The following is a 121896-nucleotide window of genomic DNA, read 5'->3' as shown; positions in this document are numbered from 1 at the left end:
GATAAATTTCCTGGGAATGGCCTTTAAGGTTTGCTGAAAGTTGTATTGGATACAGTAAATGTCTAAAAGCATCACATATTAAAGCATCTGAGAGATTATGGTCACAAAACTCAATATTTCAAATTTTAAACTGCATTCTATCACTGTTAGACTCAGAACTGCATTGTTTTCCTGCAATTGTGGTTTATTGCGATCTTAATCCATTTTCTCAAGACCATTCAAAACATTTATACTATTCCAGTAATTACCATGCTACCCAGAAAAACAAATGAACACTTTATTAAGAATTAAATGAAGGTATGGAATGTGATACAGTACAAGTAAGACACCCAAGATGGATATAATAGTACTACCCACACAAAAAGTTAATTCTCACTCCCCCCCCCAAAAAAATCACAAGACAAAAGAAAAAGCAATTCCATCATTATAAAGTATGATATTTCATGCAAAAACTCCAAAAAAAAATCCCCCCAACCACCCCCCAAAATCCCTCAAACTGTCAACAAACCAAAAGCTATTTGAAAATATTGCCATGCTAACATATTAACCACAATATAATCATTCATAGAAAAATAACACACTAATTAAGCAATGGATTAGATGAAACAATACAGGCTGCAATATCATAAACTCAAAGATCTCGATGATTTTCCATGAAAAGTAATTCCAGATTCACCTACAGGGTGAGTAACGGGCTCAATGCTGAGAGATAAGGTAGGTAAATATAAATTCCATTAACTCATCTCATTAGCTTCTAATTATAAAATCTGGAAGCTTCCAGAATCTGAAAAATTATATAAAATTTGGCATACTCCATTTGTGTTCCAAGAAATTACTTTAGGATCATAACTGCAATTATTAGAGAACTGTATAAAAGCACTTCCAGGTCAGGAACTGACCTCTTAAATAATGATCACAATTTACATCATAGAAACAACTCCAGATATGCATTTACTCTGATTAACTCTCACTTAGGACAAGAAACATGATTTTCTAGCACTTTATGTACAAGTTACTGCAAAGGGCCAGATAATTTAGAGACGGAATAAAATGTAAAACAAAAGTGAACTGGCACAGAGACTGAAGGGGAACATTCCCACTTACAGAGACATAAGTCGGTAAAAATCTTGCCTTGCTTTCTGAGGGAGCTAGAGTCAACAACTAGACTGACAAGCTATAATTCATGTCTCTGTACCAAGATGCTTTCGCCTATTTCATGGAAAAGACAGTTTTACATTAGAAAACAGGAATGGCATTTTATGGGATAGCATTCCCCTCCACAGCTGCCAAACAAGCCTGGTCACCATGTGGTGCACACACAAAGTGTATTTCCAACTGACTGTTAGTGTCATGATGAGGCAACCGAGGACCAGGAAGCAATGGCTCACAGCACCTGCCCATTCAGGCGACCTGGAGAGAACTGGGACACCTATATTTCATGGTTCTGGGTTCAGTTTACCTACGGTGTAAAGATCGGCTCTAACAGTAAGGCCAAGGAGAAAAAACAAGAGAAAGTTACTTAGGATAAAAAACGACCCACTCTCATTCGCTTCCCCTTCCATCCCCCCACTTTAGATTTAGGGTAATTAGAATACATTGGAAAATTATTCAGAATTACCGTTCCTACCTCTGAAATGTAACTTCCTATTTACACTCCATGAAAAGAACACCATAATTGTTCACTGGCAGGATTTAGCCTCTAAAACACAGAAGCACTTGCTCTAATTTTTACAAAATGAAATGACAGAATTTTCCAATGTGAAACCCGAGAGTTTGAAGCCAGTAAAGAAGTATCTTTAATTATCAGGGCGTTCATAATTAGAGCTCTTTGGAATGTGTCTTATACATACAAAGGTACCAGAAATTAAATCCCCAGAGTATTTATGAAGTAAGTTCTGAAATGGGAAAGATTTCTAATGAGAGATAAATGCTTCCATCAGCAAATTAAATCTGATATATCAATCTTTCCTAACTGACCAAGTCTTTGCTAATAATAGCTCAACATAGCCTCTGGAATCAAACGTAAAGATCACTCAATCATGATGATGCACGATGAAGTACAGATGGGCAGTACATATGAAAAACAATTTGTAAACCGCTGCAGTTCTAAAACGGATTTATATTACAAAGCAATGTAAATAAATATTGGGCTAGTACAAAAGCTCTTATTTACAGTTTTACAAATGAAATTGTATTCAGTGTAAATGCTGTGTTTTAAAGAACACAGTACTGTATTAGTAAAATGAGTCTGTTGAGGGGATTACACTTTCTGTTAGAATCAATGCATAACATATAAAAGATTCAAGTTAACTTTGTTTATAATTTAGTACAGACAAACCCAGTTTAACCTGGAATGGCATCTGTTAAAGTGCTGAAAAACAGGAAATACTTAGAAAACACTGTACATTATTAAAGCTTTATCAAGTCAGAATGTTAAACTTCTTTCACATTTTTTTATCCTTTGGCCACAGGCTTGTGGACAAGATGACACTTCTCAGCAAAGGAGTAAAACTTAATAGGCCACCAGCTGCTTAGATGACTTTAGGTTCAGTGGATTTAGTTTCCTAAAACAACTATTTATCCATCAACCATACCTTCGGGCCTCACAATCTGGTAAGTAATTAAATATTCAGGGTAAGCCTGGAAGAGAAAGATCAATTTAAACACTGGTAAACAAACTTTTTTAAACATTTTACTATAAGGATTTCCAAACTTTAGAAAAGAGGTTCTAAATTAGTGCTGTGGATCAGAATCATCTAAGGACATTTTCTCAAAACATCCTTACCTTGATTCTAATCACTTGGGTTCTGAATCAGAAGGTCTAGGATGAATACTAAGTATGTGTTTGTTTTTAATAACTGAGGTGATTCTGCTACATTTCCTCAGTTAAGAACACTGCTCTAGAGACTGGATCTGTGTCACTAAGAGCAAGAGGGAATTGTTTGCTTCTTTGCTACAGATAGGTTAACTACTAAATACAGGATTCTGACTAACTATATTTTACAGAAGGTAAGAAACAGAAAAAAGATCCACTGTAGTTGGCAAAATCTGAATAAAGTCTGTAAGTCAGATAGAATATTGTAACAATGGTATTTTCCCGATTTTGATAATTTTAAGACAATGTCCTTGTTTTGGGGAAATACACACTAAAGTACGTAAGGGTAAAGCAACAAGCCTACAACTTTCCCTCAAGCAGTTCAGGAAAAACTATTCACACACACGCGGGAGAGAACAAAATGTTGACAATGGGAAAATAAGGGACTTCTTGATTATTTTTGCAACTTTTCTGTAAATGAGAAATTATTTCCAAATAAAAGTTAAAAAAAACACAACAACCCAGTTCTCAGGGCAATATGCCGTGTCAGTTTAAGAGATTAGTAAGAAAAGGTTAAAGTATGGCTCTAAATAATTTCTGAAGATGAGCAAATAAAACTGAATTACCTGTTCTCCTCTGTAAATAACATATTCAGCTAAAGCTAGTCCATTTACACTGGGTCGACCAGTGACTGAGTGATGTCCTGGAGGAGAATGTGCCATTTTCATTGCACTGAACTGCAGGAAAGACTTTCCCAGGGTTACCCGGCAAAAGAGCAGCTGCCTATAACATGGAAGGGAAAAGATCTCTCTGAAGACAAGGCAGTATAAGACATTGTCTGTGTAGACTGCATAAGCTTTTTAATGTATTTATACATAAACACAAGTTGTTTTGTCATTTCACCCTTAAAAGAACTTTGTGAGAATGTCTTCTACTCTCATTAATGAATCTGTCACTTTAATCCTTATTTTAACTATAACAACTGAGAATGGAATGACCTTATAGAGACGGAGACTCCACTTGTTTGTATCCCAGCAAAAGCACAAACCACAGCCCAAGTGAGAAGGAGAAGCAAATTTAAGGAACCCCCATGAAGTAGCTTGCAAAGTTGGACATTTATCCAACTAAGTCTAGTTGATTCCACCTTCAAATTATATCTGAAACTCATTCTCTTAATTCTTAATTATATCTGAAACTAATTCTCTTAATTGGCTACCATTAAATTCAAATCACCAAAATTTTCAGTTGGATTGGGACCAATGGCCTCTGAACTACTCTATTTCTACTCTAATTCCTAAACTATTTTCCATCCAAGCAACAAGTTATTTGGGAAAAAAAAAAAAAAAAATCCAACACATAAAACATTAATCAAATCACATCACTTTTCTGCTTAAAACCTTGTAGAGGTTACTCAGTATCCTTGGAAGAAAATCCAAATTCCTTACAATGGCTCCAAATTCTCTAATCTTACCTTGTGTTGTGTATCAGGAGCATTAATTTTCTTTCTTCACACAAACCAACTCTCTTACCTAGTGACCATCATACACAGTTTCCTTTACTATAGAGAATGGTATCTATTCTACCACTCTTCAAACGGGCTAACACTTGGTTTTTTTAGGTTTCGGCTGCAATGTTAGTTCCTCAAATAGGTCTTCCTTTACCAGAAGTTTAAGTGGATTACGCTCCCAATCCCCAGGCATATATATGATTGACTTGCCTTATTTCCAATAAGCCTTTTTTATTACTTCATGGCTTTTCTTCTTTTCCAAGGACAGAAAGAGATTTTGGTGAATGAGTTAATTCTATTCTCCAAAGAGAGGCTATCTATACTTTTTATTCTAAATAAGCCTGTTGGAAACCTTAGCATTGCTAATCAATATGTATTATAGTCCCAATCAGCCCTGTGATAATCCAAAGACAAAAGTCTTTTTAATGTTCATCTATTTTTGAGAGAGAGTGAGCATGAGCAGGAGAGGGGCAGAGAGAGGGAGACACAGAATCCAAAGCAGGCTCCAGCCTCTGAGTTGTCAGCACAGAGCCCGACACGGGGCTCGAACCCATGAACCATGAGACCATGACCTGAGCCAAAGTCAGACACCCAACCGAGCCACCCCGGTGCCCCCCAAATTTTTTCTTTAATGTTTATTTATTTTTGAGAGAGAGAGAGAGAGAGAGAGAGAAAGAGAGAGAGAGAGAAAGAGAGAGAGAGAGAGAGAGAGAGAGAGAGAGAGAGACAGGGAGGGAGGGAGACACACAGAATCTGAAGCAGGCTCCAGGCTCTGAGCTGTCAGCAGAGCCTGATGCGGGGCTCAAACCCACGAACTGTGAGATAATGACCTGAGCTGAAGTCGGATGCTTAACTGACTGAGCCACCCAGGTGCCCCTAAAAATTTTAATAAACTTATTTCCAGACAGCCAACCACTCTGTTCTAAAAAGTAATGAGAGGTGGTACTAGAACATTATTATAATCTGAACTATTTTACCTCCAGATAATATGACTGCAGAGTTGAATTTACAGAATCTCAAGAGATTACAAGCTTTCTAAACTGTCCAATTTATGATCTAAAACAGAAGTGGATGGGAGTTCATATCCAAAAGGGCTGACTTCAGGCACCTACACAAGTCTAAACTTAGGGGGAAAACAAGAGTAATACAAAAACAAATCTTGTTTCTCCCCAGGACCAGAGTTCTTTACCTCGGCAACCTTTCAAAATCAGCTGGGAAGCCTTTACAAATCCTAATGCCAGACCAATTATATGAGAACCTCTGAGGGTGGGACACATGCATCAGTAGTTTTTAAAGCTGCCCAGGTGATTCCAATGTGTCACCAAGGCTGAGAACTGCTCTAGGGTTTTCTTCAAGATCAGTGATCAGAAACATTAGCATCACCTGACAACTTGGTAGAAATTCATATTCTAGGGCCTCCTCTCAGGCCTACTAAGTCAGCAACTCAGTAGGTAGGGCTCAGGAATCTGTGTTTTAGTGAGCTCTTTAGGTGATTCTCCTGCTTGCTAGTATCTGATGAAGACTGCTTCAGATCTGTATAAGCAGTACCCTAACTGTTGAGTGAATTTCAGTAATTAACCTTACTCAATTTTTCAAATGACAAAAGATAATTTATATTTACCTATGAGGATTAATTAGGGGCAAGTTATTTGAATGATTTTAACAATTGAGTTAGGCCAGAGTAAAACTGGGGGGAAAAAGTGCAAAGTAGTTATTTGATAATAATGTGTTTTATTTATTTTTTTTATTAAAAAAAAAATTTTTTTTAACGTTTATTTATTTTTGAGACAGAGAGAGACAGAGCATGAATGGGGGAGGGGCAGAGAGAGAGGGAGACACAGAATCGGAAGCAGGCTCCAGGCTCTGAGCCATCAGCCCAGAGCCCGACGTGGGGCTCGAACTCCCGGATCGTGAGATTGTGACCTGAGCCGAAGTCGGACGCTCAACCGACTGAGCCACCCAGGCGCCCCAATAATGTGCTTTTTAAAAGGAATATGTTTCATGATAAGTTTTTCAAGTAGTAATATCACAAATTCAGGATTAGGATCATATCACAGTGGAAGAGAGACTCCTACAGGCATTCCTATGAAATACTAGACTTGGCAAAGGAATACTATTTTAGCATTTGAATACACATTTTTTAAAGAATCCACAGTCCTATAATATTTAAGGGCCACAATAAAATCTCTCATGCCCAACGATATTTCCTGCTTCATATTGTTTAAAGCACTAGGTGTTCTAATGATTAAATGAGTTAAATAGGTCAAGTGGTTTGAACTGTGCTTGGCTCACACAGATCATTTAATAAACACTGGCTCCTGTTACAACTGGTGAGAGAGCCAAAAGCAACCTGAAAAATACCTATCTTGGAGTCCTAAGGTTGTCCAAGATGATGCCTTGCTCCCCTAATTTCTCAAATATGAAACTAGTTCTTATTAAATTCTTATCAAACTAAATGAGAACAAGTGATCTCTTACCTGTGGCAAATGTAACAAGATCTGTCTTTGTGAACTGGACACCCAGTACCTCCTCCAATTCCATATACATACTGATTGCTTTTGGAAGAGTTTTCAGCAAAATAAATCCCAGCTCCAAACATGCCACCTATGTAGGCATGCCTTTCATCAAAGCCTTTATGGATAATCGCATTCACAAAGGGAGATCCTAAAACAGATGTAGATGGATAAGAATTTAAAATTATCTTAGAAGAATAAAATGAAATCTTCATTGAAGTTAAATTCCTAAACATACATACTGACCACCGATATAAAGAATATTAAAAAAACAAGGATAACAAGTTACCTGTCACCTAGTTTATTCCTTTAGAATAACTACATTATTTTATTTTTAAAAAATTTTTAACGTTTATTCATTTTTGAGAGAGAGAAAGACAGAGCGTGAGTCGGGGAGGAGCCGAGAGAGAGGGAGACACAGAATCTGAAGCAGGCTGCAGGCTCCGAGCTGTCAGCACAGAGCCCAACATGGGGCTTGAACTCACAAATTGTGAGATCATGTCCTGAGCCGAAGTCGGACGCTTAACCCACTGAGCCACCCAGGCGCCCCAATAATTAACTACTTTAAAAGAAATGCTAACGTTGACTGACGTTTCTAATAAGGGGGTGGGTGGATCAAATGCCAAAAAATAGGACACACAAAGATTCAACTAGAAAAAAAGATCACTTAAAATATCAATGCTAAAGTTACCAAATTCCAGACCCTAAATCCAGAACCAAGAGTCTCATAATTCATCTCCTATAGCAAGGCTGTATGCAATTAAGCCTTACAGTGACATCCCATGTCTGTGTGCTTTTTCTAGATATCAAGTGGCCAAAGTGGTCTTTTCATGTTTATTCTCTTCTTTATACTTCCTTCTCATCTCTCCACTTCGAGGCCTTTCATCCTGTCACACCAGATTCTATCTGCAAAGGTGTGTCCCTTCACTCTCTGCATACTGACTACTCTCACCCCTTTCTGTGCATGGGTGCCAAGGAGAGCTTAGCCAAAGGAAAGGAGGTAATCATGGGAACCAGGCCAGAGAGTAGGGTGAGGGGTGGGTGTTAGGAAAAGCCAATGTAACAGTTAACTGATTCATTAAGATTAGTGTCCCTGTTCATAAAGGAATAGGAAAATACACTGAATTCCACTACAGAACTACAGAAGACCAGAATCACTTATTTCAATTAATTTGGAAAAACCAAAATCATTTATTATAAAACAGAAAAATCATTCATTATAACCATCAAGTCAGTACCTAAATGAATATTACACTCTTTGACAAGAGAGCATCATGATGATTTTTAGGGTTTTAGAATGAGAAATACCATTTAGATATTATCCACCAATTCAGTGTGCTATAGCCATTCCTCCAGGGGACTGTAAAATTTAAATGTTGTGTTTCATAGAACTTTACAGGTCTCTAAAAATTTTCTGCAATCAAGGCCAAATGAAGAAACATACTGGAGTTACTATGTGCTTGAAGACTTGATAAACACTACGTTAACATTTACATTCATCTTTGCTATAAATCTCAAAGACCAATCAACACCTGTCAATTTGCAGCATAAAAGAAAACGGGAAATTTCAAGACAAATATTGCTTTCAATCCAACAGAAGTTCTTAGAAAATTCCCTAAGTTCAATGACAACAGCTCTTTATTTTAAAGATTTCATTTAAAAAAAATTTTTAGGTAATCTCCACCCTCAAATTGGGGCTTGAATTCATGACGCTGAGATCAAGAGTCACATGCTCTACCTACTGAGCCTGCCAGTGCTGCCCCCTGCCCTGAGGAATCTTACCATGAAATAGCATTCTTTCATTTGCATGGTTGTGGTTTTCTTCAGAAACTTCTTTTCTTCTGTGGGTGTATCTTTCCCACAGTTTCTTGTTACAAACTTTCTGAATCTATAAAAAAGAAACCAGAGGAATCAAAATCTTTACGTCATAATTACTTACCTACTTTACTTGTTCATCTTAACCTAAATAGGCCACATAGTCAGAAGAGAGGCAAAACTTCTCTGAAATATAAACTATGTTTTATTTTAGTCAGCTAAAAATACTTGGTCTCAAACATAAAGATAGAAATATAGCTACATTTTGGAAATGAAAAACTTCAAAGGGAAAAAAGCTATATATGGACTTATGGGAAGGTCAAGAATACCGTAAACTAAAATACTCCCATTCTCATTAATTTAGAATTATTACTAAAACAGCTCCAAATCAGGTATACTGAATTCTGTATGTAAGTATTAAAAAGAGAACGGTTATCTTTCACCTCATCCTATTTTATTTGGCTCAAAGTATCATCTGTATCTGCTTTTAATGAAAAATATTTGAAATAACCCCCAGCAAAAAACATTCTTAAAACACACACACACAGACACGCCTCTACTACTCTCTCTACCCTTCCCTATCCCTCCAATTCCTAAAATTTTTGTCTTGAGAAGAGTTAAAGATGGATGCTGGTCTCACTGGGAGTATTTCCAGGATCAAAATTCACAACCCTAGAGCTGTTTCTTGGCTGTGCTTAAAGGTGTTACAGCCCCCTGCTGGTCCTAGAGCACATCTGGGAGCTGGTGGATTTAGTCTTGGCTTAAAAAAACTCAAATATGGCTACAGATGTAATCAAGGAACACAACTGACACAGCGATCTCACTTATATTAAGAAAATAAAAGGCATGATTATTTGCCTTATTAAAAATATTACATATGTTCATGAATGGAAATATCAAGATGTCACTCTTGTCACACTATGATATAAACTAATAAATAGGAGCTCCCAGGATTTCTTTATCTTAAATCATCTAATAGGATGAACAAAGCAATCTCCTATAATTTTAGTATTCACTAACTCTAAAATACGACATCTAATATAACACTTGTAATAGTATATATATGACAATAATATAAAACAGCTGAAATATTTGATACTGTTCACTTCTGAGTTTAAAATTTAGGTATTAAAAAGATACTTGCCACATTTTATTTGTCTTATTCCATAATTATTAAGAATATACCAATGTAGTTAATAAAAAGATTTATTCATCTCAAGTAGAGCGTGCATTTTTGCTTGCTGCAGTTCAAGAAAAACACAGCAAGGTTGGAAAAGGCCCTGAGAAGAGTACCTGGTATCAAGAAAAGACAGGACTCTCCTCTGAATGACTTAAAACCTCAGACTATTTTTGGAAAGGATGAAGGTACAGAGGGAGTACTATTAAAATTATAAAAAAGTTGTATAGATGGGGGACTCATGGACACATGTAGTCATCACAGGACAAATAAGTATAAAGATGGAGTCCTTTCTTGAGCCACAAAGAAAATTCAGCTTTGCTACAAAAGAGTACTTGAATAATTGATACATTTAAGGTCCTAAACCTCATGGATTTATCATGATCTCAAGATAATTCAACAAATGCTGAATTATTTGTTACGAAAACAGCACAAAAAAAGGAAGGAAGAAAGAAAGAAAGAAAAAATGAAACACAGTACAGGGATTTTGAGAATCTTAACCTTTAAGGATCTACCCTTTCCCCAAATATCCCTTGATGCTATGTCAAAGACTTACTAGGCTAGACAGATTATATTCTTATGAAAGTTAATTACTGTTTCAGGCTTTGAAAACTACGGTCTCAGAAAACTTTATTTTCACTAACTTATTACCTTGAGAATATTGTATCTGTTGAAGATTCCACCTGCATGACCTCCATCTCTGTGCTCTCGGACTGTACTTTGCATCTGATGGAAAAATATGTCAAATATATGTGTATTAACTTTTGTTTTTCCTTCAAAAATTTGTTTTAATGTTTGTTTTTGAGAGAGCAAACAGGGGAGTGGCAGAGAAAGACACACAGAATCTGACGCAGGCTCCAGGCTCTGAGCTGTCCGCACAGAGCCCCATATGGGGCTCAAACTCAGGAACCCAGGAACTGTGAGATCATGACCTGAACCGAAGTCGGATGCTCAAGTGACTGAGCCACCCAGGCACCCCCTACTTTTGCTTTTTTTGATTTGGGGAAAATGGTTCTTGACACCTATGATTCTGTTTTTGAGAATACAAAATGAGATTTTAATATTTTTCTTGTATATATGAGAGTTCTTCTATAACTTCACAAGTACTACTTTCTAGAGATAGCTGTTAGCTAGTCAATCTGGAAACAATACTTTTAGGCGAAAATTATATAATGCAAACTAAAGGAAGAAAAAGGAGCAGATGCATGGGTGAGTTAAACATACAAAGCTAACCACCTCACATGCTAAAAAATAAAACAATCTGGGAGTGCAAGCTGGTGCAGCCATTCTGGAAATCAGTATGGAGGTTCCTCAAAAAACTAAAAATAGAACTATCCTACAACCCAGCAATTGCACTACTAGGTATTTATCCAAGGGATACAGGTGTGCTGTTTCAAAGGGACACATGAACCCCAATGTTTATAGCAGCACTATCAATAATAGCCAAAGTATGGAAGGAGCCCAAATGTCCACTGATTGGATGAAGGGATAAAGATGTGGTATATATACACAATGGAGTATTACTCGGCAATCAAAAAGAATGAATTCTTGCCATTTGCAACTACATGGATGGAACTAGAGGGTATTATGTTAAGTGAAATGAGTCAGTCAGATAAAGACAAATATCATATGACTTCACTCATATGAGGACTTTAAGAGACAAAACAGATGAACATAAGGGAAGGGAAACAAAAATAATATAAAAACAGGGAGGGGAACAAAACAGAGAAGACTCATAAATATGGAGAACAAACGGAAGGTTACTGGAGGGGTTGTAGGAGGGGGGATGGGCTAAATGGGTAAGGGGCACTAAGGAATCTACTCCTGAAATCATTGTTGCACTACATGCTAATTTGGATGTAAATTAAAAAAAAAAAAAATTAAAAGAAAAGAAAAAAAATGAAAAAATAAAACAAGCATTTATTTGCTCCCATTCATTTTGCCCTAGTAAAGCACAATATGTACTCCATTGAGAGCTGGAGTTTCTGGAGTATTAGAACTCAGTTTCACTCAAGTTTCTATCCCTGTGTTCCTCACACATACAGGATACGTGTTCTTCAAACTGTAAAGCACTATTCAAAGATTTCAGTGGATCCAAGAGTTCCGTGAAAAGAAAGCTGGAAGAAAAACTTCCTGGAAAAGTAGCATCCACATATTCTGGGTCTTGTATGAGATACTGGGGTTTGCAATTGCCTTCATGAAGGGAGGGAATATTTGCATCTCCCCCCCCCCCCCCAATGACAGTAAACTCTTCTCCAACAGAATCCTGTGTCAGTATTAATTGTAGTATTGAACCAAGTTACTGGATTCAAGGTTTATTGAGGGAGTGTACCTTAAACGCTGATTTTGAACATTCATCCAGGTGGTAAAGAGTTAGGGACAATTAAAATCCTATTACATTTTCAAGATCTGGAAACCTTTAGGAAGTTCAGCTATTGAACCAACATTTATTTAAGGTATATGAACATACCTCTTCCTCCACAGACTGAAACTCTTTATCATCAGGAGATAGATCTATGAGAATTGTTCCACTTCCAGAGGTGTTCAGAGTTAAGTATGGGTTAAGACCTAGTAAATAAAATTTGAAGGTAAAAAAAAATTATGCCAAGTCCCCGTCCTCTCCAATTAACATCAACCCAAAATGGCCACCTGATTTATCTGATGCTTACTACTTTTTTTTCTTGCTTACTACCTATTTTTAAAAACTTTTAATTTTGGACTAATTTACATTTTCAGAAAGACTGACATCACGTAGAGAGTCCCTGTGTACCTTTTACTCAACTTCCTAATGTCACCATTAGGAATATTAATGCTCCTCCAATGTTCCCATTCTATATAGCCACAGTACAACACTGGTCACACTTGTTAAGTAAATTACAGAATTTATTTGGATTTCATTAGATTTTCCCATTAATGTTCTTTTTCTGTTTTAGGATCCAAACCAGAACACCACACTGCATTTAGGTTGCTAATTTTGACACAACAAGTTGTAAGGGTTTTGTGGGAATAATTCAGAAAAACCTTTCTATTCTTTACAAACCCTTATCCTTAAGGAGGTTGTCACAAAATTTCTTCTTCAGATTATTTCCTTTACTAACTATTCAGCACTTTCAGCATTTAGTCTCTTTAATTTCTGTAAATATGAGGAAGAATTATGACAGAAATTTATACAGCTTCAGGTAATTTTAAATCATCCTAGAATGACACTCCATAGTTTACCGACTACTGAATGCTTATTCTTTTATTCATTTTTCATTTTTTCAATTTATTTATTTACTTAGAAGTTTGTGTGAGAGAGAATGTGTGCACGCTCAAGAGGGGGAGGGAGAGGGAGAGGGAGAGGGAGAGAGAGAGAATCCTGAAGCAGGCTCTGCACTGTCAGCACAGAACCCGACGCGAGGCCTGAACCCACAAACCAGGAGATCATGACCTGAGCCAAAACCAAGAGTTGGACGCTTAACCAACTAAACCACCCAGGCGTTCCCTGAATGCTTATTCTAACCCCTCACAGTCTCTAATTCCGCAATGAATGCTGTGTTTTCTGAATGTCAATGGTCAAGACAACTATGTATTTTGTACCTTTACTCTCACAAAAACTTTTCAAGTGGAATTTTAAACAGAATTTTCTAATTTCTTCCATGTATTTGTAACAAACCTTTCCTTCAGTCTCTACAAGATCTCTAAAGCTCTGGTGTTTTCCCAGGTAGGGCTCAAATCCATTACTGCTGGGTCAATGCATGGCAGTGTGAGTGTAGAGACTAAGAGCACTATTCTAGTTCTGAGTCTGGTCTGAATAACAAGACCACCACCAGATGCTAAACTCTGATAAAGACTTATCAGGTATGTAATGTGAATTACATTGTCTGAAGTACATTATCTACAGGAAGTATGGAGACTTTACAAAGAAGAATATTTCAGAGACTAAAGACTTAACAGAATAAAGACCATGGCACACGCTTGACGAAAGCATCTCTGGACCACCCCAAGGTGTCTTATAAACACTAAAAGATCAGGACAAGTAATGTATTGACTTGATGCACTGAATGAGAGCTAAGGCTAAGCCAGCAAAATGAGAGACTGTCAGAAGACTGCCACTGGTTCCACTTTGCAAATTAGGTAGAATGTCGGTATAGAATCCTGGCTTCAAATGAAGACAAGGAAGGTGATAACTTTATGTAGGCAAGAGACCCTGATGTGCTAGAGCAGACACAGTCATTGTGAGTCGTGACATTTCTCCTCCATGTGGGAGTGAATGATCCTTTGCGATTGCAGCTGTATGTATCAGAATGACCACAGACCAGAAGTGGCACAGAGTTACACACCTCTGCCACTTGGAGGCGGTGTGCCTGTTTCTGTCAATGTTTCCTGAGCCTTTCAATGCAGTCTTAATAACTGTGTCCCAGACACTATATGTTTAATGAACAAACACTGTCTGATTTCCTTTTTAACCTGCCTCTTTCATAAGTGACCCTTGTTATTCCAGTACTCCACCGTAATTTCTATCCTACCGGATTGGTATTATTCTAGTAGAGTCATGACGGCTGTCTACAACTGCAGGTTCTAGTTTCTCTTCATTTTTGATACTTTTTATATTGTATACTAACATTCTAGGGAGTCACGGGTTTTCTCTCTTCTTTATCTCATACAATTTTGTCATCTATACTAGACATATCCCAGACTACCTCATATTTTAAACATTTTGCCCTAGTCCCTACCAGGAAAGTAAAGTGCATCCACTTTCAATCGATTCTATTCCAGAATTCCAGTGTAAAGTATTGCTTAGCTTCAGTCACCTACTTTTTAGAGGTAGTTTTTCCTTTTCAAGAGATGGCCCCTACCCTGCCTACCATACATCCTTCCCTGAAAAGCTCTTTATTTTTGCTAGTCTGGGTTTTTCTTCAACTCCAGTTGTACAGCCAGGACTTCAATGACAGGATGTGTCTGACCGCAGACAGGGTAAATCACACCCTTAGTTTAACAATTAAGTTAAAAATGCGGCCTTGATATTTAGAACAATTCACCTTTTCATACCTGGGACTTGGTACATGGGAAATGTTAACATCTGTTGAACAAATGCAATTTGCATTTTCTTTAAGTAATGTTCAGAAGAAATAAAGATATTATTCAATGCTGTTCTGTCAAGTGTTCTCAGTTACAACACTGTTTCCCAGTACTTTCACAGCAAGTGCTAAAGAATTTAGCCATTTACATACAACAAAAAAAGAGAGATTTACAACATTTTATGGGCAGACCTCAATGCCTAGGCATTGCCTATTATATTATCATAAGACAGAAAGATATTCAAATTTATCTTTTAGACTCATAATTTTAGGGCTAGAATAACTTCAGAAGTAACTGAATAGACTTAAGAGAAATACTTCAGAGCTAAAGCAATTCCCAAACTTCTGAATAGCCCAGAAATTTTACTTAAGTTCACCTACTAACTGCAGAAGCTCAGTAAACTTAACACTAGCAGCATTAAGACCTGATACCAGGTTTCACAAATTCTAATTATTGCTCTTCCTATTAAATGGACTCTCTCTCATAGATTTTAAATTATCATTTAGTAAGTTGAGGGCTGCCTTTATACCAACCATTAAATTGTTAGCACTGATTTAAAATGAAATACCTTGTTGTCCAGAGAGAAGTCTTTCAACTCCTTTGATTAGTTTGTGTCTATGTCCATAAGCATTGATTCCAATCTCCTTCAGCTCCTTGTGCCCCATCTCAACTAACACATCCAAGGTGATCTTACAAAAGAGGATGAAACGGTTTAGAAGACTTCTATTTGGTAGACATTCACATACTGGTGTTCTCACAATGTATTAGATTCAAACATTTACTTTAGATTTTTTTGAACAGCTTAGAAATGAAAGCAAACCAGTTGTTAAACAGAAACCAAAAAGTTGCAGCTAACTGAAGTTCAGTCATGCACTACCAAAAAATAGCGTTATTTTCATTTAACATAAGAACCTGAACCGAATTAAGCTGCGAAACAAAAATGTACTTTCAAGTTAATCACATTCAGGTATTCTATTTTGTCTTTTCCACCATCACTCCACAACCCACCCATTTACACAAGGCCTTCACTGGTTCCTCCAGACTCCAGACTATGCTAACTGGTACTTGTGCCTCAGGGTTCAAACTATTTCTTTACCCTCAAATATTTTATTTCCACTTTGTGAAACCGAAGACATTCTAAAGATCCTGTTTTATTTATACGTCTTCCATGAAACTTTTCCTGAGTAGTCCAGCTTGTAATAACCTTTTTTTTCCCCTTTGAATTTCTAAAATCTATGCCCAAAACTTATTTCTTCATATGTTGTTAGAGCTCCATAAGTAGATCAAAAGTTCCTTAGGAGTACAAGTCTATGCTAACTATATTTTCTGAACCGAAAAAAGAAAAAAAACACCAGTATTCTGATGGCATAAATTGGGACTACTCTGGAAAAGCCCAGATATATACTTAGCATATCTATATACCTTCCCATAGTGGCTAGCGAAGTGTCAGACTCAGAGCAGGCAATGAGTGACACAACTGAACTAAACAAACCACGCTCAAGGATAACTTATTTTAAGGGCTAAATAAGCTAAGCTTTCTATTTGGGAAAGCTATTTTACTATTACTACACCACAGTCCATTTTTCCATATATTTTAAAATTTCTTCTTTGATTTCCTGGTTGACCCATTCATTGCTTAATACATGTTGTCTAATCTCCATGTATTTATGGTCTTTCCAAAAATTTTCTTATGGTTGACCTGGTTTCAAAGCGCTGTGGTCAGAAAATACGCATGGTATGATTTCAATCTTCTTGCATTTGTTGAGGCCTGATGTTGTGACTTAGTATGTGACCTATTCTGGCGCATGTCCCATGTGCACTTAAAAGAAGGTGTATTTTCATTTGTTTCAATGTACTTCTTATTTCATGAGAGTCCATTTCTATTTGCTAATAAACTAAGCAGAAATTCCAAGATCAAGCCCAATTAGAAGAGTTAACTGATTTCCAGTCCCTTAAAAAAACATTCTCCTCTCCCCACAAACAGTTGAATGGTTTAAGGCACTTCAAGGATGTCCTAATTTTTTGTTGAGGTCTCACAGAACACCAAACCAAGCAAATCAATTCATTTACTCACCTGTTCTCTCTCAAATATATCCATCAGGTGCTCAAGCCCAAGATTCCTTACAAATTGAGTTATGCTAAAATCTACTGCTGGAACTGGAAAATAAAAAATCCAGAACAAACAGAATAAGGTATATCAACATTTTAGCAACAAGGTTATGTGGTATTACTATACACATCAAGAATGCAAAGACGAAGCAAAATATTGCATCAAAAATTGCAAAAAGAGAAAGCTACAAAATCTCAACATCATAGAAGAAACAGCCAATGGGGCACTTTCAGGTTAAAAAAAAAAACATTTCATTTAAACAAATTTATTTTTAACTGTATCTTTAAAATAAGTGCCCATACTGAAACTAGTATGTCAATTATATTTCCACTCAAAAAGTTTCCTTATCTTTGAGGATATAAGCTTCTTCACAAAAAAGTTTATGAAAACAAGTTCCACAATGTTACATAAGGTGAGATGAATTTTGACAGGTAAAAAGTAAAGAGAACAGCTTTATAGAGACCGCAAGTATGCTGTCTTTTTCTTTCCTTTAAAAAAAAAAAAAAGATCTTCACAACTGGGTATTCTGATAAGGAGAAAAGATATTTCCTAACTCTGTAATAATATACTGGACTAGGTAAAGGCATAACTACTCAAGCACAAGCCATCTAAACCTTTCGAAAGCATAATGTAAAGAAAACAATGAAAGACGAAAATTTTAAGGCTATGCTAATTAATCTGATACTAACAGTTGTATTTAAAAAATGACTTGTTTGCATTCTAAATGACAACTAGGCGGCTACAATACAAGTTAGAGAGTTATTCTCACCCTCCTTTTTCTCCAAGCTAGAGGCACCCTCTGTTCCACTTGAACTAACTACTGAAGACAGTTCAGAAAAACTCCCAGATAAGTTGTCAAGACTGCTGGCTGCAGAAAGACTTGATGGGCTGGATGGACCTGAAGACAGAGCATCTCCGGTAGCTCCTGGGCTTCTCACACCATTGAGCACTTGAGGTTTATAACATGAAGGCAGAGCAGAAGGGGGCATGGCTGCTGTCAGGAGAGCGCTAACATCATCTGCCTAGTGTGTGTGTCAGAGAGAGATTAAATCTGTGATAAGCAAGTTTTAAAATTCTCCTGTACCCAACAGAATACATTAAAAAATATGACAAAAACTCAGATTTGCACTAGAACTGCATATAACATAAAAATGATTATTTTAAAAAGTAAAGCAAGTAAGTGACATCCAGCTAAGCTGTTATTAAATATAAAACATAACTCAGAACATCTCTTCCAAGACACAGAGAATAAGAACAAACCTGTTAAATGTGGCTAAGCATAAAAAACCCTAACTTTCATACTATGATTTTCTGCAAAGCACTGAAATGAATTATATAACAGCAATTTTAATTTTTTTTAATGTTTATTTATTTTTGAGACAGAGACAGAGTGTGAACAGGGGAGGGGCAGAGAGAGAGGGAGACACAGAATCTGAGCTGTCAGCAGAGCCCGACGTGGGGCTAGAACCCATGAACCATGAGATTGTGACCTGAGCTGAAGTCACACACTTAACCGACTGAACCACCCAGGCACCCCTATAGTAATAGCAATTTTAAAAGGTAAGAATTTTTTAACACTATCGCAATTACTCTGAAAGAAGCAGTAAAACCCTGGATTGTGAGTAACTTGTTCTGTGAGCATTCCTCAAGATGAGCAGTACATGACGCTGAACATCACATGATCAAAACGGAGCCAATGGTTCTTGAAATCCGCTTTAATATACAAGTGCTCTGGATTGTAAGCATGTTTCTGGAACAAATTATGCTCCCAAACCAAGGTTTTACTCTTATTCAATCTACATGGAACTTGAATCTACATGGTGTATTTACATTTCCTGGAAAATATTCAGTGATACATCCTTAAAATTGAGTTATTTTTGGGGGGGAGAAAACAAAGATAATAATTTTAATCAAATCTACTAGTATGGGAAAAAAATCCTCAAACTTACTAGCTTTAATTTGCTTAATTAGTGACATATAGTATTTTTTTTTCACAATGCTCAAGACACTAATAGCAAGAAGTAAATCAGTACTTGTTTTCATGGTTAGTCACATTTATATTGCCTATTTTAATCCTTATCTTTTTTCTTCCCAAGTCTGAGGACTTCCACGGCACCCACATTTTAAAATAATATTAGCATCATCTATGGGGTGCTTTTTATGTATCTGCTATCATGCCTGAGACTTTAAGTACATTACCTTAATTCTTGTATTAACCAGACACACACACACACACACACACACACACACACACACACTCTCTCTCTCTCTCTCTCTCTCTCTCTCTCTCTCTTTTTAAAAATTTTATTTTTAAGTAATCGCTACACCCAATGTGGGGCTCGAACTCACAACCTTCAGATTAAGAGCTGCATGCTCTTCTGACAGCTGGCCAGGCACCCCTTAACCAGACATTTCACCCCCATTATAGATGACATGACTGAGGCTTAGAGATTAGGCAAGGTGAAAGACCGTACATCTTTAAGTGGTAGCCAGAATTCTAAGGCAAGTCTGTTGGGCTCTAAAGCCCACACCTGTTCTCTAGAACACTTTGTTTCATGTCAATTATGTCTGGTGGACTAACAGATGGGTGGAATGAATTAGAAAAGTGCGTTCCCAAGGTAGTTTGGGATTGGAAGGACACTTCCCTGAAGAAATGTTGCAAATATGGTTGGGCTGTCAGCCTGCTAAGAAAAATCTACTTAACCCCCAATGAAGCTGAACTGAATCAGCTTCTCAGTGTAACCTGTGACAGTGAAATCTCTCTCAGTAGAAAGCAATCTAAGAGACTGCTTTTCCTTTATATCTCAACAAGAATTTCTTCTCTCTTTCCCTCCAGTGCCCTGGCCAATTTCCTCAGTGGTAGAGGTGAGAGAGGAGCCTGTGTCACACTGGCCAAAGAGGAAGTGGAGGCTACAACAGAGACTCCTACATGAGTTCCCTTGGCGGGGGGGGGGGGGGGGGGGGGGGGGGGGGGGGGGGGACCACAACCCAAAAAACTTAAGGAACAAGCTTGTTTTCTGAACACTTTTGGGGAGGTAAGCACAGAACCGGAACTCTGGGAACAGGCAGTGTGGGAGGAACTAGAATCCTGACAAGAAGCAGGCTTTGTGGCTGCAGCACCCTGAGGGCAATGAGGGGAAATTCATCAAGACCAGTGTCCTATGTGACCTTGCACAGTATGCCCCTTAACAGCCTTCACTGAGGGCCTGTATTTGGAAATTTTATTTCCAAATTAACGTAAGCAGCTATACCTCGTACTTCTTTTTCCTATTTCCAAAGGCACTCAGGATACAATAGCTTATTGATAGTCCTATTATTTACATATTACATTTTAATACCAAAGAAATCCTATATTTAAACTGAGCTAAAAAAAGATTTTGCCACATTCACCATAAAGATATTTTATATGTACCAAGCAAACATTAAAAAGTTAAGAAAAGCACTGAGATTTTTCAGAGTCCATCACTTACTGAAACTAAATCTAAAGGCGTTTGTCCTTCCTGATTTTTAAGAGTAGGGTCGGCTCCGTGGGCCAACAGCAAAGCACAAAGCTGTGTTCGTCCCTTTTGGGCTGCTTCATGCAAAGGTGTGAAAGCCCACTTGTCCGTAGCATTGACACACGCATTATACTTTATTAGTAAAGCTGCTACATCTACATGCTGTAAAAGAAAATACTCCTGTTACAGTCTGAAATGTTATCACATTTTAGTTCCTAAGAAGAAACTAGCTACATACTTATTTTTCCATATTTTCAAACCTACTCTGGAAATGAAAAAAAAAATCGTGTTTCTCTCCAACATCATAATTTATGGGTAGCTGATTAAAATTTACAATAGACATTTTAATAACTTGAGAAATCAGAAAACATTTAAGAATTCTACACAGGACAGGAACTAAATAAATGAATGCGACTTAAACAACTTCTCATTTATCCAAGTGTTATAACTGCTGGACATCAGTTTAGAAACCAGCAACCTTCCCCAATTATTCAAACTACACCTACTGAAAATGGTCAATACTAATTGTAATATTTAGGGCTGTTATAAACTCAGGAACAATGCACCTGAATCTCTATGGACTCTTAGGAGTCCCAGTGGTTTTCCTGGTACCAACAAATAAACAAAATCATTAGCATCTCACTGAAAATAAGAGGTGCTAAGGAAGATAATAAAATGAATGACAAATATGCTGCATGTCACACAGCAAGCTTACAACGGATTCAGAATTGAAACCTGGACATTATTTAATCTCTTTAGCCCTCATATTTATTCCTCTATAAAATGAAAAAGTCAAACTAAATGCCCTTTGAGAACTGCAATATTGATTTCCACTTTGAAAATTTTAGAGATTAAAAAAAAATTTTTTAACATTTATTTTTGAGAGACAGAGTGTGAGTGGGGGAGGGGCAGAGAGAGAGAGAGAGAGAGAGAGAGAGAGAGGGAAAGAGAGAGAGAATCCAAAGCAGGCTCCAGGCTCTGAGCTGTCAGCACAGAGCCCAACTTGGGCTTGAATCCATGAACTGTGAGATCATGATCTGAGCCGAAGTCAGTCGCCTGACTGAGCCATTCATGCGCCCTGAAAATTTTAGAGATTTTTTTAAAGGTAATATAAAAGAACTTACCCCATAAGATGCTGCATTATGTAAAGGAATAAGTCCTCCTTTGTCTTGGGCATTCACATCGGCTCCATGTTGCAACAAATACTCTGCAACTTCTAAATTATTATAACCGGCTAATTTAGAAAAGAATTAAAATTACTTCCACTTGTTATTATAAAAAATTAAATTTACGTGTCTGTATATATCTATATAAAAAGCATAGACATGCTTTGAAAAATAAAGCAAGTTTACAGAAATCTAAAATTCTCCACTAGAATATATTAAAAATTTATCTTATGAAAAAAACTGCCCACTGGTCTCAAGTTGGAAGCTTTCAGTGATATGCCTTCCACAGACTCTCAAAAGTTATACTGACTGATTTGCTAATATCTTTCCTTTTAAAACCTTCTACCTAAGTCCCTGCCTTTATGGTTGTTATATACAACTTCCTGTACTCAGGTACATGGTCTCAAGGGCTACAAGCATATAAGGCATTTAAGCATATAAAAGCCAAGTTAGAAACACAAGTGGCCAGCAGAATAGGAGACAGCACACCAGCATGGGTCTCAAGACTCCATTTTCCCGGAAGGCTGCAAAGACATGCTTTTTGTAGAGTGAGATCTTAGGGATATACATCTGTGCATGTCTGATAGTAGAACCTAATGTTGCTAAAGCCACATTTTATAAATATACCATAACTTCTTAGCTGTCATACTGGGAACTGTTAGTTACCTTAGTACATAGTCTTATGGTAAAGTATATTTTATTTGACACACAATCATAGATTGAAAGCAAATTGGGAACTTTGCCAACATAAAACCAGGTATCACTTGAAACTTTAAAATAGTTCAAAATATCTTATTCACATTTATTTTTTTGTAGCTTTTATTCTTTTGCTAAAGGATTTAAAGCCAAAACATTTAAGATCAAGAAGGGAGAAACAAAACCACAGAACTACCATAAACTAAGTATTACAATGAATCCAAAAGTTCTTTCAGGTCTCAAGTTATAAAACTGCACAAGTAGGCAGAAATGTTTTGCATATACAACTTATTTACCACTTACAAAGACAACACAGATTTAAATAGTTATTGTTAAATGTTCTAGATAAGCTACCATAAAGATACAGAAGAGCTAATATAAATAAATATACACAGCATAATTCAAATCGGATGTCACATCACATCCTGTCTTGTATGGATGAAAAACTGATTACCAGTGGAAGTATAAAAGCTTTTTGTCATCATGTTAGCGCTTGTGGTTATCACTTCCAAAATTCTCTAAAGACATAGAGTAATTCTTTTCCTTGGACAGTGGGGTCCCAACTTACAGGTGGTGAGAGTTTAAAGGTAAAAATCACATATCACCAAAATTGTCTTAAAAAAATTTTTTTTAACGTTTATTTTTCGAGAGACAGAGAAAGACAGAACATGAGCGGGGGAGGGGCACAGAGAGAGGGAATCACAGAATCTGAAGCAAGCTCCAGGTTGTCAGCACAGAGCCCAACGTGGGGCTCAAACTCACGAACCACGAGATCATGACCTGAGCCATAAGCTGGATGCTTAACCCAGTCGGAGCCACCCAGGCATCCCCCAAATTGTCTTTTAAATACTAAGAGCACACTCAGTTATTCACACTATGAGACTAACATAAACTGAGAGAGAGAGAGGAAAAAAAAATAAGAGTAGACATCCATCTCCCATATTACACAAAGTGGAAGAAACACCTGCATTACTTTTTTCTCTGATTTATTTTTCTTTCTAAACTATGTATATTTAGATAACCTTGTATGAGTCAAATTATGCCTTTAATGTGACACCAATGAAGCAATAGCTTAAGTTCAGGGATTTTAATGGCCCGTTCCCTAGCATCTTCCACGCCGCTAAAGAAACCAGGCTGTACACCTGCACTAAAAAACAACTGCACTGTGCCCATTTCATGAGTGAAAACTTGTAAAAATGTTATGTGCTCAACTGTCTCCCAAATTCCTATGTTGGAGCTCTAACCATCAGTACCTTAGAATGGGACTGTATTTGGAGATGAGGTCTTGAAAGAGGTAATTATGTTAAAATGAGGCTGGTAGGGAAGGTCCTAATCCAAGCTGGCTGGTGTCCTTATAAGAGGAGATTAGGACATACTGTGAGAGACACCAGGCATGTGCACACAACAGAGAAAAGGCCATGTGACGACACAGTAAGAAGGTGGCCATCTGCAGCCCAAGGAGAGACTAATCCTGCCGACACCTTGATCTCCAGACTGTGAGAAAAAAAGTTTGTTGTTGAAGCCTCCAGTACCTTCCTACGGCAGGACTAGCAAATACAACAAATTACTTTGGCAATAGGCTTATGTAACTTTTTAGTCTTGAGATTTTTTTCTGCTTGTGCTTAATAGCTACCCCAAGAGTGGAGAGCTTTAGCACGAGGAGGAAAGCTGGCTCAAGCAGGCTAATTTTTCAAGTTTATATGGCCAAAACTCAATCACCAAAGAGGATTTAAAAATCATAGTGACCAGCAGAGCCTCTTTCAATTGTTCTTACCGAATGAAACACACTAGCACTAAAGTGAACATGAAATACAGTTGCCCTGTACAAATATACTCCGGTATAACGGTGGTAAAAGAAGACATCTGAGTTGCATCTTTTAAATTTACTTGCAGGAAATATTTTACTCCGATAAAATGAATCTTAGATGTCACCAGCTTAAAGGTATGCAACTTCATTCACTTACCTGCTAAATGTAAAGGTGTTGAATGTCGGCCTTGGGTATCACGGCAATTTACGTTATCAGGAGAAGACAACTTCTTTACTCTGGCTAAACAACCCTTCTTGGCAGCATCTAACAAAGCTGCGTCTCCCCGAAGCAGATCTTGGATGTCTGTATCTCCATCTTTAACAAGATCCAAAGGAGTATTTCCATCCCTGTTTTTCTTTGTAGGGTCTGCACCATGCTGGGCATGTGAAAAATAGACAAAGGGGTACTAGCTTAAGTTTGCCCTTAGTCAAGAAGAGAATAGTCAATGTAACTATACCAAAAAACCTATCCTATTTTGTATGGAGAGACTCTACCTTAAAGATGAACATGGTTGTTATATTTGATTTAGTACACAGAAAATTATAATAAAAAGAATACAGAGGCAGTTAAATATTATTGGGCTTTAATAATGCAATTAAATTATTACTATTATTATTTTATTTTTTTAAAGTAGGCTCCACATCCAACTTGGGGCTTGAACTCACAACCCTGGGATCAAGAGTCGCAAGCTCTACCAACTGAGCCACCCAGGGACCCCTATAATGCAATTTAATAAAAATTGTACATTATGTTCAAAATAAGGTAGTATTTCATTAACAACTGACTTTCATGTATGCTATTTTTAATTTTCACGAACACTGACATAAAGTATAGATTTAATTGAGTCATATGCTCTACCGACTGAGCCAGCCAAGTGCTCTAACTTTTGTTTTTAGTGTAAAATATCTACACTGGTACCTGTATTAAACCAGGTACTATCACTTTTATTAGTGCCAAATAAATCTGGCTTATAAATTACATAATCCATCAAATGTCTTGAGGCTAAAGTACTATATAGGAAAAATTAAGACAATCATCAGAGAACTGTTACATGAAGATAGCTGACTTTATATAATAAATCTGTGTGTGGTAAACATCCTAGCAGATTAAGATATACAAGTGTTCATGACATTTATTCTGAAACTGAGGTAGAGAATTAGCTCTGTTTCATACTCCTTTACAAGTTTAAGTTTATATTAAAAGTTATTAGAAATATAAACATATTCTATGTAATAAACCCAGTCCACAGTAAGCAAATATACCTGGAGTAGGAGTTTGCAAATTTCATACTTTCCTTTTGCTGCAGCTTCATGTAAAGGTGTAAATTTCCATAAATCAGCTACATTAACTACTGCTCCATGCTTAACAAGAAGTTCTGCAACTTCATAATGTCCATAAGAACATGCATTGTGCAAAGGTACAAGGCCTCTGAAATGAAAAATTACATAAGGAATGCAACACAAAGATATATATATATATATTTAATTTTTATTAAAAAAATCTTTTAAAAAGTTTATTTATTTTAATATGAAGTTTATTGTCAAGTTGGTTTCCATACAACACCCAGTGCTCATCCCAACAGGTGCCCTCCTCAATGTCCATCGCCCACTTTCCCCTCCCTTCCACCCCCCATCAACCCTCAGTTTATTCTCAGTTTTGAAGAGTCTCTTATGGTTTGCCTTAAATGCTTATTTTTGAGAGAGTGAGCAAGAGGGAAAGCGAGCGCATGCACAAGCAGGGGAGGAGCAGAGAGAGAGAGGGAGGGAGACACAGAATCCAAAGCAGGCTCCAGGCTCTGAGCTGTCAGCACAGAGCCTGACACAGGGTTCGAACTTGTGAACCACGAGATCATGACCTGAGCTAAAAGCAGACGCTCAACTGACTGAGCCACTCAGGCACTCCTATTTATTTATCTTTCGATATTTATTTATTTCGAGAGAGAGCGCAAGCAGGGGAGGGACAGAGAATCTGAAGCAGGCTCCTTGCTGTTGGCACAAAGCCTATGCGGGGCTCAAGCCCACGAACGTTGAGATTGTGACCTGAGCCGAAGTCGGACACTCAACCAATGGCACCACCCAGGCGCCCCCACAAAGACAGATTTAACTTAAAATTACATATAACTGATATATTTCCTTTTATTTTATTATTTTAAAAGGTTTTTAAAGTTTATTTTTTTTTTTTTGACAGAGAGAGAGCGCGCGCGCGAGTGGGGGAGGGGCAGAGAGAGAGGAGACAGAATCCAAAGCAGGCCCAGGCTCTGAGCTGTCAGCACAGAGCCCAATGCGGGGCTCGAACTCACAGACCGTGAGATCATGACCTAAGCCGAAGTCAGACGCTCAACTGACTGAGTCACCCAGGCACCCCTGACACATTTTTTGAATTGCATAAGAGATTACACTGCTTATTATTATTTTATAGAACGTAAATTTTTTGAAAACAGAAATGGAATTATTTTTGGAGGGTCTGGGAGGAAATTTAAAAAATTTTTTAAATTGCACAGAATATAACAAACACCTGTAGACTATCTAGAATTGAGAACTGTATACTTCTAAAGAAAAATACACACGAAGAATTCAAATATCCTCAATGCATACTGAAAAATTCACTATATTAAAAATCAAACACACTCATGTCCTTAGTCATTATAAGATTACAAAGCATTATACAAATAAGGCTTTATATAAATGCTAACCATTATAAAATCTATTTACTTACTTATTATTTTTAGAGAGACAGAGAAGAGTGTGCGAGCAGGGGAGGGGCAGAGGGAGAGAGAATCTCGATATGGGGCTTGATCCCAGAACCCTAGGACCATGACCCGAGCCCAAATCAAGAGACAGACGCTCAACCGACTGAACCACCCAGGCGCCCCAGATCCCTCGTAAAATCTTAACTGAAATTAAGAAGCTACATTTAAGCCAGTGTTAGGTAACAGACTTCTCTGAAAATAAAAGCGCTACCGACCCAACTATCCGAAAAAGATTTTCTAAACAAATTTTTTTCACACTTTCCTAGAAAGGTCAGATAAAGGAAAAGAGGCCGCAGCAATTCTTGGTACTTGCCCTTTATCTTTAGCATGCACATCAGCTCCGTGCTGCAGCAGATACTCCACCACAGACACCCTATTGTAGCCAGCTGCAAAATGGAGTGGTGTAGACTGACGCCCTTCAATGTCTCTGCAGTTGACACTCTGAACGGTGCACAATTTCTGTAGGATGGAACACAGTACACACATGATGCTGGCTACCCTGACTTCTTGTTTTCATTTAGTAGAAACTTCAAATGTCTGATTTATTTTCTTGTCTCATTAAATCAGTATTCTCAGAAACTACTTATTTTCTTTTTTTAAATTTATTTATTTTGAGAGAGAGCTGGGGAGGGGCAGTTAGAAAGGCAGAGAGAGAATCCCAAGCTCTGCACTGTCAGCGCAGAGCCCCACACAGGGCTCAATCTCACGACCCTGGGATCATAGCCTGAGACATTAAGAGTTGGACACCCAACTGACTGAGCCACCCACACGCCCCATTATTTTACCTTGTCATTTAAAGGGAATTATATTCTTATTTTACCTTGTCATTTATAGGGAATCCATCCCTCTGGTCCTCTCATCTATGCCTAAAGATGAGGCTAAAGCTAGTGGGTAAATTTTATCATTATCACTACTACTATTTACACAAAGGTAATCTAAAGTACCAATTATCAGCAATCGTTCATGGCAAATATACATAGAGGTAGACCGGGTCACAGAAGTATTGGCATCACCTGGGTTTTGTTACAAATGCAGAATTTCAGACCCTCATCTATGGAGCCAGAGCCTGCATTTTAACAAAATCCCGAGATGATCTGTAAGCACACTAAAGTCTGAAGTGCTACAAGTTCTAGAAGTACTGCTCTAGACAGGGGTTCTCAAATTTTCGTGCGTACTGGATCCTATCTCCAGATTTTCTAATTCAGTGTGTCTGGGGTAAGGCCTGAGAACCTGCATTTCTAACAAGTTCCCAGGTGATGCTTGTAGTCAAGGAACTACACTTATAATCCTCGGGAAAATTAAGAAAAGAGTCAAATAATTTTTTTGTGTTCTTTGCTTTAGATGAGGAAGCCTAAATGAGAAAAGCTGTAAGAATAACATTTTTATTCATGCTTGTATGAAAAGTACAAATGTTTGGGGGAAAAAAGAAACATAATAAATTGTGGTGCTTAAAAAAAGTCCAAAGAATATCAATATTAGTAAAAACTCTTACTTTTTACTATCCTACCTTAAAAGCAGGGATAACTTAAGCCTAATAAACCAAAGTAGGTAGCTATCCATGGGTTTAACTTCAGGGGGTTTAATCAGAGGACTGATAAAGCTTTTTTACACTTTCAAACAAGAGGCTGACAGATCTACAGATTCAGTGTTGCATTTGAGACAGTATTTCACGGCTTTGAAAAATGAGTATTTTTAATACATGTGCCATGTGCTGCTAGTTTGGGTAGTTATCACCAGCCGCTTTACTCCCTACCTCTCGGTTTAGTTTTGTATACTCTGAGACAAGTTTTCTAACACCTAGGAAGAAATATCTAGCCTGATGTATTTAAACAAACACAACTGAACACATAATTGAGTGTTCACTGGGTAATATGCAGATGTCACTGTCCCAGTGATTCACACCAAGTCCCCTGTCTACGGACAGATAAGGACTAGGAAGGCTGTGGAAATAAATTACCATCAGGTGATTTTAAAAGCAGAGATTAAGTGAAGATGGCCTAATGCTTATTCCCAGAGAATGAGAAAGGAAGGGCTCTCCTCAATCCAATGGCATTATTTTGTTCTCTAAGTCCAATTCCTGCCCCCATCTCTTCTCTTTATCTCTTTCTTGCTCTGGACTCCTTTTATCTTTACAAAAACAAAGTCTAGTCTCCACTATTATATATACCAGATATAGCTTTATGCTCTTGAATATATGTAAGTGAATGAATGCTTAACAATTTTTTTAATGTTTATTTTTGAGAGAGAGAGAGAGAGAGAGAATGTGCGAGCGAGCACGAGTGGGCGAGGGGCAGAGAGAGGGATACACAGAATCCAAAGCAGGCTCCGGGCTCCAAGCTGTCAGGACAGAGCCCAACGTGGGGCTTGAACTCACAAACTGTGAGATCATGACCTGAGCTGAAGTTGGACACTTAACTGACTGAATCACCCAGGCGCCCCAAGGGTTTAAAATTAACCCAGCACCCTCACTCCCACTCAAATCAGCTGGTAGCCCTTTAACTAGTTGACTTTAATTTTTTTTAAAGTTTATTTATTTATTCTGAGAGAATGAGTGAGCAAGAGCATGTGCACAGGGGAGGGGCAGAGAGAGAGAGGGAGACAGAGAATCCCAAACAGGCTCCATGCTGTCAGAGCAGAGCCTGACTCAGGGCTTGATCCCACAAACCTGTGAGATCATGACCTGAGCCAAAATCAAGAGTCAATGCTTAACTGACTGAGCCACGCAGGAGCCCTGCCTTTAATTTTTTTTAAGTGTTTATTTATTTTGAGACAGAGAGAGCGCGCGAGAGTGCTAGTGCGAGCAGAAGGGCAGAGAGGGGGAGAGAGAGAGAATCCCAAGTAGGCTCTGTGCCACCAGTGCAGAGCCTGGTGTGGGGCAGGGCTTATACTCACGAACTGTGAAATCGTGACCTGAGCTGAAACCAAGAGCTGGATGCTTAACTGACTAATCACCCAGGCACCTTGCTTTTACTTTTTTAATCACTTTTCCAGAAAAAAAAGAACCAGCTCACTACTTTTAACTCAAGTGACTTGTTTTTCTATAAGTCAGCAGTATTCAGTAATAGAAACCAAGTCCTCCTTTCAGCATCTTATTTAACCTCCTACTTAAATGAATGAGAATGTAAATATAAAACATATCAAACAATAAGACTGCATTATAGTGGTGTTTTTTTCTTTGAAAAATGAAATTATTTAAAAAATAAAATCTAAAGTTACTTGGAGATGATTATACTACTATCTACCCACATAAAGCAGCAGGAAAAGATTACGTGCACATTTAAATCAACTTTCAGAGGTCTCTTTTATATTTAAAAGGACAGTGAATAAGTTTCCTTAGAGCTCAAGTTCAGATGCCACCAACATATTTCATTCTCAGGAAATCTTTGTGTGGTGAGTCTGTTCAGGATTGAGGACACAAAAGAAACACAGTGAAATTGTTTTATTTGGCTACTTCTGTCACACATCAACAAATTTCGTTTATAAAACTTATTACCTATCACTGTTCCCTCAAATAGGACCAGTACTGTTTTTGAAAAAGTCTGAGGGCAACAGTGAAAAAATAACACCCATTGCGTTACTGAAGAATTATTTAATTCATAAAACATGTTAATTTTAACCTATATTAGGTGAATTGAAAAATAGTCTTGCTCTTTCAGAATGTTAGGCTCCGAGTTATTTACTGGGATATGCAATTTCTGTAGGTAACAGAAATATCTGGTACAGGCATTCAACTACTACATATGACTCTATGGTAAAAAGTAAAGCAAAATGTGAAGAAGGGTAATTCAACAGAGGATAACCACAGGAGATGGGCCGCATACGAACTGAAGTTGGCTAGATGAACTGAAGATTATTAGGAGACAGTGGATCCGAAAAGTGACAACACAGTGGTAGAAAAGGGCAAAGAAATGAAACCAGAAGAAATACGTAGACACAGTGACACACTGTTTCGTTCTTTTCCCCATTCCTGTTTTATGTGTCATATGTAAACAATGGACAATAATTTGGTATCTTATTCTTTTAAAGGGACAAATGAATAGGTGCTTTAGACAAAATGTATTTCCATAAACATGCAGTTTACTTAATTAAGTTTGTGATTGTGAGGTATTTACTGAGATGCATGTGAAACTAAAGTTTCTTTCATTGCACAATGATCCTTACTTGGAGAGAAGAACTAGATTATCATTATTTACCTTTTTTTTTTTTTTTTAAGGGTTTTGTCTTTTTTAATTTGAGAGAGACTGTGAATGGGGGAGGAGCAGAGAGAGATGGAGAGTGGGAATCTCTGTGCTGTCAGCTCAATTTCATGAACTGTGAGATCATGACCTGAGCTGGAATCAAGAGCTGGACGCTTAACCGACTAAGCCACCCAGCTGTCCCTCATTATTTACCTTTTAAAACAAGGCACATATACATAACTAGGCTCTTCATTACAACAGTACAGATACATTAAACACCGTGAAAATAAAACCCAAAAGTTAACAAAAACACAAGATCGTATCTTACTTTTACAGTTTCTACATCGCCAGCCTTTGCAGCTTCCAGCAATTGTCTGTCTGCCTCTGAATTGCCTAATGGGATGCCCTCTAAAAACAGAGAAGGAAAGAGTGATTAGCTCTTATTTAGAAAGCAGGACCAAGCTTTAAGGGAGGCATCTTATCTCAAAGTAAAGTTCTTTTTGCAGTTTGGTAGATTACATAATAAATCTCCAAGGTAGTAGGGGAAAACCATTAAGACACTGTTAAGAACTTTTTCGAGACGAAAAAAGAATTTTGGGAAACATTAAACATATAAACAGGCAAAATGTATGTAAATGCAAATAACAACTATAAACTGTGATTTAAACAATATAACGGAATGTAAAATAGATGAAAGATGGCATATTCTACAACCAAGGCCACTGGATGGTGGAAAAGCTTTACATTAGGAGAGCAATGGCCAGAGATCTAACCATGGTTCTGCCCTTAACTAGCTATCTGAACTGGGGTGAAGGGCCTCAGATTTTTTCAGTTCTAAAAAGAGAAAAGATGGACTAGAAGATAACTAAAGTCATCTTCAGGTCTGAAATTTTGTTTTATAGCTCACTTAAAATCTCATAGAAAAGAAAGAAAACATGTACTTTGTATCTTAGAACAAAAATTCCAATGGATTGAAGACTGAAGGATAAAAAATTAAACCTTAAAAATACTCAAAGACAATCTAAGTGAATATTTTTATACCTGGAGTAAAAAAGCATCTTAGAGTAGTACACCAAGGCAGGACCCAAATCAGTTAGGAAAAATATGTCAGGCAATAACATAACATTAAAATTATGAAGGCAAATAAAAAAAAAAAAAGGAAAAAATACTGCAACCTGTATCTTAGAAATGCAAATTAAAATACTGCGATACTAGATTTTTCTTTTTTATCCATTAGTGGGCAAGGTGGAAATGGGGGAGGCTACCCTGACAATATTTCTATATTTTGCATTAAAAAAAAGCATCTATTACTTCTGAAATTCACACACATTCACCCAACGAAAAGATTAAGAATCATACTAGCGCTGACAAACAGGTCTTGTCATACACTGTCAGTAGGAGTATAAAATGGTACTTAAAAACCTTTCTAGAAGATGATTCAACAATTACATGTTATCCTTTGACCTGGAAATTCTACTTTGACAATTTAAGAAACTCGCTGGAAAGATAAGAAATTGCTTAGCATAAAACTAGCAAGACTGTAAATGTCCAACACTATGCAAGTGAATAGGACCAGTGTTATAACCCCAAACCTGACACCAGAACAAACATATCGTATACGGGGAACTAAAGAGAATCTTCAAAGAGTCTTGTAGTTAGTTCAGCTTTGGCAGTTTCCAGGAGGTTTTACCAACCTGCCTTCATCTATTCAGTGTTTTTCTCAAAAGCTGGTTTCTAAGACCACAGGCATAAGGATCATCAAAAGTAACTGTTAAAGATATAAGAGGCTTGATCTGTTAGATTTCTTCTCATTTGAGCCCTGAGATGTCAAAGTCACTTTCAAATTTACGGGACCAGATTTCTAGGCTGAAACGTATAACCTAGGCATAATGTAGATATTTGATCTAAATATTTAAAAATGTAATGAATATGCAGGGATTCAATAAATGTTTTATTAAGTCAAATAGTTGGTTACCTGGTACAAATTCTACATGCCTCATATATAAAGGAGATAATAAAACAGCGAAGAGGTAGGGCCAGTCTTTAGAGTATTATTTATCATTATGGATCAACTAAGAGACACCTACCTTTTTATGTTTTCCTTTCTTTAAAGAAATAGCAACTATTATAGCTCACTCTTAAACATTTTCTAGATAAAAACTTAAGAGAAACTGGGCAGAAAACACTACTGGAAAATCATAACTAAGACTTCATGACATCTGCAGCACTGAGTAGAAAAAGTTATGAAATAACAGCCAAATAGTCTACATTTTCTTTTTACTACCAACTCCCATGTAATATGTGAAAAAATTTAAAGGATAATTTTATTTTTATTTTTATTATTATTTTTTAACACGTATTTATTTTTGAGACAGAGAGAGAGCATGAACGGGGGACGGTCAGAGAGAAAGGGACACACAGAATCCAAAGCAGGCTCCATGCTCTGAGCTGTCAAGCACAGAGCTTGACACAGGGCTCGAACTCACGGACCGTGAGATCATGACCTGAGCCGAAGTCGGACGCTCAACCGACTGAGCCACCCAGGCGCCCCTAAAGGATAATTTTAAAAAGTTGATTTCATGAAAGCATTTAATACCTTGAAGAAGTTGCTGCACGTTTTCATTTCCCATCTGTAAGGCAGTAAAGCCCTGAAGGGATATGATGTTAGGATCACACCCATAGCTCAGGAGTAGGCGGCAGGTTTGCAGATGACCACAATGTGCGGCTCTGTGCAGAGAAGTCTGACCAAGATTATCCAGAGCATTAACCTTAACAATGCAGAAAAAGCCAAAATTAGCCTGCAACACAAAACTTAAAACCATCCAATTATGAATTTAACACTTGCTACTGATTTAAAAATCCCAATTATTCTCTTATGAAGCCTCTTATCTGGTGCCAAAACAAGTGTTTTTGCTCAAATCTAGAGCATAAATTCACTAACTCATGAAGGCCGATACCAGAAAAGACCTTTTTTTGGGTTAAAAGCAGGAAATGTTGAATAACAGTTGTGTTTGACATTCAAGTATTAGTAAATTTACTGCATTTTGAGGCAGACACTGCCTAAAAAAGTTTAATCCGTGTGTTTTTAAAGATCTCTGAAGTCCAGAAACGCGGAGACTAACCCTCAAGATACACGACAGTAACAAAGCCAGAGACTAAGTTAGCATTGAAAACATTTATTCCTATCGGCTTAATCTTCTACCTTTTTTAATCATCCAAATATAATCTGTATAGATACACAAACACATCACATACATTTACACAACAGAATACTTCTAAGCAATAAAAAGGAACAAGCTATTGGTACATGGATCAATCTCCAAAATATACTGAAGAGAAAGCCTTACACTGAGTATGTATTGTATGATTCCATAGACATGAAGGCCTAGAACAGGCAAATCTAATCTATATAGGAAATCATCAAAATGGTTGTTGCCTTATGGGTGGAGATTGCCTTGGATGGGGCCCTGCTTCTGCCATGAAATAACATTTTATATCTTGGTAAGTTTTGGTTACACAGGTGTATGCGTTAGTCAAAACTCAGCAAATGTACATTTAAGATTTGTGCATTTCAGTGCACATAAGTTTTAGATCCCACCAAAAACCTGTACACAAATACTGACCTCTAGATAATGCCTATATGGAAATATTTAGGGAGAAGTGTATAGCAATTTGCAAACTATTCTGAAATATGTAATATGTATATATACACGTATGGACAGAGGGAGAAACTGATGGGTATGTAATAAAACAACATAGTAAAATGTTAATTCCCCCATCTCATCTCTACCTGCACCCCTCCCTACCAGGGAAGTAATTCTTTAAACATAAGTGAGAAATTAAGTTCCTCAGTAATCAATCCTGTGGCCACTAGTGTGATTTGAGACACGTCCAATTCATATTCATAGAATTGGAGAATATTTGAACAGGAATATATTAAGACTTTCTCAATGAATCTCAAACTAGATTATAGAGAGCTAGTCTCCATGCTTTTGGAAACTGAAAACTGATTTAAAATGCTCAGGACAATTAATCTATTTATTCCCAAAACAAAACTCACTGAAATGTGAAATACATCCCACTTGACTTTATTTGGGTACCACTTTGTGTGAAGATCAGGGTGACAAACTTGTCCTGGTTTGCCTGGGATTTCTCTGGTTTTAGCACCGAAAGTCCTGTTTCTGGAAATCCCACAGTTCCTGAACAAACCTGGATAGTTTGTCACCCTCATCAAGATTGCTTCGTTGAGTTTCACAACTCAAATTTAGTATGTATCCAGATATTCTTCTAGTAATGCACCACATGTATGAAAAAAGCAACCTATGAAAAGTTATAGAACAGACGAGATATGCCAAGCAGTCAAGCAGAAATAAACTTTATTTTATTCAGTAATTTACAATAGGAAAGACTGAGATTATACATTATCAAGAATTCCCCCAAATCAAAGAGAAATTAGAACAGTGAAAGGAAACACAAACAAGAAATTGTAGAAAGAATTCTGAGTGATTCCTTGAGTGGGATCCCACAGAAGGACAGATCAGAAAACTATTCTGGCAAAGCACATTTAGGGAAGAGCCTTGGGGCCACCCAAGGGCTAAAGGGTCTCTACTCCTTTCTTTTCCTTTCATTCAGAGCAGCTCCATTCTTTGTTACATAATGAGTTTCTACTCAAGATTCTGTTTGGAAAAGGCAAGGTTCTGTGGCTAAAAACTGTGAGAGCTGTTGAATTAGATGACTGTCATCTCTTCCAATCTGGGATGCCATGTGTATCTTTTACTGAGTGGTATTTTTTAAAGTTCCTGGGTAACAAGTGATGATCTCTAGCCTGATGAAAACATAAGTATTCTAAGAATAAAATGCTTTGTATACAAATGTCAACTAAAGAATACTGACTTCCCAATATGGGGAGCTATGAATGGGGAGTCGAATTTTTTAAATAATTTACTTCCTTCTGTTCCAAGTCCTTTGGCTTAGTCACAGAAATAACAGACAGTAAGAAAGACTGTGGCTGGGGATAACAAGAGTATCATGGTAACCAAGGAACAGAAGACATGAGTGAGAGGAGACTGGAGATGATGGGTCAGAATCAGTGTGTCTCCAGCTGAGGATATTCTCAAGAGTATTGTTAAAAAAAGACCTCAAAGGTAAACTTGACCAGTGGGGTGTGGGTAACAGGAATGGAGAAGGAAGCATGTATTTAAGGCATGTACTTTTGAATAAATCCTTAGGTTTCCTAGCAAAAAATCAGATAAGGAAAAGTACCTGCTAGTCTATTTTTAAGTATAGATTAAGACGAAAGAAATAGCACTCGTGAGAGAGAATACAGTTTAGGAAGCCAGGTATTTCACCTGCTAAACAGGAAATAACTCACTGGATTACCAAAGATTACCAAAAAGGAAGTATACCTTTGCTTCATGTTTCACTACTACTTCGACAACATCATTATGAGCTTTCTCAGATGCCACGTGTAGAGGAGTCAAGAATCTTAAAAAGAAAAAGTCAGCCAGACAGTGAATATATTATCCAAAAAATAAAAGGTCAATAATTTTTAATTACTAAATGTATACTTACTCTTTAGTCTTTTCATTGATGTTTGCTCCTTTTCTTAGCAAGAGTTCACATATTTGCTTTCTTTTGGGGTACGGAGATGCGGCAGCACAATGCTAGATAATTTAAATTGCAGCATTAATCAAGGACTATACAAGACTGATTTTTATTTAAGAACATTTGTGTTTCCAATCAAGAACAACCAAGAAGTTATTTAATTTCTTTGTTTTATTTTTGACCTAACTTTGCTACTCAAAGACTTTCTATTGGATAAAATGTACAACAGTTACCAAATTCTGGCAGGGCCTGCAAATCCTATTTACCAGAGGGTATCTGTTACTAAATATTCTGGTTGAGTTTTACAGTTGTCCTACATCTTTGAAAAAGTCAATAGTGATGTGATGAAAATTCAAATTACTGTGACCAATGCTCCTTTTAAAACTATTCCCACATAACATGGTATTTATGTTATTTTTAAAGGTTAATTAATGAAACACCCCAAAGGTTGGAGTTTCTTTACATGAAGAAATAAAAGACACTTATCAGCTCTGGAGGCTGCTTGGTAACAGCACGGATCAAATAGCTGCCAAGATTAGTATTTACTTCTTTCTCAACTAGTTGCTTCAACAGAATAAGGAGCTTGGATTAGTCAAAATCAATGGGAGAAGATGAAATGCTCTACAATGAAGGCTGTAGCATCTATATCTATGATACGTCAAAGAGGAAAGGAGTCAGGAAGTGGGGATTTGCCAGTTATAAACCTAGTATGTATCTCATGGTCATGTCCCAAAATCTTTGCATCTCTAATATCCAGGATAATACTCCTATACAATAGGTGTTCAACAAATGTAAAGATACTAAGTTCAATTGAAGCCTGAGAATTCATGGAATAAAAGTTCTGGATAACTGTTAAGCTAAGTTGTTCTATATATCTAAATTCAAAGTACATACGAAATTTGTTCTCTTACTTTAACCTATTAATTATAAAGCTTATCTGATCTTCATGACTGCTTCAGATTCATTCTGTGTTGTTGCTGTCACCAAAATCATTCCTTTGCCCTCAATAAAAACCATTTCTAACTGGTAAACACAGCTCCTTTGGTATGTCGGGAGTTACCATCCCAGGACATCTATCTATCAGGGCAGCACACAAAATAGAAATAGTTTATTTCCAAGAATTCTTGATCACATTCATCTCAAAACTGCACTCCTACTCCTCAGCCCCATCCTGGGGCAGCACCTGTAATTTCTGGAAGCCTGGAAAATACTGCCCCTCCCTGCACAACTATCCACCAATACTTAACTCCTAGTAGGTTTTAACGTTAGTAACAGAAATAAGTTGTTTAATAGCAGACTACTTACAGGGAAAATAATATATAGTATTAGCTTTTCAGACCAGAAAATTTTCCTGTCAGTCTTTTTAGATTTCTCTGCACCATCTTGATAATTTGCACTAGCATTTCTTATTAGTCTGCAGCTTTACCATTTTTTTTGCTTAGATATTTTTTACAACTAGAGTGGCAAAAAGGCCTAAAATGTGTTATAGATAGGTTCCTACATGACCTTCACATAGTTTACATCATGGCATAAGGAAGGCAATTAACCAATAACCAAGAAAATGAATTATCTACAAGATACTAGGTAAGTAGGACTATGAGTTAAATTTGCCCCTAACCATATTTGTTTACTTAGGGTCCTCTTCCCTCACTCAAAGCACATTCTGCAATTCATACAGCAGCACTGACTTTGTTCCTTTTAAACCGTTAGTTCTAAGACAGTCTGATTACACCATTCCCTATCTGCCATCACTTTATCCCTACTAGATCCCATTCTTTTCTGCTTTTCCACAGACTGTCCAATTCTAATCTACTTTGTTACAGCTCCACAGAAGTGTTACTACCTCTATCTGAGAAGCAGCCTCTACTCACATAGACACATTATTCACACAGTATAGAGGGGATATATACAGACCTTAGACTGATTCTGAAAAAAATTATAATACTGGAAGGAAAAGCAAGTGGTTTTTATATGGATGGCAGAATTATTTTTTTTTTCATTACTCTGAGTGGGTTCAAAATTCTCGATCACAAGCATTTACAATTTATGTAACAAAAAAGGAAATGATATGTACTATTATGATAGTAAAAAGGCTACCTATAATATATGTCAGTATATGAATAGTTTTTTTTTTTCTGGAAGGATACTTAAATGAATAATACTATTGCCTTTTAGAGGGGTGAGGTTGTCTATTTTTCTGTACTGTTTGAAATTTTTTCTTTATACATGTTCAGGTACTAATTTAAAAAAAAACAAATCTTTAAAACAATTCTATTAGTAAAAGTAGGACATTATGTTATTCTGTGTCATCAAAAGAAGTATGACGTTATGATTAGTTTAGCATGTTTTTGGTTATTGCATCTTAAAAACTTTAATCTGAAACATTACCAATGCTGTTTCATGTGTTTGAGGATGCTTGAAATTCACCATTTCCAGAGAGAGATGTTTTTTGATTCGTGTAACATCAGCTTCCCGTGCAGCCTGCAGCAACGAGTGGCCTTTAAATTCATCTAGATGAAGAAAAAGCATGTAAATTATTGAGGTTCTGAAGATATTCTCCAAATATAACCCCCCAAAAGGGAGACAGTGCTATACCAGCTTTTCTCAGTTATGACCCAATTCATCCCCAAATGTATACACAGATTTAGCCCATGGCTGACTCAGGGTCTATTTTGGTCTGTAGGGACCCAGAGTACTGCAATGTATTCCCAGACCTGAGAGTTCTAAGAATTTTCCAAAGCAGAGAATTTTTCTCAGTAAACAAATAAAACAAAAAGTGATCATGGTCCCTACACTAGCATGGCAGCAGCAGGTAATTTTGCTCACACATCAGAGAACTGGTGACCAGAAAATCAAGTATTTTTAAGAGCCACCTACTGATGAACAAATGAAAGAGTATTTTCTCAACATTCCTTTCATGCATCAGATTTGTGACACCACCCATTAGCCTTTATTGTTCCAGAAGAATCCAAATGTTAACACCAGTTTCCTACTTCTATGTAGTAATACTGTATCTGAACCAGGTGGCTGTTTCTCACTACATCTGTATCAGTTATAGACCGAAAACCATAGAACTGCCTACATACCAAAGCATATTAGATGGTAAAATCTGGGGACTATGTTTACAAGACAGCAATCCTACAAATAACACTGTAACTTCATGGCAAATTAATCAGAAACTCACACCAAAGATAGGAACAAAACCTAAATTCTTTCTTTTCAAACCCATACCAACTATCTAGACTAATACATATAAAAAGCATTGAACTTGACTTGAAAAAACAAATACAAATATATTTTCTTTTCACGGCATCTTAAGACTAGAAGTTCTCGAGTAGAAACCTCCAACTAAATATGCTAGCACGAAAAACAATAGATACCCATGGCTAAGGGTATCATAGCTATTATTTAAAAATTTCTAAAAACAGTGAGAAAGAACAAATTTTTAGTTTATTGGTATCTTAATATTCGAGGTTGAACATTCATCATTTTATACTCACATGCTAATCTTTCTTTTAACTGTGGTGTGGGAGCCAAGTCTATAGCACTTTTATTATGACAATTCAGCAGTGTTGGATCTGCACCATAACTTAGGAGGAGAGAACACACTTCAACCCTGTTCTTTGAAGCTGCCTCATGAAGAGGAGTGAATTGCCACAAGTCCATTGCATTTACACAGGCACCATGCTGAGGGATGGGAAGGAGGGTAGAGCATATATTTAGTGTTCAATTTGTAAGAGAGTTTAGAATTATTAGTACTGTGTAATTTAACATCATGCATGCTTAAACAAGTTATGTTCTCAAAGTTCACTTTTCAAACTAATTATTTCAGAAATACATTTCTCCCCCCACGGAAAACCAGCAGCTTGTTGCTAGGCCTATGCACAAGGGCCTTATTTAACTCTTTTATTGTTAAAAACACAGTTAAGAACGAAGCTTTAACTTGCATCTTTTCCAATTTCTAATTTTTTTTCTTTTTTTGTGGTATAATTTACATATGGTAAAACACAGTACTTCAGTGAATAATCTGACAAGTTTTGACAAATATATACAGCCATGATAACATCACCCAATCAAGATATAGGATACTTTCATTACCCCAGAATGTTCCCTCACGCTCCTTTTATAGATAATTCCTGGCCCCATTCTGTTAGCACCATATGTTAGATTTACCTGTTCTTGAACTTCATAAAAATAGAATAACACAGTATGTACTTTTGTGTCTAGCTTCTTTCACATATAGTGTTTCTGAGATTCATTCATGTTGTATCAACACTTCATTTTTATTGCTGAATAGCATTCCATTGTACAGATACACCATAATTTACTTATCCATTACTCTGTTGATGGGCATTTGGACTATTTCTAGTTTTTGACTATTATGAATAAACTGTTATGAACATTCATGTACGAGTCCCTTTATGGACACATGCTATGTCCCTAGGAATGGAATTGCTGGATGATATGGTAAGTATAGGTTTACTTTTATTAGAAACTGCCAAATAGTCTTCTAAAGTGGCTGTATTACTTTTGCATTGCCATCAGCAATGTTTGAGTTCTAGTGCTCCCCCATCCTTGTCAGTCTTTTTAATTTCAGCCATTTCAAGTAATGGGGTTGGACAGAGCACAGAAGTCATTCCAGTTCAATCTCATCTCTCACAATCCCTTCCACAGTATTCCTGCACAAGACAAATGAATTCCTTACCCTTTTTGGTATTCTCAATAATGGGAAACTAATTCTCAACTAACATGATTTTTCATAATTACCAGGTAAATCTTATTACAAGTTATCTTCTATCTTGAGTTAAACATGTATTTTAAACTTTGATCTACTGATATTCGGAGCAAATGAGATCAATATTCTTTGCAGTATTTGAAAGCAACTCTTATGTTTTTCTTTTTGAGTCTAAACACCTTCAGCTCCTTCACTCATCTTTCTTATCAGATGGTTTCTAGACTTCCTTTCACCCTAGCTGCCCTCAGCTAAATATACTTCAGTTTAAGAACTTCATTAAAAGGAACTCCTGGGGGCACCTGGCTGGCTCAGTTGGAAGCCAATGTGACTCTTCATCTTGGGGTTGTGAGTTCGAGGCCCATGTGGAATGGAGCGATTACTTAAATAGCATACATACATAGATACGTACATACAAATACTTCATTAAAAAAAAAAATACTGAGAGCTGGGGTGCCTAGGTGGCTCAGTTGGTTAAGCCTCTGGCTCTTGACTTCAGCTTAGGTCATGATCTCACAGTTCGGGAGTTTGAGCCCTGTGTTGGGTTCTGTGCTGACAGCTGGGAGCCTGAAGCCAGCTTTGGATTTTGTGTCTGCCTCTCTCTCTGTCCCTCCCCTCCCTGCACCCCTCCCTTGCTTGTGCTCTGTCTCTCTCTCAAAAATAAACAAACATTAAAATTTTTTGGAAAAAATAAAATAAAACCATATGGTACCTCATCAACCTCAAAGCGGTCAAATGCTGACCTATAAATCATCTATGTAAGGATTATACATATTCCTTCTATACCCACCAAGCACTGAAAACACATAGTGAACAGATATACGATGTATTTCAAATTGGTTTTATAATTCTAAGAAAAACAGAAGAGAACTAACCTTGACCAGAAGTTCAGTTACTTCATAATGACCATAAGAACAGGCATTGTGTAAGGGCACCAGATCACTACAGTATGGGGTGAGGGTGAAAAGAAGTCTGTGTTATTACAGATCCCCTAGGCGTAATTGTAATTAACTTAAATATACACTTAGATTTAAATAGCAAATGGCTTTTGTGACCTTCACACAGAAATGTACAGAATTTAACATCCATTTAAGTACTAAGTTCTAACAATCCTAACTCCCAAGTCGCTTCCAAATCCATCTTTTCTTTCCTGCACGGCTAACACCACGGCCTTTATTATTTCTTCTTATACTACTGAAACAGCCTCCACTTCAATTTACCCTCCAAACTGTAGCCAGATTTTTCTAAAAGGTAAATCTGATGTAGTTACTCCTTGTTTTAATGCCCTTCACTGGTTCTTCCTTGCTTTTGAAAGCTGGTTCCAACTGCTTACCCTGGCATGCAATGGTCTGGCCTTCTGGAAGCTTACCCTTCAATGATGGTACACTCAAGCACTTGCAGTTCCCTTGATGCCTCTGCACATACTATCCCCTTGGTGTAGAACAGACTTCCCTCCCTCCTGGCTTCTACAATCTTTTCCAGACTCAGAGCTCAAAAACTGGCTCTTCTTTGAGACTTTTTTTTTCAGATTCTGTAGGGTAAATTACTTAATAAACTAAAACCCAATTCCTTCATGATGGCAATGGAAAAAGAACTTTCTGTATAGGAAGGTACGGTGGAACCTTAAAATCCTGACTTGTACCTTTAAGCTGCTCTTCCTTGGGGATCACTTATTCATTAATTACCACAGACACTATCGTGATGGCTTCTGGTGAGGAAGAGCCACTCACAGTTTAGCCTTTAATTTTACCTGTCCTCTCTTTAAAGGCTCGTGGCTTTCCTCACCATTTTTCATTGTAGGATTTCTTTCCCGAGCACCGATTTCATTCCCAACTATCTACTGGGTCTCTCTACTTGAGCCCTCATCATCATCTCATAAAACCGAGAGTTCTAAAGATGAACTCAGGGGTGCCTGGGTGGCTCAGTCGGTTAAGTGCCCAGACTCTTGATTTTGGCTCAGGTCATGATCTCACGGTTCTTGAGTTCGAGCCCCGCATTGGCCTCTGCCCTGACTACATGGACCCTGCTTGGGATTCTCTACCTGTCTCTCTGCACCCCCCTCCATCGCCCGTTCGTGCATGCTCACTGTCTCTCTCTCAAAAATAAACATAAAAAAAAAAAAAAAGGGAACTCAACGTTTTCTTCCAAGATTTCCCTCCTGGATTTTAGCATGTGTATCACTGGGTCTCAGTCATTCAGCTTCAGAATTTGAAATGTAGTTATCTTTGTATTCCTTTCTCATTCATCATATTCAGTCAACAAATCTTGGCCATACGTACCTTGTAATATATCTCCTGCACCTATGTCTTCATTTCCATTCCTCTGCAACATTATTATAGATTCTCATCGTGCTTGAACCCCTACAATGATTACTCTAACTGCTCTTTTCCTTCTGGCTCTTTGTCTCCAAACTACTCTACACATTCCTGCCAGAGTGTGTCCCCTAAAACCCCTCTTTTAGAAAAAATTTTCCCCTTAGTTAAGATCCTTCAATGGCTCGCAGCTCACAGCTTGAACTCTTTAGGCTAGAATACCAAGTCTTCTAAAACTTGCTTCTTACCTACTTCTCCAACCCTAAACTTCATTTCTCCCTCCTGCATAAATCATCTGCTTCAGCCATACTGGTTTAGTCTTTGTTTCTTAAAGATGTTGTAATATATGCTTCAGCACCTCCTCTCACACAGATTCTCTTGCACAAAGATGTTTCCTAAGCTCTCTGCTCTCTTGAACTGAGTCCAGGTCAAGTATCACCTCCTCCTGAAGGATTTTCCAGCCACTACAGCCATCACTGAGAGTTCCCTCCTGGGAACTCCTAAAGTACTATCTCTATTATACCTCACACTCGGTAGAGATCTTATATTGTTAGCTATCTTTCCATTCTCCCTAAATGCAGTGTAAGCCTTATGAGTGGGAGCTTTAAGATTTTATAATTCTCAGATTCCTGAGAGCAATCTGCATATTGTAAAAACTCAATAATGTTTATGCTGTTTAGCAAACAGTAAGATTTTTATAAGATTACAGAGATTATTGCAAGGACAGAAACATCTGAGAAATCCTCATCTGTTTCAAATGCTTACTTACCCTTTGTCTTTAGCATGGACATCGGCTCCGTGTTGCAGTAACAGCTGTACAATTTTTACTCTGTTGTATCCTGCTGCCAAATGCAATGGAGTTGACTGAAATATTAATCAAATTAATGAAATTAAAACAATAGCTAAAAAAATGTGTGAAAAGGTAAAAATCCAAATACCAAAAAACTTGATAAAGGTATTAATTTGGTTTTATAGAATCCAACATATGTACTGAAGGCATAAAAGTTTGTAAGCTCGTTATTAAATAAGAAGCAAACAACTATATATTTATTTTCAATAAAGTATTACTAAATTTAAGAATCCAAACTATTACTTAAAAGAAATATTAGCATTTGCATCAAACGTTTTCTTTTTTTTTAAGTTTATTTCTTTCGAAAGAGAGAGAGAGAGAAAGAGCGCAGGGTGGGGGGTGCAGATAGAGAGGGAGAGAGAATCCCAAGCAAGCTCTGCACTGTCAGAACAGAGCCTGATGCAGGGTTTGATCTCACAAACCATGAGATCATGAGCTGGGCCACAATCAAGAGTTGAAAGCTTAAATGACTGAGCCCCCCAGGTGCCCCTTCATCAAATGTTTTAATTTTTAGTGACACAAATGCATTTTCATGTTACCAGGAGGATGAACACATGTTTAGTTGCAAAAGGAAGTACCTTTCTGCCATCACTTGCATGGCAGTTGACATTTAATGGTGTAAGAAGAGCCATCATTTTTTCTTCATTGCCACTCCTAGCACACAAAAAAATGTATTAGTAATTTGTATTCTTTATCAGAGCCTATATGGAGGCATATATGTGACTATTAAAAAAATCATTCTCTTTTAATGTTTGCTTGTTAAAAAAAAATTAATGATGAAGTTATTCATGGTATGTATTTATTACACCAGTACATACCTGGCACTTTCCAAAAGTTCATCTTTCTTATATTCACCTGTGAATTAGGGGAAAAAAGGAGATTAAAGAAAACTGAGTCACAAAAGTAGTAACAGTTTTATGCATAAAGATCCTCATGAACTATATTTAAAGTAGATAAACGAAATTTCCAACAAACGGAAAATGGTTAATTAAGAGAATATTGTACAGTTTAAGAATAATTATAAAGAACATGGAATAATTTTTATAAAAGTAAAAAAAAAAAATCCAATATTACATAATGAAGCTATATGAAAACAATATTCACCAAAAAATGAAAGCCAAGAAGAAAATAAACCAAACTTTCAAAAGTTTGTTCTACGTGGTAGGTTATTGGTGAGCTTTTCCTTTTCTTTTGTAAAGGAAAGAATTTTCCAAATTTCCTAAAACCAATTATGTTATTTGTTCAACAGACAAAATGCACCCACAACTTCACTCAAAGGTAAAACAAAACAAAATTCAATATACCAACATTATAGAGATAACAAAAGATAATCTACGGCATTATCAACTGAACATATTGTTAACATTTTTATGGATCCAGAAGATTTTTCAACACTAAAATTATATTTATTATAATGCTACTTAAATATATGCAAATAAAAATTGGATCAAATATAAACTCTTTATGCCTATAGCTTTCATATTTACAAACGAATACAAACAAAATTTTAAAATGAATATAACTTAAATTAACCTAATGGATAGTGTTTACTGATTTGCTGAAATAAAATCCAAACTGCTGCCCACAGTGCAAATTATATATTGATCACTAGTGCAAGGCTTCTTTCAGCCCCAAGGTGTTTAAAAAGAAAAAAGCAGGGAATAGCATGGAATAGGGAAGGGGGAAATAAACACTGGATTTATAGTTACAGCAGTTCACTTTTCTAGAACCCCTTTGAGGGACTAGTCTAAATTTTCTCAGTAGTACCAGAAGAAATATCACAAATTCCAAGCACAAGAGCTCATAGCACAAGCTCTCAGGCTCTTGACTATTGGACTGGACATGATTCTAATGGTGATCACACAGTGAAGAAGAATCCAGAAAATAATATGGCAGAGAGCTGCTTAAAAGGAAACAGTCTGATGAAGGAGAAACATTTGAAGTGGATACTACCACTTGAAAAGGCTTGACAGTCTAAGTAAACCTAGAGACTAAGCCTTACACATCCTAAGAGGTTCCAAAGACATGAATATGTTATGCGAGAACAATAATTGACACTCTTCATGGTAATGAAATTGGTATGGCCAGAATCCTCTGTCTAGAAAAGGGAATGGTTAGAGCTCTTAGAGCTTTTTGAAAGGGTTTCATAAAAAAAGAGAGAAAAAGAAAAAGATTAAAATACATTAAAAAAAAATAGTATATTAGGGGTGCCTAGGTGCCTAGTTGGTTAAGTGTCCGACTTTGGCTCAGGTCATGATCTCATGGTTTGTGGGTTTGAGCCTCATGTCAGGCTCAGAGCCTGGAGCCTGCTTGGATTCTATGTCTCTCTCTGCCCCTCCCCGACTCGTGCTCCACCTGTCTCTCTGTCTTTCTCTCTCTAAATAAACATTAAAAAAAAAAAGCTTAAAAAAATAGTATATTAAAAGGGTAAACATGTTATCTTGAAAAATCAGGACATTTATTTTTTTAACTTCTTATAAACTGACAGCCTATACAGAACCTTGTAAAACCATATATATCACAAAAAAATTTTAGCAGAACAACTGCAATGCCTGGAAAAGTAGCATTTTTAGGCAGCTTTAGCTTGGAAATAGAAATTCTCTGATTTCAAAATGAGATGTTTCCTTATTCACTGGCTAATAAAAATTTCTGAGATTTCACTTATTTTAAGCTATTCTTTTTTTTTTTTTTGAAGCTTTTAATTACCTGATACTCCTCACAACAAGTGTACTCCTTAATCCTCATCACCTATTTAACCTGTCCCCCCACCAACCTCCCCTCTGGTAACCATCAGCTTGTTCTCTATAGTTAAGCATCTGTTTCTTGGTTTCTTGCTCTTTTTGTCCCCTTTCCCCCCCCCCCCTTTTTGTTTAAGTTCCTCATATGAGTCAAATCATATGATATTTGTTTTTCTCTGACTTATTCTGCTTAGCATTATACTCTCTAGCTCCATCTATGTTGTTGTCAATGGCAAGATTTCATTCTGTTTTATGGCTCAGTAATATTGCATTGTGTGTGTTTATGTATCTATGTATGTATGTTATACATGTGTGTGTGTGCGCACACCACATTTTCTTTATCCGTTTACCTATTGATGGACATTTGGCCTGCTTCTGTATCTTGCCTATTGTAAATAATGCTGCTATAAACATCGAGGTGCACCTATCCCTTTGAATTAGTGTTTTTGTATTCTTTGGGTAAATACCCAGTAGTGTGATTACTGCATTGTAGGGTAGTTCTATTTTTAACTTTTTGAGTTAAATCTCCATACTGTTTTCCACAGTGGCAACACCAGTTTGCATTCCCACAAACGGTGCACGAGGGTTCCTTCTTCTCTACATCCTCACCAATACCTGCTGCTTCTTGTGTTGTTGATTTTAGCCATTCTGTAAGGTGTGAGGTGGTACCTCATTGTAGTTTTGATTTGCATTTCCCTGACAATCAGTAATGCTGAGCATCATTTCATGTGTCTGTTGGTCATCAGGTATGTCTTCTTTGAAGAAATGTCTGTTCGTGTCTTCTGCTCATGTTTTAATTGGATTATTTGTTTTTTTGGGTGTTGAATTTTGTGAGTTCTTCATATATTTTGGATACTAACCCTTTATCAGATATGTCATTTGCAAATATCTGCTCCTGTTCCCTAGGGTGCCTTTTAGTTTTATTGATTGTTTCCTTCTCTGTGCAGAAGCTTTTTATTTTGATGTTGTTCCAATTGTTTATTTTTGCTTGGAAAAATCAGGGACATTTAAAAATCCTGAATACGTGATAGTAACACACAACTATCTAACACCCCTGACCCAAAATAAGGCAGAAATCACATATTTAAAGACCAATTTAAAAAGAAAAAAGAAAAGCTTTACTTTTCTTACACAAAAATCAAATATCAACTGTCCAGATGTAGAAAAGAGTTAACAATTGAACTGACAGCATTTTGAAAATCTAGTTGACATCATTAACCGCAGGAAGCAGACTGTCTACCTAGCGAGCTCAATTCTTTATATTCTTCCTGGAATACCCAAAGAGAGGACATCGGCTTACCAGTCAGCACTGCTTTGGCAGACGGGTCTGCTAAATCCAACGCTGTCCTTCCATCTGTATTTCGGATGGTTGGCTCAGCTCCGTGCTGTAAGAGCACTGCAACACAGAAACACTACCTTTCAAAATGGTAACCATGACAATATTCTTTTAGTAAATCATTTTCTCAAAAACTCTGGTCCAGAAGTCTTAGAGTTATTTAAAGACCTTTCATATCCTGACAGTATGGTAAATGTTATATTTTAAAGATAAGAATATAGAAAATATTGTATTTAATGTATAAGACACCTTAAATAAATGTCCCCTAAGATTAATGTCAGGTTTCCTTTGCTCTGTGACTGAAGACAGATCAGAGTATATAAAGAAATAAAAGACTAGTTTACTTAAAAGCTTGTTTTCTCATTCCAAAGGAACACTGCCTATGTTACAAAGAATGTCCTACCATAACAAAAATAGAAGTTCCAAAGCTATGAAAGCCCGGGAACAGGGATCTGTGGAATTAGAAAAGGAGGGAAAAAAAAAAAAAATCACACAGGTAAATTCTTTGAAAAAGAAAAGAAAAATACTCTGTAGGGTTAACAAACCCCAAATCAAAACTGCTATGTTACATCCTAGAGCACATGAAAAGAACAGATTTGAGCTATATTCTCTACTGTTACTTGTTATATAAAGATATTCTAGGGGTGCCTGGGTGGCTCAGTTGGTTCAGCTGATGCTTGATTTCGTGAGATCCAGCCCTGCATTGGGCTCTGTGCTGTCTCTGGAAATAAATACATACATAAACATGGAAGAAAATTTTTTAAAAAATATTCTAGCATACTCTTTAAGTAAGTGCTGGTGAAAGACAGGCAAATACATGCAGAGCAGGAAGCCTACCTCCTGTTCTTTGACAGGGTTATTATATTCATTCCACTCTACCACTACCTGTAATAGTGCTGTCCGATAGAAATAAAACGGGAGCACGTATGTAATTTAAAATTTACTAGTAGCCATATTAAAAACAGGATAAGTTATTTTCAATATTTTATTTAATCCAATATACCCAAAATACCATCATCTCAACATTTATATTTATATTGTGATCAATATAAAATTGAGATTTTTGCATTCCTTTCTTTCATGGTTTTTGAAATATGGTATGTTAAAAGTATAACTCCATTCAGACTAGCTGCATCACACGTGCTCAGTTACCATACTGGACAGTGCAGATCTATAACCGTATTTGGAAAATGCTGCATTATTAAAGCTGATGATTTATATGTCTATGACTCAGGAACTAGAAAAGGGCTGTGAGCAGAGGGCAGCAGCAATTTCAGATAACACACAGGAAAGGAGAACAGGGCAGAGGCTACTAGGTAAAGTGTTTTGTATCTTGATTATAAATGACCTAACTTGAGCTAGGCTGGGACTGGTATAAATAGTTATAAATAGCGATATGGGTTTTGGGGTGAGGAGAGAGCGACTTTTTTTTTTTTTTTTAAATGTTTATTTATTTTTGAGATAGCGCAAGCGGGGGAGAGGCAGAGACAGCAGGAGACAGAATCCAAAGTAAGCTGCAGGCTCGGAGCTGTCTGCACACAGAGCCAGCCCAATGTGGGGCTGGAACTCACAAACAGTGAGATCATGACCTAAGCTGGAGTCGGATGCTTAACCGACTGAGACACCCAGGTGCCCCAAGAGAGCAACTTTTAAATCCAGCATAGAGCACCTGGACTTTTCCTAGTGCACCGAACTGGTTTTCTAGCTGTCTCAAGGATTTCAGCTGTCCTTGTTTTGAATCAGGAAATAGAGCTAAGGTAAGCAGAGTCTGAAACCCTTGACTGTTAGGCTCAGAAAAGTCAATACCAGGGTTAATGAAAACTCTCAAATAATCTTTTCAATTATAATTTTCTGCCAGTGACCAACCAACCTATCAGGCCAATCCTGTATCATTTGTTAACTGATCATTTGTCCTTCAAATGCTTCTTTACTTATCCTGCCATTTCTATTCTACAACCCTCCTTGATGCCCTCATTTCTCATCGGGATTATTTTACAGCTTCCAAGCTAGTCTGTCTGATGCCATCCATTCAACCCAGCACTGTACCAGATCGTTCTTTCAAAAATATACTACTCTTACCAGACTGTCTCCTCCAAAGTCTTCAATGATTTCACACTACCTACATAACAGTATCAAGCTCCTTAATCTGCAATTCAAAGCTTTTTACAAAGAAGTCTACCTACCTTTTCAATCTTTCTCCCACAACTTCCTGGAAAGACTCCAGGAAGGAGAAACTTGACTCCAACCCAGTCATGGTACTCAGTATCCTCTAACACTCTCTGTTCACTTCTATCATGACTTTACTTGCTTCTTCATGTGTCTTATCTAAATTTCTACAGAATGGGAATTTTGTGCTCTCTTCTTTAAAGAACTTAAGCTCAATAACATACAAAAACAGACACTTAGTAAATAATGGTTAGATTAAATCACAAAGTATTCTCTAGTATTTAAATAAAGTCTGGCAGAATTTGATCACATTAACAAATGAATTTAACTTAGATTCAGAATAGTTACTTCAAGAATATTCTGGAAAGTAAACAGACTTACCAATGCAAACATCAATCTTTCCTTTAATTGCAGCTTCATGGAGGGGAGTATAATTCCAATTATCACGAGCATTTGGGTCCGCGCCATGTCGCAAAAGGAGACCGACTACTTCAGCATGACCAAAAGAACATGCATTATGAAGAGGAATAAGCCCTCCATCATCACGTGCTTGGACATTTGCACCATTCTGAAGCAAATATTCAACCACATCTTTACGCCCAAAACCTAAAAGAAAACAAATTATCCACATTTAAGTTTGCCAAAGAAAATACATCAATTAGTATCAATAAATACTAGCCACGCTAAAATGTCTTTGGATGAAGAATAACAAAAGATACAATTAAAAAAATAATTGATGAAAAGAGGGTCTGAAATATATCACTTACTAATAAGAAAGCAGAGGGACTCTCCAATGCTTTAGGTAGTATAGCTGACTCTTGAACAACATTGGCTTAAATTGCATGGGTCCACTTATAAGCAGATTTTTTTACAGTACTATAAATGTATTTTATTTTCTCTTTGTTATTACTCTAAGAATACAGTATATAATACATATGACATATGAAATATTATTACTTGACTGTTTATGTTATCAGTAAGGTTGCTGTGGGCAACAGTAGGCTATTAGTAGTTAAGTTTTTGGGGAGTTAAAAGTTATATGTGGATTTCTGACTGCACAGAGATCAACACCCCAACCCCCACGTTGCTCAAGGGTCAAGTGTACTAACTAACTTCAGAGAAAGGTTATGAAGTAAGTGACTGAAAGCCCAGAGTTCAAATGTTTCCCACTCTCTAATGGCATTTCTAATTGCAAATATGGAGTTCTGCATATTTAGTGTGCATACATTTTCAGATATTCAAAGTATATAACTCTTGCTAGAATCTCTTTCCCACATCTATCTCAAAAAAAAAATGGTTCCACTAAATTAGGGACTATGAGATAGCAACACAAAAAAATATCTGCTTACAGTTAGTCTATGCAATGAAAATAGAAGCGATCTTGGGCAACAGTGTGACATCAGGTGTCTTCAAAGGAGCCCCTACGTTGTCACGTGCACAACACAAGCAACCTCTTTCTAGGTAGGAGACCTCCTTCAGAAAACCATGTTCCACAGTTCTGCTGTAACTGGCCCCATATCAAACAAAAGAAAAAAGTCTGACAACTCATTTATACTGGTTTACAGAATCAGTACTAATGAATTTCAATCTCTTAACCATTCTCACATAACAACGCTAAAAACCTTTTTTACAGCTAAAACAAAATGAAATGGGAAGAATTTCAGGCATATGTTAAAGCAGATGGGGAGGTTATACCTGAGTGCTAGGAGAGACAGAAGCCCCTTCTCACTCATCTAAAGTTTTACCCCAATATTCTTTTTTGCTAAAAAAATTTTTTTTAATTATTTTTGGGGAAGTGCAAGTAGGAGAGGGGCAGAGAGAGGGGGACAGAGGATCCAGAGCAGGCTCAACGCTGAAAGGCTGACAGCAATAAGCCCAACACGGGGCTTGAACTAATGAACCACAAGATCATGACCTGAGCTGAAGATGCTCAACTGACTGAGCCACCCAGATGACCCTTACCCGAATATTCTCAAAACCACCAACCCTGAATACAGTTTTTCTAAAACCAGAGTGGGAGCTGAATGAGAAAGCAGCAGTAGTGGGGTGCCTGGGTGTCTCAGTTGGTTAAGTGTCCAACTCCTGATTTCAGCTCAGGTCATGGTTTTAGGGTTTGAGGAGTTCGAGCCCTGTATGGGCTGAGGTGACAGTGTGGATCCTGCTTGAGATTCTCCTTATTTCTCTGCCTCTCCCCTGCTTGCACTCTCTCTCAAAATAAATAAACTTAAAAAAAAAAAAAAAAAGCAGCAGTAGAATCTTTTTAAGGTGTATGCCTGGGGCTGGCCTAGTTGCAGCTGATGTAAGAATTAGATGGTTGGAAAGATTAACTGGATTCTTTGTTTTAATATTGCTAGGCTCCATGTCACAAAGATAAGTATCTTCCTATCTCTGATTCTCCCTATTCTCAAAGAGCTCACAATTTAAGATGTGGAAAAACAAAAAAAGGCAATCATTTCAATACAACTGCCATAACAGAGGTATACCAAAAATGTTACTAAAGTCCAAAGAAAGGAATACCTAAATTGGGGGAAAAGCAGAGAATAGGAAGGACTACCCAAGGAGATTCCAGTGAAATCTGAATTGAAGACTTACAGAAAAATCAAGGGATTTTTCTTCAAGGGATCATGAAGAAAATGAGGAGAGGAGAGGTGGGTGGGAAGGATCTGAGCAAGGGTAGAACACTGCAGTCCAAGCAGAAGAGACAAAATGTACACAGACACGGAAGCATGAAAAAGCAAATCATTCACGATAAGACAGAGAATGCCAATTAGGCAGATAACCAGATGAAGAAAAATCTTTTATGTCATGCTAAGGTGGTATCTGGACTTTGTCTTATGGAATACTGTTTTTAAAACTGTTTTCAGGCAGGTTTTAGTGGAATCTTTTGCCTTTAAAAAAAAAAAATTGAGACACAACTCACAAATAATGTATTAGTTTCAAGTGTACAACATAGTAATCCAGCATTTTTATATACTGTCAAATGAACAGCACGTTAAGTCTAGTTAACATCCATCAGCACACATAATTACAAATTTCCTTTTCTTGTGATGAGAACTTTTAAGATCTACTCTCTTAGCAACTTTCAAATATACAGTGATTAAAATAGTCAGCATACTGTACATTACATCCCCAGGACTTATTTATTATGTAACTGGAAGCTTTTATCTTTGGACCACCTTCACTGATTCACCCACCCCTTCACCTCCCACTTCTGACAACTACCAATCTGTTCTAGGAGGGGTTTTTTTTGGGGGGGGGGGTGTGGGGGGGTAAGCTTTCATACATAAGTGAGATCACACAGTATTTCTTTCTTTTACTTACATAATGCCCTCAAGGTCAATCCATGTTACAAATGGCAAGATTTCATTCTTATGGGTGAATAATATTCCATTAAATATACATATACCACATTTCCTTCATCCATCAATTGACACTTAGGTTGCTTCAGGTCTTGACTATTGTAAATAATGCCGCAATGAACAGGGAGGAGAGGAGGGTGCATGTATCTCTGTGAGCTTACAATTCCTAATGAAATCTTATAAAATTCATGATCACTGCAAAAATACCCAACACCTGGTACATAACTGGCACTCACAGAGTTGCAAATTAACTGAATTCAATTTAATAATACAATTCAGGTTGAATCCTCCTTGAAAAGCCCTCACAAAGACCCAAAGGAAATTACTCCTATATTACTAAGCCTCCTCTTAGAAACAGCATAAATATGCTGCTACAACATAAAAGTGCTTACTGAAGGACAAATACCTACTAGTATTTAAAAACAGCAAAAAGAGTTTCGCATCCTCCTTTAAAAACTCTAGTAATATCCCAGAAATCAACTCCTATCATTACCTAATTTATCTGTTGGAAGTACCATAATTTAACTACAAATCTTCCTCAACTTACAATGGGGTTATATCCTGATAAACCTATTTAGTTGAAAATACTGTATGTCCAAAATGCACTAAATACACCTAACCCACTGAACATCAATCACAACTTAGCCTAGCCCACCTTAAACATGCTTAGAATACTTACGTATTAGCTTAAAGTTGGGCAAAATCTAACAGAAAGCCTATTTTATAATAAAGTGTTGGGTATCTCATATAATTTACTGAACACTATACTGAAAGTGAGTAACAGAATGGTTTTAAGTGTATCGGTTGTTTACCCTTGTCATTACAGGATCACAGGCTGACTGGGAGCTGCAGCTCAATGCCTCTGCCCAGAATCACCAACATGTATTGCACGGTGCCAGCCCAGAACGAGATCAAAATTCAAAATTCGAACTATGGATTCTACTGACATACCGCTTTTGCACCATTGTAAAATAGTACAATCATAAGTCAAGCCATCAACAGCTGGAGACCTGTAGGTCCTTTCTCAGGGATAAATTGGTTCTAATTTTTTCTACTGTACACAGGAGTAACTAAAGAGACAAGAAAGCACCTGGTAACTTCTTTACTCTGGGGAAAGAGGAGAAGGAAGGGGTGGCCGTCAGATCTTTGAGAAACAGGTTTCATGGGATAAGATCATTTGGATTTGGAACTGCTTAGTTTGAGGTGCCTGTGGAATGAATGCCAAGTAGAAAGCTCCGCAAATCTTGAACTCAGGAAACTGGTATGAGCTGGAGCTGTGACCATCAAAATTGCATCTGAAGCTAGTTTTCTGTTGTGTTGAAGTGTACTTTCTATCAAAGATCAATCCCTTTTCATCTTGTACTTTAGTCCCTTCTCAAAGTCTTTGTTCTCTCCCCACTCCCAACAATACCTCCCTCTCTACTAGATCATTCCTGACAGTATGTAAACATGTTCTGTATCTTCCATTTTATACAAAATATTCTCCTTAAATTCAAATTTCCGTTTTTCTGCTCCACTTCATAATCAAATCTCTAGAGGCTGCCATCAATTCTTTCTCTTATTCACTCCTCTTCCAAATCCAATCTGGCTTCTGCTGCTTCTTTACAACTGCTTTCATCAAGGTTACTTAAAATCTCCATGTTACCAAATCCAAGGGATATATGTCTATTTTCATTTGACTAGACCTCTCAACAACATTTGGCAACTGACTACTCCCTTCCTTCCTGAAATAGTGTCTCCAAAACTTCCATTTCATCACACACTACTGGTTTTCCTCCTGTCTCATCCATTCATTCAACAAATGATTAGGGAATATCTACTATATGAGAGACACTTTTTTTGGTGCCTGGGACATGCTAGTGAATGAGAGACCAAATCCCTGCCTGTGAGGAACTTCTATTCTGTGGAGGTGGGAGAGATGAGCAATAAATGCAAAAAATAATTATGTTAGAAGGTAATGAGAACAAAAGCAGAATAAGAAGTGATCAGGGTGTAAGGAGATGGGTTGTAAAGTTGAACAAGGAGGTCATCATAGGCAGTGTTGTTCTTGGTTTATTTCTTTAAAAATTTTTTCTTAACATTTATTTTTGAGAGAGAGAGAGAGAGAGAGTGAGTGCGCGCGCATGAGTAAGCAAGTGGGAGAGGGGCACACAGAGGGGGACAGAGCATCTGAAGCAGACTCTAAGCTTGGAGCTGTCAGCACAGAGCTGAATGCAGGGTTTGAACTCCTGAACTGTGAGATCATAACCTGTACTGAAGTCAGACCCTTAACCAACTGAGCCACCCAGGCGCCCCTTTGCTGTTCTAATTAAAATCCAAGTTAGTTAACATATAGTGCAATGATGATTTCAGGAATAAAATTTAGTGATGCATCACTTACATAGAACACCTAGTGCTCATTCCAACAAGTGCCCTCCTTTTACTTAAAAAAATTTTTAATGTTTATTTTTGAAAGAGAGAGCGAGAGAGAGAGCGAGAGAGAGAGCGCACGCGCATGAGCACACAGGGGAGGGGCAGAGAGAGAGGGAGACACAGAATCTGAAGCAGGCTCCAACCTATCAGCATACAGCTGGACACGGGGCTCAAACTCACAAACAGTGAGATCATAACCTGAGCCAAAGTCAGACACTTAACCAAATGAGTGATCCAGGTGCCAACAACTGCCCTCCTTAATGCCCATCACCCATTTAGCCCATCCCTCCACCCAACACCCCTCCACCAACTCTCAGTTTGTTCTATGGTTTGTCTCCCTGTTTTTATCTTGTTTTGCTTTCCTTTCCCTATGTTCATCTGTTTTACTTCTTAAATTCCACATGAGTGAAATCATTTATTTGTCTCTGACTTATTTTGCTTAGCATAATACACTCTAGTTTCACCCACATTGTTACAAATGGCAAGATCTCATTCTTTTTGATCGCTGAGTAATATTTCACACACTTACATCTTCTTTATCCATTCGTCAGTTGATGGACTTTTAGGCTCTTTTCATAATTGGGCTGTTATCAAAAGCGCTGCTATAACCATAGGTATTGCTGTGATGGTAACATTTGATCAAAGACTTGAAAGAACAGCCAACAGTAAGGCCAGAGTGACTGGAGCTGAGTGAGAAAGCTGTAGCAAAGTAGGAGATGAGGTCAGAATTAATGAGGGCCAGAAAGACAGGCTTGAGGACCACTCTAAGAATCTGGTGGCAATTGTGAGAGTAATTAGGGCATATTCTGGGTACTCTGAAGGTAGAAGCAGTATAGTTTCTTCATGGATTGGATGTGGGGTGATGGTAGGGGTAAAAAGGTGAGAGAGAGAGGAGTCGTGGATGATGTTAAGGTTTTTGAACTGAGAAACAGAGGGGTGGAGCTGGCATCAACTCAGATGAGGAAGGCTACAGACAAAACAGGTCTCTGGCAGAAGAGGAGTTCAAGTCTTGGACAGTCCTATCTAGCTGAGGCCTTCTTGCTTCCTCCACCCAATTTCTAAATGTCAGCATTCCTCAAGATTCAGTTTTCTATCCTCTTTTCCCTTCCTAGGTGATCTCATCTACTCCTACAGCATTAAGTACCAACTACATACATAACCTCCAAATTTAAATCTCCAGTGTAGCTAGACTTTTCACTTGAATTACAGACAATTTACTGGACATATCTCTACCTGGATATTCTAAAGGCATCTTAAACTCAACATGTTCCGGAACTTCTCTTCATTTCCAATCACCCTGCCCCGACCCAATCACTATTGTCTCCAGCCTGTATTATTACAACAGTCTAATTGGGCCCCTCACTCTACTTCTGTCCCAAGGGACCTTTTGAAAACAATCATCATCGGAGCACCTGGGTGGTTCAGTTGGTTGACTTCAGCTCAGGTCATGATCTCATGGTTTGTGGTTTCGAGCCCTGCACCGGGCTCTGGGCTGACAGCTCAGAGCCTAGAGCCTGGAGCCTGGAGCCCGGTTCAGGTTCTGTCTGTCTTTCTCCCTCTCCCTCTGTGCCCCTTCCCCACTTGTGCTCTCTCTCTCTCCCAAAAATAAACTTAAAAAACAAAATAAAATCATCATTAGTAAGTTACTTAAATTTACCTAAATTATTTAAATATGTACCAATATTACATTATCATTATATCATCAGTGATACTTTAGAATAGTTCACTGGCTAAATGTACTACATTTAAATTCTTGATTACTTCTGTTCCTGAAATATAATAAAAGTTTGAGTAATTGGGGAAAAAAAAAGCTCACTGGCTTCCCACTGATGCTCACAGAATAAAATTTAATCACTGTGCTGTGTCCTGCAAGGCCTGTTGCATGAAAACTGGCTCTTACCTACTTCTCTTAAGTACATTTCACACCACTCTATGCTTTCTGAGCTATGATCCAGCTTTTTTTCTGTTTCAAGTGTGCCAACATTACTTCAGGGACTTGGTACATGCTGCCCTCCTGCTTGGACTGCTCCTCCCTTGTTCTCTGCATTTCTCACTACGCACGGTAGCCGTCACTCACTATTCATTCCTCCTAGTGTCTATTCTGTTCAAATATCACCACCTTAAGGAGGCCATCCCTGACCATCCTATCTAAAGGAGTCCATTCTACCCACCAGTGTTACTTTCTATCTTAACATTCTTTATTTGGTCTCCCCCTTTTCTCTAGTAGAACGCAACCTGCGGAGAAATGGAGATTTTTTTTTTTTCTTGGTTGTTCATGGCAATAACCTCTGACACTTACTAAAATCTGGATTTACCATTTACTCATCTTCTGGACTCTTAAGTTCCATAAAAGGCAGGAGCCATGTCTTTTAGTTTATTATTACTTTCCCAGTGTCTTTCACACTGTGTGGCACACAGCAATTTGTTGATATTTGCTGAATTACTATGAGAAAAGGAGCCTAAGAAGTAAAATTAAGAATAGATGGCACTGCAGAACCCAAGAGGGAAAATTTTAAGGAGGAAAAGGCCAAATATCTTGCCACTATGTTCTGACTTTCGTCTTCCTTATCTCTGCCTGAGCGTTGTTGATCTTACTGTCCTCTCCAAGTAAGCCATCCACAGTTGCCCCAATTAATAGTTCTGCTTTCCCAGCCATTCAGCACCCACCTGGAGGAAATGCTTTTATAAAAGAATTCTTTTTTTTTTAACTTTATTTAATTTTTTTTTTTTTAATGTTTATTCATTTTAGAGACAGAGAGAGACAGAGCATGAATGGGGGAAGGTCAGAGAGAGAGGGAGACACAGAATCCGAAACAGGCTCCAGGCTCCGAGCTGTCAGCACAGAGCTCGATGCGGGGCTCGAACTCACGGACCGCGAGATCACGACCTGAGCCGAAGTTGGTCGCCCAACCGACTGAGCCACCCAGGCGCCCCTTTTATAAAAGAATTCTTAAACTGGAGAGTAAGAGAAAAGGAATCAGAACAAAGAAAAATTAGTCAAAGTATCTCTTCTTAGGGAACGCTACTTGATGTGCCCACTTTTAGAAGGAGGATCACTATTTCTTCAATGGTAATCAGCACATCTGAAGTAATCAAAATGGTAATTCACAGGCTAACTTCTCAAAAAAGAAACAGCTTTAGTTGAACATGTAATTATTACAAGATATTGTGTCAATTATGAAGGTATCTATCCCAAAGGACTGGTGATCTAGCTGAAGTCAAGTAGTAGCCTTCTATTAAAATATCATTTGGGAATTGAAGAAGGTTGCTTAAAACCAGTTAAAGAGACTCAATACTGACATGTATGACTAAATACTAAAACTGAAGTTTTAGCTGGGGAAGAAACAGGGGTGGAATGGGTCAAGTTATTATACCTACACAGTTACCAACAGTCCAAGACACAGATGACTGTTCAGTAACTTTGTATTAACATGATTCTCTAGCCATTAGGATGACTAAAACCTGTCAGGAGGCTGACAGCAGATATAGGCACTTTTTACAAGTCACATTGTAATGACTATACTATGTGAGTAGAGATCATGTTGCTATCCTAAAAGAGTAGATGAGGACTCTCAGCTTTTGAATGCCTGAAGCCACTTCCTTGGCATGGGGGGGGGGGGTTTAGAGGGGGGTCAGTAGGTAGCTATTTCAAATTCTAAGCATTTTATTGTTGGGAGTTTGGCAAAACCTTTAGATTTAAGATGCTTCCTGAACTCTGAGGGCTAATCCTTGATGAAATCTTCATTCATATGGTCTCAAAAACAGTTCAAAGTCTTCTGTTAAGTACTCAGTTCTTTAAAAACAAACAAACAAACAAACAAACAAAAAAAGCATTTCAGGATATATAGGATATATTTTGATAATGCTCTCACTGGCCAGGTAAAACCTGAGAAGGTATATCCTTAGAGTTAGTGCCAATCTCTAAATCCCAAGGATCTCATTGGCAGTCATGGCTGCTCAGGATACACTGGATACAATGCAGTCTATTTGATAATTATGGGACAGCACTCATCTTCAAACACTACTCTACATTTGAGAACACTGATGAAATCAGGGGCGCCTGGGTGGCTGAATTGGTTAAGCGTCCAATTCTTGATTTTGGCTCAGGTCATGATCTCACGGTTCATGAGTTCCAACCTTGTGTCAGGCTCTGTGCTGGATTGGGATTCTCTCCCTACTCCCTCCCTCTCAAAACAAATAAACATTAAAAAAAGAAAGAAAGAAAGAAAGAAAGAAAGAAAGAAAGAAAGAAAGAAAGAAAATACTGATGAAATCATACTTGAGCTTGAATTCACTAAAAAGCACTGACAGTGAAACAAAGCAGACTTATTTGTAAAGTGAATTTACTGATCAATAAACTGTGTCACTTAATGGTAGGTATTGTATCCTGTTCATTTCTGTTCACTGGCCAAAGCCAGTATCTGGCATAAAACAGGACTTAATAAACATCTGTTTAGTGCAATGTTTAATATTTTGTTGGAACAGTAAGCAAATGACCCTCACAGAGAGTATGGAGTTGATGATTTGTGGCTATTAAGAAATCTATTCAGTTTCTTTCTTGTCAAATTTCACCACTATCTAGGTGCTATCAGTCTCGGAACTATTGCCAACTCTTGTCAGAGCAGTATTCTCAATACTACTGTATTGTTAACAGTATCTTATTTTGCTCCCATACTAAAATATGCTTTCAGTGAATGGCTTCCAAAGTTTTTGGAATGGTTTTCCACAGTATTGTGGAAGTCACAATAGAAATCAATTTGGATGCTTAGGAATATTCACCAAAAGCCACCACCTCTCCTTCCTTTTACAGTCCGAAGGTGGGATGGGCCATCGATATAACCAGTCCAATACAAAATGATAATGCTGTCCCTGTGTCCTGCTAGTCTAAAGGTAGGCTGGTCTCTTGTAGGACTTTGCCAGAAGGAAAAGCTCAGAAACAGAAAATGTCAACAAGGCCATGAAACTGAGAAGGCTCTTGTGGTCTGAGAGTTGGGAATGTATAATCAAGCGGCCTTCAGCTTTGACTTATATAGCCAGGACTCTTACCAAATTTTTCTGAGGAATATCATTTTAAACCTCTCATTTACTATTAACTTTACTAACATCCGGAAACATATTTTCCACATATATTTTAGAATGAAGAATACAGGGAAAAACGCTTTGCCTAGCTCAACTTAGGACAGATATACTACCTCTCTGGTCAGACTAGGAGAAACTTGGAAAAGAATGCCATAGGCTTTGGGTTGATCAAATCCTGATAATCTGAATGGGGAAGTACTGAAACAAGTACTCCAAACTATTGTTATTGAAGTCAATCTCTAAGTCTAGCAAGATCTGAAGAAAGAAGTACAGCTCAAGTCTTGAGAATATACTGGGAGATCTGGTAAGTCAAGAAAGGATTCTAAAGTGGTTTTTTTTGTTTGTTTCATTTTGGGGGGGGGGGGGGGAGAGAGAGAGAGAGAGAGAGAGAGAGAGAGAGAGAGAGAGAATATGAATATCTTAAGCTGGACTTGATTCCACAACTCTGGGATCATGACCTGAGCCAAAAATCAAAGTTGGATGTTTAACTGACTGAGCCAACCAGGTGCCCCAAAGATTCTAAATTCTTTTTAAAAAATGTTTATTTATTAATTTCAAGAGAGAGAATCCCAAACAGGCTCCACACTGCCATCAAGGAACTTGATGTGGGGCTTGATTGCATGAACTGTGAGATCGTGACTTGAGCCAAAATCAAGAGTTGCACACAACCAACTGAGCCACCCAGGGGTTCCCTGAATTCTTATATAGACTGGTCTTTATTTCAGATTCGGGTTTTTTACTGATATAGGATTTAATCATCTCCCACAGCAAAAACCAATGCTGGAAACAATCTATAATTCTAGTCCTAGAGGCGCCTGGGTGGCTCAGTCGGTTTGAGCATCCGACTTTAGCTCAGGTCATGATCTCACAGTTCATGAGTTCGAGCCCCACATTAGGCCCTGCTCAGAGCCTGGAGCCTGCTTCAGATTCTGTGTCTCCCTCTCTCTCTGCCCCTCCCCTGCTCACACTCACTCTCTCTCTGTCTCTCAAAAATAAAAAACTTAAAAAAAATTCTAGTCCTAGGTAAGGAATATGGGTATATCTTGTGTATCTCCCATAATTATGGTATTGGCCTACAGCCAAGAATAGGAAATGCTATTGAAATGTTTTTGGAGGTCTTCAACAGCACCGTTTTGGGAAAGGATATGAATGGCAATCACAAAAGCTATTATATCTTTGGTAGCTAAGCTGTTAAAACCTTCAATTGGGGGTAAACATTCCACTTTCTTATACCAATCCAGATTCTGACCTGTTGGTCCAGTTGCCCACCTGTATGCAGGAATCCTTTCCACATTTCTGAAAGATGCCAATCCAACCACTGTTTGGACACTTGCAGCCAATTCCACAGTTAAACAGATTGTTAAAGTCAGTCTGACTCCTTGTAACCTTTCACCTACTGGCCCCGGTTTTGATTGCCCAAGCCACTTAAGTCATATCCAATATCCATTTCACTCTTCTACTTGTCTTCTACATATGTGAAGACAGTAACATTCTGTCTAACACTGTCTAACCTTAGTCTTCTTTCATCCCTAAAGTAATTCTAGTTTTTGTATCTGTTGCTTTTATAATAATTTCCAGATGCTCTAATTCCACTACCCTCCTCTGAATAAAAAACCAAACTGAACCAAAAAAATAAAACAAACAACCCTTTGCAATTCACTCCATTGAATATAAGAACTGAAACTGAGTCTGACTAGTCCAATGTAGATGGCTGAGTAGCACACAACTGCAGAACAAGTGATACCTTGTTTAGCTAGAACTCCACAATGCAAGCTCTTTTCAACTTGTCATTCTCCAATAACATACAACTATGTACCTCATCTCTTCCCACCATTTCTATACCTGAATTCTTTAAACCTAATAAATGATTTTACATATTTCTCTACTGAATGATACCTCTCCGCACACCCCAAAGACCGAAGTCATGGAATTCTATCCCCACCCCCAACCCCATCCTAAGATTCTACAGCACGCTATGTACTTCTTTGGCTGTGACAGACAACAACATGGCTTTTTCCTAAAGTTTCTGTCCCTCTTCTTCATCTTTCAGAAATAAATCCAGAGAACCAATCTCCTTTACTGAAAACTGCTGTTTTCTAGGGGATTACACTGTCAAGAATTTCAGGTGTTATTGCTTTTAGCAAAATTAGAGCTGCAGTCTCCCTACCATCAACTTGCCGCTACAAGTTTTGTGATGCATTACAAAAAAATCATTCATATCCTGTGTGTGTGGTGGGGGACTGAAGAGGAAACAATTTTTCTCATAAGAAATGGCTTCTTAAAGAGTATTTATCTAGAGGAAATGCAATCTAGTTTAATAATAAAAAGCACCTAATAGGAAAAAAGTTCCTATTTATGTTATTTTTCATTAACAGAAGAACTTAACTCCTTTGGGGTTAGCAATTTATTCTTTATAGCTAAATATTTTAGACCCTTAACCGACTGAGCCATACCAAATTTTTCTAAACTGTTCTTCTATCATGATTCATTTCCTTGGTCTGCAGAGATCTCTCATTCCTATTCCCTGGACATCAAAACAGAAAGACAAAAACATGTCCCCTTCCCCCTTTAATTGGCTTAAAAGTATATATATATTTTTTTCTGGGCTCCTGGATAGTTCAGTTGATTAAGCTACACATAATTCCAGCTCATGATCTCAGCTCAGGTCCTGATCTTAGGGTTGTGAGTTCAAGCCCCTCATTGGGCTCTGTGTTGGGCACGAAGCCTACTGAAAACAAAACAAAACAAAACATTTTTCCCCTTTGTACCTTACTCTATAATGTACAAACACAAGAAACTACTTGGTCAGGCAGTTACATAGTCCCCACACCTACAATGAGCTTCCAACGGCGTGTTTACATGCATATCAACATGACTGACAGCTATCTACAAGAGATTATTAAATGTATTTTCCATATGTAAGAGTAAATGCAGCTAAATGCATTTATTTAAAAATTAAAACAGGTTCTGGGGTGTCTGGGCAGCTCAATTAAGTGTCCAACTCTTTTTTTTTTTCAACGTTTTTTATTTATTTTTGGGACAGAGAGAGACAGAGCATGAACGGGGGAGGGAGGGGCAGAGAGAGAGGGAGACACAGAATCGGAAACAGGCTCCAGGCTTCGAGCCATCAGCCCAGAGCCTGACGCGGGGCTCGAACTCACGGACCGCGAGATCGTGACCTGGCTGAAGTCGGACGCTTAACCGACTGCGCCACCCAGGCGCCCCAAGTGTCCAACTCTTAATGTTCGGCACAGGTCACAGTCTCACGGTTGATGGGATCTAGCACGAAGCCTGCTTGAGATTCTCTCTGTCCCTACCCTGTTTACGCTCTTTCTCTCTCTCTCTCTCAAAATAAATATAAACTTAAAAACAAAAAACATATTTTCTCATTAATAACTCAGATTGAATTTACAAAACTAATTTTTAAATAAGTTTCTCATATGCCTGGGTTTAAATGCAGGGCTTTTATTTTTAATGCTCTGATTTAATGTACACCATTCACAATTTTTATTTTATTATTCTCCCTTTGTACCTTAAATTCTTAGTCATATGACCTGTACCAGATAATTTGGGTAAATAGTGAGATAGATTGGTTCCTAAAACAAGTTTTTTTACTTCAGTCTGAGTCACATGAAATCTATGTAAAAAAGTACTTCGAAATGTTGGGACAGAACCGAGGGTGGGATTGTGGGGGAGGAACAAGGTCAATAAGAAAAGCTAATCCCATAATCTCTAAATACTACTATTTTCAGACATGAACTCATTAATACACCAGATTCTTGAAAGGTAGCAACTAAGATCTTGCTTGGTTATTTTTATCCCACAGATCAAGTGAACAGAATCTAAGTAACACTACCCTTTGGATTACTTATCAGTTGGTTATGAGTTTGCCAAATCAGTTGCTTAAATGTTGACTACATGGCCAAATGAGACAACCCAAATTAGCTGAGAAAAGACTAAAATTTTAGGCAAAATGGCAAACAGGTGAGATCTGACTTCAGTGGCTTTCCCCCTTTCCTTTCTGCTGCCCACAGGCTGTTTCTAGTTCTCCCACCATACCTTCCTCTTAAAAAGGCTCCCCAATAGGAACCCAACAAAGTTGTACCTGATATAGAAAGCATTACCTCTTAGTAGTATTTAGATTTTAAAACAGGGCAAGTTAAAGCAAACAAATCAAGTAAAAGCAATTATCTGTGAACAAGGAAATTTTTCTTACACTTTCTCGCTCATCATGCCTACTCTAAAAGAAGGGAATGCTTTAAAACTCATCCTTCTGCTTTTTTCAAAATTGTTTTAAACAACCATGTAATACAAAATAAAAAAAAAAAAAAAACAAGATTATCCTAAGTATGAGAACCCACTCCCATTTTCAATCATGCATGGCTCACTTGAGGATATATAACCTCTCCTCGAAGCGAAAAGTTTAAATGCTTTATGGAAATAAACTGAGTGTCTCATTTCTAGTTCTTTTAAATTCTTCAATTAAACCTAGTACACTTATAAAGCCAACCTAGTAAATAATTAAGTAAAAGTAATTCAAACAATCTAAACTCAGAATGAGGCGAGGTTAGTCCCAACTTCAGTTCTAGATGCAAGTTCAAGTTCCTGTACCATCTTTTCCCTCATCCTACCACTGTCCACCCCAACTTGTGAGTGTTAATGTAGCAGCCACTACCCACCCGCACCCAGCCCAAGTCAGATCTCAGGTTTCCCAAACTTGACTATTTCCAGTTCTAGCCTCTCCAGAAACTTGCTAATGATTGACGACCCTGATAAACCCATTAACACTAACGTGTCAACGGCTAATTAAGCTACTCCTCCTGAATTACATCGTCACATTTTACAAAGGAAGAGCTGTAGTGGAACTTGCAAGAACGACAGATTTTGGAAGATCACTGGCCTTTCAAATCACAAAGTCTACTAGGTCCCCTACTCTTTCTTGTGTCTGGAAGTCTTTGAGAGTAGCAAGACCGGAAGTTGGTACAGGTATTGTTGATACAAAACAAAGCAAAAAAAAAAAAAAAAAAAAAATTCCAGGGAGTGGGACACGCTCGCCCCCTACCCCCAAGTCCTCGCCTCGGTCCCCAATCGGCGAGAGCGAGACGACCAGCACCCGAGTCCTACGAGGAAAAGCAGAGGACCACCGTGCCTGCTTTCAGGCCTGAGAGCCCGGGTGCGCAGGTGGGGCGAGGCGAGGAGGCACTGGTCCCGGTTACCTGCGGCGAAGTGGAGCGGGGTGGATTTCCTGCCCGCCGTGTCGCGGCTGTTCACCTTCTCGGGGGTCACTAGCCTCTTGACTCGCTCCACGTCCCCGTTGCGGCACGCCTCGAACAGCTCGCGGGCAGCCGGCTCCACAGCCTCGGCCGCCGCGCCCGCGCAGGCCGCGCCCCCGCCGGCGCAGCGGCGGCCCGACATGATCCTGGCCGCCGCCGCCGCCGCCAGCAGCAGCGCCAGCAACGGCAGCAGGAGCCCCGGCCCTGCGAGCAAGAGGGCGAGGCCCCCCGGAGGAGACGCGCTCAGGGCCCGGGCCGCTGGGCTCCCTACTGTCACCGGGGTCGGCGCAGTCCCATGGCCACGCTGCCGCGCGCCCCTCGCTCGGCCCCGCGACCCCCGGGTGCCCCGCGGCGGCGACAGAGGCAGCACGAACCCGCCGTTCGAGCCCCGAAGCGACGCGGCGGCGGAAGCTGGCAAGGCCCCTCCTGCCAGCTCCGCTGAGCCCTGGGAGGGCACGTGACGTGGTGCCGCGCTTGCGCAGTGGTCCGCGACCGGCCCGGCAGGTTTCTGCGAGCCGGGCGGCGCGGAGGGGTTTGTGGGAAATGCGCGGCGAGGCCCTTTGGCGGCGAGAGGAGAAGGGGCTTCGTCCCACCGCCATCTTTGCAGTGGGTTTTGCTGAAGTCGAATGATTGTTTCTTGCCTTTTTTTTTTTTTTTTAAGGCATGGTTTTCCTGAGCTGAATTTCCTTATTGTTGTACACTGAAAAGAGCGCTTGAAAGGTTTTCCCCGATCTTGCATATTTTTTTTAGAATTCTTAGTCTCCACTTTTCAGTTTCCACAATCCCTTTCTCCTGGGGGTGGGGTGAGGGCGGGGGATTTCTTTTCTGTTTACTGTCTCTTCCCTTCCCCTGCAACTGCTCTTTTGTTGTTTCTTGTAAGTCACTTCTCGAAAACGAATGAGTTGCTTTCCACTTCATGGGAAGTTTGGATGAGCTGCCCCAAGTTCATTTAAAGGAAATTAGGAGAGCGATGAAAGTTTGTTCCTATTCTAAATTATTGAGAGGGATGGCTCTGATTAATTACTCTTGCTATCGTTATTAGCTCAGAACTAACGGGCCCATACATATATCAATATTGTACTGATTTGAATGAGGTGTGGATACACTGGGTATACGGATGGCTGACAAAGTTTAATGATTTGCGATGTATATGTAGACCACAGAAGCAAGAAAACCACAGAGATAATTGTCACGGTTAAGGTAGTGATCTAGCCAGGCGCCTGGGTGGCTTAGTCGGTTGAGCCTCTAAGTTTGGGTCATGATCCCAGGGTCGTGGGATGGAGCCCTGCCTGGGGCGGGGTGGGGGTGGGGAGTGGGGGGGTCTTTGCTCTTTGCTGATAGCACAGAGCCTGCTTGGGATTCTCTCTCCCTCTCTCTTTCAAAACTAAGAGGAAAAAAATGGTAGTGATCTAGCTATTTATCATTCCCTACTCCCTGCCCTGGCCTCTGGGAACTTTTGAAAGTTAAGATATGCTTACACGAAATGATACATGTTGACCTTTGGCATGCTGACAGGCATTTTCCCCCTGTGGTCTTTAACTTCTTAACCTGTTTTTCAGGAAATTCAGTTTCTATTGGGTTGATTCACTACTGTGCAAGAAGACAGAGAATATGCACTTTTAGGAAGGAACCTTTTAATACATATGTAAGTTATATAATTACATATAAATATATTTAGTATAAATTTAAATTATGTTGCATATTAATAAAATGAATATCCATGAATACATAAGACCTATGACACCAATACTATTGCATCTTTTTTTCCCCATTTCATTCACCTGCCAAATGTATTCCTAATTTTATTATTCCCTATTTACTGGGAATTCCCTATTTACTGATTTGTTCTTATTAATCCCTTCCCATGTGTGTATCTCTCAACAACATATTGTTCAGTTTTACTCGTTTGGAAGCTTTATAAAAACGTCAGTCTTGGGGCACCTGGGTGGCTAGGCCGAATTCGAGACTCTTGATCTCGGCTCAGGTCATCATCTCACTGTTTGTGGCCCCACATCAGGCTCTGCACTGATGGCTCCGAGCCTGCTTGGGATTCGATCTCTCCTTCTCTCTGCCCCTCCCTTGCTTGTGCTCTCTTTCTCAAAATAAATAAACTTTAAAAAATTTAAAAAACAAAAATAAAAAAATGTCAGTCTTTGTGGTGTTTTTTTCACTTAAGGATACGTATGTAAGTCGCATGCATGCGTTTTCATTGCTTTATAGAGTTGCCTTGTAGGAACACACCACAAATTTACAATTTTATGGGCCACTAGGTTTGCTTCTGATTTTTGTTACTATGAACATTCTTATACATTCTCTTGGTATGCGTGTGCAAGAATTAATGAGAGGTTTTCAAACTTTTTCACCATTACTCATAGTGTAAGAAATGCAATTAGTGTCTTCCACCAGTAAACATACATATATAAAACAAAAGTTTCACAAAATAATAAAACAACATTTACTTCTCCAGGGCTAATTGTGACTCTTAGTAAATGGATTACAGAACTCACAAATGAGTGTGGACTCAAGGTTTAAAAAGCACTGCAGGAACCAACTACCTAGGACTGGAATTACTGAATCTTAGGGAAAATGAATTCACTTTACAAGGTAATGCCAAATTGTCCTTCAAAAGAGATTGTTAATAATTTACATGCCCCCCAGCAGCATGTTTTTTAAAAGTCTCTGTCTCATCAATTCTTAGTATTGTCAGATTAACTTTTCCAATACATATAGTGGATGTAAATGGTATCTCAAAAAGGTCTTAGCATTTTTAAAAACCGAATGATCATTAGGAAAATACAAATCAAAACCACAGTGGGATACTACTGCACATCCATCAGGATGACTACTATCAAAAAGCCAGAAAATAATAAGGGCTGGTAAGGATGTAGAGAAATTTTATAAGTCTTGTGCGCTGTTGGTGGGACTATAAAGTGGTGCACCTACTGGGGAAAGCAGTATGGTGTTTCCTCAAAAAATTTAAAATCACACTACCATATGATCCAGTAATGCCTCTTGCATATATACAGAAGAATTGAAAGCAGGCTCTCTAAGAGATATTTGCACACCCATGTTCACAGCAGCATTATTCACAATAGCCAGGAGGTAGAAACAACTTACGTGTTCACAGCAGATGAATGGATAAACAAAATGTGGTATATATGTACCATAGAATATTATTCCATCTTTTAAATTTTTTTATTTTTATTTTTTTAAGTTTATTTATTTTTGAGACAGAGAGAGACAGAGCATGAACGGGGGAGGGTCAGAGAGAGAGGGAGACACAGAATCGGAAGTAGGCTCCAGGCTCTGAGCCATCAGCCCAGAGCCCGACGCGGGGCTCAAACTCACAGACCGTGAGATCGTGACCTGAGCCGAAGTCGGACGCTCAACCGACTGAGCCACCCAGGCGCCCCTATTCCATCTTTTAAAAAAGAAGGAATTCCTGTCATATGTTGTAACATGGATGAAGCTTGAGGACAAGTGAAATAAGCTGGTAACAAAAAGGATAAACACTGTATGATCCCATTTATATAAAGTGGACTAGTTTGTTAGGGTTGCTGTAAGGTATTTTTTCTATACCTTAGAAAAAATAAGTAGAAAATATAATTTTAAAGTCTATTGTGGACAATTTCAAACATGCACAAAAATAAGGAGAATAGTATAATGAACTCCCACGTATCTATTACCCAGCTTCAACACTTGTCACTATTTTGCCATTCTTCTTTTAGCTCTTCCTCATTTGTAAAATAAACTATTTAAAATGATTTTTATTAACTTTTAAACAAATGAAACATCATGTCACTTTACCAGTAAATATTCAAATATAAGTTTGTAATACATAAAGGTCTTACTTTCTTTTACCATAATGAATACCATTTAAACATATTAACCTAACCAAATTCACATCAATACCTTAGTATCATCTAATATTCAGCCTGTATTAAAATCTCTCAAAGTGCTTTAAAAAAATTTTTTTACAGTAGTTTGATAAGCCATATTTTTAAAAAAAGTTGCTACTTATGATAGCAATAAAACTAGAATGTGCAAGACCTGTATGAAGGAAACGATAAAACTTTATTGAAATTCACTAAAGAAGACCTAAATAAATGGAGAGATATGCCATGGCCAAGGATGGGAGGACTCAATATGATTAACATAGCAATCCTTCCCAGATTGATCCATAAATTCAATGCAAGTCTCATCAAAATCCCAATGGGGTTTTCAAGGAACTCGAGATGGATCCTAAAACGTATATGGGAGACCAAATCTAAAAAAAAAAAAAAAAACAACAAAAAAACAAAGAAGAGTTAGGTGTGAGGTTTGCCCTACCTGATATCAAAATTTATTACCAAGTTGTACTAAGCTAGTATTGGAGGATGTGTTACGATGTAGTGGAGGAGGAATATCTAAATCGATCAATGGAATGAAATATAGTCCAGAAATAGACTCATGAATACATGGAGGCTTGATGTGGCCCTTCAGCTCTCATCTGAAAGGTGGGAGTTCTTAATGAATGGTGACAGGACAATGCAAATATACTTAACGCTTCTGTACTGTACACATAAAAATGATTGAGATGATGTAAAAATGCAAATAAAGTTGTGTATCTCTTCATATGTTTACAGCCTATTTGTATTTACTCTTCATTAAATGCTTACTTACATCTTTAGCCCATTTTTCTGTTGGGTTGTTTGCCTTCTACTACCGAGCTCTGGGAATTCTTTATACATTCTGGATACTAATCCTTTGTCAGTGTTGAAACTACCTCCTCCCAGTTTGTGGTTTGCTTGTTTACTTTCCCAAAGAAAAGACGTCTCAATTTTAATATAGTTGAATTATGAATATTTTCATCTACTTTGTGTCCCTGTGTGTGTTTATTTAAGAAAATTTCCCTTATCCTAGGATGGAAAACACATCCTTTATTTTCTCCTACAAGTGAAAATTTTTGCCTTTTACATGTAAGTGTCCTTAATCCTTCTGGACTTGATTTTGGAGTACGGTATGAGATAGGTATTCAATATCCTTTATTTTTTTTCAGGGAGAGAGCAAATGGATTGTTGATATTTAGATTTAATGCTGCCATGCATTAAGGTTTGGGGGGGATTTGGAGATAGGGTAAAATGTATTTTGCACATGGGATGGATGTGAGTCTGGGAGAGCCCGAGGGCAGACTATACATACTGAGTTGAATAGTATCTCCTCTAAAATCATGTGCAATTTGAATCTCAGTATGTGACCTTATTTGGAAATAGAGCCTTTGCTGATGTAATTAAGTTGAGGTCATACTGGATTAAGATGGGCCCCAACTACAACCACTAGAGCCCTTACAAGAAAGATAAGGACACATAGACACAGACACATAGGGGAAAATTCATGTGAGGATTGCTGGCAATCGCCAGTAGCTAGAAGAAGCATGGGAGGTTCTTCCATAGAGTGTTTCAGAGAAAGCATGGACCTGCTGAGACCTTGATTTCAAACTTCTAGCTTCCAGGATTATGAGACAATACATTTCTGTTATTATGAGCCACCTAGTTTGTGGTACTTCGTTACAACAGTCCTGGGAAATTAATACACAGAGCCACTGATGGTTGTAAGAAATGCTTGTCAGACACAGGTATGTATAGGATTGACAGCTCACAAGATAATGGTAGACTGGGCAGGTAGGTTGGTCAAATGAATGAGTGGTGAGGGAACTCTTTAGGCTTACTAAGTGACCTCTGCTCAAGTGTGATGTTGCAGGAGCTTGGGAAGGAGACAGCCACTGCAAAATGATTTAGCAAGGAAGTTTTGGCTTGGTATTTAACTTGCTACCTAATGGGAACTGATTATATGTGCATTTACTTTTCATTTGTGTATTCCTTTGAATTCCTCTGATTAAATAGGGATGGTATTTTGACTTTTCAATGTCTATGTATTTTCAGTTATTTTATGTTCGCCAGAGACAAAAAATCCGGCACATTTTGTTATTGCTAAAGCCGATGGAAATACATCCTCATCATATTTTGTAAAAACAAAACCAAAAACAAAGCACACACAAAAAACTTCTGTATTTTTTCTTTTCCCAGAATGTTTGTTGCTGAAAGTTTGAAAAATGGAGGTCAGCAAAAGAGAAAAATACATCAACAAAGGTTAACACACACGTACTATGTTAATGTTTGTGTCACAACTTGAGTTCTTTGGGAAGCTGATTCTGAGACAGAGATTGGCGTGCAAGACATTTATTAGTCAGCGGTCTTTATTGGGGAGGTGAATGAAACAGGATTGGGTAGAGGGAGAAAGTTGAACTGAGATGCAGTCCCAATCAACCAACCTGATGACAAAGTCTGCATCTGGAATGGCCCTTCAAAACTATCCCAAGTCTGGGCAAGGGGAACAGATACTTATACCTCCTGCACTGATCAGTTACTGGATATGAGCTACCTTTGGAAGGAGGTATGATCTTGGGCCATTTTTCTTCAGGCAAAACAATGCCCAAAGAAAGCTGAGAGCTGAGGGCTGCCTTCCTGCAGCACTTCCAGCGGCTGAGGGAAGAAGTCCTCCATTTCTGGAGAGGGGTCTCAGTGGCAAATGCAGCATTTACCACATACAGCTACAGACCATTGAGTTAATCATAGAACACAGTTCATGGCTGCTATGGACTGAATGGGTCTCCACCAAAACTCGTATGTCGAAGCCCTGATCCCCAGTGTAAAGGTTTTTGGATGTGGAGCCTTTGGGAGGTAATTAGGCCATGAGTCCTCACAATGGGATTAGTGCCCTCAGAAGAAACACAAGAGAGATGATCTCTCCGCCATGTGAAGATCCAGCAAGAAGGCGGCCATCTGCAAACCAAAAAGAGGGCTTTCACTGGACGTGAATTTGCTGGCCCCAGCATCCAGAGCTGTGAGAAATACTTCTTATTTTGCATATTTATTTTTCTCATTCGTTTCTGGACAAAATAGTCCAATGATAAGTTCTATAATTTAAATGTATATTTTGTCATAGGACACACTAATTACAGTTGGGATTTAGAGACCATCATATACCTGATTTAAGAAAAACGATTGGGGTGCCTAGGTGGTTCAGTCGGTTAAGCATCTGACTTTTGATCTTGCCTCAAGTCATGATCTCAGGGTTAGTGAGTTAGAGCTCTGTGCTGACAGCTCGGACCCTGCTTGGGATTCTCTTTCTCTCTCTGCCCCTACCCTGCTTCTGCTCATGCATGCACTCAATCTCTCTCTCTCTCTCTCTGTCAATAATAATTAAAAAAAGATAAATTCTCTTATTCAGCGGTTTAGCTTCCTGACTGATAATCAATAGCTTTAATGGAGGGGGAGCTCTAAAACTCTGTGCTTAGAACTTCTACTTTTATTTAGTATGATAGAGTAACTTATGGCACAATAATGCATCCCTTAAGAATAACTAGAGAGGTTGAATTAAAAAAAAAATCTTGGGGAAGACTGCGTGGCTCAGTCGGTTGAGCATCTGACTTCGGCTCAGGTCACGATCTTGCGGGTTGTGAGTTCAAGCCCCACGTCAGGCTCTGTGCTGCTGACAGCTCAGGGCCTGGAGCCCACTCTGGATTCTGTGTCTCCCTCTCTCTCTCTGCCCCTCCCCCACTCATGCTCTGTCTCTCCCTGTCAAAAATAAATAAACATTTAAAAAAATTTAAAAAAAAATCTTGAGTCTAGGGATGCTGCTAAGGCAACTTAGAACTTGAGAGGTCAAAATTCTGATCAGGGGAAAACCATGGAGAGCTGAACTAACATCCTGCAGTTGTGTTTTTTCCATGGGGAATTTCACAATTATGGATTCAAGGAATGTGGCTGAAAACCCATAAAATTCTTGGGGAAAGGGCCGCTGCTGGAAGGCAGAGAAACCATCAGAGCTTTTGGTGATCCTGTGGAGCTAAAGAGACTGAAGCCTGGCCGGGCAGAAAACTGATCCCCATTGGTTAGTTTTTTTCCAAGCTATTTTGATGAATTCTGAACCTGCAAAGTATAGGAGGCAAGAAGCTGGGCAGAGGCTTTCTGAAAAGCAGAGTGGAGATTGTGGCCATCTCAGGCTACTAAAGTATCAAGGATTAGAGTTCAAGACAGGTCTGTAGAGTTCCAACCTACAGTCTGGGCAGTTCCCTGAGGTTCCGCCTCCATGACCTGTGGGAATGATGAAGGGGTAGAAAAAGCCTTTAGGAAAACTGCAGCCCGATATTGAGTCATTTCATTCCTGAGTAGATTAAGGTGATCAGCCCTAACTCTGCCTGCCTAGCAGAGTAAATGGAGAACATTCCTTGGAGATTCCCTCATCATCCAGAGCTTCTGTAAATTTTCAAACAATATCTGACTGTCAATCAAGAGGTATCAAGCATACCAAGGAACAGTACAAAATGACCAAAAACACAAGAGAAAGCTCAGACAGGTGATTCAGATTTATAGATATCAGCCAAATTTTAAGCATAACTTTGATGAATAGATACAAGAAAATAGAGAAAAAGAAGGAGAAGATGGATTAAGAAAAAGAGAATCTCTTGGGCGCCTGGGTGGCTCAGTTGGTTGAGCAGCCGACTTCGGCTCAGGTCACGATCTCGCAGTCCGTGAGTTCGAGCTCCTCATCGGGCTCTGTGCTGACAGCTCGGAGCCTGGAGCCTGTTTCGGATTCTGTGTCTCCCTCTCTCTGACCCTCCCCCGTTCATGCTCTGTCTCTCTCTGTCTCAAAAATAAATAAACGTTAAAAAAAAAAAAAGAAACTTTACAAAAAAAAAAAAAAAAAAAGAAAAAGAGAATCTCAGCAGACACAAATGGGACATAGTGAACAGGTCTGACATATAGGTCAATTGAAGATCCAGCAGACTAAGAGAAAAAGGGAAAGCAGGGGCGCCTGGGTGGCTCAGTGGGTTAAGCGGCCGACTTCGGCTCAGGTCATGATTTCACAGCTCGTGAGTTTGAGCCCCACGTCGGGCTCTGTGCTGACAGCTCGGAGCCTGGAGCCCGCTTCGGATTCTGTGTCTCCCTCTCTCTCTGCCCCTCCCTTGCTTGTGCTCTGTCTCTCTCTGTCTCTCAAAAATGAATAAATGTAAAAAAAAAATTTTTTTTTAATATGTAGAATTAATATACAATAACAATAACACAAAAGGCAGGAAATGGTAAATGGGGTTAAAGTGTTCGAAAGTCCTGGATGTGAGGGTGATCTGGCTGCGACATCTGTCACCCCATTGATCGCCAGGGTTGATTCGGCTGATCTGGCTGGCAAGGCGGGTGTCCCCTTCCTCCCTCACCGCTCCATGTGCATCCCTCCCGAAGCTGTGCGCTCGGTCCAAGAGGATGACCTTCCCTGATAGAGGAGGACATTCTTCGGTCAAGGGTATAGGAGTAGCTGCACTCCCCTGCTAGAACCTCCAAACAAGCTTTCAAGGTCCATTTGTAGGAGAACGTAGGGTAGTCAAGCTTCCAAGATTCCAGACACATCCAAATGAGGCACTGCACGTGGCAGTCTGCCTTTCTTTAAAAAAAAAAAAAAAAAAAAGTGCTCTAAAGTCCTAACATTGCCAGGGAAGTACTAAAAGTAATAAGTAATTTAAGGCTGTGTAGTGGCTTAAATTGTGTTCTTCCAAAAAGATACAGGGAAATTTGTAGCTTTAAGTTATTTTGAAACAGAGAATGAGAGAGTGCAAGCTGGGGAGAGAGGCAGAAAGAGGGAGGGGGAGAGACAGAGAAAGAGAGAGAGAGAGAGAGAGAGAGAGAGAGAGAGAGAGAATTCCAAGCAGGCTCCACACCGCCTGCAAGCAGCCAGATGTGGGATGTGGGGCTCGAACCTATGAACCATGAGATCATGACCTGAGCAGAGACCCAGAGTCGGACGCTGAACCAACTGAGCCACACAGGTGCCCCAGAAATCTGTAGTTGGAAATGAAAGACTGAAAATGAAGAAAGACTGAAAATGAAGTATTTAAATATTCATCTTGAGAATTTAGAAAAACAACAGCAAGATACACCTATAAAAGTAGGAGGAAGTAATTAAAGATGTGAACAGAAATTAATTCAATAGAGAGCAAATGCATAGTAGAGAAAAATGACAGGCACAAAAGTTGGGTCTTTGAAAAGACTAGTAAATTTGAGAGACCTCTAGCAAAGTAAGTCAGGGAAAAAAGATAGAGAAAGCACAAAATTCCAATATCAGTAATAAAAAGAGGCCATTGCTATAGATTATATAGGCATTAAAATATAATAAGATGATACACACAGCACAGAGTGTATAGTCAGTCCCATATCAACTAAATACGTTGATTCTGAAATTAAAAACTTTCTCATGAAGAAGTCTTCAGTCCCACATGGCCTTATGGGTAAATCCTTTCAAATATTTCAGGAAGAAATGACATTAATTTTATACAACTCCTCCAGAGAAAAGAAAAAGATGAAACACTTCCAATTCATTTTAAACATAACCTCTGGTACCAAAGCTTGAAAAGGACATTAAGAAATGAAATGAAAATTGGCCTATAAGGCCAATCTCTTCTAAGAAGAGATATGCAGGGGCGTCTGTGTGGCTCAGTCGGTTAAGCGGGTGACTCTTGAATTTAGGTCAGATCACGGCATCATGGTGGTGGGACTGAGCTCAGAGTCGAACCCTGTACTGGGTGTGGAACCTGCTTAAGATTCTCTCTCTCCCTCTCCCTCTGCCCTTCCCCTGCTGGTGCACACATTTGCATGCTTTCTTCCTCTCTCTCTCAAAAAAAAGAAGAGATATGCAGAAATTCTAAACAAAATATGAGTAAATTTAATCGATCAATGTGTACATAGGATGATGTATAATGACCAAACTGACTTTTGTTGAGGTTGGTTTGACATTTGAAAATTACCAGTGTATGGGGCGCCTGGGTGGCGCAGTCGGTTAAGCGTCCGACTTCAGCCAGGTCACGATCTCGCGGTCTGTGAGTTCGAGCTCCGCGTCAGGCTCTGGGCTGATGGCTCGGAGCCTGGAGCCTGTTTCCGATTTTGTGTCTCCCTCTCTCTCTCTGCCCCTCCCCCGTTCATGCTATGTCTCTCTCTGTCACAAAAATAAATAAAAAACGTTGAAAAAAAAATTAAAAAAAAGAAAATTACCAGTGTAACTCACCATATTAACAGAAAAAAGAAGAAACTCATGATCATCTCAGTAGATGCAGAAGAAACATTTGATCACGCAAAAACCATTCGTGATAATTTTTTTAATGTTTATTTATTTTTGAGAGAGAGAGAGAGAGAGAGAGAGACAGAGTATGAGCAGGGGAGGGGCAGAGAGAGAGAGAGGGAGAGGGAGAGAGAGACAGAATCCTAAGCAATCTCCAGGCTCTGAGCTGTCAGCACAGTTTGAGCTGGGCTCAAACTCACGAGTGTGAGATCATGACCTGAGCTGAAGTTGGACGCTTAACCAACTGAGCCACCCAGGTGCAATAAAACCATTCATGATAAAAACTCTTAGCAAATTTAGAGTAGAAGGAATTTCTTTTATCTGACAAGGAATATCTGCAAAAAACCTATGGGAAATATAATATTCAAGAGTGAGTTATTTACAAACCCTCCCTTGAGATGGGCAGTGAGACACGGTTACCTTTTTTTTTTTAAAGGTTTATTTTTGAGAGAGAGAGAGCGAACAAGCAAGCGGGGGAGGGGCAGAGAGAGAAGGAGACACAGAATCCGAAGCAGGCTCCAGGCTCTGAACTGAGCTGTCAGCACAGAGCCCCACACGAGTGGGGTTCGAACCCGCGAATGGTGAGATCATGTCCTGAGCTGAAGTTGGACGCTTAACCAGCTGAGCCACCCAGGCGCCCCGACAAGGTTACCTTTTATTACCACTGCTACTCAGTACTATACTAGAGGTCCCAGGCAGTCCAAAAAAGGAAAAGGAAGAAGGGAACACATTAATCTCAGATGTCATGATGGTATATGTAGAACATCCAAAAGTGTTCATGAATTATTAAAACTAAATTTAAGCAAGGTTGTAGGATACATGTAGGATACATGATCGAAATGTAAAAATCAACTTGTATTTTTATCTACCAGTCACAAATAGTAGCAAATGAAATTTAAAAAGATGAAATCTCCAATTGCATCAAAAACATCACATACCTGGCAATAAATATAATAAAAGTTGGTCAAGACCATCACACCAAAGAACTACAAATCACTATTGAGAGAAACTAAAGACGATCAAATTAACAGAAGTCAGAGGAGGTGAAAGAGGAGTCACAGGAAGTTGGAACAATTGCAGGCCCCACGCGGTTCCCAGGTCAACAAGGGGAGCCGTGAGGTAAGAGAGAGAAGGGACAACGTGTACCAGCTAGAACAGTGCCTGCTGCGGAGTTCTAAACATGAAAATCATGGCTGCTGCGTCGCTTCTGCCCTCCAAATCTCAGGGTGGGGGGGCAGGGGGAGGGAAGAAAAGTAGGGGCACCTGGGTGGTGCAGTCGGTTGAGCATTCAACTTCAGCTCAGGTCATGATCCCACAGTTCATGAGTTCGAGCCCCTCGTCAGGCTCTGTGCTGACAGCTCAGAGCCTGGAACCTACTTCGGATTCTGTCTCTCTCGCTCTCTCTCTCTGCCCTTCCCCTGCTCGTACTCTCTCTCTCTCTTTCTCAAATAAATAAACATTAAAAAAATTTTTTTAAAGAATTATTTCTACTAATCAAATAACAAGTCATTAAATACTAATACGTAACAAAGCATTTAAAGGGAAGAAACAATCTCATTGATAACCAGAGGAGAAACTGTGTAGCACATGATAAATTCTACTCAGTAGATTATATTTTAACTTAAAAATACTATCACTTGGAGAAAAGATATAAAACAAATGCCAACTATAAATAGCAATAGCCAATTGCTTCTCCCAAACGTCATGCACAATTTTTAGAACCAACAAGTACTTTAAAAATTAAAAAAATTATTTAATTTAATTTACTTATTCTTTTAATGTTTTTATTTTCGAGAGAGAGAGACAGAGCATGAGCTGGGGGTGGGGGGGTGGGGGTGGGGAGAGGCAGAGAGAGAGGGAGACACAGGATTCGAAGCAGGTTCCAGGCTCTGAGCTGTCAGCACAGAGCCTCATATGGGGCTCAAACTCACAAACCATGAGATCATGACCTGAACCGAAGTCGTACACCCAACCAACTGAGCCACCCAGGAGCCCCTAAAAAAAAAAAATTAATGTTTATTCATTTATTTTGAGAGTGAGAGAGAGAGAGAGAGAGAGAGAGAGAATCCCAAGCTTGCTCCGTGCTGTCAGCACAGAATCAGATGTGGGGCTCAATCCCACAAACTGTGAAATCATGTCCTGATTTGAAATCAAGAGTCAGATGCTTAACCGACTGAGCCACTCAGGTGCCCAACAGGTATTTTTTGTTCTGAGACTATGAACGACAATTACAAGAGATAATTTTTTATATATGTCTTTCAGTCTTTCTTCTGGGAGAAAGTCCTTATTTCTTCAAGAATATTTTCAGGTGCTGTTTAAGGCAACAAACCAGAGAATGGTAAAGAAGTCCCAAAGGTCTAATGCACAGTAACAGTGACCAGAAACAGCAATATTGTTTTACCATCATCAAACTTGCTATGAGACTAGAACTTAAGTATTCCAATTAAATGACAAACATGTAACATGATAGAGGTGCTAATTATCACTACAGTCACATTACAGCATATGAATGTAACAGATTAACATGTTGACGCCTTAAATTGACACAGTTATAGGTCAAATATGTTTCAACCCAAAAAAGAAAATAACAAAGAAAAATTTCAACTTGAAACACGATTTCTCTCCTGTTTTTAAAAAGCACATTATATTTGCATTTATTGGCTTTTTCTACAGTGGGGGGTAAAAAAATGGAATCACAGAAGGTTTGTATGAGTAAGTATACTCACCTCTCTGAAAGGCAGGCTTTAAAACTTGTAAATTGCCACCAGCTGGCATAGCTCTTACAGTTCTTGGTAAAGACCGCCATCTAGTGGAAACAGTTCTGCTGAGTTTTAAAGACCCGTTAAATAGGATGAATATGAACCTTCTTCAGCCCAACTGCAATCCATAATGTTGGTTCAAGGTATAGAAAAAAAAAAAAGTATTCAGTTTTCAGTCGCTTCCTTGTTTTACGTGCAGGTCTGGAAGTGAAGTGGGAGGCAGGCTGTGGGGTAGGGAGAGAAACTGGTGCCTTGCACTAATACATGCGAAAGAGAGAACAGGTGCTTTGCAGTTAGTTGTGATGTAGGAACTTCAGTTAGCTAGTGGCCATCAACTCAGAGATCTAGGATAATAAGCATTCCTTTAAGTTGAGGGTTTAAACAACCAGAGCAATATGTCAACTATACTAAAAAAAACACAGAAAAAAAGAATACTAAATAAGAAAAAAAAAAAAACCCAAAAACAAAAAACAAGCCAGGGGTGCCTGGGTGGCTCAGTTGGTTAAGTGTCAGATTTCAGCTCAGGTCATGATTTCACAGGTTGGTGAGTTTGAGACAGCTCAGAGCCGGGAGCCTGCTTTGGATTCTCTGTCTCCCTTTCTCTCTGCCCCTCCCTGGCTCGCGCTCTTTCTCTCTCTCTCTCAAAAAATGACTTAAAAGGAAAAGTTAAAAAATCTTTAAAAATCAAACAAAACAAACCCAAAAGCATTGTACTATGCCAAATGTACCCAAAGTTTCCAATGCTGAGAAAGAATGGGGTAAATCGGACTCTGAATTAGGGGTGAGAAGATCTGTGTTCGGTCTGCTTCTCGTGTGTCTAATCTATATGACTCTGCTCATTTTACTTACCTAAACTACAGTTTTCTTATTTATAAAAATAGTATGGCATAGTAATAATATCTACTTCCATGACTCCTAAGTAGGAAGAGAATGACTCTGCCTCTGGTTCCTGCCTGAAACCTTGGATGCTAGCTGTAGATAAGTGGTGTGCAGGAACAGAGTAAAACACTCTCTCATCATAACTTATTATAAGTCTGTGTTTCTCTTTTTGGGGGGAGAGGAAGGGAAGAGAGAGAATCTTTAGCAAGCTGGGAGCCCGACGTGGGGCTCGAGCTCATGACCGTGAGATCTGTGACCCGAGCCATAATTGAGGGTCAAATGCTTAACCGACTGAGCCCCCCCCCCCCCCCCCCGGGCACCTCTCTCTTTTAATGTCCATGGCCAACTTAATGGAGTTTTAGAGCATATACAATGAGTCAATTTTAAGTTTACAATCTATTAGCATTTTAAAAAGTAAAGCATATTAAAATTAATAATCTCTGACAGGTTTGATCATGGCTGACCTGAACTGCAGTTCGGGTTTTATGTAGCTGTTTTCTTACTCTTTGTTTTCTTCTAAGTTAGAACATGCTAATTCACAATTACAAGTCATCAGAAGTGGGAACAAATGTTTGCCGACTTTGTCAGATAGTTTTGGATTTTTGGACTGAATACAGATCCAAAACTGTGGGGAGATCCAAAAGTGTGGGGAGATTTTTCTCTGAACAGCACATTTGGTTCTCAGTCAGATGCTAATGTTTCAAGTATTTCAAACATTTGAATATCTAATAACACTCTTTGGTTGTGTGTGGCTCTAAGAAATATTTCTTGATGGGGCGCCTGGGTGGCTCAGTCGGTTGAGCGTCCGACTTGGGCTCAGGTCATGATCTCCCAGTTTGTGAGTTCGAGCCCCATGTCAGGCTCTGTGCTCACAGCTCAGAGCCTAGAGCCTGCTTCGGATTCTGTGTCTCCCTCTCTCTGCCCCTGCTCTGCTCGTGCTCTGCCTCCCCACCCCCCCCTCAAAAAAAAAAAACATTAAAAAAAGAGAGAAATATTTCTTGATGTTCTCTTGTAGCATCTGGTTGCAGTTTTAAGATCTGCCCATTAATATACCATAGGTTTCTTTCTTTGAAGAATAAAGAGAATCAAGGGCTGGCAGAGTACAATTCTTGACTATTGAATCATTTTCACTGCAATTCAGTTTTCTTATGAAATCTTAGCATGTTAACTTCAGCATTATGACCATCATGATATTTTTAACCTTAAAATAAGAAGTTCTGGCTATTCAAGATACTAGGCATATTTCTGAGATGTGCAGCTTAAGGAAGCCATTTGAAATCTTAAAAAGGGTCTTTACAAGCATGATGAGAATCTAGAACAATATTTTATTCTCAGCATTTTAAACACTGTGTGATCAAACGGCTACTTTGACATGAAAAAACAATTTTACTCTTAAAATTTCCTCTCATCACAAACATGAAATATTAGCTGCACCTTGGGGCGCCTGGGTGGCTCAGTCAGGTAAGCATCCAACTCTCCGTTTTGGCTCAGGTCGTGATTTCACGGTTCGTGGGTTCAAGCCCCACGTTGGGCTCTGTGCTGACAGTGCAGGGCCTGCTTAGGATTCTCTTTCCCTCTCTCTCTGTCCCTCCCCTGCTCATGCTCTCTCTCTCTCTCTCAAAATAAATAAACAAAAAAATATTAGCTGCACCTTGATGATTGTCACACTTGTCACCATTTCCTTTACACTGAGTAAAGACTGGGAGGCAGGAGTACATAGCTGGCTGGGCTCTGTGGCTGGCCATGGCAGCCTGTGGATTGGCTCTGGGCTGCCGCGTCTTTGATTTGCACAGAAGCACATCCCCTGCTCTAACGTATAGCTGCTACTCTGTCACTACCAGATCCGTTATCCATTTTCCGTTTCACACCACAGACTCACAAAATATTTGTTAACCACGGTCTCGTTCCGTGTAGCATGCATTTGCTGTGATAAACGCATGAAGCCATCAAGGGCCTCTCCATTATCTAATATATACCTAATATATAATATCTATCTATTATCTATCATCATAATGTATAGAATCATGTAATATCAGGTGTACAATGTTAAAGGTGACTCATAATTTCAGTGATTTTGAGCAACTGTAATTTTTTTTTTTTTTTGAGAAAGAGAGGGCACAAGTGAACGAGGGGCAGAGAGAGAGGGAGAGAGAGAGAATCCCACAAGGGGCAGAGAAAGAGAGAGAGAGAGAGACAGAGAGAGAGAGAGAGAGAAGCAGGGCTTGTGCTCACCTGAAGTGGGGCTCAAGCTCACAAACCATGAGATCACAAACTACGCTGAAGTCAGGCATTTGACCGACTGAGCCACCCAGGCGTCCCGGTTTTGGGCAACTACAGAGTGAGATATCTTCTGGCATGGATACGTGATAGTAATGGCCTTCCACAACTGTGTTCCAGATATTCAGACTCCAGTAGTCTTATCTGACAAAGAAATTTTGCCAGTAGGTTGTTATGCTTTATTCTAAGAGAAAAACACCACTTTTACTGATCGTGGTTCTTGTCACAAAGTTCCTATCAACTGTATAACTTACACCTGTTTTTACTACAAGGCCTGCAACTTGGAGCAAGGCCTCTGTAATGTCAGCCTCTTTTTCGCCTTTAGCAACCAAAATTCCTCATTTTAGGACAATGTAAGCATTATCTTACGCACATTGGGCTTACTGAAAAGATCTGGGTGCTTTAATCGGAAACAACCCTGATGTTTCAAAGGCGTGAACTATTTGACACATTGCTATAACAGATGCTGCTCTGGAAACTAAGCAAATGGATTGCCAGTTTTCAGAAATCTTATATTCAGATACCAACCGTACTTAATTGTGATTTTCTTTTGTAGTTCTTGTATGGAATAATCATGCTCAGCGATGTCTCTGAACCAACTCTAGTTTTTTTTTTTTTTAACTTTATTTGTTTAATTTACATACAAGTTAGCATGTGGTGCAACCATGATTTCAGGAGTAGATTCTTTAATGCCCCTTTCCCAGTCCGACCATTCCACCTCCCGCTACCTCTCCGGCAACGCTCTGAACCAATTCTAGTTATGTATTCACGCTGTAGACTTGTGGTATAGGTTTTTAAAGTTTTTTTTTAAAGTTTTTATTTAAATTCTAGTTACCTAACAGTGTAATACTAGTTAAGGTGTATAATGCAATGATGCAACACTTCCATAGGTCACCTGATGCTCATCACAGCAAGTGCACTCCTTGATCCCCACCAGCTACTTAACCCATCGCTGCCCCCCCCCCCATCCCCTCTGGTAACCATCAGTTTGTTTGCTATAATTACGAGTCTGTTTCTTGGTTTCCCTCTCTTTCTCTCTCTCTCTTCCCCTCTTTTTCTTTTGCTTGTTTGTTTTGTTTCTAACATTTCACCTATGAGTGAAATCATATGGCATTTGACTTTCTCTGACTTATATCGCTAAGCATAATACTTGCTAGCTTCATCCATGTCATTGCAAATGGCCAGATATCATTCTTTTTTATGGCTGAGTAATATTCCGTTGTATATATATACCACATCTTTTTTATCCATTCACCAGTTGATGGATACTTAGTCTGTTTACACAGTTTGGCTATTGTAAATAATGCTGCTTATAAACATTGAGGTTCATGTATCCCTTTTTAAAAAAAAATTATTTATTCTGAGAGGGAGAGAGAGAGAGAGAGAGAGAGAGAGTATCCCAAGCAGGCTCTTCACTGTCAGAGCAGAGCCCGACTTGAGGCTCAAACCCATGAACCATGAGATCATGACCTGAGCTGAAATAACCAACTGAGCCACCCAGGTGCCCCTGCATGTATCCCTTTGAATTAGGATTTTTGGATTCTTTGGGTAAATAGCCAGTAGTGCCTTTGCTCCATCATAGGATAGTTCTATTTTTAACTTTTTACTGTTTCCCATGATGGCTGCACCAGTTTGCAAGGAATAGTTATTTATAATAGCACATGATTTCTTTGATTTATAAGATTATGGATTTTGATAGAACCTTCTTTATTTACTTAGAAATGAGTCTAAAATGTCATTTACTCCATCTTTATTTTCAGAATGAATTGCCTTTTCACTACGGGCAAACTACATATGGCAAAAATATAAAACGTTAGTACGTTTTTGGGGGGGGGTAGCTTTTACTTTTCAAAAATTAATTTTTAAAAGCTTTTATCATAAATTACTAAATTTTGGTTTGTTAATTTTGCACTAAAGCTGGCTTTTGATGCTGTAGCTTTTGCTTAAAAAAACTAAGTAGCTTTGTTAAAATAGAGGAGTGGAATTCTTTCTAAACACCACTTCCCTATGATGAAGACAAACGGTTTTTTTTTTAAGTTTTAAAATTTATTTTGAGATAGAGGAAGCATGCATGAATGAGGGATAGTCAGAGAGACAGGAAGAGAGAGAATCCCAAGCAGGCTCCATACTGTCAGTGCAGAGCCTGACGCTGACCTTGAACTCATGGAATCGTGAGATCATGACTTCAGCCAAAGTCGGATGCTTAACTGACTGAGCCACCCAGGCGCCCCCAAATATTTTTTTTTAAGTAACATTTAAAATTTTTACCATTTCTGTTCTTAAAACAAATAAAGAAACAAAATTATTATGATCCTTAGGTTCATTTCCCTAACTGGTTCAATTACCAGCTACTCTAGAATCCTTAGGTTTGCTCACAGCTGTGTCCATAGTCTCATGTCATGGCCCTGTGTTTATATATCTTTCCTCATAACTCTTCGCCTGTAAACTACATAAATAAACAAACAAAAAGCTCTTCTCTTTTGCAACTATAAAGGGACTTTTAATTTTTTTAAATCTTTTTTTAAACATTTATTCATTTTTGAGAGACAGAGTGAGACAGAGCATGAGTTGGGGAGGGGCAGAGAGAAGGAGACACATAATCCAAAGCAGGCTCCAAGCTGTCAGCAGAAAGCCTGATGCGGGGCTCGAACCCATGGACCCAGGAGATCATGATCTGAGCCAAAGTCAGATGCTTAAACGACTGAGCCACCCAGGCACCCCCATACAGGGACTTTTTAGGTTGGTCTCATTCTCAAAGACCAGCTGTTAGCTTCCCTCTTGAGGTAGAAACTAAAAAAGAGCTGATAGTCCTGTAAAACATTCCTACAGTGTTTTTTTTTCTTTTAAAAATCAAGAAATGGTTCTTCAACTGTTAGTGAAAACTTGGATTAAAAAAAGACTTTACTTCTGTTCATTTTCTTTGACTACTTGCTTTCCAGGGACATCTATAATCTTCTTTAGGTAAAGTTGTCCTGGGTATGTTTCCTTGACTGGGTGCTTTAGTATTATAATGATGTCAATGATCCAAAACTTCATATGTAAATTCAGTGTAATCCCAATAAAAATTCCAGTTGGCTATTTTGAGGAATTTGATCAATGTTTGAAGTTGTATGGGAGAATAAAGATCCACAAGTAGCTAAGATAGGAATAAAAAAAAAAAAAAAGACTCTCCCTTTGAGATATAAAGACAAATCACAAACTATAATAATAAAAACAGTGCAATATTGACACAAGAATAAACAGACCAAAAGGACATAACAGAGAGATCATAGACAGACCCATGTATACCGAGTATTTAATATATAATGAAGGTGACACCATAAATCAGTGGCGAAAAAAATGGATTTAATTAGCAGTGGTATTGGGAAAATTGGCTCAGTACATGACGAAAAATGAAACTGGATCCTTACCTAAGCTCATATCCAAATTTGGATTCAGATGGTTGAAAGACCTAAATGAGAAAGGTAAGTTACAAAGCTAATAGAAGAAAACTTAAGAGGATATTCTTTTGTAACCCAGGGAGAAGGAAAGGCTTAACAAAACTCCAAAAGCACAAATCATAAGACAAAGATATGACATCAAAATTAAGCATTCCCACAAAGGATATTGTGGAGAAAATTAATAGGTGACACAATATATTTTCAAATTTTAAAATTGACAAGGAAAATTATATTTAATATATCCAAAGAACTACAAATCACCAAGACAAAGACAATAATTCCAATAGGAAAATGTGCAAAGGATATGAACAGAAATGGCCTTACTTATAGTACAGGAAATTCCAATGAGCAAATTAAGAAATGCATCAGGATCTGAGAAGTTCAGGTTAAAACAATGAGATATCAGTTTTCATTTATTAGAAAGCCATGTCATGCCTAGTGTGATGTTACAGGAACTCCCAGGTACTGTTAGACAGTTGTTACCCAGCAGTATTTGATAAAATTAGAGGCTTACAGCAAGTATATTATACATATATACTAGTACGTGGTATAGAGTCATATTGCTAGTATATGCAGTTCTGCTCTTGGGTATATATGTCAAAGAAATTTCACACAGGTAAATATGGGAACTCATCTAAAAAATTAAAAAAAATTCTTTTAATGTTTTTATTTATTTTTGAGACAGAGACAGAGCATGAGCAGGGAGGGGCAGAGAGAGAGGGAGACACAGAATCGGAAGCAGGCTCCAGGCTCCGAGCTGTCAGCACAGAGCCTGATGCGGGGCTCGAACCCATGGACTGTGAGATCATGGACCTGAGCCGAAGTTGGACGTCCAACCAACCGAGCCACCCAGACACCCCACACATAAAGACTTTCATTTCAGCATTATTTGTAGTGGTAGGTGGCTGGATGCTCTCTTGAGTGCCCATCGTTGGGAAAGTGGTTAGGTAAAACATGGTGGTTGTACACCACGGGAACAAAGCAAGAATTGGAAATAACTAAGTAGATTTACACTTGGCAATAGAGATGAATTTAAAAAGCATAGTGCAGGGGAGCCTGGGTGGCTCAGTAGGTTAAGTGTCTGACTTCGGCTCAGGTCATCATATCACGGTCCGTGAGTTCGAGCCCCGCATAGGGCTCTGTGCTAACAGCTCAGAGCCTGGAGCCTGCTTCAAATTCTGTGTCTCCCTCTCTCTCTGACCCTCCCCGTTCATGCTCTGTCTCTGTCTCAAAAATAAATAAACATTAAAAAGAAAAGCATAGTGCAGAGTGACAAAATAAGAAATGAAAACATACAGAGTAATACTATTTAAATAAATTAAAATCATCTCTCACACAAAACAATATATTTCACAAGTACACTTAACAAACAAAAAGATACGCATCCAACTGATTGGTATGGCTGCCTCTCAGAGGATGGAGGAGAGAGGCATGAAGAATGGGGATTAAAGGGAATCAATAAATAAAATAAGGGCGAGCCCTTGCACAGACATCTGATGATAATGGACCATGAAGTGAAGAATATGATTAACTCAACCCTGGGGCATTTACCATATCCTCCCACCTCCGCAGATTAAAAAAAACTCCCTCGCCCTTTCATCATGTATTTGCTTTGCATGTATGTCTAATCTCTTCAGATAAAGTTGTTCCAAGCAAGTTTGGGCACACCTGATTTAGAAAGTCTCGCTTTTGAACAGGAGCTGTGAAGGACTACGTTGTAAGTTTTATATTTTCCCCAAACGACAACAATAAGAAACAAAGCAATCCTCCAACCCCAAACCAAAAAATAAATAGAATAAGAAAGAGTGAGATATACTATACAATGCTATTTACATAAATTAAAATTACATGCCCACAAAACAATATCTTATGCAAGAACACCGATAAACAAAGATATTCGTTTAACTCTTTGCTCTACAGGAGTGGAAAGAATGCTCACATACATCCCTTTTGGCTCATAATAGTAAGAATGGAAATTTGAAGGTTAAGAGGGGGTTTGAAGGAAATTCACGGAATTCTAGGCACTGAACTAGATGTTTCACATATTTTCTCTCATTTCATCCTCACAACAGTCTTGTGAAGGGAGTTATTATCTCTATTTTACAAAGGAAGAAAACGGAAACCCAGAAAAGCTAATGTCACAGCAATGGAGTGGTAGAATTGGGACTCAAATCTTGATTAATTCTTAGGAAAAGGTCAATAAAAATTAGGGGCATGCTTGAATCTTTTTGGCCTGGTCTTCATACTAGACAGCTAAGCCGTAAATAATAGGATGTTGGTAGAAGTTATTTATTGTTTCTGCAGCTTGATATATCACATTATATCCTTCTAAGACCCTACGGAAAAATGAAGCCCAGAAGGGGAGTAACTTAACCTGTAATTAGAAGCATTTATTTTTTCAGTTTCCCTAGCTTATGTGGTATTTTTCCATGGCCTTTGAAAAGATATTCGTTACTCTTTAACTGTATTAAAAATAGAAAGAAACAGTGGTCTGGTTTGTACATATCATGCTGCAATCGAAGAGATCTCACTCTCCAGCTAGTTACTCATTAAATGGAGCATATGATAATCGGATATTTGACACCGGAATTGATTAGAGTTGAAGTTGGCGCTCCGGATTGCCTATTAAAACTCATGTCATTGAATCCAGTAGAAAAGAGTTTAGGGGTGCCGGGGTGGCTCAGTTGGTTAAGCTTCTGACTTAGGCTCAGGCCATGATCTTACAGTTTGTGAGTTCAAGCCCCACATTGTACTGTCTGCAGTCAGTACAGAGCCCGCTTCAGATCCTGTCTCCCTCTCTCTGCCTCTCTCTCTCTCTCTCAAAAATTAATAAACATTAAAAAAAGAAGAGTTTATAATAGTTCTATTGTATTACCCTATCATAATGTGATATAGGCATAATGTGAATATGCAACTTTCCAGAAGAAAAGTTGCCTGTGAAAATTTTTACATTTCTCTTTATATAATAATAAATATTAAATGCATCTGTATTCAGACTCATAAGGAAATAAATGATCTATTGAGTCGAGTCCTATTCACATCCAGTTTTTAATATACTGATCTTAAAAATCTCAATTTTATATTACTCAAAATTCAGTTTAGTTTTAAAAATTTCTGTTTGTTCAGGTAGAGGAAAGGAAAAAGTGAGGCCAGGGAACAGAAAAGGGCAACTGGAAAATGCAGTAGCTACTGGTGACAAAAAATATTTCTTTTCATTGAGAAGGGAAAGAAAATAGTCCAAAAAGAAACGTAAAAATCAGAAACGTAAAACTTTGTCATCGGCACGGGGGGTAGAAGGAACATGAATTTGGCTTTTGCTTTGTTAAAAAATTTGTTTTCAAATGAAGTGTCTTGGTGAGTGTGTGGGTGCAAGATGAGAAACAATCAGAAGTTTGGCTTTTTGTTTTGGGTGATGTATTTCCAAGGCTACCGGCCCACCCTGGAAAAGCTTACTCGACATGTTCTCTGCCAAAGACAGCAGCTAATGACTGCAGTAAAGGGAAACAGGCAGTGTCCACATTTGCAGAAGAATATTGTCTTCCTTTTACATCACGGACTGGCACCCTTTTGAAACTAGGGTGCCAAGCTTCCTCCTCCCTTCCCTTTGGCGTGTTGGAGGCAGCTCATGGAGAAGAGTCTTTGGACATGATTTCCAAACAGGGAGGGAGCAGGATGGCCCGCTAACACTGAGGCGGAGGAAGAAGCACGCCGGTTGCCAAGTTTGGTCAGCGAGGCAGGTAGCAGACGGTCACAGGCAGCAGGGAGGTGGGCACGTGTTGGCAACCAATTCTGATAAGGCATAGATGCTATTGGTTGCCAATCCATGTTCTGATTTAAAACAGATAGTTTTGATGATGGGGGGAGTAGCAGCGCTGGGTTAGCGGGGAGAGGAGTGGGACTGGGTAGGGATGGTTAATGTCCGACCGAATGAGGTCTTGTGTGGCTCTTCCCTTGCCCGTTAGGAGACACTTTGCCAGGAGCGATTCGTTAAGATTGGTGGGCTCCTGCCGAACTTCATAAAGGAACATTTGGTTCTTCATTTATTGATGCTGATGATAGTATGGTACTTTACAACTTAATCCAAGATTTACCTCTAGCCTCACAGTTTGCTGAGAACTCTTGAAACATAAAATAATTTTCTTCACACATTCATTTGCACACTGCTCATGTAAACCGGCAGGTCAGGGGTTCAAAAGTTATTCTTTGCATTCTTACCGTTCTAGTTGCAATGTGGGAGATTAAAACAGAAGTACGATGCATTCTTGAAGATTTACTTGCGAGTGGGAAATTTTGAGTCTAATAAGAGAGAGAAGCTGTAACTCACATAGAGCAGTTTACAATAAATATACATATTTAAATGAAAGTGTGAATCTAAAAACTAAAAACTCAATTACAAACAGATCCTATTGTGGTTTTGGGTTATTTGGAGGAGATTGGATTTTGACTTGCACTCAAGGTAGGGAGCAGGCTTTAGATAGGAGGAGAAAAGATGTGTTCCATTTGGAAAACAGATGAACCTAAGGGAAGGGAAACAAAAATAATATAAAAACTGGGAGGGGGGGCACCTGGGTGGCTCAGTCGGTTGGGCGTCTGACTTCGGCTCAGGTCATGATCTCAATCTGTGAGTTTGAGCCCCACATGGGGCTCTGTGCTGACAGCTCAGAGCCGGGAGGCTGCTTCGCATTCTGTGTCTCCCTCTCTCTGCCCCTCCCCTGCTCATGCTCTGTCTCTCTCTGTCTCAAAATAAATAAAAAACATTAAAAAAAAAAAAAACAGGGAGGGGGACAAAACATAAGAGACTCATAAATATGGAGAATAAACTGAGGGTTACTGGAAGGGTTGTGGGAGGGGGGATGGGCTAAATGGGTAAGGGGCACTAAGGAATCTACTCCTGAAATCATTGTTGCATTATATGCTAACTAATTTGGATGTAAATTAAAAAAAAATTAAAAATAAAATAAATGGTCAGGGCTTAATTTTAACCTTTAGAAGAAAATATATGATGTACATATACCAGATACAATTCAAAGTAAACAATTTTAGGGGCGTCGGGGTGGCTCAGCCAGTTAAGTGTCTGACTTCAGCTCAGGTCATGATCTTGCGGTCTGTGGGTTCGAGCCCCGTGTCGGGCTCTGTGCTGACAGCTTGGAGCCTGAAGCTTGCTTCGGATTCTGGGTCTCCCTTTCTATCTACCCCTCACCTGCTCACACTCTGTCTCTCTCTCAAAAATAAATAAACATTAAAAAAATTTAAAAAAGTAAACAATTCTAAAACTGTAAAACACAAAACCTGCATATATGATGAAATTAAAATGGTTTATTCCAGATATTCTGGTTGCAGAATTCTGGATAAGTCCATTATAGTTGAATCTCTCTCTGTCTCTGCCTCTCTCTCCTTTGTCTTGCTTGTGTTTTTAAAGACCTACTTACTTTGTCTATTGGGTCATCCAGCAATTGGGAATGTCAAGATCAATTACTTAGCTATAATAAAGAATAAGAATAAAATAAGGAGAGTTTGTTCTTATTTATTTGAGCGGGAAACCTTAGATTAGGAGATAGTGGGAGGTAAATTCAATGAATTGGTGTGGTTGGGTTTTAGAATCTTTAAATGCTCACTAGATGAAAATTATCTGATAAATTATGAGAAGCCATTAAAGGGTGGTGGTAGATGTATAAAGACAGTGGCTTAGTTTATGATCCTTCAGTATCAGTGGGAAGACTGGATAAAGACAGCAGAGGATGGGGTTCCTGGGTGGTTCAGTCAGCTAAGTGTCCGACTTCAGCTCAGGTCATGATCTCATGGTTTGTGGGTTCGAGCCCTGCGTCGGGCTCTATGCTGACAGTTCAGAGCCTGGAGCCTGCTTCTGATTCTGTGTCTTCCTCTCTCTGCCCCTCCCCCTCGCACTCTGTCTCTCTTTCTCTCAAAAATAAATAAACATTAAAACAAAAATTAAAAAAAAAGAGCAGGGGAAGTTGAGACTAGGTGATGAATGAGTAAGATATTGATACACACACACACACACACACACACACACACACCCTTCTTGTAATTTACTCCACTTCCAGGATTATGTCATCCACAAGTTTCTCCCTTTCCTCCTTCCCTTCTTACCTTTTCTTATCTAGAATGTTCCATGTAAGAAAAAATACATTTGTCCTCACAAACACATCTGTAAATAAAAAGATTGAATCAGGATTTCATTTGGCAGTTAATAAGGGGAAACCTAATTACAATAGCTTAAGCCTTAAGAATATTTATTGTTCATTTAATAAGAACTTTGGACACAGGCAGTTCCAGTTTATTCACTGGCTCAATGATGTCATCAAGGACCTACAGTCTTTCTACTTTTCCATTTTACTATCGTCACTGAGTGACTTTTAGCCTTCATGCATGTCACCTCATGGCTGCAAGAGAACTGCTACAACTCTGAATCTTATTTCTTCACACCCATGTCCCAAGGAGAAAGGAAGAGACAAGGCACAAAAGATCGGCTACTTCTAAGACTGTCTTTTTATTTGAGAAGCGAAATCTTTGAGTTGCCTTTCCTTTGAAAAAATCAGATCACATGTCTACTGCATAACAATTGGTGGCAAAGTGGAACAGGATGACCATGTCTAGCCCAGGAAAACCATGATTCATTAGTTGAGATTGGGCTAAATCGATGGCTCTATGCTTACCCAAACAGATCAGAGCTTTGTTATGGAAGGAGGGTATGAGGCTTAAGTGATGGGTAGACAATGAACACTGTCTGCCATAACTATTAGCTTAGAAAAGTAAAAGAAATGATAAAACATGGTAATATAGTATAACTCAAAGCTGGGCAGAGGTCTATGGAAAGTTTACTAACTCAGCAAATACAATTATTGAGCTCCTACTACATGTCAGGCACTTTTTTAGATGTTGGGGATAGAGGGGTAAATAAAATAGCCATGTGTGCCTCTGTGTGTGTGTGTGTGTGTGTGTGTGTGTGTGTTAGATAATCGAGAAATAAATAAAAAAAATAGTACATATCAAACCAAGTAGCAAAGTGTGCAATGAAGTTAGGGAAGGTAAAAGGTAGAGAATGATGGGCAGCAGGCTATGATGACTGAGTAGAGGCCTGAATAAATGTGTCTGGAGGAAGAGTGTTCCAGGTAGAGGGAGCAGCAAACAGAAAGGCTCTGATAAGGCATGTGCTTGGCATGTTTGAGTAACAGCAAGGAGGCTGGCAGTGCTGAACAGAGGGAGCCAGCAGGAGGAGGGTGGCCATAGATGTTGACGAAGTAGCTGGAAGTCAGATCATGCAAGGCCTGGTAGGTTATGCTAATGAGTTTATATTTTATTGTATTTAAGGACACTGGAAGGTTTTGAAAAAAGGAGTAACATGATGAGGTTTGCATTTTTAAAAAGATATCTTCAGCTATTCTTTGGAAAACGGGTTGTAGGGGACAGGATAGAAGCAGAGAGACCAAATAGGAGACTATTGCCACAGCCCGGGCAATAGATGATGCTGACTTACAGCAAGAGAGCAGTGGGGGAGGCGTGAGGAATATTTGGACTTGGAATATATCACACAAGTGGAGCCAACAGTTTGCAAACGGATCAGATGTGGGGTGTGGGAGAAAAGAGAGGAGTCAGGGAGGACTCCAAGGTTTTGATTTAAGTGAATGGGAGAATGGAGATGTCTTATTCAGCCAAAACTTTTTCTCTAGCCATTCTTAGTTTCCAGAAAGGTTGGGGAAGTGATTATTTAGCTTTCCTATCTTCAATAGCAGAGGAAGCCAAGGCACAAAAGGTAGAGATGGATGCCGAGTGAGCTAATCTGTGGTGCCTGCAACATATGTTCTTATAAAAATAGCGTATGCCATTATCATTGATGATTGACTTTGTATCAGTACCTGTCAGTATTTTTTCCCTCTCTGTTCTCAGAGCACATCTTTGCTTGGACAGTGCCTAGTAAGGCCTCCCTGACTTTCATCCTGTGTCAACTTTGGGATTGCTGAGCATGCATTACCCAATCAATTGATTTCTGGATACTTTCAAGGCCGTTCTTTCAAAAAAACCAATCAACTATGTAGAAATTAGACACTCTCCTCTTATGTAACCATTGCTTTTTTTTTTTTTTTGCCTAAAATTTTGTTAACACAGATAGCACTGACATTGTCCTTGAGGCCAGTTTAGAAAAACTGGTTTATTTATTTCCACTCCATTGGTGGCAGATGGAGTTAAGTCTGTGATATATTCCGCAGCAAAGTGTGATTCTGGGAACAGCTGCGGATCACTTTAGAATTTCCTATTTCTAATGTGGTTTTCACACTGAAAAGTCTTGGTGGAAGAAGGTAGAAGTAGGCCTACTCTCACCTTCCTATGCAGGGAACTGTTCAAGCCGGCTCACAACTCATTCTTCAACATTAATTGACCCTGACCATGTGAGTTGGATTATTTGGCTAAATGAGGAAAGCAGTGTTGCAGGTAGAGGAAATGGCCTATGTGAAGACTCAGAAACAGCATGGAGTACTGGCTCATCTAAGAGCCCAAAATAAGTTCAGTGAGACTATTTGTCACCTGTGAGTTCTATGTATAGTACCCAGTGGGGAATAAGGAAACAAGTGCTGAAATCTACCGGTGTGGGGGAGCAGGGGGGTGATTGAGAAAGAAACTGTAGAAGAAGTGGGGCTTGAGATGAATCTTCATGTATTCATTAACCCAATTGTTGAAAAAAACCCAAACAAGCCAAGACCATGTGCCAGATGCTGGCGGAGTACTGGCTATAAAAGTGATGAGATAGGGGTGCCTGGGTGGCTCAGTCAGTTCAGTGTCCGCTCTTGATTTTGGCTCAGGTTATGATCTCATGGTTGTGGGATTGAGCCCTGCATCTGGTCCCTACTGGGCATGGAGCCTGCTTAAGACTCTCCTCCACCACCCCCCCAACCCCGCCTCTGTCTCTCTCCGCCGCTCATGCTCTTTCTCTTAAAAAAAACAACTGTGATGAGCCGAACAAATATTTGCTGGCATCTGTTCTCATGCAGTATATGATCTAGCTCTAGTGGGAAAACACACTAGAAATAATCACATAAATAAGTATATAATACAAACCAAAGTAAATTCTATGAAGGCAAAGTGCAAGACGGTACAACAGAGAGACCTAATTTAGATTGGGGGTGGGTGGGTGGGTGGGTGGTGGTGGCTGGGGAAAGCCTCTTGGAGAGAATGACATTTAAGCTGAGGCCAGAAGGATAAGTAAGGCTCAGGCGGGCAAAGAGCCATGGGAAGTGGTTTGGTGGAGAGAAAAGCACATGTGAACTCCCTGAAGGGTGAGGAGTTTGAGAAGTTTGAGGACTTGCAAGGGGAGCAGTGTGGCTGCAGGAGAATGAGAAACCAGAAGGGATGTGAGGCAAAGCAGGGAACGTACAGGGAGCCAGATATTGTAGAGTCATGGTAAGGATTCTGGACTTTGGTCCCAATTTTGATAGGAAGCCACTAACGAGTTTGGATCAGATTTAGACTTCAAGATATTTTTCTGGCCATTATGTGATGAATGGATCGGGGAAGGGGAAGAGTGGGACTGAGATGTATCCTGAGTCGTCTAGAAAGTTAATGAAGGTGGCTTGGATCAGGCCACATCCTCAGTAGGGGAGGGATTTTAATTTATATTTTCTTTTAAGAGTTTAATTTTTTCACACGTAATTTTAAAATCGTCTTTGTATAGTTTTAAAAAAAGATTTTATTTTGTTTAAGTGATCGCTACACCCAACGTAGGACCCAAACTCACAACTTCAGGATCAAGAGTCACATGTGCCATCACCTGAGCCAGCCAGGCACCCCTAAATAGTCTGTGTGTCATTTAAGTGTAAATGGGCTTTAAAAAAACGTTTATTTATTTATTTTATGAGAGAGAGAGCAGGGGAGAGGCAGAGAGAGAAGGGGAGAGAGAATCCCAAGTAGGGTCTGCACTGTTAGCACAGAGCCCGATGTGGGGCTGGAACTCATGAACCATGAGATCATGACCTGAGCTGAAATCAAGAGTCCGACACTTAACTGACTCAGCCACCTAGGTGCCCCTAAATGAATTTTTTTTGTACAAAAAGCTAAGCAATGACATTTTTTGGACTAATTTTTTCCTACATTCTTTATCATTTATTGAATTTACATATGTTTGTGTGTGTGTACATATATTTCTAAGTTAATCCGTCCTAACACATTTTAGTGTTTATACATCCTACACATACACACACACACACACACACACACACACACACAATTAAACAATAAATTCATACTGTAGGGTTATATATCAGTCAGGGGCCTACCGGGAAGCCACACTCAAGGGGGTTGTTAAAGGGAGCATTTACAGAGGGGTGGAGACAAGGTCAGGGGGACCAGCAGGCTGGAACATCTAGGAACCAGGTATTGCAAGAAACTTTTTCTACTGAGGCTTTTTCTACTGGGTGTCAAGAGGTATGAGGAAGATGTTCATTGGAACCTGGTGACAGTTGTAGCTTCTTGAGGGGCCATCTAATGGGGACTGTGGAGAGAAGTAGAGGAACAGCATGGCAAACCACAGCCCTAATGGGGGCAACAAAAATTCCGATATTTCTCCCCTCTTCTTATCTCTTTCGGGTGGCTCCCATTGGCCAAATGCAAGGAAAGTCACTTTCGCAACTATTTAGTATTATTATGTTTTTGTGCCTTTGCCCATTTGACAGGTGAAAATTTTATCCCATTATTTAATATGCATTTCTCAGATTAATAGTAATTATTATGGTCATTCTTTGTCTATTCATCATTATTATTTCTTAAAAATTCACTGTTCAGCATTTTGCATGTTTTTCTAATGAGGCATATTATTTTGTTAGAGATCCTTTTGTATGTGAATAACTAACCTGTTTTCTGTCACACATGTTGTATTTTTCTCCTCATGATTTGCCTTTTCCTTCTTGTTTGTGGTATTTTCTGTTAGAGAGAAGCTCAAAGTTTTTATTGTCAGTTTTTATATTTTACATTTTAACTTCTTTTGGTTTGTGCTTAAAACACCTGTTGAGTTGATTTGAGATGCTGCTGTCATCATATCCTGGTCCTTTTCTGGATGTTAAACTCTGTTCCACTGATCTGTCTACAATTGCCCACATTCCAGCTTAATGTTTCAGTTATTGTGCTTTCTCAGTACACTTTATTAGCTTGTGGGACAGGTTTCCCTGCATTGATATTCCTTCTCAATATTGTTCTGTCTTTCGTTTTTGTATGCTTATTCTTGCAGATAAAATTTGAATCATGTCAAACTGAAGAGAAATTCTGTTGGCATTTTTATGGCCATGGTGTTGTTTTGGATTCATTTCTACAGAATTGGCATCTTACCCCTGAAGCTTCCTATTCTAGAATCGTAAAATGTCTCCCTAGTTTTCTTTTTTCTTTTTTTTTTTATTTAACAAAAATTTTCAAGTTTATTTATTTATTTAGAGTGAGAGAAAGCAAGCAGGGTAGGGGCAGGGAGAGAGGGGAGGGAGAGAATCCCAAGTAGGCTCTGCACTGTCAGCATGAAGCCCAATGTGGGGCTCGAACTCACGAACTGTGAGATCGTGACCTGGGCTGAAATTAAAAGTCAGATGCTTAACCGACTGAGCCACCCAGGTGCCCCGTGTCTCTAGTTTTCTAAGTTCCATCCATGCCCCCCAATAAAGACTTGCATTTTTTTCCATATTGGGTCTGCAGATTTATTTTAAAGGTATTCTGGAATATTTTCTATTTTTTATTATTAGCAAATATGAAAATGATTATTTCTACATGGTTTGTAACAAACCACCTCCTTACTGGAATTTCTTCTACTAGCCTTTCATTTATCTTTATAACTTTTTCTAGAAAACCAGTTCATGTACAAATAATGACATTTCTATCACCTCTTTTCCAATATTTATATCTCTTATTCAATTTCCTTATTTAATTCTATTAGCTAGAAATGTCAGACTAATTAAAAAATAATAAAAGTAGCAATAGTGGGCATTCTTGGCTTTATGGGAAACCATCTGGTGTTTTACTATGAATACCATTTTGGATCAGCTTGAGAGACTTTTAAAAAATCATGTTATGAAATATTTATAAAATTCTCTTAGAATTAAAAATGCAGAATATTAAAATGTTAATTAAAATTAAAATTTAAATTGATATTAGCAATCAATAATTTCACATTATATAATTTTTGCAGTTACTGCATGAATCTTATGTTATTAAAATATTCTAAAACATACTGCCGGATTCAAATTTTTGATATTTTCTTTAGGCTTTAGAAAAACAAACAAACAAGCTGAAACCCCCTAGCTTTATTGAGGTACAACTGATAGACCCCAAACTGTACCTACTTAAAGTGTGTAAGTTTTGACGTATGTACATAACTGTGAAGCTATTGCCACAATCAGGCCCAAATACTTCCTCATGCCCATTTGTAATCTCTCCCTCTCCCTCCCTGCCCTTCTCCACACTCCACCCCACACCCTGTCCCCAGGCAATTACTGTTCTGCTTGCTGTCATCATAGATTAGTTTCCATTTTCTAGAATTTCATATAAGTTAAATCATACATGAACTCTCTTGGGGAGAGACTGACTTGGAACATTCGTGTACAAGTCTTTGTGTGGACGTAGGCTTTACTTTCTCTTGGGTAGGCGCCTAGTAGTGGAGTGGAGGTAGGTGTATGGCTTTTTTTCAGTTTCAGTGTGTTTTTGAACTATTTTAAACACATAGTGAAGATGAAAAGATTTCTACAGTGACTGCCTTTATACCCACTATAAAATTTATCATTAACATTTTATGTACTTGCTTTATGAGACATCTATCAATGCAATCATTCCTCTGTCTGCCTCCCTCTGTCCAATCCATTTTGTAAAAAATTTTATTTATTATTTGAGAGAGATAGAGACAGCACAGGTAGGGAAGGGGTAGAGAGAGAGAGGGAGGGAGGGAGAGAGAGAGAGAATCCCAAACAGGCTTTGCACTGCCAGAGCAGAGCCTGACAGGGGGATTGAACCCGCGAACCATAAGATCATGAACTGAGCAGAAACCAAGAGTTGGATGCTTAACCGACTGAGCCACCCAGGCGCCGTTCCTTTTTTTTTTTTGTATGCATTACAAAGTAAATTACAAACACCAGTACAGTTCATCCTAATTATTTCAGTAAGCAAATCATTAGCTAGTATTCAATATTTGTTTGCTGTTTTTCTTGTGATACAAAGTTTACATAAAAAGAAATGTATACAAAAATGCACCTTTGCTGAGTTTTGACAAATATATGCACGTGTGCAACCCTAAACCCATATAACGATATAGAGCATTTCGAACACCCCAGAAAATTGCTCACGATTGTGCTCAGTCAGTACCCACTCCTGCTCCACTCAAAACCAAAACTTTTATATATTGTTAGTGAAAATCTCAAATAGTACAACCACTTTGGAAAAAGTTCTGGCAAAACCTTATGAAAGGAAACATGCATTTACTTTATGATCCAGATATTTCATTTCTAGGCATTACCCAAGAGAAATGAAAATGTGGTCCACAAAGGGGCGCCTGGGTGGCTCAGTGGGTTAAGTGTCAGACTTTGGTTTAGGTCATGATCTTATGGTTTGTGGGTTTGAATCCCACATTGGGCTCTGTGCTGACAGCATGGAGCCTGGAGCCTGCTTCAGATTCTGTGTCTCCCTATCTCTCTGCCCCTCCTTTGCTCATGCTCTCTCTCTCAAAAAAAAAAAAAAAAAAAAAAAAAAAAAAAAAAAAAAAAAAAAAAAGAAAATGTGGTCCACAGAAAGACTTGTACAAGAACATTCATAGCTTTATTCATAATAACCCTGAATTGGAAACAGCCCAGTCCATCCATAAGAGACTAGATAAACAAACTATGGTTTATTCACACAACTGAATACTGCTCAGCAATAAAAAAAAAAAGAACTACTTATACATGCAAAAATACAGATAAATTTCAACGGCATTGTGATGAACGAAAGAAGCTTTAAGCAAAATGATATACATATACTGTGTGATACATACACATAGATGAAGTTCTAGAACAGGCAAAAGAATCTGTGGTGGGAAAACTGAGAAGAGTGTTTAATTTTTAAAAATAAAGAGCTAACCTAGTTTCCAAAATGGTAGTACCATTTAACACTTCCTTCAGCATTGTCTGAGAATTCCAGCTTCTTCACATCCTTGTCAACACTTGGTATGGTCAGTCTTTTAAATTTAAGCTATTCTAATAGGTAGTTAGTGGTATTTCCTTGTGGTTAATTTGCAATTCCATAATGACTAGTGATGTTGAGCATCTTTTTATGTGCTTATTTGCCATCCATAGATCTTTGTTGTGAAGTGTAAATATTTTGTCTATTTGAGAAAAGTGGGTTCTTTGTTTTCTTATTGTTGAGTTTTGAGAGTTCTTTACATATTCATCATATAAATCTTTCTGCAGGTACATGCTTTGCAAATATTTTCTTCCTGTCTGTTGCTTATCTTTTTCATTTCTTAACAGTGTCTTTTGCAGAATAACAGTTTTTAATTTTGATGAAGTCAAATTTATCCTTTTTTTCCTTTTATGGATTGTGGTTTATTGTCATATTTAAGATATCTTTGCCCAGCCCAAGGTCACAAGTATATCCTATGTTTTCTTCTACAAGTTTTAAACTTTTAGGTTTTACATTTAGATCTATGATTCATTTTGAATTAATCGTATATGACACAAGGTATGGACCAGATGTTGCTTGGTTTTTTTTTGCATAGTTATTCAAGTTTTCTAGTACTCTTTGTTGGAAAGACTATTCTTTGAAGAATTTTCTTCACCCCTTTGCACTTGTCAAAAATTGTTGTTACTATATGTGTTTTTTTCTAAATTCCCTATTCTGTTCCATTGATCGGTTTAATCTATCTGTAAGCCAATACCACACAATCTTGATTATTGTAGCTCTTTAACAAGTCTTGCAATCAGTTAGGGTTAGTCCTCCAACTCTGTTCTTTCTCAGAGTTGTTTTGGCTTCTAGGTTCTTTGCATTTCCACGCAAATTTTAGAATGAGCTCATTCACGTATTTAAAAACTGCTGAGATTTTTATTGGGATTGTGTTGAATCTACAGACCAATTTGGGAAAAATCACCATCTTAACAATATTGAATTTTCAAACTTAGGAACATGGTATGTCTCTCCGTGTATTTAGGTCTTCCTTAATTTTTTGTCAATGTTTTGTAGTTTTCAGAGTACAGGCACTCTATATCTTTTGTCATATTTATCCCTAAAATATTTAATTTTTTTGTTGCTATTGTGAATGGTATTATTTTTCAATTTTCAATTTTCATTGTTCATTGCAATATAGAAATGTAGAAATACAATTGATTTTGGTATTGATCTTGTATACTGCAATGTTGCTAGACTCACTTATTAGTTTTTGGTACCTTTTTTGTAGATTCCATCGGACTTTTACATAGACAAACACGCCATCTGTGAGTAGTGACACGTTTACTTCTTATGTAATAATCTGGATGCTCTTTCTTTCTTTCTTTCTTTCACCTATTGCACTGGCTAGAATTTCCAGTACAATGGTGACTAGAAGTGCTGAGAGTGTCTTGTCGTTTCTGATCTTGGCAAACATTCAGACTTTAACCACTGAGTTTGATATTAGCTGTACATTTTTCATAGATTTTTTTATTGTGTTGAAAAAGTTCCCTTGTATTCTCAGTTTGCTGAGAAGTGGATGTCAAATGCTTTTTCTATGTCTATTGAGATGATCACATGGCTTTTACATTTTTAGTTTCTTTTTTTTTAAATTATTAATGTTTATTTATTTTTGAGAGAGAGACAAGAGACCAAGCAAGGAAAAGGAAAAGAGAGACACAGAATTTGAAGCAGGCACCAGGCTCTGAGCTGTCAGCACAGAGCCTGATGTGGGGCTCGAACCCACAAACTGCAAGACCATGACCTGAGACAAAGTCGGGTGCTTAACCGACTGAGCCACCCAGGCACATTTTTAGTTTCTTAACATGGTGACTTACATTAGTTGAATTATAAATTAAGATATTCTAAAAATATACTGCTAGATTACAATTTCAATGTTTTATTTAGAATTTTAAATTTATGTGCTAGAGAATTATATTTTTTGCATGATTTTTCTGGTTTCAATATTGAAGTTATATCATATATATCTGGTAAAATGAATTGGGCAACATTCTTTTTCTATGCTCATCAGCATATAAATTATGTATTCCTCTTTAAGATTTGCAAGAACCAATCTGTAAAACCACATGGGACCCTAACTTGGTATCTTTGGGGGATATTTTTTGACACATTAAAACGTTTCCCCCTGTGGTTACTATCCCACTAGATTTATCATCTTTTCATCAGAAAATTATCTATTTAATAGAAATTAAAAATTTTTGTGTTTGTGTCCCATTTCTCAGTCCTTACGTTGTATGCGTTTTTTTCTTCTGGGAAAAAAAAATTTCTTTTTTCCCCCATTGAATTCTATTTTGTATTCTACTAATGTAGTGTGTGGGGGTGGGGAGTTTCTCAGTGAGCTTCAGATTGGTTTTAGACAGTTTTAGATGAGTGTGACCAACCAGTGCCGTCTCTTCTGCCACAGTACCTTCTGATACGTGCATGGCACCCTTCCCTGATTTCCAATGGTAATATCAAATGTTTCCTTTTGCATTCGCCTGATTATCCAATGGGAACCGGCAAGTGGGTGGTGGTCTGATTCCCATATGGGACTAGAAGTCCCTGCTTCCAGGCCTGACTTCTTTTTGTGTAGCCCATCGTCCTCATGGGGCCTTAGGTACCTTCCTAAAATGCAGATATGATCCTGTCTGTCCCCAGAGCTTTTAGTCATTTGATAGCCTTCTCTGAGGACAGCGCACTACTCCTGGCCGCTAAGCTCAACGGCACTCTAGTCATCTCGCATACATCGTCCTTTCTTGCTGCCACCCAGTTTCACAGGCTCCTCGCTGCTGGAGTGACTTTTGACCTCCCTTCCCCCTTTAATAAAGGAAGTCATAACTCATCTTTGGGCCAACTTAAATGTATCTGTGAGACGAAAGCTCTTCTCTTCTTTCAGGCCTAGTAAGTCTCTTCTTTTTCTGTGTTCTCATACTATGCAATTTATGCCTCTGCAGTAGCGGTTAAGAGAGGGCACTCAGGAATTAGGTTCTTCTTAAACTAGTTATGTGATTATGTGATCTTTGGGGAGTTAACCTATCAAAACCCCACTTCCTAGGGTTGTTGTAAGGATCAAAGGAGGATGCATGTAAAGGGTTATACAGTGACTGACACGTGGTAAATGTTAGCTTCACTTCTGAATTTTAACCTATCTTCTTAAAATTTTAGGCCCTTGAGAGTCCCTCCATGGCAAAGAGGCTCTGTCTTATTCACCTTTGCATCTTCCAGGGCCTGGCCCTGAGCCCTAATAATCACTGGTGAAATGAATGAGTACTCCCCGACATACTACAGTTCTGTGTTTGGGGAGGCAATCTTTCATCACATAAAACTCCTACTCTCTCCTAATTACAGCTCAGTGAACGTTCAAGTCTTGAATAAGCAACAGTTGACATTGGTTTTTTAAAAAAATTGCAGTATGCCTTAAGAGATCTGTAGTTTTTTCCAGAATTCAGCAGTTTGAATTTAGATTTGCTGTCCTCAAAACAGCTGGAAATGTTTATTTTCCATTTCAAACATGTAATTTATGGTAAAACGCACAATTAAATACTTGGGAAAATGCAACACGGCTTATTTAGTTATTGGCATGAATAAATATGGCACTTCATAATAATATAGCAACAGTATAGAAAAGAGCTTCTTGGTGAAAGGCAGTATTTTTTTTTTTCCAACGTTTTTTTATTTATTTATTTATTTTTTTATTTTTATTTTTATTTTTGGGACAGAGAGAGACAGAGCATGAACGGGGGAGGGGCAGAGAGAGGGAGACACAGAATCGGAAACAGGCTCCAGGCTCCGAGCCGTCAGCCCAGAGCCTGACGCGGGGCTCGAACTCACAGACCGCGAGATCGTGACCTGGCTGAAGTCGGACGCTTAACCGACTGCGCCACCCAGGCGCCCCAAGGCAGTATTTTGATACAAACTGTAAATAAATATGCAGTTATTCCTATACAGAGATAAACCATTGGGGATTTGGATTGACTGATTTAAAAAAAATTTTTTTTAATGTTTATTTTTATTTTATTTTCTTTTTTTTCTTCTTCTTTTTTTTTTTTTTTAAATACAGCCATTGAAAAGACGACACATTAAGAAACATGTAAACACTGCAGCTGCTTAATTACAAGTTGCACTGCTTGGTTTAGTACCTATGCACTCCCAGGTATGGGGACCTTTAAAGGAGGGGGCGTGTTTATTTTTATTTTTGACAGAGAGAGAGAGAGAGAGACAGAGACAGAGCATGAGCAGGGGAGGGGCAGAGAGAGAGGGAGACATAGAATCTGAAGCAGGCTCCAGGCTCTGAACTGTCAGCATGGAGCCCTATGTGGGGCTTGAATTCACAGACCGCGAGATCGTGACCTGAGCCGAAGTCGGATGCTCAACCGACTGAGCCACCCAGGTGCCCCTGGTTTGACTGATTTTTAAAACAGTGGTGATGGGTTTGGGATATGTGGCCTATACTCTTCTATCCATATTAAAAAATAATGAAGATAATTATAATAAGAATAGCTGTTATGTACCAAATGCCTACCATGTGCCAGAGATTGGGCTAGTATTTCACATTTGTTAATTTTATCAAAACAGCCCAGCAAGGCACATCTTTTATTTCTGTTTAACAGATGAGGTAATGGACGCTGAACAGGTGTATTAGTTTCTTGTGGCTGCTGTAACAAACTACCACAAAGTTGTGGCTTAAAACAACAGAGATTTATTCTCTCACAGTTCTGGAGGCCAGAACCCTGCCATCAACATGTCAGTAGGTCTGGTTCCTTTGAAGGCTCCAGGGGAGCATCCATTCCTTGTCTCTTCCAGCTTCTGGTGGCTGTCACATTCTTTGGCTCTGGCCCCATCACTCCAATCCCCACCTCCATAGCTTTCTCCTGTGTATGGTATCTACGCGCCTGGTCTCTTTTTTTATAAGGACACTTGTGATGGGATTCAGGGCCCACCTGGATAATCAGGATAATCTCATTTCAAGACAAGATCCTTAATTAATCATACCTGCAAAAACTTCACCATATCAGGTTACATTCACAGTTCCAGGATTAGGATGTGGATGTGTGCCAGGAGTCATTATCAGCCCACCACAGTAGGGTTAAATCACCTGACCCAGACTCACAGCTGGTAAGTGGCAGTTGTGTGAGCCAAACCCTGATCGCTTGGACTTCAGAATTTGTACTCTCTGTACCGTTCCACAAAGACAGTGGTTTTGTCAGGAAATGGTGGTGGGTGGGCAGACAGAAGTGTTCAGAAGTGGGGATTGACCCCAGCAGGAGGGAAGGCAGTGTAGTAATCTAACATCTCTCAGCCTCAGTTTCTGTATTTAAAATGGTGCCTCTCCAGAATGACATGGGCGACCATGGCTTCAGTGGAGGTGACTGCAGCACAGGAAGAGGGCCAGTTCCTCCGGGGAGATCTTCCATGAAAAAGAGCCGAGTAGCAGGAAGGTTTGCGGGGGGTGCTCAGTTTTGGCAGACAGGCAACATGTAGCATCCTAGAAGACTGGGAGTCACACGAGAGGCACCTGTGATTGTGCTGGGAATGATACTACAACATAGATGATTTTTCTCCCTGATCCCATGTTTTGTTCCCTGTGGAGAACAGTTTTGGCCCTGAGGCCAGAAGGACTTCATAGGCCTGAAGAAAAATTCTGTCAGGAACAAAGACACTATGTCTCCCAAGGTCTGGTTTGATTATGAATCAAGCCAGTGGCTATGAAACAGAATTCTTTCTGCTTTAATTCAAGAAGGCTACATATATATCCCAAGGGGTATCTTATGTCTTACTTGTCACCTTGCTCTGTCTAGCAGGCCGATATTATAAACACCTACAAACTGAGGTTCTTTTTAGCGTTTTCAAGTAACCAATGTCACAGCTACCAGATGAACTGTACAAAAAAATCCACATTATGAGGAAAATGAAAATATGTCAAATTATATTAAGCACCATGTAGACATAAATATCTCAAATAACACAACTTGAAACGTCACTGCTATCAATTTCAGATGATGTCAACTTTAAAGAATGGAATATTAAAAAAAAAGAGCCTGGAAAAAGGCACATACACCGCATATAGAATAATAGTGCCACAAAAACATCTACCTGCCCTTCCCTGACAGGAAGTGGGAAGTCACTGTGCATCACTGAGGGAGAAAACCAGGGAGGAAATGTTTCTGGTTACTGTTGCCTTTTGGATCATTCTTGTTCAGGATGATTTTAATGTCCAAATCTAAAGACATTTCAGAAAATTCAATATAGAACTTTTACCATCTGAAGGCTTTATCAAAGAGCACACACCAAAACAAAAACTTGGGGACAATGATAAGCTTCTGATATTTAAACATTTTCATAATAGTTAAAAACCTTTGGATAATTCATAGACATATTCTCCCCCCACCCCAAGAGTTTATTATGAAGGCTTTAAACTACTGAAAAGTTGAAAGAACTGTATAGTGAACATGCATATACCCACCATTTTGATCAGGGGTCAGTGAACTACAGTCCATGGGCCAAATCTAGTTGCTTGCTTGTTTCTGTAAAGTTTTATTGGAACACAGTGATGCCCATTGGTCTATGTACTGTTTCTGTATGCTTTTGCACTACACATCAGCATTCAGTAGCTGCAAGGGAGGTTGCAAAGCCTAAAGTACCTTACTACATGACCCTTTATGGAAAAAGTTTGCCAGCCTTTGATTTCAATGATACCGTCACTGGGGCGTTTGGGTGGCTCAGTCGGGGCCCTTGGATGGCTCAGTTGGTTGAGTGTCCTACTCTTGATTTTGGCCCAGGTCACGATTCCAGGGTCATGGGATTGAGCCCTGTTGTTGGGTTTCATGCTGAGCATGGAGCCAGTTTAAGACACAATGGAATACTACGTGGCAATGAGAAAGAATGAAGTATGGCCCTTTGTAGCAACGTGGATGGAACTGGAGAGAGTGATGCTAAGTGAAATAAGTCATACAGAGAAAGACAGATACCATATGTCTTCACTCTTATGTGGATCCTGAGAAACTTAACAGAAGTCCATGGGGGAGGGGAAAAAAATAAAGAGGTTAGAGAGGAAGAGAGCCAAAGCATAAGAGACTCTTAAAAACTGAGAACAAACTGAGGGTTGATGGGGGGTGGGAGGGAGGGGAGGGTGGGTGATGGGTATTGAGGAGGGCACCTGTTGGGATGAGCACTGGGTGTTGTATGGAAACCAATTAGACAATAAATTCCATATTAAAGAGAAAAAACAAAACAAAACAAAATAAAACACAACAAAAAAAGATTCTCTCTCTCTGGGAATGCAAGCTGGTGCAGCCACTCTGGAAAACAATATCGAGGCTCCTCAAAAAACTAAAAATAGAACTACCCTAGGACCCAGCAGTTGCACTACTAGGCATTTATCCGTGGGATACAGGCGTGCTGTTTTGAAGGGACACATGCACCCCCATGTTTATAGCAGCACTATTGACAACAGCCAAAGTACGGAAAGAGCCCAAATGTCCATCGATGGATGCATGGATAAAGAAGATGTGGTATAGGTGTACACACACACACACACACACACACACACAATGGAGTATTACTTGGCAATCAAAAGGAATGAAGTCTTTCCATTTGCAACTACGTGGATGGAACTGGAGGGTATTATGCTAAGCGAAATTAGAGAAAGACAAATATATGGCTTCACTCCTATGAGGACTTTAAGAAACAAAACAGATGAACATAAGGGAAGGGAAACAAAAATAATATAAAAACAGGGAGGGGGACAAAACAGAAGAGAGTCATAAATATGGAGAACAAACAGAGTGTTACTGGAGGGGTTGTGGGAGGGGGGATGGGCTAAATGGGTAAGGGACACTAAGGAATCTACTCCTGAAATCATTGTGGCACTATATGCTAACTAATTTGGATGTAAATTAAAAAAAAAAAACAAGTTAAAAAAAAAGAGAAAAAAGAAAAAATACATTTGGGCAAAAATTGGTTCAATACCATTACTGTAGGACTTCTCAGAGCCACTTATGACTTCTACTAATTGCTATATACCTTAAAGGGAATAAAATAGGCAACATTTTCCACACAGACACACACACACAAAGATTCTCTCTCTCTCCCTCTGCCCCTCTCCCCCACTCACGCTCTTCATCACTCAAAAGAAAAAAAAAAGATACTGTTGTTAATTTGCTAGTTTATTTGCATTGTTATATATCTATCAATCCATTATAAACTTACTATTGACAAGAGAAACAAACAGCCACTGGTGGTCAGATTCATTTATCAAGTAGTTAAGGATTATTACCAAAAATTCCAAAGGAATAAAGTAATTCATTTTATTTTTTTATTTTTAAGTTTATTTATTTTGAGAGAGAGTGCATGTGCACGAGCAGGGGAGGTCAAGAAAGAGTGGGAGAGAGAATCCTAGGCTGGCAGCGCAGAGCCTGGCTCAGGGCGCTACCTCACAAACCATGAGATCATGACTTGAGCCGAAATCAACAGTAAGATGCCCAACTGACTAAGCCACCCAGGTGCCCCAGGAAAAAAAGTAATTTAAAAAGAAAAAAATCACTTAACTTTGCTATTTGGAATTATAATTAGGTTTATCCTCAGCCATTAGGTAAAGTTGGTTACAATGTTAGATGCAAAAATCAGATTAACTGAATTCCTGAATTATACTTTATTTCTGCTTGAATCATACTGATTTATTTAGGTTTTGATGTGTTCAAATCCAGTACTAGGAAGCTTTTATCAAAGTAGTCTTTATATTCTGAGACACAAACTTCCTCAATATAGTTGAGTAAAAGCCAATTTTTCAATTCTTTAATAGAAATATGTATTTTTGGTTAGTTGTTAATGAAATTGTGTGTAGTTAGGGTTGGTACCATTTGTGCATTAAAGTCTATAAGAATTATTTGTTGAGTCTTTTCTATGCCTTAGACAGAGTCAGAGTTCTACACTTTGTGGGATGTGAAGATGAATCGAAGATTCTGTCCTCAACGAAAATACTAACTCAAAAAGACATCTACACCCCTATGCTCAAGGCAGTCTTATTTACAATAGCCAAGACACGGAAAGAGCCTAAAGGTCCATCAATGGATGAATGGATAAAGGAGTTGTAGAGTATGTATATATTGTAATATTACTTAGCCATAAAAAATGAGGAAATCCTACCATGTGGGACAACATGGATGGACCCAGAGGGCATTATGCTAAGTGAAATAGGTTAGACAGAGAAAAGACAAATACTGGGGGCACCTGGGTGGCTCAGTTGGTTAAGCGTCCGACTTTGGCTCAGGTCATGGTCTCACGGTTCATGGGTTTGAGCCCCGTGTCAGGCTCTGTGCTGACAGGTCTGAGCCTGGAGCCTGCTACGGATTCTTTACTTCCCTCTCTCTCTGTCCCTCACCCCACTTGTGCCCTGTCTCTCTCAAAAATAAATAAATATTAAAAAAAATTTTTAAAAAGACAAATACTGTATGATCTCACTGATATGTGAAATCTAAACCTCCCCTGCCAAGCCAAAAAACACCAAGCTCACAGAAAAAGAGCTCAGACTTGTGGTTACTGGAGGCAGAGGGGTGAGTGGAGGGGAAATTGGAGGAACGTGATCAAAAGGTACCACCTCCAGGCATAAGACAAATAAGTACTAGGGATGTCACGTACAACATGACGACTGTTGTCAGCATTGCTGGATGATGTATGGGAAAGTAGTTAAGGGAGTAGATCCAAAGAGTTCTTTGGAAAAGAGAATTTTTCTTTTCTTTATACTGTATCTATATGAGATGATGGATGTTAATTAAACCTATTGTGGTAATCATTTCACAAGGTATGTGCGTCAAACCATCATGTGGCATACCTGAAACTTATACAGTGATTATGCCAATTATTTCTCAGTAAAGTTGGACAAAGAAGATTGTGTCTTCCAAGCATTTGGTTGAGTGTGGGAGATGGGATATGGGCACAACTACTGTAAGAGCGGAGAGTGTTCGAGGTTGTAAGAGTACCTTAAAGACTGGGGCGAAAACAGAGGAAGGAAAGATTTGGCAGATGTTTCTCTTGTTCAGGTGGGGTCCTGAAGGAAAGAGCATCTGATTTGGACCTTTATGGACTGATGATATTTGTGGAGAAGGAAATGAAGGGCACTCTTTGAAAAGCAAGGCTGAGCGATTGTATGAAAGCACCAAACTGAACTCAGCTTTGTGGGGGAATACACAAAACTTGTGAAATTTAAATATACTTGTGAACCCATACAGGGTTTTCATTATCATTGGCTCCTAATCGTTTGCAATCAAGGGCCCACTTTTAGTGAAACAAACAATAATCTTATGAAATTGTGGTTTACTAGAGGGTAGTTGCTAATCATTCTTTTCCTGTTAGCAAATCAGCCAGTTAGGTTCTTGGCAATGATACAATTTAAACAATCATTTCCCATGTAGTACATGGGCTTAAGTGAATTAATGCAATTTCCCAGTAAAGGCATTTTTATGAATATATAAATATATCTTTTTTTTTTCTTTTTTGAGAGAGAGAGAGAGAGAGAGAGAGAGAGAGAGAAAGACCATAAGCGGGGAGGGGCAGAGGGAGAGGGAGAGAGAAAATCCCAAGCATGCTCTATGCCCAGTGCAGAGCCAATGGTAATTGTCTAATGTTTTAAGATAAACACCATGTACAAAAGCCATATACAAAATAGCTCATAAAATGTTACCTACAATATGAACCCAAGTTTGGATCAACTACTTACTTTTAGCAAAAGAATTTAAGCTGAAGAAATGAGGCAAAGTGATTTAAGAAATCCATTTTCTGAATTTTGCCAAGATAATTTTATGCTTTCTATTTAACAGGAAAATGTATAAAAATATGTTCCTGGGTTCTGGTAATGTGGCTTACTGAGATACCTCATATTATCTTTTCTTCACTCTAAGCACATATAAATGCAGGACAAACTCTTGCAACAAAAAGTCTGGATGCTAAGGCTGAGCTCAAGAAAGAGAATTCCCTGGGAGCCAAAACCAATGAGGGAATGTGAAACCAGATGTGTAACTTCATGGTCTGATGCCATACTGACTCAGGGAAGATATTGGTCTGGAAATAGACCAAAGGGACTAGTAACTGGGTATTTAATATTTATGTTCTTTCCAGCACAGAAATGTGGTCTTGGACTCTTATGTGATAGGAAAATAGATCTGAGACACCTCCATAGAGCTAACACACTTAGAGGGCTGCACCCTTAGTAAAATGGGACTAGAAACAGTTTGCCCATTTGAAGTGATTTGAAACACTTCCCTGTCCCCGAGAAATCAGAGACCCAGGCTTGTGACTTGTGTTGGTGGAATTCAAATTTGTATTTACTCAAGTAGTCCTGGAGTCTTCAATCCAAGAGAGAACATAAAAAAGGTAGCAACTCAGTGAAACTTGTAGAAGCAAATACCAAATCTCTCTGTAGCAATGCTTTGGTAACAGGACACATGGGATTTCCATAGAGATCCCTGTTGAAAATACGCTCACAGTCCAACTCCATTAAGGAAGGCATTCTCCAGGAGGGAGAGTCAAAGACGAAACAAATAGGAGAACTGGTAACCCACATATTTGAGACCAACAAGCTGAAAGATACTATAAAAAGTATGTTTAGGGGCGCCTGGGTGGCTCAGTCGGTTAAACGTCCGACTTTGGCTCAGGTCATGCTCTCGCGGTTCCTGAGTTCAAGCCCCGCGTCGGGCTCTGTGCTGACAGCTCAGAGCCTGGAGCCTGTTTCAGATTCTGTGTCTCCCTCTCTCTCTCTGACCCTCCCCCGTTCGTGCTCTGTCTCTCTCTGTCTCAAAAATAAATAAACGTTAAAAAAAATTTAAAATAAGTATGTTTAAAATGATAAAATACATAATAGAAGTAATAAAAACCATAATGAAAGAATAGGACAGGATAAAAAAAGAAATTTGGATTTGTAAATGGTTCATGGGACCATTTGGATTTGTAAATGGTTCAATGGTGCATGGGAGCAGTTTACATGTTTAAAACTTTATTTAATCTTTAAAGTAACAACATAGATGATTTCCTTTAATTTAATTTAATTTAATTTTACTTTATTTTAATTTACTTATTTTTTAAAGTATGTGCTGGGATGCCTGGGTGGCTCAGTCAGTTAAGTGTTCAACTCTTGATTTTGGCTCAGGTCATGATCTCACGGTTTGTGAGACTGAGCCCCACATCAGGCTCCTCACTATCAGTGCTTGGGATTCTCTCTCTCTCTCTCTCTCTCTCTCTCCCTCTGCCCCCCTCCCCTTAAAATAAATAAACTTAAAAAAAAAATAAAGTAGGCTCCACACCCAAGGTGGGGATTGAGCTCACAACCCCAAGATCAAAAGTCACATGCTCTACTGACTGAGCCAGCCAGGCGCCCTATTTCCTGGTATCCAAAGATTACATTCCAGGTCAACTTTCCAGGAGTTGGGGTGGATTCATGCTGCACCATCCATATTCTCTTTCTTTTTTCCTTTCTTCTCTTTGTGTAACCAAGTAGGTGGAAGGACTGGTCAAGACAGAGTGAAACGTGCCGGTTGTAAAAACCGGATGGGTGCTACTTTGTCCTTGATCCCCTCAGCACTACTTTAAAACCAGTTGAGCTAAATAGCCGCAAAAGTGGTGTGATGTCTTCAACTTATTTACAGCGGTACCGTCAATCAAAATTGCTCATGAACTGATCAGCAACTCTACAGACATAAAATTTGAATCTCAAGGTCCAGAGATGTTAACTGTGGGCTGGAGCCACATCCAGCCTGCAGATGTGTTTTACTTGGCCAGAAGATTAATAATTTTTTAATTTAGTGTCTATAATTAAAAACTGGGGGATTTCACAGGAATGCATGGATTTCTGGCTGCATTTGAAATAAGCTGGATTATTTGGCTGTGCTGAGAATGGGTACTTCTGGGCGGCAACAATGGGACAGAGTGTTGGCCCCTTCTCCAGTTCTATCCAGACCCTTCTATTCCTTATTGAGTCTCCAGCACTGTGGACCAGCATCGGTGCTATTGATGAACGCCCTTGAAGTGCACAGGTTGTGCAATTTGGATCATCTGCCTTTCTTTATTCTGTCCACAGGGATACTTGGGATCAGGACAAGTTACATGATTAGAAGCTGGGGTCAAGCTCCTGTCGGGCTCAGGGAAGCAGGACTGGTGTTGCAATTTGACAGTCTGACCCACACTGAGTCCTCAAAGATTTAAATGTTTCATTAATTCCTTAACTCTTTCACTTGAGATACAGTCACTGAACAAGTAAGCTGTGCCAGCACAGGGACCAAAAGATGAATGGCTCACTTCAAGAAAGTCAGAATTTACTAGGGAAGATAATATGGGGGGGTGGAGAGTGGGGGAGGTTAGCGGTTATCTCTATGCTGTGGGTGACTGAGCTACCCAGGCATCCCAGAGCATAGTTTAAAAAAATAAGGAAAATAAAATAAAATAAAATAAAATAAAATAAAATAAAATAAAATAAAATAAAATAAAAGGAAGTCATCTATGTTGTTACCTTTAAAGATAATAAAGTTTTATTTGGGTGCAAATAAAAACGGAGTGCCTGTTATATTTGAATTTCAAAATTTTTTTAATGTTTATTTTTGAGAGAGAGAGAGACAGAGACAGAGTGAGAGTGGGGGAGAGGTAGAGAGAGAGGGAGACACAGAATCCAAAGCAGGCTCCAGGCTCTGAGCTGTCAGCACAGAGCCCAACGCAGAGCTTGAACTCATGAACCTTGAGATCATGACCTGAGCGGAAGACAGACGCTTAACCAACTGAGCCACCCAGACACCCCTATTTGAATTTCAGATAATAATGGAATAGTGGGATATACTTATACTAAAACTGATTTATTGTTGGTCCGAAATTGAGATTTTACTGGGCATTCTTATTTTATCCGGCAATTCTAATTCTGGGGCACCTGGGACTCTGTCTAGTCAGTGACTTGGCTGGAAACCTGTTCCTATTTCCCCCCAGGAGGGCAAGCTTATTCCCCTTAGAAATTTCTGATCACATCAAGCTCCTAAGTTATGTTTGCCCTACCTGATGAAATCCAAACATAGATGTTGGTCATCTTAAAATCTAACCACTGCCCAGAAAATAGTAGTCAGTAGATGCCGATCTGTTAATCATCCTAAAGTGTAGAATTTTAGGGGACACAGCATGAGAACTAGCAGCAGAACATATGGGACTATAATACTTGCTTTTCCAACAAAGTACAAGTCTACCAACACTGGGTGAAATTGTTTTGAGTCAAAGGTAAAGGTATAATCTATTCTGGAAGAGATGTGTAATTAAAGCTTAAATACATTTATTCAATTGATTCTAAGGACTGGCAATTTGCAAGGAATATATTGATGAGGTGATACATATGACATAAACTTTGAAGTCTAATATTTATTTGTTTTTGAGAGATATTTCCTAACTTTACAAAATATCATAGCTACCCAAAAATGATAATAATCATAAAAATAACCATTTCGTATTGAATACTTACTATACTGTAAGCATTGTGGGGAGCATTTCACGTACCTTATTCCATCTAATCCTTGTAACCCTGTGAAATGGGTTCCATTACTCCTGCCAAAGATGAGGAAATTGAAGCTTGAAAGGATCAGTCCTCAGAACAGGGAGGCCCTTCCACAGTCACACCATTATAAGTGATAGGGTTGGTCTTGAAACAGACTGGAATGTCTTACTCTGCATTCTGGGTCTTCTCTACTTGACTGTATCAGTGATGCATTCAGTCACATTAGTGGAAAGACTCATCAGCAAAGTTCAAAGTGAAGTCCTCTGATGGGACTGAAGAGAGTGGGTGTTTCTGGGGTTATTAATACTGGTGAATTCCTTTGTGAGAAATTGCTGGTCTTTTCAGAAGAAATTGGGTAAGAGTACGCTGACTACAATACACTAACACATTTAAAAAAATGTTTTTATTTATTTTTGAAAGAGAGAGAGAGAGACAGACAGACAGACAGAGTACGAGTAGGGGAGGAGCAGAGAGAGAGAGGGAGACACAGAATCTGAAGCAGGCTCCAGGCTCTGAGCTGTCAGCACAGAGCCTGATGTGGGGCTCGAACCCACAAAACCGTGAGATCATGACCTGAGCCGAAGTTGGATGCTTAACTGACTGAGCCACTGACTACAATACATTTAAAGTCCTCAAATGATGCAGTTTTTACACTCTCATATCTAAAAGACCTGTATGTTAGTCAGGCTGTCTAACCTTTAATTCTTTAGCTTCTTAAATTTAAATAATTAAAAATTTTATTTTAAGGAAAGAAACAAACAAAACAAAGTACTCGTTAAGACATTGTGTTCTTTCGGTTGTGCAATTTCTCAATGGAGTTTGCCCTCATTTTAAAGTTTCTTTTCTTGGGTGACACCCTAGGGGACCTGCATCCTCATGGGGAAGGAAGTGTTCTGCCAGGGAGTTGCTTTTCCTTTTTCCCAGCGATGTCAGTTCCCTACACTTGGACCAGCCTGATGCTTCGTTAGGCTGAACTTCAAGGAATCTCTGAAAGACAAGTGTACAAAGGATCTTAGAGCAACCCACTTGGAAAACCTCAGGTATAGTTAATCCTCCACGAACTATCTCAATGTGAAAAATAACAAAACAAAATCAGACACGCAAAAGAAAGGTGAGGATTTCTCTAAAACACTTTTTGGTCATTAAATTTTTTTCCCCACCTAGTAACACACACACACACACACACACACACACACACACACACACACACAATTCATACAGTCAACGGTGCCAGTCTCTGTTCCAGGTGCTGGCATTTACCATGAAACAAGGCCCCGACGCTTATGAAGATTGCATTGCAATTGGGGCAGACAGAGAAGCAGCAAAATGAATGAGAAAATTATATAGAATGTTAAGAGGCAGTATGGAGAAAAATAAAGCACAGAATGGGGGGAAGTAGCCATTTTAAATAGGGTGTTCAGGGAAGGTCCAAAGGAAATGAGGGAGCCAACCATGTGGATATGTGGGACAAGAGTATTCCAGATAGAGGGAACAGCAAGTGTAAAATCTGAATATAGAATCTATGATGGTTAAAAAGAATCAAAGATTACTGAAGTGTTTATAATGAAAAGTAGTGGACTCTTGTTTCACCCTTTCCTCAGCAGCTACACTGCCCATGGGCAACCATTTTATTCCTTTTAATAGTTTGTTTTTAATTCTGTTATGTCTCTAACTTACACATTCAAATAATTCCAATTTCATTTCCCAACTTTAGTTTTTTTTCTTGTTTCTTTTTTTTTTAATATATGAAATTTATTGTCAAATTGGTTTCCCATTTCCCAACTTTAAATGTTATCTATTAGCCGTCTGCATCAGATGAGGATTTAGCTCACTCCATTCCCATATTTCCTCCTTGCTCCTCCTAATATCTGATAGATACACATGGTTTTTTAGTTATGACATGAGTTACCATTGTAACTTTAAAACATATAAACCTCTAGTTGTGGTTTCATTGATTTGGGGAGAGAACAACTGGAATTAGGAAGTGCAGACAGATCCATGGGGTTAGGCGAAGGTCAGAAGTCTGGATGTGGGCCCAAAGTCCAGAGCTCTGAAGAGGCACAGAGTGCAAAGTTGGTCAAAGTCTAGGTCGGTCTCCATGGGCAAAGATGATGAAATGTGAGTAGCACTGGTTGAAGTGCAAACAGATTAAGAGTGAGAAGTATAAGTGGGGGGGACCTATTCATGGGGAGACTGGAGTTTAAGGGCAAGAAATTTGGACTTCTGGGGAAACTGAGGCACTGGGCTTTCTTCCATGAGATAGAAGTACCCTCTGCATGGCAAATTCCAGCTCTTTGCTGGTACACTGGGCCACTCATTTGCTTATCTGACCTGAGAGACCACATCTACTTCCTGCCCTCTTCTCAAATCCCACCAGGGCTGCCCCTGTAGAGTGCCTTTCCCCAAGTTTCTTTGCCAAGTGGCTTCTGTCTACATTTCACTTGTGGGGAACCCATGAGAGAGATTGGAGAAAAAAGAAAGGGAGAATCCAGGGTCTTGCATCCCCCCTTTCTCTGCTTCAGGTGATATCCTGAGTTTCTAGTTTCTGCTGTGTTGCTCTGGCTTCTGGGTTTTGATAACATGGTGTAGCAACTTTCCACGGTTCTGAATCTCTAGGTTATCCCACTGTCCTCTATTCAGCCTCTCAATTGTTCTAACATCCTTATAATGGGTTCCCTGTATTAACTTATCTCCAATGAACCATCTGGCATAAGTTCCACTTTCCTGAGAGAAACCTGATTAATATATACTCTAAACACTGAAAACACTTTCCTATTACTGAATTAAATCCATTGACTCCTGACTAATAAATGAAGATGGTACTGGATTTTAGGGAGATTCCATAGTATCGTTACTATTTTTTTTTTTTTTTTGGTACCTTAAATTTGATCTTCCTTCCTTTTACTGGCACATTTCATACGTGGCTATTGTCTAGTGTCTCTGAGATACACCACCAATGGCACCTTAGACAAAATACTGGACAATTATTGCTTTTGGTAGCTGCCAAGCCAGATGGTGTATGCCAAATGATAATACACGCACAAAATGTTCTAGAACAGAATGGCAATTTAGATGTAAATAGACCATTTGAGCATATGGCATCCGCCCAGCTGTTTCTGGAGGTAAAACTGTGCAACCATTGGTTAAAACATAAGTCTTAAAATTACTAAAAGTCATCAGATAACCAGTGGATTAGCAACATAAAACATCTATTAGGAAGTTCCAGGTGTGCCCATGGGAAAATTATGGGCTGTTAGGTTATTTTCACTGTAATTCTCGGCAATGTAGAAAAATCAGAGATAAAGTATAGGTCAGTAAACATGAAATAAATACAATTCATTATGAAAAGGTACTTAGTACAGAGCTTAGGATGTAATAGACACTAGACAAACAAGTATGGAATGTTGGAGAAATGTGTTTTTTGAGGGGTTAAGTCTGAATGGACATAGGCAGATCTATGAGCAAAATTTTGAGATTCAAAAAGACTTTGACATAGAGTAATGAGATGCCATTTTACCCTTATTCAAATTGGATAAGGTTTTTAAAAATTATGATATCCAACACTGGAGAGAAATATAGGCTGAAAGGGGAATCAGTACATTTATGGAAGGTAATCAGACAATATACATCCTAAGTCTTAAGTGTGTTTGAATTAGCATTTTCACTGCTAGAAATTTATTCTATGGAAATATTCATGGACATATGCTTTGATTTATCATTATGGTTCATTCCAGTCTAATCTATGACTGAAAGGAAAAAATCCCATCTACTTCTCCATCAAAAGGGACTTGGTTAATAAAGTAAGATATATCCATACAAAGATATATAGTAAGCAGTCATAAAAATGATATGTAAGAATAATGGATATATGGGGGAAATGTCTAGGATGTATTGATAAGTGAAAAGCAAGTTATAAAGTAGTTTGATTCCATTAAATATTTATACATTAAAAAAGTTGGTCACCAAAATGTTAGTAGAGTCAGATTAGGCAACTTTTTTTTTTTCCCCAAGTGCTTGTCTCTATTTTTCAAGTGTTCTAGAATAAGTTTATTTTGTAAATGGGTGAACATAAAGAAATTTCATAACATGCCCTAAATTCTATTTTTAAAGACTCAGCAACTGATTTTTTTTGGAAACTGATAATTATGGGAGAGAAGACATGTTTTGTCTTGGTAGTGAACTTCATTAGAGACTTAAAGCACCCGGAGTATTTTATTACACTGTACTAGGAACAAAGGGTATGTAAAAAAGTGACTATATTGTGGAATGAGGTCTAAACATCATCAAATGTATTTTTCATATAACTTCATAGAAAATTTGGAGAGCTAGATATGTCAGTCCCATCATTCTCATAGACAATTGTTATTGGCATCTTCTTGAAATGTCTTTCAGTCTTATTTTAACAGCAGTAAAGTTATAATGCAACTTTGTGTTGTGTTTCCTTACTTCAATGCAAGCCTTTCCTCGTTGTCATTGGGACCATCACAATGTAACAACTGCATAGAATCCCACAATGGACACAGCTGCAGAGTATTAATTTAGTTTGGGATTCTTTTATGGAGCAGTGCTAAATGATGAGGCAACTTAATACGTTCCTCACTGATCTGGAAGAGACCCTCACTTTTGTTTCCACTGACTGTGCGGGATGTACAAACAAGCCAAAGGTGATCCACTGAGGAGGTACGTGGTAAACTATGTGCTGTGTGTTGGAGCAGGAGCATGGTGAGTGAGCATCAGAATGGACATGAGACTCTGCTCGTGATGTAGGTTCTATGACCCAAGGAACTTTGACATCCCAGAAGGGATGCTGCTCATTTATTCCTTCTGCCTGGATTGCCTTTTCTCCCTATTTCTGCTGTGAATTCATCCTTTGATATTCAGGCAACTGTCATAACATTCCTTTCCCTATGCACCTATGAATACACTCTCTTGCTACTCATTGTTATGGCTGAACTGTGTCCCTTTCCCCTCACTCCATATATTGAAACTGTAACTCCTAATACCTTATGTTACTGTACTTGGAAATAGGGCCTTTAAAGTGGTATTTAAGTTAAAATAGGTACATTAAGGTGAGCCCTTGTAAGAAGAGATTAGGACACAGACAAGCACAGAGAGACCACGTGAGGACACAGTAAGAAGGTGGCCATCCGCAAACCAAGGAGAGGGGCCTCAAAAGAAATCAAACCTGTGGACACTTTGATCGTGGGCTTCTAGCCTTCAGCATTGTGAGAAAACAAATCTCTGTTGTTTAAGCCACCCACTCTGTGGTATTTTGTTATGGCAGGAAACAAACACACTCATAGAAGAGGGGACTAATAACTGGTCCAAGTGAGGCACTGATGGTAGCAGAGTGGTGCCCCCTGCCCCCCAACTTCATCTCCAAAACAGAGCATTTGGCCAAGATGACCCGTCTGCAAGATCATTTTCAGTATTGATATTCTACGTTTCTATGCATCCTTTGATAATTCTGTTATTTCTCACCCAGATGAAAGCAGCATTCTTTCAATAGATTTAGCTTCTGCCCGATCCATTCTCCTTGGGTGGCCAGAGTGTTTCTACAAGTATGATCATATTACATTGAAACTCTTCAGTGGCTGCCCATCCTCTTCTGTATGAAGCCTAGTCACCTTGGCATGGCATAGAAGGCCCTCCCTTACCTGGCCCACATCCACTTCCAGACTCCTCTCCCAGCACTGTCTCATCTCAACGTGCCCTCTGGCTATGCAAAACTCCTCATGGTTCCCAAAGTGCCATAAACTCTCACGCTTTATGTGCTT

At 38.7% G+C, this 121896-nt stretch overlaps 1 protein-coding gene across 1 annotated transcript; it reads right to left on the bottom strand.

Annotated features, from left to right (window-relative positions):
• Positions 1–229: 229 nt before the first annotated feature.
• TNKS2 (tankyrase 2) lies at positions 230–67381 on the bottom strand. Its single transcript, XM_049645414.1, has 27 exons — positions 66897–67381; positions 51212–51436; positions 48629–48724; positions 45409–45445; positions 45169–45244; positions 44510–44604; positions 42304–42370; positions 40197–40383; positions 39085–39206; positions 36664–36755; positions 36498–36576; positions 33689–33860; positions 31421–31500; positions 27228–27373; positions 25428–25593; positions 24322–24541; positions 21620–21729; positions 20469–20657; positions 17768–18020; positions 16963–17045; positions 15457–15577; positions 12298–12395; positions 10479–10553; positions 8618–8723; positions 6800–6986; positions 3442–3598; positions 230–2640 (listed from the first exon to the last, which is right to left on the bottom strand). Exons 1-27 carry the CDS (start codon positions 67093–67095, stop codon positions 2578–2580), a joined length of 3501 nt encoding a protein of 1166 aa, XP_049501371.1. The 5' UTR covers positions 67096–67381; the 3' UTR covers positions 230–2577.
• Positions 67382–121896: the final 54515 nt, after the last annotated feature.

The sequence above is a fragment of the Panthera uncia genome, chromosome D2 (genome assembly GCF_023721935.1).
Source record: "Panthera uncia isolate 11264 chromosome D2, Puncia_PCG_1.0, whole genome shotgun sequence".
NCBI lineage: Eukaryota > Metazoa > Chordata > Mammalia > Carnivora > Felidae > Panthera > Panthera uncia.
The sequence above is the reverse complement of the archived record's forward strand: the minus strand, read 5'-3'. Positions and strand labels throughout refer to the sequence as shown.

Coding starts and splice junctions, on each gene's coding strand:
- TNKS2 (XM_049645414.1), bottom strand. CDS start 67,095: ATGTCGGGCCGCCGCTGCGCCGGCGGGGGCGCGGCCTGCGCGGGCGCG. Junction 45,446..48,628: donor TGCCAAAGCAGTGCTGACTG/GTAAGCCGATGT, acceptor CCTAATTCACAG/GTGAATATAAGAAAGATGAA. Junction 10,554..12,297: donor TTCAGTCTGTGGAGGAAGAG/GTATGTTCATAT, acceptor TTTTTCCATCAG/ATGCAAAGTACAGTCCGAGA.